Source organism: Anomaloglossus baeobatrachus, chromosome 9, assembly GCF_048569485.1.
Source record: "Anomaloglossus baeobatrachus isolate aAnoBae1 chromosome 9, aAnoBae1.hap1, whole genome shotgun sequence".
NCBI classification, from domain to species: domain Eukaryota; kingdom Metazoa; phylum Chordata; class Amphibia; order Anura; family Aromobatidae; genus Anomaloglossus; species Anomaloglossus baeobatrachus.
In genome coordinates this window covers 53,678,274-53,800,466 of record NC_134361.1, presented here as the reverse complement: position 1 = coordinate 53,800,466, position 122,193 = coordinate 53,678,274, and the positions used below count along the sequence as shown (strand labels likewise).

General features: G+C 44.7%; 1 protein-coding gene across 1 annotated transcript; it reads left to right on the top strand.

The window, feature by feature from the left end:
• Nucleotides 1–5,324: 5,324 nt before the first annotated feature.
• Nucleotides 5,325–70,581, top strand: LOC142251171 (sodium- and chloride-dependent neutral and basic amino acid transporter B(0+)-like). Its single transcript, XM_075323712.1, has 14 exons — nucleotides 5,325–5,458; nucleotides 19,996–20,140; nucleotides 25,551–25,682; nucleotides 30,006–30,167; nucleotides 34,217–34,352; nucleotides 38,655–38,787; nucleotides 38,948–39,088; nucleotides 44,319–44,547; nucleotides 52,012–52,137; nucleotides 52,933–53,051; nucleotides 55,542–55,641; nucleotides 62,935–63,044; nucleotides 64,936–65,103; nucleotides 69,038–70,581. The coding sequence occupies exons 1-14, from the start codon at nucleotides 5,402–5,404 to the stop codon at nucleotides 69,263–69,265; spliced, it is 1,986 nt and encodes a 661-aa protein (XP_075179827.1). The 5' UTR covers nucleotides 5,325–5,401; the 3' UTR covers nucleotides 69,266–70,581.
• The last annotated feature ends 51,612 nt before the right edge of the window (nucleotides 70,582–122,193 follow it).

The window sequence follows — 122,193 nt, the reverse complement described above, 5'->3', positions numbered from 1 at the left end:
CGGGCGGTAAGTACGTTTGACGGGGGGTTAACGACTTTGTGCGCCACGGGCAACTAATTGCCCGTGACGCACAAACGACGGGGGCGGGTATGATCGCTCGTGCGATCGCACGATAGATCATACCGTGTGACGCCGCCCTAACTGTCATTACACACAGTAAATCCAAGATGGCAGCCCCCAGTGCTTCAGTAAAATTCGAATTAAATAAAAACTAAATAAATAGTGAGTTTAAGTTTGTATTAAAAATACTTGATTTCATAATCACTATTGTTAATACAAAAATAAAAAATGCACCTTCCCTTTAAAGAAGACTTTGCTCCAGGTCAAAAGTTGCCATTTTTTTCTTTCCTTTTATTCCCACTGTTTTTTTTTTCTTTTGCAAATCCACCATACGGTTTCAGAGATATGGGCCTATTTATTTAGTGCTCTGCTCATTGTTATTGTCTTTAGCAAAGGGGTGTGGCTCACAGCATTCTCTGGGGCGTGTCTTTAGGCTGATTTGCATAACTATCCTGTAAGTCACGCCCCTTTGATAAAGACTATAAAAAGTAGTACTAAATGAAAAGGCCCTTATCTGAAGAGGCATATGGTGGCTTTTAAAACCAGAATACTCAATGGAGCAGTGCGAGTAAAAAGAGAACAAAATGGGGACCCTTTTGACCACTTTCCATTTAAGTATATCTGCCCTTTCAGGTAAATATTCTGATATTCTGTCTTATGTGCAGCCTGTATGAGATATAATGCAGATTTTAGTGACTAGAAGCTTCAGCAGTCTCTACATACATAGGACACTGGCGGATATTTTAGGGTCTTTATTTGAACTCACATCTAGTGTTAAAAAATAAATAGATTAGAAAAGAAAAATGTAACACTTTCTTTACTCCACGGCCTCCAGCTCTAAGACCATCAATCTGGAATTGTCTAACTTAGAGGCTCAATAATCAATACTCCACTGCTGTGTCTTACCGCTTTTTCCCCTCTTTCTCCATTTTTTTGGGTCTTAGGCTATGTGCGCACGTTGCGTACAGTCACTGCAGAAATTTCTGCAGCGATCTGAAGAGCACATGTGCGCTTTAAATCGCTGCAGAAATGTCCGTAGTGAAAGCCGATTCCATGCGCTCTGCCTGCAGCTCCTCCCATAGACTGAGCAGGAGCTGCCGGCAAAGCGCAGGAAAGAAGTGACATGTCACTTCTTAGAACGCAGCGCTTCGGCAGTAGCCGAAGCGCTGCGCTCTAAAACGCCACGTGCGCACGGCCCCTGCACAATCTCCATAGACTGTGCAGGGGATGCAGGACGCATGCAGTTACGCTGCGTTACAAAGCGCAGCGTAACTGCATGTATTTACGCAACGTGCACACATAGCCTTACACTTTCTTGTGCTCTCAGTCTCACAACACACATCAGATCTTCTTCTGCTCCACACATTTCCTTCTCTCTGCCAAACTCTTTTCTCCCAGGAATTTGTATCTTTCCGCTACTGCCCCCTAGTGCAGGTTATACATATACAGTTAGCTCCAGAAATTTTTGGACAGTGACACAAGTTTTGTTATTTTAGCTGTTTACAAAAACATGTTCAGAAATACAATTATATATATAATATGGGCTGAAAGTGCACACTCCCAGCTACAATATGAGAGTTTTCACATTCAAATCGGAGAAAGGGTTTAGGAATCATAGCTCTGTAATGCATAGCCTCCTCTTTTTCAAGGGACCAAAAGTAATTGGACAAGGGACTCTAAGGGCTGCAATTAACTCTGAAGGCGTCTCCCTCGTTAACCTGTAATCAATGAAGTAGTTAAAAGGTCTGGGGTTGATTACAGGTGTGTGGTTTTGCATTTGGAAGCTGTTGCTGTGACCAGACAACATGCGGTCTAAGGAACTCTCAATTGAGGTGAAGCAGAACATCCTGAGGCTGAAAAAAAGAAAAAATCCATCAGAGAGATAGCAGACATGCTTGGAGTAGCAAAATCAACAGTCGGGTACATTCTGAGAAAAAAGGAATTGACTGGTGAGCTTGGGAACTCAAAAAGGCCTGGGCGTCCACGGATGACAACAGTGGTGGATGATCGCTGTATACTTTCTTTGGTGAAGAAGAACCCGTTCACAACATCAACTGAAGTCCAGAACACTCTCAGTGAAGTAGGTGTATCTGTCTCTAAGTCAACAGTAAAGAGAAGACTCCATGAAAGTAAATACAAAGGGTTCACATCTAGATGCAAACCATTCATCAATTCCAAAAATAGACAGGCCAGAGTTAAATTTGCCGAAAAACACCTCATGAAGCCAGCTCAGTTCTGGAAAAGTATTCTATGGACAGATGAGACAAAGATCAACCTGTACCAGAATGATGGGAAGAAAAAAGTTTGGAGAAGAAAGGGAACGGCACATGATCCAAGGCACACCACATCCTCTGTAAAACATGGTGGAGGCAACGTGATGGCATGGGCATGCATGGCTTTCAATGGCACTGGGTCACTTGTGTTTATTGATGACATAACAGCAGACAAGAGTAGCCAGATGAATTCTGAAGTGTACCGGGATATATATTTTCAGCCCAGATTCAGCCAAATGCCGCAAAGTTGATCGGACGGCGCTTCATAGTACAGATGGACAATGACCCCAAGCATACAGCCAAAGCTACCCAGGAGTTCATGAGTGCAAAAAAGTGGAACATTCTGCAATGGCCAAGTCAATCACCAGATCTTAACCCAATTGAGCATGCATTTCACTTGCTCAAATCCAGACTTAAGACGGAAAGACCCACAAACAAGCAAGACCTGAAGGCTGCGGCTGTAAAGGCCTGGCAAAGCATTAAGAAGGAGGAAACCCAGCGTTTGGTGATGTCCATGGGTTCCAGACTTAAGGCAGTGATTGCCTCCAAAGGATTCGCAACAAAATATTGAAAATAAAAATATTTTGTTTGGGTTTGGTTTATTTGTCCAATTACTTTTGACCTCCTAAAATGTGGAGTGTTTGTAAAGAAATGTGTACAATTCCTACAATTTCTATCAGATATTTTTGTTCAAACCTTCAAATTAAACGTTACAATCTGCACTTGAATTCTGTTGTAGAGATTTCATTTCAAATCCAATGTGGTGGCATGCAGAGCCCAACTCGCGAAAATTGTGTCACTGTCCAAATATTTCTGGACCTAACTGTATAACATAGTCAGACAGTCCTGCTAAAATCTAAAGGTTCTGATAACTTTGCTTTTGTTCTAAAGGTGATAATTGGAGATGGGCGAATAGTAACTATTAGTGTTCGCATAATGCTTACCAAATACAGAGTACTATTCCAGTATTCGTTACGGCAAGAAAAATGCTTGGGTTTTCCATTAGCTTGCATTAGGTTTGTTATTCGTGATGAATACTGGAATAGAACTTTGGGATTCGTTACGAATAATCCGAACACAGATAGATAATATTCGCCAATCACTAGTGATAATATGTCTTCTCCAAATAACTAGTCAAAGAGTTGGTAGAAAAACATAGAAACCATGACTGTGATTTTCCAGTGCCATACCTGTTCATGGGTTGTGTCAGGTATTACATACAATCCGGTCAATAAGGCTGAATTCCAAAAAAAACTCATTTTCCTGAAGAAGTTGTTTTTTACTCCGAAACACATTGACAAATCACTATCCAGGATCTGTTCTCCTTGGTGTGATTGTTCTGAAGAAGAAGTTGCTTTTACGCCAAAACATGTTGACAAATGACTATCCAGGATCTGTTCTTCTTGATGTGATTGTCCTGAAGAAGTTGTTTTTACCCCTAAATGCTTTGAAAAATCACTATCCAGGATATGTTCTCCTTGTGTGATTTTCCTGAAGAAGGAGTTGCTTCTCTCCAAAACACGTTGAAAAATCACAATCCAGGATCTGTTCTTCTTGGTGTAGTTGTCCTGAAGAAGTTTTTTTTACTTTGAAACGCGTTGACAATAAATCACTGTCCAGGATCTGTTCTTCTTGATGTGATTTTCCTGAAAAAGGAGTTGCTTTTACTCCAAAACACGTTGAAAAATCACTATCCAGGATCTGTTCTTCTTGGTGTGGTTGTCCTGAAGAAGTTTTTTTTTACTCCGAAATGCATTGACAATAAATCACTATCCAGGATCTGTTCTTCTTGATGTGACTTTCCTGAAGAAGTTGTTTTTACCCCTAAATGCTTTGAAAAATCACTATCCAGGATATGTTCTCCTTGGTGTGATTTTCCTGAAAAAGGAGTTGCTTTTACTCCAAAACACGTTGAAAAATCACTATCCAGAATCTGTTCTTCTTGGTGTGGTTGTCCTGAAGATGTTTTTTTTAACTCCGAAACGCGTTGACAATAAATCACTATCCAGGATCTGTTCTTCTTGATGTGACTTTCCTGAAGAAGTTGTTTTTACCCCTAAATGCTTTGAAAAATCACTATCCAGGATATGTTCTCCTTGGTGTGATCTTCCTGAAGAAGAAGTTGCTTACACGTTGAAAAATCACTATCCAGGATCTGTTCTTCTTGGTGTGGTTGTCCTGAAGGCGTTTTTTTTTACTCCAAAACGCGTTGACAATAAATCACTATCCAGGATCTGTTCTTCTTGATGTGACTGTCCTGAAGAAGGAGTTGTTTTTTTAACTCTGAAATGGGTTAACAATAAATCACAATCGAGGATCTGATTTCCTTGGTCTACAATCCTACGGCAGCACAGATTAACCCCTTCTCTCCAGTTGTTCCAAATAATACTGGCTTGACGAGTCAAATGACCTTTTTAAACTGGTCACAATGGGTACTTTCATGTTTTCTTTCTTTAGTTCAGGGTACGTTAATAGCAGTTCCATAACATTTCACAGTACCACATTCATTACGACTTTGAAAGGCATTTGTTCTCATTGACCCCGAGTCTATCGTCTACAAAAATTGTCAAAAACATCATCATTGAGGCACCCTCCGATAATTGTGTGTACAAAAAAAGAGTAAATAGCAAGGAAGCCATATTAACAGTAGTCTAAAAATGTCTTAACCCACCAACATTATACATATGGTGGTCATCATAAGCTCTCCTAGAAAAAACCTATCAACATCATATGTGTTACGCTATCAATAGGAAAGTCATAATGTTTGAGATTGTGTAAAGTCTACTTTATAAATGAGTTAATGTTAATATATCTCCTTCGTTATATCTACAGATTAATGCGTCTTGCATCCGCTTAGTACTTGCTGCAATAAGTAATAACCAGGGGAGGTGCTGGTTACCGGTTACACACCTTAGGGAAGAAAAAAAAAACCTTGGCAGCTATTTAAGACGTAAAAGGTTTGCATAGCTGCACTTTGCTGAAGTGGAGAAACAAAAGAAGAAGAATCCTCCTAAACCTCAACAGGTGATCCTCTGTGCCGGACAAGAAAGCCTTGAATTCGGACCATCATGGGTATGAAAGATGTCCTAAAAGGAGTGAAAAGAAAATGTTGCAGTGAAAATAAGGTGAGTGGTCGGAAATCTACTTAAGCTCCTAAAGTGTTTGCAAATTGGATGAAATCGGTAAATGAATAACTCGGAGAAAGGAATGCTACACTAGTTAAATAATGGCCATATTAAGGAAACATCCACCGCATAAATGGGGCTGTTATTAGGGATAAATTGCATTGGTCCAGATACATTTTATGGTTGATATTGTAAGATTTGACTTAAGTGACCTTTGTCTTTTTAGATTATTATTAGGGATGATCAAATATCACAAATATTTGGCAATATTCGGCTTCGCGAATATCCGACGAATAGGTTGCCGCTATGCGAATATTCGATGCGCAATGTAAGTCTATGGGAAGCCCGAATAGTTGCTATTCAGCAACTATTCGGGTTTCCCATAGACTTACATTGCGCATCGAATATTCGCAAATAGTCGAATAGCGGCGACCTACTCGGCGATTATAGGCGTTGCCGAATATTTGAGGTATTCGATCATCCCTAATTATTATCATTATATATGGAGTAATACGGTACTTTTTGGATACAGAATATCTTTAAAAAGTTTTTTCTCAGTAGGAATGCATCCTACATTCTTACATTTTCGATACGTATTATATGTCAAATTGGCAAACTGGTTCTTGTGATCCAAATTACAACGCAAATGTGATCACAAACTTGGACTTTTACCTATATGGTCTAGGTCGGAGTAGTATACAGATGTATACACTAACAGGATAAACTAACAGAATCTTTAAAGGGAACCTGTCATCAGAAATTTTGCTTTAAACCTAAATGTTTCCCCCTCTGCAGCTCCTGGGCTGCATTCTAGCAAGGTTCCTGTTGGTTTTTTGCTCCCTTTTAGACCAAATATAATACTTTATAAAGGTGTACCTTTTGGGATGCAAATTTTCTAAATCGTCCATGGGGGCGAGCTCTTTGGTGTCTGTTATGTCCATCCTGCCGATTTACGACGTCCCCCAACGAGATTATGGGCGGCGCTGTGATTATCATTGCAAGTGCCCACCCATAATCTAGTGCACGCGCTTTCCTCTCTGCCTCCAGCGTTCTGCGCAAGCGCTGGTCGTAATCGGTGGTGTCCTGCTCCGATCCTCCCATCTATTTCCTGCTACAGGGAAAGATGGTAAAGAGGGGACGTGCGGTCATCTGGCCAGCGCTTGCGCAGAACGCTGGAGGCAGAGGGGAAAGCGCGGGCACTTGCGATGACAACACAGCGCCGCCCATAATCTTGTGCCTGCGCAAACATCACCAGCGGTCACACTGTGCACGCAGTGCACAGTCCCGCTACAGTGACACCGGACCACGAGCTCACTGGGCGGCATCCTGGAAGTATGAAATGCTGCGTTGGGGGACGGCGTAAATCGGCAGGAGGGACATAACGGACACCAGAGAGCCCGCCCCCGTGGATGATTTAGAAAATTTGCATCCCAAAAGGTACAACTTTATAAAGTATTATATTTCGTCTAAAAGGGAGCAAAAAAACAACAGGAACCTTGCTAGAATGCAGCCCAGGAGCTGCAGAAGGGGAAACATTTAGGTTTAAAGCAAAATTTCTGATGACAGGTTCCCTTTAACAAAAAACGAAGAATTTTGATTATTGCCTGTACAAACTAGGAGGTATTTTTTAGAATTAGCAAAAAGGAGACAGTTGCACTCTGTAGTGCTAAGATAAATGGAACACTGAATATAGGTATATAGACATGCATTACTGCTATAAAAAAACATGCAAAAATTGAGATAGTACACAAAATTGGACAGTTTTATGTGAGCCCAACATCCAGTGCCAAGGTGACCTCATTTTTGTTGGGTCCTATCAAACTAATGCCTCTCTTTGGGTTAAAAAACCTACAATTCATGGGCAAATAGGAATCTGCAAATGGAGAAATAAAATCACCTGAGGCTGGAGAGCAGGAGTGCTCAATCAGAAGACATAACCCTATAATTTAAGAAAAACATTGATGCCCTTTCTAAACTAACAGAATTTTTAACAAAATAAAGAAGAATAATGATTATTACCTGTACAAACTAGGAGGTATTTTTTAAAAGTAACCTCACACAGACACAAATATATCATTAGTGAGTCAGCTGGTGTACTCAGTATTGATTCTATTGTTATTTTGTCATTTGCCTAGATCCAAAAGAACCCGATTCATCATTTACATACATCCAAAAAGAACACAATTAGTTAAAAATCTGTACTAGGAAATTTCTTAATGTTCAACTAAAACTAGAACACCATAAGCATATAACCCTAACTTAAAAGACAGTCATGAGGGTCACATACTTTGTAGCACACCATTAAAATTTCTAGGTTATGCTAAGCCAATTCCGTAATCTTGGCTAGTCAATTACATGCCCCCACACAGACATATTTTTCCTATTAATGCTCCCAATTCATGGCCCTGCACAGTGCAGTGCCCCCAACACACAATATGATTCTCCCCCCATAGTTCCCCCACTCAGTATAATATCCCCAATGTCCCACCAGTCGCAGTAGGATTCCCCCTCAATATATTTCCCTACTTAATATTATATCCCAACAGTCCAAATATACAGTATAATGTAATCACAACCATCCAAAGTATTATGCGCGCAAATCTTCCTAATACACAGTATGATACCCCACAGCTTCCTCCCCCACAAAGTATGATGCCCTTTTGTCCCCCACATACAGTATGATGTGCCTCTATAGACTATATGATACCACCACAGCCCCCTTACACAAAGTTAAATGTCCCCACTGTCTCAACACACAGCATGATGTGCCCCACATTACATTTCCCCCACACAGTATGAAATCTCCCACACTTTCACCACACAGTGCAATGGCCCCTACAGTCCCTATCCACAGTATGATGTCTCATAGCCTCCCCGACAAAGTATGATGCCCTTTAGTCCCCCATACAGCATGTTGTGCTTCTATAGGCTGTATGATACTTCCATAGCCCCCCTTACACACAGTTTAACATCCCCAAAGTCTCCACACACAGCATGATGCGACATTACATTCCCCCACATACAGTATGAAATGTTCCACAATTTCACCAAACAGTACAATGGCCCTTACAGTGCCTATCCACAGTATGATGGCCCACATCCTCCCTCACAAAGTATGATGCCTTTTAGTACCCCCACACAGTATGATGTGCCCCTTTACACTATATGATACCCCTACAGCCCCCCTTACACACAGTTTAATGTCTCCACAGTCTCCTCACACACAATGATGCGCCCCACATTATATTCCCACCACACAGTATCGCCCACAGTTTCACCACACTGTAAAATGGCCCCTATAGTCCCTACCCCACAGTATAATAACCTCACAGAAGTATCACACTGGCCTTGTCACATCCCTACTCATGTTTTACTGATCTGATCTCTGCTGTTAGTTTAAATAGTGACTGAAAACTCACCAAGACTGTCAGGTCATAGAAGCTTGATTGTCTTGATTGTCAGACTCTATCGGGATCTATTGGTGAAGGAAGCCTCCTTGCTCCATCATTATATTCAATTGAGTTGGTATTCTGAGGACACAGATGTAGTAGATGTCTGAACGTAACCCTTAACTCATAGGAGAGTAGGAAATCTCCCCAATATAGGACTTTCCTGCTTTATTCAAGCTGGTTGAAAGGTATGTCATAAAGTTTGACGGTCAATTATGTTCATATGTTCCATATCTCACTATCCACTACAGCTTTGAGCATCAGACTACCTTCATTTTATAGACAATCATCATGGCTATTTCATTTATAAATTTAACTTGTAACTGCCCTACCACAAGAGGTAGTAATGGCAGATACTATAACAGCTTTTAAAAAAGGGCTGGATGATTTCATCAGTTCACAACATTGTTGGTTATAAATGACTTAGTGACCAAATGTAGAACTGGTGGAGGAAGGTTGAACTAGATGGACCTAGGTCTTTTTTCAACCTAAGTAACTATGCAACTATTTAGCAAAAAAACTAGTTATGCAGATTCTTGTCAGGTTGCTGCATTGTTACTGTTTTGCTCCTTAAAATCTATTTTTTAGTATTGTGTAAATCCACTTTTGGCTTTCAACACTGCCTGAATCCTTCTGGACTCTCAATCAGAGTCAAGCATGTCTAGACTGAAATCTGATCTCTGGTCTTTTCTACACATTCCCAGTGTTGATGCATACTGGTAAACTCACTTGGGTATCTATACAGCTATTTCTTCACCTCTACCTATAAGTGTTTGGTTGAGGTCTGGAAACTGTGGAGGCCAATCCAGCACCTCTATTTTATTGTCATTGAACCATTTCTTTGCCCTTCTCAACATATGCTTAACGTCGTTGGCAAACTAGAACACTATCATCCTTTTCATACCCATAGTACTCGAGTGTACGAAGTAACTCATCTTGTAGGATCCTCACATATAGCTCAGCATTGAGACCACCATCGATGCTGGTCAAGTATCCAACGCCTTGAGTTGTGAAACTACCCCATATCCTCAGGATTCCTCCACCGAATATGACAGTTCCTTCAATTTCTCAGTCCTTTAGCCCCTTTTTCCCTTGTTTCTTCCATCAGAGCCTAGTCTATTGACTTTCATCCCATCGCTCCAAATCACCCGCTTCCAATCTTTTAACGTCCACTTTTCATACTGCTTTGCAAACTCGAGTCGATGCTTCTTATGATAATATTGAAGTTGAGGCTTCTTCACCTTTTTTCGGGCCACCATTGCAGGCTTGTGTAATGTGCATCGCATGGTGCTTGCATGGACGTCTATAAAGCTGGGTTTACACACTGCAACATCGCAAAGGACATCGCTGTAACGTCACCGGTTTTGTGACGTAACAGCGACCTCCCTAAGTCTCTGCTAAGTCGCTAGTGAGCTGTCAAACAGGCAAACCTGGCCAACAACTCAACAGCGATCCGGACCTGCAGAGCGACCTAGCTGGTTGTTGGGGACGTTGATAAGCAGCCTTTTGAAAGGGAAGTTGCTAACAAAGTCTCTGCAAAGTCTTCACACACTGAAACTTCATGCTGCACAGCGGGAAACAAAGGACCTAGGAATGGTCCTGAACGATTTGTAACGATTACAACTTCACAGCAGGGGCCAGGTCGCTGATAGGTTTCGCACACTGCAACATCGCAAACAACATCGCTATTGCGTCACAAAACCGGTGACGTTACAGCGATGTCGTTTGAGATGTTGCAGTGTGTAAACCCAGCTTTATGAAGCATACAAGCCACCTCCACTGCCGTTTTTGTCATTCCAGAGCTGATAGATCTTCTGATGAGCCGATTTGTTGACTCCGATATTTTGCCTGGACGTCCACCTTTTGGTTTTTGAATCAATGGATGGACTTAATTTTGTGTTCTTACAACTGTCATGGCGTCACATGATATAGTTTGGCAATTTCCTTGGCTGAGAGACCACTATGGATGAGCAGGATGATGCTGTTTCTCTCTTCTTGGGAAACCTTCTTCATGGCTGCGTCTTAATTTGAACCAGTGACCTTTCACTTGGGAATCAACCTAATAACACACTGAACTATTAGGGAATGTCAGAACAGGTTGTAATTTGTAGTATACAGGAAGATTTTTTTTTCCCAAACACCAGGAACAAAACAATAACAATAAAGTGACATGAGAAGAATCTGCATCATATGCTAGATTGTTACATGTCAAATTTATGTATGAGATAGCCAAGATGATTGTCTATAAAACGAAAGTAGTCTTACATTCAAAAATGTAACATTTTACGCTTTTTCTCATCCGTGTATACAGTATAGTGTTTAAATAATGTTTGCCAGGATCACTGGAGAAGCCACCACAGGGAGAAAATTAATTACATTCTCCCTGCAGCCGCTTGCTTCCAATTATTTGGGCTATGTAGGAAGCGCTCATAGTGCTCACTAAACATGGAACTCACCTCTTGGTACATTAATTGACAGCCTGTTCTGTAGTATGTGCGGTTTCTGTATAGAGCAAGCTGTCAATCAATGTGCAGGGGAGTGATTACAGTGTTTTGTTAGTGTAGACGGAATGTACCTTGATTTTTTCCCTGTAGCCACTGCTCCAGTAAAGTAAGTAAGCATGATATAATTGCTATTTATCTACAGATTATCTATATATCTTAAGGTAAATAGTGCTTTGAATGTGACTGTTTACCTTTAGGTAAGCTGCGGACGGTTTCAGCAGCCATCATATCTATGCTAAAATAATGCAGCAGTATAATTGTGTGATACATAGGCACAGCACTCTAATAATTATATATATATATATATATATATATATATATATATATATATATATATATATGTGTGTGTGTGTATATATATATATATATATATATATATATATATATATATATATACTTATGTGTATATTATATGGATAGAAGTATCAGGACATCTCCTCAGGATTCTATAGCCATAGACATTGAAGCGAACGTATCACTAGGTTTTCCAAATATAAACTACAGCCACCACCTTTACTGCCTCTTTTATAGAACATAAAAAAACCCTTTTATATTCTACTCATATGGCGTGTTCTGGTCTTGCTTGGCGCCATCTCTATTCCCGCAATCGGTGCCCTCCTTCCATCCTTCATGTGGATGATGTGTGCTGTGTCATCCACACAGTGCCCCCAATCTTGCTCATGCGGTGGCAAACATCGCTTTGCCCTGTTGAGGGCAGAGCAAATTCCCATAATGGCTATACGCTAGGTGACGGAAAAGAGCGCAGATGACCCATAAGACCGGTGCCTGAGCATTAAAGTACTTTGCGCTGACCTCTGCAGGGTAGAGCAAAGTACACCAGCGCATGTGCAAGCTTGCGGGCACTGAGCAGATGATGTTGGACGGAGGAGGACCGCAATTGCGGGAATAGAGGAGGCGCTAAGCAAGACCAATAACACCCATCTGTCTGGACAGCGCTATAAGGGGAGAATAGCATAGGTATTTTTGGGATATGTAAAAGGGGTTGGGGACTTGTACTACTGTAAAAGAGATGTTAAAGATGGTGGCCGTAGTTTATTTTGGCAAAACCTTGTGATGGGATTCACTTTAACATGGTGTTCCCCCCTTTTAGCTATTTCCATTTTCCTAGGAAGACTTTCAATGTGATTTTGGAAAAAGTTAGAAAATTTTTGCTTATTCATCCAGAAGAGCGTTTGTGAGGTCAGACACTGATGTTGGAATCAACATTTCCATTCCAGTTTATCTCAAAGGTGTTGGATGAGATCCGGGGTCTGGCTGCTGGTCATGTTGTTTCACACCAAACTCTGCCAACCATGTCTTTATGGATTTTTCTTTGTGTAATGGGGCATAGTTGTAATGCCTGATAGGAGCCACAGACTCAGACTGGCTGTAAGGGGAATCTAGAGAAAAGCCACTCACAAAGCAGGACCCCAAGAACTCTGCAACCCTTTAACCCCTTTACAGGGATTTGGAATTACACAGAGCCTCAGAGATTGCTACCTGTGGTAGGCTGTAGTCCGTGGTCGTCAGGCAAGGTCAAAAGCCAGGAGATGCAAAACAGGAACAGAATCGGCAGGCAAGGGCATAGTGAGGAGACAAAGCAGGGGTCAAATCCGGAACTGGCAGCAAGGTACAAAAACAACAGGCAGGAGGGTAGTCAAACAACAAGCAAAGGTCAGCGCACAGGAATCAACATACAAACAGTACATGAGCCAGGAGAACAGAACTATCACTGGCAGTGGTCATGTGACAGGAGGGGGAATAAGAAGGGTGTGGTGTCTTCCCATAGGCTGCAGGTGAATGTTGGCCACTTTAGCCGGGAGACACACGCCACCTACAGTCAGCCAGTGGTACTGCAGGTTCCAGGGAAACCCAGCCTAGTGGATGAGCGGAGCCTGCGCTCCGCAGAGTCATGGGCACCGACTCCTCTCCCATCACCAGCACTCTCTATGGTGGGAACATGGCATCGTCTGGCGATCAGAGCAGAAGTCGCAGGAGCGGACTCCGGTGGGGGCGTGACACTGTGCTCCGCAGAACCACGGGCACCGACTCCTCTCCCATCACCAGCACTATCCATGGTGGGAACATGGCGTCGTCTGGCGATCGGAGCAGAAGTCGCAGGAGCGGACTCCGATGGGGACGTGACAATAGTCATGCTGCATGAAGCATCCAGTACCCATTTTTTTGTGCTTTTGTTAATGCCATAGGATAATAAGTCATGCAGTCATGGGATCAGTAGAGCAGTGGTGACTTTTCTGCCTTCTGCTCCTGAGCACTCAACCCCCCCGCTCTGTAACGTTACGTGGTCTCCACTCTTTGGCTGAGTTGCTACGGTGGTTCTTTCCACTCTTCAATAAAACCACTCACAGGTGATGGGGGAATATTGAGGAAGAGAGAAATGTCATGATCTGACGTTATATATCAGTGACTTCTATTACAGGTCCGCACTAGTATCAGTGAACTCTTTAAAATCACCCTTTTTTTCACAAATGTTAGGAAAGTCAGCCGACACGGCACTGGGCCGGAGTTCATACACTGGGAGTAATGGGATTGAATGAAAACTCAAATTCAGTGATTTATAGGTGTTGGATATAGCGCAACACCCAATAGGTATATTCGATAGTCATATAAAATACAGGACCTCAGCAAATTACTAAAATTTAACGTTTATTAGTTTCTCGTAAAATTCTAAAAGTCACAACGGACACATATATACCATAAAAGCCCTTAGGGAGGTAGTGGTTGATACACAAACTATCATAACCATTATCCGTTAACAAAGGCCACACAAAACTTGTACCGACGCGTTTCGTCCAGAGGGACTCTTCAGGGGACATACTGTCATCCAGGGAATAAGGTCCACTGTCCAAGCTAACCCACAGCCATACTACTAGTCCCCTGTAGAGTTCCTCTGGAACAAACGCGTCGGGACAGATGCAGGGTCATTGTAGGGGTTAGTTCACCCCATTATAACCATAATTCGTTAATAAAAGCCACATAAAACTTCGCCAAAATCTACCTAGGACGCCACTCACTAGTTAGAAAAACCCCCACAACAAACAGAACATAACCAACAGTAAACAAAATTGTTTTGTTTCCGTCTCAGGGAATAGACAGAAAAGATAAAAAGAGAAAAAAACACCCAGAAAAAAGGAAAAGAGAAAAAACACAATATACTCAAATGAAAATACTCTTTAGCAGTAACAGTGGTCAACTATAAAAGAATTTGAGTAAAAGTTGAACATTCTCACCAGGTCCATATAAGCCAGGGTGCATGGACAATCCCACCAGGGCAAGGTCCTCCGGTTACCACAGATGGAGCTGACCCTATTGCATCCTGAGGATTTTACACCCTTTACTAGCACCTGTAGCACCCCTGCGGTACCAGGAGCCACAAATGTAATGTGGAAACCCACCCCCGGAAAATCCGTGCCAGTCAATACATCAGCACCTTCAGGCCAGATATACATAACCCCAATTCCAGACTGGGAGACTGCCTAGCAACATTTAAAAGGGATGGGCACTGATTGGATAGTCGCCACCTAATCTGTAGGCAGAGGCCCAGCAAGGGGAAGGGCCATTGGTCAGTTGGGAATTTGACGGGAGGAAGTGTTGAGTCAAGTTTGAGTCAGTTAGGAGTGAGGAGAGTTGAGACGTGGAAGTAGAGAGTTGAGAGTGAAAGTACAGAAAGAAAGAAAGGTGTAGCAAGACCTGAAGTAACAACGGAAAGCTGTAACAAAAGTGAGAGACTGTGGAGTAAGGAACCAGGACTCCAGGAACCGCGGGGCACCTGTGGAAGTCTGGAACCTAGGCTCACAGGACTCAGCACGAGGCGAGATCCTAGGACAGCGGGACACTTTATGGTCAAGTGTTAAATCTGCCAGGCAAGAAGATCTCCAGGGTCCATCGCCAACGAAAGAGTCTGAAGCATCATCAGCAAAGAGGGGACCAGGGATTGACCCCCTTAAATAGTCCAGGCTGCCTGCAATAGGACCAAGACAGAAACGGAGGGGTTCCAAAGAAGTTCTAGGCTACGGGAGCTCAATACAAACAAGTGTGCATGGAGGACAGCTAACCCAGGTCACAACTGGCATGGAGAACAAGGGGAGCGGGAACACCTGGAACTGGCACTAGCGGGTCCAAGCACTGAAACCAAGTAAAGACAAGGCAAGTTAAAACTGCAAAACTGGTGTGGACTGTTTCCTTATCGCCTCCATACACTCACACAGACGGTTCCCCACTACAATCCCTATCATTCACTGCTGGTGCCTACCCTGCTTGCGAATGGCCCAAAACACCTAAGCTGCATTACTCCATCAGCCCCAGCAAGACCCTGCAGCAGCAGCTTCAATAACCTGGCCGCTCACCACAAGTGGCGTAGTCGAAAAAATCTTTTTTATTTCTCCCTTTCTTTTATTTTTACCCCTTTTTATTCGAACCGACCCCCAGGGTCAAAGGACCGGGCATCAGCCGTGACCACAACTGTCCCCCACACTGCACACCACACGCCCGGGACCGAGTACCCCACAGCCCTGGGGCGTCACACACCCATAGACTCCCGTCCTGAAAAGGATGGTCCACAGCTAAGTTCTCCTGAACTAACCCCTACAATGACCCTGCATCTGTCCCGATGCGTTTCGTCTGGAGGGACTCTTCAGGGGACAAGTAGTATGGCTGTGGGTTAGCTTGGACAGTGGACCTTATTCCCTGGATGACAGTATGTCCCCTGAAGAGTCCCTTCGGATGAAACACGCCGGGTTTTGTGTGGCCTTTATTAACAGATTATGGTTATGATAGTTTGTGTATCAACCATTACCTTCCTAGGGGCTTTATGGTATATGTATGTCCGTTGTGACGTCTAGAATTTTACAAGAAACTAATAAAAGTTAAATTTTAGTCCGATTTATAGGTGTTCCCCAATACTTTTCTCCTTATAGCCTAGATATATTGTGGCTATACTACCTACTAACAATTCAAATGATCTAAATGTCTTTCAAAATCCATGTCCCATTTACAAGGAATTTTTGTTTTCTGTTCCTTGTGTAAGACGTATGTTAATAGTTAACTTCTCGTATATTAAATGCTTCCATTAAAAAGGGCCAGGAATACCTGCATTTCCTAGGAAATAAGAATTCTGGAGCATTTCTTCCCATAGCTCTTTACTTGGCTCTTCCTCTGTTACGGTTTTGGTATTAATAATAATTCCTTAAATAAAATGATGAATTTAGCCAATTGAATGTAACCCTATGACCTCACATCTTTATTTGAAAAAGGAAATTTCCAAATTCTTTTATTTTTATTTAAAAGGGGTTTTCCCCCATAAATAAAGTTAATTTTAATCAATTGATCTTGGAATAATAATAAATTCCACATTTGGATGTGATTAAAAAAAATGTTCCTATGCTGAGATAATCTTATATATGTGCCTCTGCTGTGTACTGTGTAATGGCCGTGTCTGACCGTACAGGGACATGGTCTGATCATAACACAGCTCCTGGGCTGGAGAGGAAGTTACAAAGTATACATACATTACAGTACTGGATCACAGCTGATTCTTTTTTCTGTGAGGCAAAATATGTTTTTAAACAGGCAGAAAATTGTTTTACGTCACAGAAAGAATCAGCTGTTCTGCCTGTATACTCTCTTTTGTGCCACCCCCGGCCATGAAATGTAGTATGATCAGACCATGAACTTTAGTAGTAAAGATAAGTGGAGACAGCCGGGCACTGCAGCAGGTAGGTACTCACAGATCGCAGTTCTACTGAATAACGGACTTCCAGCAGTCCACAGTGGTGCTCAGCCAACGTTACAGGAGAAGTCCGATGAATCCAAAGGAGGGAGGAAGGCGGCACTTCACAGTGGGGTTCTGCAGTTTTTAATGTGCAAACATGTGAAAGTTACATGAGTGGGGAGGGAGGGGTGCAGGTGCTCCGGACAACGGCCGTTTCGCACTGAGGCTAAGTGCTTCGACGGGTCCAAGGCTTGGACCCATGGAAGCACTTAGCCTCAGTGCGAAATCCAAAAAAGAGGTAAGGAGTTCTTCTGCAAGGACATATATCCCAGAATTTGCACTAGTTGGAAGACGAACATAAAGGTGAAGACAGTACCAGATATGGCCACAGGACCGGGACTGGTCATAGAGCTGGTTCAGAACAAGAAAGTCAGGACCAAAAGGAGCTAAATCAGGATAAGCAGATCAGAACTTGCAGCATAGTCAAGAGGTGTCCATCAGAACCCACTGATCAATAACAAATCGGGGATTCAATGGAGCAAGACATAGGTAGGAAAAGAGGGGGAAAAACTAAATAACTAGGAACAAGGTTGAGTTGGAACATTAATTCGGATATGGAAGTGGACAAGCAAGCAAAGACCAGGAGGAACTTATCTATATAAATAGACCCCAGGATTGAATGGCATTTGTTGGCCATGATGACGATATTTTGTCATCAACATCATCAGAATATACGATTACCTGATGAAGACAGTAATGGACATGGCCACAAGTCCGGGACTGGTCATATAGAGCTGGATCAGAACAAAAAAGTTAGGACCAAAAGGAGCTAAATCAGAATAAGCAGATCAGAACTTCAGCGTAGTCAGGTGGTGTCCAACAGAACCAACCGGTCAACAGGAAATCAGGGATTCTAGGGAGCGAAACATAGATGGAAAAAGAGGAGAAAAAAAAACAAAGTAAGAACAAGATGGAATGAGAACATTAATTGGTCAATGCAAGTGGACAATCAAGCAAAGTCCTGAATTCCCTTATCTGTATAAATAAGCCACAGGATTGAAGGGCATTTGTTGGCCATGATGATATTTTGCTATCAACATCATCAGCATATGCGATTACCTAATGAAGACAGTACTGGACGTGACCACAAGACCGGGATTGGTCATTTAGAGCTGGATCAGAACAAGAAAGTCAGGACCAAAAGGAGCTAAATCAGAATAAGAGGTCAGAACTTCAGCGTAGTCATATGGTGAACCAACCGATCAACAACAAATCGGTGATTCTAGGGAGCGAAACATAGATGGCAAAAGAGGGGAAAAAACAAAGAACCACGAACAAGGAAGAATTTGAATATAAATTGGGCTATACAAGTGACAATCAAACAAAGTCCTGAAAGCCCATATCTGTATAACTAGGCCACAGGATTGAAAGGTCTTTGTTGGCCATCATGATGATATTTTGCCATCAACATCATTAGGATGTACAATTTACCTGGTAAAGATTAGTGGACCTGAAATATTTACTATAAATTATTCCAGAAATTGCCATAAATCATAGTGAAAATCTTATCTGCGCTGATTGTCTGGAGAACAGATTGCCAGAGAGTTGCTCCATTTATTTTTGTGATGATAGATCTGTAGTAACTCCTGCAGTACCACAGTAATTATCTATATCATTGAGTCTGCTTACCCCTGATGTAGAGCATCTGCTTGCAATGTCCTCAGGAAACATATTTACATTATGGCTATAACTTTTATGACTTTTGGTTAATGATTTTAGATATGGCTCCTGGACAAGGGGGGTTGACGATTCTGGTAAAAACAAGCCCTTTTTGCTAATTCGAGTAAACAACAAGATGATTGTCTGACTGGTGTGAGGTCTCACTAACAGACATGAGGTAGGCAATCGGGATTTTAAAGCAAGCGAAATGCACCTAGGTCAAGAAGTGTTTCATATACGGTATCGCTGCATAACACGCCAAGGGTCTGTGGTGCCCCCCGTAATGGATGAAGATTTTGCAATGTGTCTTAAAAGTTATATGTGTACTACAGTTAGATTATGAATAAGCATGGGGTCAACGCAGGCTCCCTGTAGCATCTCATAACCCATAAAATGATAGGATCTTTCCATCAATAAGGGTTAGATTCATAGATGTTGTACACCTACATAAAAGTTGGTTGTGCTAAGAGAACTCCAACGCCATAGTTAAGTGGGGCCCATTTGAATATGAGAGGCAGGGTGTCCAGGTCCTGTGCACCGCATATGTGCAGGCTTGGGACTTCCACAAGGGAGTGTTAAGGACCTTTGCTAAGTCACAATACTGTGATGTCACCAAAGGTCTTCCTGCAACTGCTGCTAACGCTGTCCCTGAGAAACATGTGGCCCCGCAGCCCTACACAGCTGCTGGTGGAGCCACCATAGTGCATATGTCCCCCAGCCCTTGGCTCAGCCCGTGGTAACAAGCCCGCGGTTACCTCACACTCTGTAAAGCACGGGGGACCAGCAGAGAATTCCCCAATGGCCCGGTGTGTCAGTCCAACCCTGAGTGGGAAAGTAATTATTAGGTGCATCACCATAGGGTTTAGAAAGGGCAACAAAGAAGCCATAAAACTCCATCTTGAGTTGCATTTGTAGAGAGTTTATCCAAGGTGGAGGAGACCAGCCAACCTGTGCTAGAGAATCAGCCCTTAGATTCAAGGCTTATTGCGCGTGTGAAGAGACGTCACGTGACAATGTCAGTAATGCATACATGGCCTGTTATCACTATCAACAGCGATTATCTACAATTTATGAAATAATAAGTTGAATTCATGATTCTCTATCACGTGTTTAATTTTGATGTCACTTCCACAGGACTCTCATGCAAACGCCAATGATGAAAACCCGGAGCGTGGAAACTGGACCCGGAAATCAGACTACTTATTGTCTATGATTGGCTATGCAGTAGGTTTGGGGAATGTCTGGAGATTTCCCTACCTTGCATACAAGAATGGAGGAGGTAAAGACAATTATCATAGAAAAGCTGAAGCAATACACTTAATTAACATAAAGGTAAAACTGGCCATACAAATTAGATGGCTGTCAGCGGAACAAATCTTAGGTTGTTCATTCACTGAGCCATCTTAGCCGACTCTTCCAGGAGCAGCCATTTGGCTGAGCATTCCTCTGTTCTTAATTAAAAAGTCGCTGGCTTATCATGGACTAGCAGCCTATCTCAAGGAGAACAATGTTACAGGTAGTACAAAATCTGACATGTGCAAGCAATATCTCTCCCAACCATCAGTTGGCCGGTGCCCCATTCACATTAGACATGAGCCGAATCCATAGATATCAGCAGGTTTGGCTGTCATTAGTGTAATGTTAATTGAAATTCTTAACTCTTTATCACTCACAAAATGTTTTTGCTAAGAATGTCATGGCCACCACTTATATAAATAATTCTAAAACATATCATTAGATCAATCTCAGAAGTTTTAGAAAAGTCAATCTGCGCTATGTCCAAGATAATTCTTTCCCAAAAATTGTTCCAGCAAGTCAATCTCAAATGTAGCATGGATAAGTCAACCTTTAAAATGTTGTAAATAAGCCAATATCCGATATGTCCTAGATAAATCAATCCTAGATATGTCCAAGATAATTCAATCACAGATATATTCTAGTAAGTAAATCCCAACTTTATCATCGATAAGTTAATCCCTAAAATGTTGTCAATATGCCAATATCAGATATGTCAATCCCAGATATTTTCAAGGTAAGTCAATCCCAGATATGTTCAAGGTAATTCAATCCCAGATATGTTCAAGATAAGTCAATTACAGATATGTTCTAGTAAGTAAATCCCAACTGTACCATGGATAAATCAATCCCTAAAATTTTGTCAATAAGCCAATATCAGGTATGTCCTAGTCAATCCCAGATATTTTCAAGGTAAATCAATCCCAAATATGTTCAAGATAAGTCAATCCCAGATTTGTCTAAGAGAAGTCAATCCCAGATATGTTCAAGATACGTCAATCCCATATATGTTCAAGATAAGTCAAAGCCAGATATGTTCAAGATAAGTCAATCCCAGATATCTTCAAGATAAGTCAATCCCATATATGTTCAAGATAAGTCAATACCAGATATGTTCAAGATAAGTCAAAGCCAGATATGTTCAAGATAAGTCAATCCCAGATATCTTCAAGATAAGTCAATCCCAGATATCTTCAAGATAAGTCAATCCCAGATATGTTCAAGATAAGTCAAAGCCAGATATGTTCAAGATAAGTCAATCCCAGATATCTTCAAGATAAGTCAATCCCAGATATCTTCAAGATAAGTCAATCCCAGATATGTTCAAGGTAAGTCAAAGCCTGATATGTTCAAGATAAGTCAATCTCAGCTTCAATGTAAGTCAATCCCAGATATGTTCAAGATAAGTCAAAGCCTGATATGTTCAAGATAAGTCAATCTCAGATATGTTCAAGGTAAGTTAATCCCAGATATGTTCAAGATAAGTCAAAGCCTGATATGTTCAAGATAAGTCAATCTCAGATATGTTCAAGGTAACTCAATCCCAGATATGTTCAAGATAGGTCAATCTCAGATATGTTCAAGGTAAATCAATCCCAGATATGTTCAAGGTAACATAATCCCAGATATGTTCAAGATAAGTCAATCCCAGATATGTTCAATATAAGTCAATCGCAGATATGTTCAATATAAGTCAATGCCAGATATGTTCTATAAGACAGTACAAAACATATGTATTAAACAAGTAAATCCCAGATAAGTCCCAGATCAGCTAGTCCCAGATATGTTCTAGATAAATCAATCCACTTTTTCTCTTACAGATATCAGAAATATAGCACAGAATCAGTCTTGTGCATCCTTTACAATTTCCCCACCATTTTGAGTACAAAGTAAAAGAAAGTGTTAAAATGTAACTTACAAAGAAAAACATACAGCTAACCAGGATATGTAGTGATAGAGCCATCATTAGCTTAACCATTTACATCTCACTTTTCCTTGACTTTTCAACACATTCAGCACATTTAAGTGAATTATTTCATTGTTACTTGAGGAACCATTCTATTCAGGTTGGGCTTGATTTTTACCATTTTGGAAACTGCTCTAATGTAGACACAGCATCTAGCTTTAGACTTCCGTAAACACCTGACTCGCCCCCCAATAATAGTTGTCAGGGAAGATAAGGATCCAAAATGTTTGATTTCGGGTTAACAATCCTTTTGTTCTCAATGAGATAAGCTGCCACCAGGGAAGCCTGGCAGTGTCTCTTTCATAGAGAACACAGGGGCTCTCGTCAAAGAGATTGCTCCTGAATATAGGGGATTCGGGAGCGATAGTTTGTGGTTGAATGATTGGTCAAACCATCGTATGGCCAATAGTTTCGTATGGGGCTCTTTAGGCAGACGTACTCAATGTAGTCTACCAGCTCATATTTACGGGTCATAGGTGCATGCTTAGAATCTTAAATAGATAAAAACAGCATTGCCTTCATATGGAACAAGTGGATCTTTGGTAAGAACAACACCCGAAAAAGGCTGAAGACCAGACTAGGTAGTAAGCTCTCCATCAATGGAACTCTTCAAGCCATAGTTGGATAAACATACAGCTGGGATAATTTAGGAAAACTTCCACTCGCAGGGGATTGGACCCGATGGCCCTTGAGGTCCCTTCCATCTCTACAATTCTATGATTCTATGTTGGTGTTCTTGATAATGTCACATCTTCCTACACACAACAGAATGTCTACAGAACAATCAATAGTGAAGGACGTATTATGTGTCATATGTTTTTCATGCATTGATTGATGATGTATTTAATGCTGACAGCTATAATGATGCTCTGGTCGATAAGTGATGCCTTCTCTGTTGGTTCAGTGCCCAGTTAATAAATGACGGTTGTTATGTGTTTACTTAAACTTACACAATACACATTGGACACTAGATATACTACAATGCACTGATAATAGGCAATGGAACAGGTAGCGTAGATTTATTGGTCTGGGAATAATTAGCGCAACAGTCCGGAAAGATGCAAAATGGTCATTAATCCACTTTTAATATCCTGTTCATACCTCAAAACCGGCAATGCACTTCCACGGTTATACCGTGCATTCTTATGGCAGACAAAAGATTTCACAAATAGTTACAATGGTTGCCATCCAGGAAAATTTATAGCACGTTCACATTGTGTGCATTGTGATAACATTCTTGGCTTGTGTATTATATTTACTTACCACTTTGAAGAATCTATCATATATTTTACACTTAAAGGGATTATCCCAACACATGAGTGATGGTGAATCGCTACGGTATGCTATCACTTTATGAGTGGAGATGAGAGGACCCGTGGAAGTGCGGTCTGGCTGGTTCACCTGGACCTTAGATAAAGTTCTGTTCCGGACCAGGAGTTGACCTGAACCCAATGGAAATCACTGATTGGGCAGTTCATCTCTCTGCCCATACAGAGCCAGCCATAAACAGAGCACTTTTGGGGAAGGGAGGGCATTTTTTTTTGTGGACACTACATCCGATAAGATTCTCTTTACCCACAGTTAGAGCCATTCAGACACTTCAAGCGACTCGCACTGTGCCGAGCACCGAGCATACCCGAGCACACAGATCGTCTATCGAATGGTTAGCATTAGAGCTGAGCGAACTCGCAAAAAGACGGGACCGGTGGGTCCCTGCTAAACTTTTTAAAAAACCCGGATCTGGTCCAGAATCTGGTACCCATATAAGTCTATGGGAAGCAGAATCTGGAGATTAAAAATGTTTGTAGAAGGAGATAGGGCGGTAGGAGCGCACGCAGTGTACTCACCAAAGATGCATCATAGTGGCAAGCTGCTTCCAGGAATGCTTTCCCTTCCGGAGCTGACAATTAACCCTCATTGAATATTCACTGCTTTCCGTGTGTAATTGGTTGCAGTTAGACGCGCCCCCACCCTGAGCGCACTGTGTCAGCTGACTGCAACCGATCACAGGCGCCAGGACGGCCGGTGGGTGGGGAAAGCAGTGCAAATGTCTCGTGGTATAAAAATAAATGAATAAATAAAACAATTGGCGTAGGGTCCCCATATTCCAATACCAGCACAGATAAAGCCCCTGGCTGCAGCACCCAGCACAGACAAAGCCCACGGCTGCAGCCCCCAGCTGTCAGGCTTTATCATGGCTGTATATCAAAAGAAGGTGTTGCACGCTCCTGTACAGAGAGTGTATGGCTGCTGGGTGATGCGATGCTACATATGGTTAGTGTGAGAACACCGTAAGGCCACAGTCACACTTGCACGAGTCTCGCATCGCATCTCTTGGTAGCTGCACACTCTCCTGACAGGAGCGTGCTACTTAACCCCAGGTTATGATGGCATAGGCGTCTATGAGACACCCGCATCACTAACCTGAAAAGGAAAGTAAATAAAAAGACACCGAAAAAATCCTTTATTTGAAATAAAATACAAAAAAACACCCTTTTTCACCACTTTATTAACCCCAACACACCCCTTCATGTCCGATATAATCCACATGAGCTCCCACGATGATTCCAGCTCTGCTACATCTGAATATCACAGCGAGCGGCCATACAGCAGCATGGCTGCCCGCTGTGAGTGCAGAATGAATGAGCCATGGTGAGTGGTGACTGGATGCAGGGAGACGCCTCACACAGGCTGGGGGCCTGTCTGACTGCAATCAATCACAGACTCCGGGCCAGCTGACGGGCAGGAAAAGCTGTGCATATGAAATGAGTGTGATAGGAAGGCAGCAGGAGCAGCATACAGGCAGCCAGAGCCCCAGTGAGTATGAAATGGTCGCGTCATTCTTATTTTCTTTATTTTTCCTTTATTTTTTTTATTTTTTGAGAACCAGATCAAACAGCCGGAATCCTGGCCCTGACACCCGGGCAACTTTGAAACTGCGCGGATCCGGACTTTTACAGTCCGGGTCCGCCCAGCCCTAGCAAGCATACATAACGCACCCGAACTCTGTAATTTTTTTGTAAACTCCTTGTTGGGTACAAATACCGAACTTTACTGTTCGGGTCCACTCATCTCTATTATGATCCATGGGGGTCAAGAATCTGCAGTGCTGGTTTAGTGCCCCCTCCACAGGCTTTAACCACAACAGCACTGATAAGATTTTTAGTAGGTGTAATATTGTATATTGTATATTGTTTTTATTAATTGACATTTAGAAGATTTGCATATGACTAGGGCAGTATAAGTAATATCACAGAGCAAAAAGTTTAGTCTGTGTCACTGATATTAGGGTTGTATATATGGAAGCTTTAGGGTCCTTTTTATTAACCAAACATATGAGAACCTTACCTGTATAATAAGCCAATATATGTTTTGTTTATTGTTTTTTTTGTAATGTATTGATCTTACAATATATTCTATTCTACAGGAGCCTTTCTCATACCCTACACAATCATGCTGGCATTCACTGGCCTTCCTCTCTTCTTCTTGGAATGCTCCTTGGGACAGTTCTCCAGCTTGGGGCCAATCTCAGTTTGGCGGATTGTACCCATCTTCCAAGGTATCTAAATACTTACATTATTACAGAACATGTGTTTTTGATCTATTTTTTGAGAAACAACATGATTTGGTGGCATCTCAGTTTAGTAATGAATCAGATCAGTTGAATGTGTATCAAACATGTGGAGTGTTGTTCAGAACGGACAATGACAGTTTACCGGCAAATGATGATAAATGGAAACCGTAAGTATCTTTTGGCTTAGCATTGACATCACTATTTGATCTCTTTTTGGAGATACAACATGATTTAATGGCATCTTAGTTTAGTACAATGTCAGAGCAGTTTGATATGTATCAAACATTTGGAGTGTTGTCCAGAACGGACAATGACAGTTTAGCGGCAAATGATGATAAATGGTAACCATAAGTAAGTATCTTATGGGTTAGCATTGATAACGCTACTTGATCTTTTTGCATGTGTTTTCTGTACATGATGCTGAATGAGTACGGTAAGTTTATATGGAATTGAGCTGCAGTATCAAACATAGCCACTGCTATATATGTGGCGCTATGTCATGTAAACAATAAAAATAATAACACGTAATTAAAAACGCAAAAAAAACAATCTATATGTCAATGGGATAATAATGCATTAGGCTTCTGAATGTGGAAAATATAATAAAATATTTTAATGTAGAAAAACTACAAAACATTAAATAAATTATGTAAATTCTGTATTATTGTAATCTTATAGAGGACCAACCACCAGGATTTTCCTATATAAACTAAAGTCAGTGCTATACTGGGGCTATCATGCTGATTCTATGCATACCTTTAGTTGTGAGATCGGATGTATCGTTTCTGAAATACAGGCAAGTAAAGTTTGTGAAATTCACTGTTACTTGATTGATAGGTGCTACAGAATATTTAATAGGTGGGTCGGGTTTTGCTAGTTATTCTCGCCTCTGTCTGCCTGTCTGTCATTACTCCCCTGTCTCTGTTATTACAGGGGGAGGAGGGAGGGAGGAAGAACAGGGGGAGGAAAAGCAGGAAGACAAGGGTAGGAATAACTAGCAAAACCCGACCCTCCTATTAGATATTCCGTTGCACCTATCAATCAAGTAACAGTGAATTTCACAAACTTTACTTGCCTATATTTCAGAAACCATACATCCGATCTCACAACTAAAGGTATGTATAGAATCAGACTGATAGCACCAGTATAGCACTGGATTTAGTTTACATAGGAAATCCTGGTGACTGGTCCTCTTTAATGACTCATAGAGTAAATTAAAAGGGGTTTTCCTCTTTGAGAAAAGTGGACACCAAAATAATAAACAGTGGGTGTACTTACCCTCCTCAGGTCCAGAGCTCGCACCTTCTACTGCTCAGGTCCCTGTGTTTTTATTCGTCACATTTACAGTGTGTATCACTGCTGCAGGCAATCACAGAGCTCAGCAGCCCAGGAGCTGGCATTGCACCCAGGTGGATGAGTACCGTACTTGCTCTTTTTATTAATTTTGGATCAATTTTCTTGAAATAGAAATCCACTTTAACATATTATTTAAATAGGACGTAAAAAATAGCGAAAAACCAAAAGAGGATTTACAGTTTCTATTTTATATTTATTTATTATTTTTTTCCAATCCCCCCTCCCAAAAAAAAAATAAAAAAGCCAATGAAAACTTTTCTGAAAATAAATATAAAAAAATATATAGTTTCTGAATGAAAAATATAGTTTATTGATGCATCAATAATACAAAATGTAAAAATATATATATATATATATATATATATATATATATATATATATATATATATATATATATATATATATATATATATATATTTTTTTTTTTTTTTCTATGTATTTTTTTTTTCTTTGTTTTAAGGGCCCAAAATAGTCTAGTCCTTAAGGGTTATAGCTAGAAAGATTGAATTCCACTTTGGGGACCCTCGTCAGTCTTGCATTACATAGTTTGATCACTTATGTTTTCGGAAAATTGCTAATTGTTACATTATGTAGAAAAGATATTCTCGTTACTCGTCACCTAACATTCTCTGTAGACATCAAACATGGCAGATCCAGTCCTTGTTATTATGACATCAATGGAATTTTTTATGAAAATTGTATCGGTGTCTTGATGAGAACAATGGAGGATATTGACATTTCCCTTTACGTATTTGCTCTGTGAGTTATGTCTCGCTTCCTTGGTTTTTATTTTGAATAGAAGCATGAGGAAGTTGGCACAAACATGGTGGCTCTGCCCATGGGCTTAATTTCTATAGTCACAATAATCCACACTGAGTGCACAAAGCCGTTTCACAACTTGGGAAATAGTCTCCAGATTAACCCTTCTGGTTAGCATTGTGGCTAAAAATAAGGAAACACTTAATTCGTTCATCAGGATTCAAGATCAGGCTGATGGAAACCCCCAAAGAAAAGACTTTCAAGTGAAGCTCCACCTGTACAGATAATCGGAATTGAGTGTTATACAATGTTGGACAGATTTTGCTTTCTTTTGTAATGAGGCATAATTATTTGGAGAATAAGACAGTTAAAGGGTCATTTTTAACATTACCTACCTCAAAGTTCTACCATATTTAATGTTGACTAGAGATGAGCGGACCTATGGAAGTTCGGTTTGCCGGTTTCAGCCAGACTTTAGATAGAGTTCTGTTCTGGACCTGGACTTGACCTGAACCCAATCCGAAGTCACTGATCGGGCATGCAACCAGCCATATAGAGAACACTTCCGGGGGATGGAGGCCTGGAATTTTTGTTTGGACACACTACATCCGAAAACATTGTTTTTATCCCCAGTGAGAGCCATTCATACACTGCAAGTGGCCCAAACTGAGCCAAGCACCAAGTGTACCCAAGCACAACAATGCTCAATCTACTGACTAGCACACATACAGCACTAAAACTAAAAGTCCATGCTTGATATGAACCCCAATCTTTACAATTTGGGTTTGCCCATTTCGAATGTTGACAGTTTCCAGTAATTATTTACAGATCATTGGAAGTCACATTTCTGGAATGCCCATTGATCATAAGAATGGGCCTTGAATTGTCCATGTCAGAATAGAGCTGTACTCAGCTTTTCCATCAGTCACATATTGTAGATGAATAGAGAAGAGTCACATGCACATCCACAACTACATTTTAATGAGTCATTTTAGAGCCCCATTCCCAGGATCATTGGGCATCTGACCACAGGAATCCAAACAATCCTGAGAGCAATTCTCTCAAGCTCTCTAACAACTTCAGTTTTTCTCTTATGGACTGCCAGAAAAGGGGTGCCCATGCGCTCCCACTGGTCCATTCCAAAGGGGATTTTCAGAGCCATATTTCTCAAAATCGAGGGGGGTCTGGCCACGTGGCCTTCAAAAGTTCTCAAGAGCAAGGCTAACAAGCTTTCTAGATAGCTGCATTAATTGTCCATTGGATTGCAGGAAAAGGGTCATCCATGAGCAGCCATTACATCATTCCAAAGAAGCATTTCAGAGCCCCATTCCCAAAATCATTGGGGGTCTCTCGAGTGGGACCCCAGCCATTACTGAGACCAAGGTTCACAAGCCTCTCTAAATAGCTGCATACATTCTCAGAAGGATTTCAAGAAAAGGGTTGTCCATGAGCACCAACCACTCCATTCCAAAGTGACATTTCAGAGTCCCATTCCCAAAATCATTGGAGGTCTCTCCATTGGGACCTCAACCATTCCTGAATACAAGGTTCTCAAGCCTGTCTAAACATTCCCTTCATTCTCTATGGGCCTGCCGGGACAGAGGAGTCCATGCGCATCCACCGCTCTATTCCAAAGGGGCTTTTCAGAGCCACATTTACAAAATCATTGGGGTCTGTCCACGTGGCCTTCAAAAGTTCTCAAGAGCAAGGCTCTCAAGCTTTCTAGATAGCTGCATTAATTCTCCATTGGATTGCAGGAAAAGGGTTGTTCATGAGCAGCCATTGCATCATTCCAAAGAGGCATTTCAGAGCCCCATTCCCCAAATCATTCGGAGTTTCTCGAGTGAGACCCCAACCATTATGGGCTTGTTGGAAAAGAGGAGAGCATGCTCATCCATCGCTCCATTCCAAAGGGGCATTTCAGAGCTTTGTTTTCAGGATCTGTGGTGGTCCTGATGGTCGGTAGACCACCAATCTGCAGGCTATCACCTATCTTTTGAATAAGTGAAAACTCTTCATGTTGCAAATATCTCTTTGAGTAAATCAGAGCAGCTAGAGCAGTCACAAGTGTAATAATAAAGTACGGCAGCAAAAAGGGATCTTTTATTAGCACTGACAAATGTACGCAATATCGTTTGCTTTTGTGCATTAGATTAGTTAAAAACAATTTAATCTTTTAATTTTTTTTCCCAGGCGTCGGCATTATGATGGTGTGCATTACTACACTGGTGTCCATCTACTACAATGTGATCATCGCCTACAGCTTGTATTACATGTTTGCTTCATTTCAAAGTGTCCTGCCCTGGTCCGATTGCTTCAGCTGGTCTGACGACAGGTGCAGTAAGACCATACGAGGTACCCAGATACAATACTGTTACTTTTTTTTGGCGGGGGGGAAGATATAAGATATCATGCATTTCTATATATTAACATTTTTCAAACTAGTTAATAATGTATATAGTAGCCAAATTGGGATTTTCACATATTCGCCAATCTTTCCTTTTTTGTAATATGGTGGAAAGTAATAATTAAAGGGTTATTCCCATCTTCTTTAATGCCTATAGTGCTTAGCAATTTACTGCTTATTTAAATTTTCAGCTGTTCTTGATATATTAATGGTTTTCTTTTGTTTATAGCTCGTTGCCATGGAAACTGACCACCGTGTATAGTGCTTACATGCTATTCTTTATTAAAGGAGTTGTTTCATTTCACATAATGTTGGGTCCTGGTTGTGGTTTGTTTTAAAATAACACAATGCTGTAGTCATCTTACCCAGGACCACCGGTAAGTCCCCACCTCTGCCTGGCAGCTGCGGTGCTGACATTGTTTCAACAGCATGGCAGCCAATCAGTGAGCTCATCGACTCCTGGGGTACATACTGCTGTGCTCATTGACTGTCTGCAGTGCTGTTGACCTTAAATCAGCGAAGCAGCCAATTCTAGTCATCTGGATCAGTGGCAGAGACTCAACAGTGGACCTGGGAAATGTGAGTAAAGCACGGTTTATAATTTTCCCATTAACTTCAGCCAAACATTATCTGAAAGGGATCAAACCCCTTTAAGCGTGTAATACCTGTTTTGAAGCTGGTCAGGATTTCTGAAGCACATTGTTGTCTCCTAATCCGGCCAACCTCAGTGCAGTGCTTACAAACTAGACAGCAGAGGTGGTCGGTCTCCTAGGCAACAAACTGTAAAGAACAGTGTTGATTTCTCAAAAACGGCTGCAAATTTTAATAAGCAGTAAGCTGGAAAACTGTTTTTACAAGTACTATCTGATGATATCCATCTATGATGATGGGAATAACCCTTAAGGGGTACTTTGCACGTTGCGACATCGCTACTGCGATATCGTCGGAGTCAAATGGAAAGTGACGCACATCCGGCGTCAGTAACGACGTCGCAACGTGTAAAGCCAAGAAGCACCGATAAACGATCGCAAAAGTGTCGTAAATCGGTGATCTGTGTAGTGTCGGTCATTTTCATAATGTCGGACCGATAGGAGTTTCGATGTTGTTCCTCGTTCCTGCGGCAGCACACATCGCTGTGTGTGAAGCCGCAGGAGCGAGGAACATCTCCGTACATGCGTCCTGCGGCTCACGCCGGCTATGCGGAAGGAAGGAGGTTGGCGGGATGTTTACGTCCCACTCATCTCCGCCCCTCCGCTTCTATTGGACGCCTGCCGTGTGACATCACTGTGACGCTGCATGACCCGCCCCCTTAGGAAGGAGGCGGGTCGCCGGCCAGAGCAATGTCGCAGGGCAGGTGAGTGCATGTGAAGCTGCCATAGCGATAATGTTCGCTACGGCAGCTATCACAAGATATCGCATGTGCGATGGGGGAGGGTACTATCGTGCTCGGCATCGCTATCATCAGCTAGCGATGTCGAAGTTTGCAAAGTACCCCTAAGACTTAAAGGGTTATTCCCATCTCCAAGATCCTATCCTAATATGTAGTCGGTGTAATAATAATAGTATTATCAAATACCTCCAATTAGAAATATAGTATAATTCTCCTGATATAATCATGTCTCTTACCTCATGTGCAGCTTAGGTATCCATGGCTATGACCACGAAGAACTTACTAACTGTCACTATATGTGTGACCGTAACCATGGATACCTAAGCTGAAATGCCCTGCACATAAGGTAAGTGACATAGCTTTTTAGAACTATACTACATTTCTAATTGGAGGTATTTACTAACATTATTAATGTTACACCTATTACATATTGCTATAGGATTTTGGAGATGGGAATATCCGTTTAACTGTTAAATACAAAAATTATATTGTGTTGTTTAAGAATGGCTTTCAAAGTCCGAGTGCCATAGGATCCTCTACTAGGCCCAGACTACGATGCAATAATCATCCCCAAAGGTCCAACAGGAAGGTCACTCAACGGAGTATCATTAAAACATCAAAAATATATAAAAGGATAAAATGGTTAGAGGAAATAGAGCTGTTATAGTATCTGCCATTACTACCTCTTGTGGTAGGGCATTCCACAGTCTGACTGCTCTAACTGTAAAGAACCCTTTCCTATTTAGCTGTCGGAATCGCTTTTCTTCCACTCGCACTGAGTGCCCCCTGGTCCTTAGTATTGTCTTTGGAAGAAATAAGTCATGTGCCAGTCCTTTATATTGACCACACATGTATTTATACATATAAATGAGATCTCCTCTGAGACGTCTTTTTTCTAAGCTAAACATATATAACTTTTTCAACCTGTCATCATATGGGAGGCCTTCCATTCCTTGTAATAGTCTAGTTCCCCGCTTTTGAACTGACACTAACTTCTGAATGTCCTTTTTAAAATGTGGAGCCCAAAACTGGATTCCATATTCCAGATGTGGCCTTACAAGTGATTTATAGAGGGGTAACAATACGTTGGGATCACGGGATCTAATCTCTCTTTTTGTACACCCTAAAATCTTGTCCTTGTGCTATGCTGTTTAAAGCCAAATAGTCACAATGATAAGGGCAATCCCACTCCAAAACCTGCACTACTGGACCCTAACACGGAGGGATACGGAGTACACAAAATACAAGGGTAATGGTCTAACTGGTTTACAATAGGACCATATATTTGGCGGGTTTGACGCAAACACATTTTTTTGTAAACTGCACTGTTAATTGATGCTAAAAATTACAGGGTTAAGGTTTAGGGATGATCGAATGCCACAAATATTCAGCTTCGCGAATATCCGACGAATAGGTCGCCGCTAAGAGAATATTCAATGCACAATGTAAGTCTATGGGAAGCCCGAATAGTTGTTATTTGGGTTTCCTATAAGAGGGCTTTACACGAAACGACATCGCTAACGAGATGTCGTTGGGGTCACGGAATTCGTGATGCACATCTGGCCTCGTTAGCAATGTTGTTGCGTGTGAAACGTACGAACGACCACTAACGATCAAAAATACTCATCTTATCGTTGATCGTTGACACGTCGTTCTAATCCCAAATATCGTTGCTGTTGCAGGACGTAGGTTGTTTGTCGTTCCTGAGAAGGCACACATCTCTCTCTATGTGTGACACCCCAGGAACGAGAAACAACACCGTACCTGCGTCCTCCGGCAACGAGGGGGGCGTATCTTTCCTTCGGTTGCTCTCCGCCCCTCCGCTTCTATTGGCTGCCTGCCGTGTGATGTCACTGTGACGGCGCACAAACCGCCCCCTTAGAAAAGAGGCAGTTTGCCGGCCACAACGACGTCACTAGGCAGGTAAGTATAGTGTGACGGGTCCTAGCAATATTGTGTGCCACGGGCAGCGATTTGCCCGTGATGCACAACCGACGGGGGAGAGTGCTTTCACGAGCGACATCATTAGCGATGTCGTAGCGTGTAAAGCGGCCTATAGACTTACATTGCGCATCAAATATTTGCGAATAGTCGAATAGCGTCGACCTATTCGGCGAATATTCGCGAAGCCGAATATTAGAGGTATTCCATCATCCCTATTAAGGTTCCTTTCTCAATAAGTCCGTGTTCACACTACATTTTGGTCCCTGCATTACACTGCATTGGGGGCTTACATCTGAAAACCAAAAAATAAACATTATTTGGATGATGGCCCCTTGACACATCCAACAATTTATATTACACCATTGTGATTGCTAAAAAAAATGAAGACCATTAGTGAAAGGGAAAAAGAAAATCCAGAATGTCATATTTGGGGCTCTGCTTACCTCAGTAATGTCTATGACTTTGGAGAAGGAACCTCTGCTTATTGTTTTTTGATTATTCACATGGAAACCTCCAGTGGAGGACTGAGGAGGAACCTGGACGTAGTGTGAGACCAGCCGCCGGTACAGTACATGGCCCACCCTATGGTCATACACATCTGATGGTAACACGCATCTTTTCAAATTATCACTGTCTAAAAATTATTGGTTTGTCTCATTTTAGGCACATGCAATGTAACCAGCCCAGAGGGTAACATATGGACAACAAACCTGACGTGGGCAAAAGAAAATAACCACACTTGTATAGCGCATACCACTATACTGGATGACGTGGAGCTGCCAAGCAAACAGTACTGGGAGTAAGGGACACTTTATTTTATTTTTTTCTTATGGCCCGTCATGATTTTCTCACTGTATTATGAGTATCTTACTCTATCGTTAGTTGTATGCCCCATAGGGATAGCTCGTTATAGAAAACTACTTGGCCAATCCCGGTTGTCAGTGGAGCTAAAATAGTAAGAAGTTCTTTGATTTAGAAGCAGCCAAGTTTGTATCCAACCGTTGGCATAAAAGAATAGAAGAAAACCAAACTTGCTTGAGTTTAGGGAAGCTTAGGCAGAATTCTGGTCAAAACGATGATACAACTAATTGAATAGCACTTATTTAAATACCCTTCATATGGGCCGAGAAATTGTACAAATGACACAACCTCCCGCAATGATCAACCAGAACTTCTGGGCCAGGGGCTTTTAGCTTGTCATGAGTGTTCCATACCAAGCCTACAACCCCCATACCTCCCATCCTGGGACCTCCATCAATCGGCAGAACCCAGTTAAAAACCCTGGTAGGGTTCTGTTACGCGAGCGTATAACTCGGATGAGTACAATCCGATAAAAAAGGGATTAAACTCGGACCAGTGTTATTCAATGAGGCAGTACAGATGGGTTTTTTTCTCAGCTGTGATCGGCATGAGAAAACAAAAATCCCAGCATGCTGCATTTTGACTCAGAAATAAGATGGGTGAAAAAAAGAAATTTGGATGCCATATGGACCAACAATATGGCATTTACGGATATATTATAATTCTGTAAGGTGGAAAACTATATGTATTCTGGATGAGAATGGGACCAATTTTTTTGTATGCTCGTGTAGCCTCAGCCTTATGGAGTAACTGTGTAGATGCTCAAACACTGTGCCAGTCATTCCTGCTTTAATTATCCCCAACAAGATGAGTTGGTTGTATATCCTGTCAGGGATAACTAAAGGGGTTGTCAATCACTTTTACATTCATGGCCTAGACTTAAGCCTGCTTTACACGGGACGACCAATTTCACAATCGATCATACCCGCCCCCGTCGTTTGTGCGTCACGGGCAAATCGCTGCCCGTGTCGCACAAAGTTGTGAAACCCCCGCCACACGTACTTACCTGCTGAGCGACCTCGCTGTGGGTGGCGAACGTCCACTTCCTGAATGGGGAGGGACGTTCGGCGTCACAGCGACGTCACACAGCCGCCAGCCAATAGAAGCAGAGGGGTGGAGATGAGCGAGATGTAAACATCCCGCCCACCTCCTTCCTTCCGAATAGCCGGCGGAAGCCGTGGGACGCAGGTAAGCAGAGTTCATCGCTCCCGTGGTGTCACACGGAGCGACGTGTGCTGCCACGGGAACGATGAACAACCGGCACAAGTAAAAATAAACGATATTATGAAACTGAGCGACGAGTACACGACTCACGATTTGTGAGCGATACTGCGTCGCTCAGAGGTTTCACACGAGACGACGTCGTGTATAATGCCGGATGTGCGTCACGAAAACCGTGACCCCGACGATGCATCGCACGATCCGTCGTCTCGTGTAAAGCACCCTTTAGTATAGGTCATCAATGTCTGATTGGTTGGGGTCTGACACCCGGTTTCCCCACCTGATCAACCGTTCTCTTTGCCGGCGTTGGCAGCAGGTGGTTGGAAATGCTCAGTTCCATCACTGTCCTGTCTTCTGACAGGGTACTGCACATCTGCCTCCTATTCATTTGAATAGGAGGCAGATGTGCAGTACCCAGATGTGGCCACTGTCAGAAGACAGAGCGTCTCCTGAGCGTTTCCAGCTGTCTGCTGCTGCAGCCAGCACCGTGAACAGCTGATTGGTGGGACTGCGGGGTGTCGGACACCGGCTGATCAGACATTGATGACCTAGCCAAAGGACAGGCCATCAATGTGAAAGTAGTGGCCAACTTCTTTAACGCGGCTTTCCAGTAAAAACACGTTATCATATATTTATGGAATAAGTGATACATTATTGAATGGTCATTGTCAAACTGCTGAGACCTGCTCTGATTACAGAACTTTACTTTTTAATGTTTATAGCAATATTGAACTTCATGTAATCATTAATCGCAGTGTGCTGATGCAGTGTGTATGTAGAGTTCATGAAAAAATCATAGAATGCACATCTAATATATTTTGTTAAGGACATATTGAAAAAAACCTAATGATAAGTAAGCAACATGTGATACATATCCCTAAAAATAGTAATATGCATATATCAATTAGCAGAATTCAGTGTGAACGGTAAAAAAACAATAATCTGTACAAAATCCCAAGGTTTAAAGAGAATGATATATAGGAATTATTTTATTTTCAGAAGAAAAACATACAGGCTGTTGGTACTTTATGTCCTGCTTGTTCAGTGTTTGCATATAGAAATATATGCAATATTAAAAAAAGTCCCAAAAAAATATATAAAAGAGATATTTACAATATTAAATATAGATATATATTATATAAAAGAAACATGTGCAACATTATATATATACATATATATATATATATATATATATATACTGCCCAAAATATATATATATATATATATATATATATCTATACAGTTAAGTCCAGAAATATTTGGACAGTGACACAATTTTCGCGAGTTGGGCTCTGCATGCCACCACATTGGATTTGAAATGAAACCTCTACAACAGAATTCAAGTGCAGATTGTAACGTTTAATTTGAAGGTTTGAACAAAAATATCTGATAGAAATTGTAGGAATTGTACACATTTCTTTACAAACACTCCACATTTTAGGAGGTCAAAAGTAATTGGACAAATAAACCAAACCCAAAAAAAAAATTTTTATTTTCAATATTTTGTTGCGAATCCTTTGAAGGCAATCACTGCCTTAAGTCTGGAACCCATGGACATCACCAAACGCTGGGTTTCCTCCTTCTTAATGCTTTGCCAGGCCTTTACAGCCACAGCCTTCAGGTCTTGCTTGTTTGTGGGTCTTTCCGTCTTAAGTCTGGATTTGAGCAAGTGAAATGCATGCTCAATTGGGTTAACATCTGGTGATTGACTTGGCCATTGCAGAATGTTCCACTTTTTTGCACTCATGAACTCCTAGGTAGCTTTGGCTGTGTGCTTGGGGTCATTGTCCATCTGTACTATGAAGTGCCGTCCGATCAACTTTGCGGCATTTGGCTGAATCTGGGCTGAAAGTATATCCCGGTACACTTCAGAATTCATCCGGCTACTCTTGTCTGCTGTTATGTCATCAATAAACACAAGTGACCCAGTGCCATTGAAAGCCATGCATGCCCATGCCATCACGTTGCCTCCACCATGTTTTACAGAGGATGTGGTGTGCCTTGGATCATGTGCCATTCCCTTTCTTCTCCAAACTTTTTTCTTCCCATCATTCTAGTACAGGTTGATCTTGGTCTCATCTGTCCATAGAATACTTTTCCAGAACTGAGCTGGCTTCATGAGGTGTTTTTCAGCAAATTTAACTCTGGCCTGTCTATTTTTGGAATTGATGAATGGTTTGCATCTAGATGTGAACCCTTTGTATTTACTTTCATGGAGTCTTCTCTTTACTGTTGACTTAGAGACAGATACACCTACTTCACTGAGAGTGTTCTGGACTTCAGTTGATGTTGTGAACGGGTTCTTCTTCACCAAAGAAAGTATGCGGCGATCATCCACCACTGTTGTCATCCGTGGACGCCCAGGCCTTTTTGAGTTCCCAAGCTCACCAGTCAATTCCTTTTTTCTCAGAATGTACCCGACTGTTGATTTTGCTACTCCAAGCATGTCTGCTATCTCTCTGATGGATTTTTTCTTTTTTTTCAGCCTCAGGATGTTCTGCTTCACCTCAATTGAGAGTTCCTTAGACCGCATGTTGTCTGGTCACAGCAACAGCTTCCAAATGCAAAACCACACACCTATAATCAACCCCAGACCTTTGAACTACTTCATTGATTACAGGTTAACGAGGGAGACGCCTTCAGAGTTAATTGCAGCCCTTAGAGTCCCTTGTCCAATTACTTTTGGTCCCTTGAAAAAGAGGAGGCTATGCATTACAGAGCTATGATTCCTAAACCCTTTCTCCGATTTGGATGTGAAAACTCTCATATTGCAGCTGGGAGTGTGCACTTTCAGCCCATATTATATATATAATTGTATTTCTGAACATGTTTTTGTAAACAGCTAAAATAACAAAACTTGTGTCACTGTCCAAATGTTTCTGGACCTAACTGTATATATATATATATATATATATATATATATATATATATATATATACCCATGTGCCTATAGTGTGAGGATCGGTTATGGGTTGGTGCATATTTTTAAGACCAATCTTATGCATTTTTTCGTTCATAGGAAAGTGACCCTCCGCCAGTCCAGTACTATGGATGAGACCGGGGAAGTGGTTTGGTACTTGGCTCTGTGTTTGCTTTTAGCTTGGATAATTGTTGGAGCGTCTTTATTTAAAGGCATCAAGTCATCTGGGAAGGTGAGAGCAGAAATCTTGCCGTGCTCCTTTTCTAAGTTTATACTTTTTGTGCTAAATTTTGATTTTCTTTCTCAGAAAGAATCCGCTTGATTGTTTTCCCTATAAATAGAATATTGTGTTTCCATAATCTCTGAATGGATCCTATTCTATGTAATTCCAGGTGGTGTACTTTACAGCGACGTTCCCTTATCTGGTCCTCATCATCTTGTTAGTTCGAGGAGCAACTCTAGACGGAGCATACAATGGAATTAATTATTATATTGGAACACAATCAAACATTACAAAGTTAATGGAAGCAGAGGCAAGTGTACAACGTCATCGCTTAATGCCTTCATTACCAACCAGTTAATATTTACTCATCTATAATCGCTACTGCTTTGTGTTAGTGAGCCGTAGCTGAGCATTGTGACACCTTCCATTCCGGTTCCTTGGATTTATACAGCAGATTCTGCTCTCTTATATAGCACTTTTTAGAGAATGACAATATTGATTTCATATTTGTGCTAGAATCTTAAATGCATTCAAAGAGACATACAGAATAATGATGAGCGCGTTTCGAAATACTCGGATTCGCTATACTCATAGCGAGTACTGTCTAATACTTGCAAATACATTCCGAATAGCGTATATAATGGAAGACAATGGTGAATACGCGCAATGTAACGAGTAATCTGAATGCCACACTATTCGCTGCTCGCACGAATAGTGCAGAATTCAGGTTACTCATTACATTGCGAATTTTTCCCCATTGACTTGCATTGCACACAATATTCACAATGCATATGCGAGTATTAGATAGTACTCGTTATGAGTATCGCGAATCCGAGTATTTCGAAACTCGCTCATCATTAATACATAGATGTAATAAGTTCCTATAGACTTCTATGGGTGCCATGTTCAAGCATGGTACATTTCATATCCACCAGTGATACAAGTGGCATTTCAGTTCTCATGTGACCTTCATCAAACAATGAATTGCAAATGGATTGGTGGTATATCGGTCTTAGTATATATGAGATAATAAGTATATAGCGTCATTACTCCATACGGGTTACCCGCCATCCAATATTTGATGAAGGTCATGTGAGATGACCGAAATGTCACAAGCTATATACTTTAATTGTATAACAATAAAGTTATATTAATTAGAAATGCTGAATTCTTTCTATTACATTGAAAGGTATTTGGACCCTCCTTGAGCACCTCAACCTTTATTCTTGAGTGCCATGTTGTACCCTCCATCAGCTGTACATCTCACTTCATACAGAAATGTTTAGTAACTGTGCTTGAGGCCGCCTACCTATCCTGGCATTTTGTGCATAAAGGGTAACAAAAAAAACATTGGTCCAAATTTACTAATCCCGTCGAACAGTCAACCTGGCCAAACTTCAGACCTCATACATGTTTGACTAATGTCGGCCAAGCTCGCCAATATCGATGGGTTCGTCCTATGGTCAAATGTATATGGGAGCTCTGGCCGACTGATGGTCGAGGAAGATGTTGATTGTCCATGTTCTCTTTCAGACTGCCAATGGCAATATCCTACCAGAGACATGTTGGCTGGCAACTTTCTCATAGAGCACACATAGGAGAGTCGACAAAATTGGCTTTTGGCTGACCAATTGGCCAAATCATTGTTTAGCCTACAGCCAACTAATGTGTATGGCAACCTGTAGTCCAAGTGGTCTAAAGATGTGCCAAATTTATCTGGAGGGGCTCCTTTTGTAATGAATTTTGGGCACATTGCTAGACGTTAGACACTTTGTCTTACTCTTAGTTGACTTATTTTGGATGATAAATTGGCCCCTTAGACCAGTGCATATTAATAATAGATCTGGCACATTTTTGGTCCTATCAAATCCACGTCCTGTTTTCTTGACTTGAAAGAATCTAGTGAGGAGCACACGTCTCTTCTGTTTGTTAAAAGTCTGTCAAAGTTGATTAATGACTAGTGATGAGTGGATTTCGGACTGTAAAAGTCCATATCCACGCGGTTTCAAAGTTACCTGGCTACTGGACCTGGGATTCCAGGTGTTTGATCCAGATCCGGCACTCGAGAAATTCAAATAATAAAGGAAAAATAAAGCAAATAAGATTGAAGTGAGCACTTCTACTTACTGAGGCTCCGTCGTGGCTGTACACTGCTCCCGTGTCCTCTCCATTTCCTGGGCCCCTCATCAGGCCCATCCATATGCACTGCTTTCCCCACCCACCGGCAGGCCTGGCGTCTGTGATTGGTTCCAGTCTGTGTGACAGCATCTGCCTGCAACCAATCACAGGCGCTGTCTTTGGGTCAGTATCGTGTTGTAACAATAAATAAATAAAATATTTGGTGTAGGGTCCCCTAAATTATGATACCCAACACAGATAAAGCCCAAGGCTACAAGCTGCAGCCCCCAGCCCTGCGCTTATCTTGGTTTTGTATCTGCTTCCTAATATTCCAAAGAAAACTTTTTTGACAGTTTTTTAAACCAATGAAGTGTTTACTATGAGAGATAAGACATCTTCAAGTACAGTTAAGTCACAACTACAAGAAACACAAATTAGCTAAAGGAACCTTTCCTGGACCTGTGACACAGACCTTTGTTGGCCACCTTTTTTTTAAGAAGCACTTAGATAATTTTTTCTAAATTCTTTTGTTAAAAATCACGTTAATATTGAGGTCATACCAAGACCTGACGCATGATTTTGTCTCATAGTATGCAAATTGCGCTACGGTAATTATTAATTTGGCAGCTACCTATGTAATATAAAAAATAGCCTGAGTGTGATAAAAATACTCTCTTATTGGACTCCAAATTCCAGACTCTTGAATAATGATAAAAAAAAAATTATTGCAAGTGTTATTATTGCAGAATGAGAAACTAATCCAATAAGTATTGGTCTGGTATTGAGGTCTGGTATGTCTAAATTATGCTAAGTCCTGGCATATTCTGCCATACACAGCCACACCTGAGAATGGACTGCGTTGCACAATAGATGCAACAATGTCTGTAGGTTAAACTCTGGCTCTATTTTAAGATGGTAGTTTATGTTATTTAAAAAACAGCAATGGTTTTGTAATATTACATAATTACATAGTTAATCCAGCTGAAGAAAAACAAATGTCCATCACGTTCAACCAAGGGATGGAAAAGGTCAAGGGGAAGAGGCGCGTACACAACCATAATGGATGAACGATGCGGGAAAAAAGCGCTAATCTTTCATTCCTGATCCCAATTGTTGACCCCCTTGAGAGACATTCAGCAAACAATTTTACACACGTACATAAATATTTATCTCTAAAAATGCATCTAAGCCTTTATTGAAACCATTGAGACTTCTCGTTCTGATCTGCTCTTGAGATAAACTATTCCACAGATCAATCTTTCATAGAAGCTTTGTCTCCTCTGGAGATTGAACCTCCTTTTCTCCTGACAGAGAGGAGCCTGTTATTTAGTCTGTGATGTACAAGAACACCCAGATCCTTCTCTATAAGTGGAGATTAGGAAAGAAAGGAATGAGCCCAGCACCAATTCAATAAAATATAAAAAAAAAATTTATTTTATTGGTATCCAGGATACCAATAAAAGAATTTTTTTTTTATATTTTATTGAATTGGTGCTGGGCCCATTCCTTTCTTTCCTAATCTCCTGTTACACGCACCGGTATGGACTGACCGGCAGGCCTCGTGCACCGCACCTTGGAGGGGAGTATGGACTCTAATAACAGGTGAGCTGGATACACTTTCTGCCTTTCACGTGGACCTTCTCTATAAGTGCCTCTCCTAGTTTTACTCTTCCTAGAACCTATGAAGTCCAAATCTTGTCAGTGCCCAGATACCCAAATTTACATTTCTCCACTTTAAACCTCAACTGCCACTTGGAAGCCCAAACACTTGGAAGGTCAAAGTCGGGCCTGTAAAAGTTATGAACGTTCTCCATAGATTGCACTATACCACAAGGCTTGGTGTCATCTTCAAAATTAGAAACAACACTATTAATCACACGTTCTATATAAGTAATAAATAAGTTAAATAATAGCTGATCCTTCATGAACCTTGGGGTACACCACCTATAACCAAAGTTGATTCAGAGTAGCAGTCATTCACTACATCTCTCTGGATGTGGTCTTTTGTACTTCTTTTAAAGCAGTACTTTAGGTTTTGGAGTGGTGGCAGTAATCCATTTTCCTGGCCTCTAACAATATATGCATCAGCCACCGACTTCTGCTCTTCCCCGATGCCACTCTGTTTCTGCGCCATCATCTTGTGACTGCAGCTTTTGACTAAATAATAGGATAAAGAGTTGCACACCAGTCACAATGTATAGGGGAATAATGAAAAGCAGAACTGCTATGGGAATACTAGACTGAAAAATACAATGGACTATCTGAAAAAGTGAAAAACATGAAAATGGAATGTGCATAACTGCTATGACTAATAGGAATGAGAGATGTTTAGCCATTGTATTGATCAATGCAAAGGAGCCCCAAACCAACGCCAAGGTAATCTATATTTTTGGGGTCCCTAACCTATGTGTGACCTCACCTGCAGTTAAAAAACTTGCTCTGTATGGGAAGCAAGGGACCAAGCTATATATGTGAAATAAGAGACATGGCTATGGGTGGGGCAGGGTTCTCAGACAGAAAATGCATACTAATTAAAGAATGGACGTCTGGAACACCAATGGTGTGAACAAGGTGCAAGACTCAAAAATATACAACTAAATAATAGGATAAAGAGTTGCACACCAGTCACAATGTATAGGGGAACAATGAAAAGCAGAACTGCTATGGGAATGCTAGACTGAAAAATACAATGGACTATCTGAAAAAGTGAAAAACATGAAAATGGAATGTGCATTACTGCTATGAATAATAGGAATGAGAGATATTTAGCCATTGTATTGATCAATACACTTTTTGCAATCGCACCCGAGTACTGTAGCCTAAAGGAGTCCTGAAAGTCCCTTTCGTGTATATGAAAAGACCAATACTATTAAAGACTTGCAACAATTGGGTGCCCCATTGGTGATTTTGCACTGGGGCCCATAAGTTTCAAGATACGCCACTGACTGTGCCACCCCAACACTGAGTAGTTCTGGACGGCACCGGAAACAGCTTATCAGCGGTGGTGCCAGTTGTCATGCCCCTACCAGTCAAACATCAATAGGTCATCAATGTTAAAGTCCTGGACAACACAACCCCTATAAGTCATTGTCTATAGGAGTGGTGATGATCGCACATGTACCTACTAGTCCATTCACACTGCGGACTTTGAGCCGTCTTTCTTGTGGATAGGGGATAAAATATTATGTTTGGGGCTATCCTTTTAAATAATTTTATCACTGCTCTTTGGATGATCCGTAGGTATTGATTATATAGGCCTTTTAACCAAGATCTGGTGTGATGCTTTCAAAAAATTATCTCTGGATCAATATGGTGGGTGATAGGATGAAGTCAAAGGGCTTGTGTCTTCTTTCATCCTTAAAACCATGAAACTACGTCTGAGCCTTTCTATTTCTAATGAATTTATTCTTTATCGATTTCAGGTTTGGAAAGACGCTGCTACACAGATCTTCTTTTCCCTCTCCACGGCCTGGGGTGGACTCATTGCTCTTTCTTCCTACAACAGATTTAATAATAATTGTTACTCAGACGCAATCATTGTCTGTGTAACCAACTGTGCTACCAGTGTGTTTGCGGGATTTGCCATATTTTCCATTTTGGGTCACATGGCTCATATTTCCGAGAAGTCCGTTTCAGAAGTAGTGGATTCAGGTATGTGATATTTAGGACAAATAAGTTTCCTTAGTATCATAAGTATACACAGAACAAGCGAACATCAGCTATAGTATCACTTTGTAGATCCTATTATTAAAGCACCACTACAGAGGGTTTTATATTGTACAGCTCAAGTGGGTACTTTAACTCTAAGGGGTACTTTGCACGTTGCAACATCACTACTGCGATATCGTCGGGGTCAAATCGAAAGTGACGCACATCCGGCGCCGGTAACGACGTCGCAACATGCAAACCCTAGATGCGCCGATAAACGATTGCAAAAGCGTCGAAAATTGGTGATCTGTGTAGCGTCGGACATTTTCATAATGTCGCACCAATAGGAGATACGATGTTGTTCCTCGTTCCTGCGGCAGCACACATCGCTGTGTATGAAGCCGCAGGAGCGAGGAACATCTCCTTACCTGCCTCCACCGGCTATGCGGAAGGAAGGAGGTGGGCGGGATGTTTTCGTCCCGCTCATTTCCGCCCCTCTGCTTCTATTGGCCGCTTGCCGTGTGACATCGCTGTGACGCTGCACGACCCGCCCCCTTAGGAAGGAGGCGGGTCGCCAGCCAGAGCAACGTCGCAGGGCAGGTAAGTGCGTGTGAAGCTGCTGTAGCGATAATGTTCGCTACAGCAGCTATCACAAGATATTGCATCTGCAACGGGGGCGGGGACTATCGTGCTCGGCATCGCGAGCCAACGCTAGCGATGTCGCAACATGCAAAGTACCCCTAAGTCACCTGCCCCCAACCTTTCGGTGGCTTCACCTTCTATCACTGCCGCTTCTGTCGGTCTCTGGCGATTTGTGACCTATCGGCAGCTCCAGTGTTTCATGATGCACACTGGAGGTATAAAATCAATACAAGTCTATGAGAGCCTCGTTCTTGAAGACTATGAGGGTGCATTACAATACATGGAGGACTATGGGGTGCTTTAAGATATATATAAGACTACAGGATGCATTATACTATATGTATGACTATGGGGGTGCTTTATACTATTTGGAGGACAGACTATAAGGGTACATTATAATATATGGAGGACTATAGGATGCATTATAATATATGGAGGACTATGGGGTGCTTTAAAATATACAGTATATAAGACTATAGGGTGTATTATATTATATGTAGGACTATGGGGGTGCATTATACTATTTGGAGGAATATATGAGTGCATTGTAACATAAAGAGGACTATGGGAGGTGCATTATAATATATGGAGGACTATGGAGTTGCCTTATAATACATGGAAGATTAGGGAGGGTGCATTATTCTATATGGAATATTATGGGTGATTTATAATATATGTAAGACTATAGGGTGCATTATATTATTTGGAGGACTATGGGGGTACATTATAACATATGGAGGACTATGGCGGGGTGACATTATAATATATGGAGGACTAACTATGTGGTGTGCATTATACTATATGGATGAATATGGAGGTGCATTATAATATATAGAGGACTATGTGGGGCCCATCATACTATATGGGGGACTATGGGGAGTGTATAATACTATAATGAGTGCGATGTGGAACCAAATATATTATATGGAAAGGCTATGTGGGAGCCATTATAATATTTGGAGGGCTATGTGGGGCCCATCATATTATATGGAGGAGTATGGGGAGTGCATAATACTATAATAAGTGCTATGTGGAGCCAAATATATTATATGGAAAGACTATGTGGGAGCCATCATAATTAGGGATGATCGAATACCTCAAATATTCGGCTTCGCGAATATTCGACAACTAACTCGCTGCTATGCAAATATTTGATGCGCATTGTAAGTCTATGGGAAGCCCGAATAGTTCTGAATAGTTGTTATTCGGGTTTCCCATAGACTTACATTGCGCATCGAATATTCGCGAATAGTCTAATAACGGCGACCTATTCGGCAGATATTCGCAAAGCCGAATATTTGAGGTATTCAATCATCCCTAATTATAATATTTAGAGGGCTGTAATAGACAGATATGTGCGAGGATTACAGCGGGCTCACGGTAACTGGGGGAGGCGACCTAAGACGTATCTATGTACAGTGGAACTTCGCTTAACGAGTAACCCAGTTAACGAGAATTTCACTTAACAAGCAAGGCTTTCTGTACATTTGTAACTCGGATTACAAGAAAGCTTTGCTGTACGAGCAAAATACTCACCGCACACACTTCCGGTTCCGTACATCCACCGCGCTCTAACCCACTCTTGCAGTCCACACAAACACACACGCACGCACGCACACACAAACACGCACGCACGCACACACATACAGTATTATGCTCACCTTACCTTCCGTTCCATCGCCGGTCTCATGGTTCTTGAAGTTCCCTGGTACATCGCAACAAGGGAGGAATCCTCGCGGCGAACTACAAAATCCAGGAGGCCGGCGATGGAACGGAAGGTAAGGGGAGCATAATATGTGTGCCTTCCGTTCCATCACCGGCCTCCTGGGTCCTGTAGTTCACCGGTATAGGCTGTGCATCGGCAACCATAGCGACGAAGCAGGAACTTCCTCTGTCAGCCGCTACTGAAAGGCAGCGCGCTGGCCAATCAGAGGCGAACGACTCCTGCCTTTGACGTCAGCTCTCTGGCAGCGGAAGTTCCTCCCTGGTCGTGATGGTTACCAGATACACAGCCCGTAATAGTGAACAGCAAGTCCCAGGAGACCGGCGATGGAATGGAAGGTAAGGTGAGCATAATATGTGTGTGTGTGTGTGCATGTGTGTGTTAGTGTGTGTTTGTGTGTGTTTGTACGTGTTTGTGTGTGTTTGTGTGTGTTTGTGCATGTGTGGAATGATACAATAGGGGATCAGGATGCGACATTGAACAAGTTGTGGAGCAAATTTTCTGCGCTTGCATTATTTCCTATGGGAAATCTTGCTTTGCTGAGCGAACGGATTGTTCTCGTTAACCAAGGTTCCACTGTATGTATATATATATATATATATCGCTAGTCGGTTTTATATGTGTTATTATTATTATTATTATTATCATTACTATCTATTATTTTTTTTAATTACTTTTTAATTTTGGGTCCATATCATGACAGTAATAACAGAACCCATTCTTCTATTAATTTCTACTTGTATCACAATAGTGCATGATGCAAGGTTCCCCAACTCTGAGGTCTGTTTTTTCCATCAGGGCAATGCGCCATGCTACACAGCTAGGTCAATCAATGTGTGGATGAAGTGTGTCGCCCAGGGAATGGGGTACTCGATCCTGGGTGGTGTATAACTGGGGAATGTCACTTTAGTGGCCATTGCCCGGTCCCTTGCCCTGGGGGCTTTTTAATGGGGAGTATTTAAAGGGGAGATTAAAGTCATTGGTGTGACGCCACCTGCGGGTTGCGGTTAATATGGGGGAACTGCCGCTGCTGAGTTGGTTACCCCTAGGGCTGGTGGTAATGGCAGCTATGTTTTTAGGCCCTCTGCAGGTAGGGCTGAGCCCAGGGAGATGTATGATGGAGACTTTCACTGTTAATGAGGGAGGCCACACTGTGGGTTGTAATTAACAGTCTCTACTCACTCTTGACCCTCAGATGGCTGGTTCAGGTCCCTGTAGTTCCAGTGCCAGTTGATGACTCGGTTGTTCTGTCCCTGGCACCCGGAGTATGGTTGGGTCCCCGTAGCGTGGAGCAGTTTGTGGCCCGACTGTCCCTTTTTGTGGCAGTCTTCTTGTCCGTATGGTGGGCAGTGTGGACCTTGTAGGGCTGGTCTGTGTCCCGAACCCTGATCCTTGCTTTACTGCTGGTGGCCCCGGATCTGTGGGTCAGTAAGGTCCATGAAGGTCCCCTCACTGTGCAGGTAATTGCCAGACTGTATGAAACTGTCGCCTGTCCTAGGGCCCTGTGCCCCGTGCGTGCTCTGGTCCCAGCGGTACTCGTGTGTACCTGCCCTGACGACCACTCTCCTGTGCCCCCGGGTCACCGTTACACGACCCAGCTCTAGGCACGTCTCTCCACTTTCACTCACTACTACTGACTAACTGCTGTCCCCTCCCACTAGGCTGTCTAGTCCTCTTGTCTGGCTCCGCCCTCTAGGTGGCCATCCCCTTGTGTTCAACTAGCCAAATGCCCCTGGTGTGGAGTGGAAACTGGGATTTTGGTCTGTTTAGGTGTTGCTGGCATTGGTGTTCCAGGTCCCAGGGGGTAGGCCCTGCATCCTGATGAGGATGCAGTACCTAGTAGTGCCCTGAGCGGCTCAGGGGTGCTACGGAAGGACCACCACATCAAAACCCTGTCTAAACTCTTCCTTAGTTAAAACATTATTAGTATTGTTGTTTCTAAATGATGATGAACTTGTTTTCTTTGCATTATATGAGGTGTCTGAAAGCAATGTGCATTTTTTTGTTATTTTGACCATTTCTCATTTTCGGAAAATAAATACAAAATGTATTGCTTGGAAATTCAGAGACGTTGTCAGTATTTTATAGAATAAAAGAACAATTTACATTTTACTCAAAAATATACCTAGAAAGAGAAAAATCAGAAAAACTGTCAATTTTGCAGTGGTCTCTTAATTTTAGCCAGAACTGTATGTGTATATATATATATATATATATATATATATATATATATATATACACACACACACACACACACACACACATGTATATATATACATTTATATATACACACACATATATATATATATATATTTACATATATTACCGTAAAATCCACGCAGTTAAGTAAAATAATATTGCACCTGAAGGTGTCGATATCTTTTAAGATTTTAAATGTCCAGAATTGGCCAATTTAGAACATTTCTGCAGAGACTATAAGAGCCCTTTAATAAAACAAGGGAAAGTTACAGAGAGTGATATTTTAGCACAGCACGAAAACAAATTCCTGAAAAATAGACTTTATTTCCTGCATTTTTGGAAGAGAATGTTCCCCCATTGAAGCATCCTTGAACTTTTGTATATTGTACAAGAGAATGTTTAACCAATCAGTGATCAGATCAGACTTCAGCTGAGTGCAGCATTCCGATCTATTAATGTCATTGCCCTGAGTGTAGTGAGAGGAGCACAGCAGGGTCTGTAATGTGACCGCTCCAAACCTGTGCTGTTTACTGAACACAAACAGGAGCACAACTCTCTCAATTAAGCATTGTATCTTTTCAATTAGAAACAATAATGTTTATATAATACACACTTTCTGTTTATTGTGCTGGGTCATAACACAGTAATTAAAGTTCCCACAGAGGAAGACATTGAGCGTCTCCAGAAGCTGGATATTAGTAGTAATGCCATAGCACATCCCTCACTCCTTTGTCATAAAGAGTTGTCATTAAGAGACATAATATTGGTGACAAGTCCATAGAAACTGTAATGTAAAACATAGCTCTCCTAAACATAATTAAACACCACTCCTGCATTGGGTTTTTTCCAGTACTGGAGTGGTGCTAAGTCCCTTGCCTCCAGTCTTATGCTCACCACCTACAATTTTGTATTTTTCTGGTGTCACTCCTGTCCCATTGCATCATCTTCTGCCCATTACTTCTGACTGGCCGGAAGTCACAAGTTACGTAATAACAAGCTCTCAATACAAGTCTATGAGGGCCAGAACGAGGATCTCATAGACTTGTACTGAGTCATGCCCTTTGGCCGCTCCATGAAAGACTGGAGCTGCTAGAAGGTTACAAACTACAGAAGACTGACTGGAGCAATGCTGAAAACAGATGCAATGCAAGTCTATGAGAGCCAGAAGGAGGTCAGAATGAGGCTCTCATAGACTTGTAATGAGTCAACTCTTAACCTCCAGCCACTCCATGAAACACTGGAGCTGCTGACAGGTGACAAACTGCTGAGGACAGACTCGATTGATGCTGAAACGGAAGAATACGCCAGAGCGGGTGTATAAGACAGGAGGCACATGACGTCAATTTAAACTGCCACTCCAGCTGTGAAATAAAAATAAACACGCTGAGTAGTGCTTTAAATACAGGATGATAGCTGATTGCTAAAGGGGGCATTAGGAGCAAGCGTGGGAACAGAAAGATCGCCCAAATGATATGTCTACCTAGGAGTAGGAAGAAAGCATATAACAAAAAAGAGTGCTTACAAAAAAAAACAACGGATAACCTATTTAAAGGGGTTATCCTATCAGTCACATTTTAGCTATCCACAAGGTAGGTGAAAACTGTGGGATCTTTGGCGTCCCGACTACCAACCAATCACAAGAACAAGTGTGAATGAAATAGAAAAGAATATATGCAGCTATATTGCTAATTACTGTTCATAAGACACTTGTATTGAATGAGTCTGGCCATGTCTAGTCGGATTGTGGTCGAAATTATGTATACCGCATACTTGTGGCCACACGGCTGTTTGAAGTTACTGCCAACACCAGACAACCATCACGGCATATACTTAAGCGGGCTTTACACGCTACAATATCGTTAATGAATTATTGTCGGGGTCACGGTGCTTGTGACGCACATCCGGCGTGATTAATGAGATCGCAGCGTGACACTTATGAGTGACCTTAAACGATCGCAAAAGCGGTCAAAATGGTTTGCCGCGGAGAGGTCGTCCTGAAACAAAAAATCGTTTTCTGCTTATTAGCGATGTTGTTCCTCGTTCCTGCAGCAGCACACATCGCTGTGTGTGACACCGCAGGAGCGACGAACATCTCCTTACCTGCGTCCACCGGCAATGCGGAAGGAAGGAGGTGGGCAGGATGTTTACGTACCGCTCATCTCCGCCCTTCCGCTTCTATTGGACACCTGCCGTGTGATGTCGCTGTGACGCCGCATGAACCACCCCCTTAGAAAGGAGGCGGATCGCCGGCCAGAGCGACGTCGCAGGGCAGGTATGTGCGTGTGACGCTGCTGTAGCAATAATGTTCGCTACAGCAGCTATCACACAATATCACACGTACGACGGGGACGGTTACTAACGCGCTCGACATCGCTAGTCGATGCTAGCAATGTCGCAGCGTGTAAACCCTGCTTTAGACCAACTGCAGACTTTGGGGAAAAGATTGGACAACCCCTTTAAGCAGGTATTTTCCAGTAGTTGGTAACCCCTTTAATAGCAACCCCTCTCTTTTTGCCTTATGGTAATATGATGTGTTAACAGGGATCTACAAGGCAGATGTTCTGGTGGACCTAGCAGGCCCATATTTTGCACATTTTCCCTCCATCACAACTGAACTTATTAATAGAGCAGGGAAAATTAATTGTACATTTTCACAAATATTTAAGATCAAAGCAGCAGTCAACTGATCAATGCATTATCAGGGATAGTAAAGTCTGGACCAAGGGACGCAAAAATCATTCCACTTAAAAACACAACATTGATACCATCCTATTTTTTTGAGATGTTATTCTGATTCCGGGTGCAGAAATTCCAAATTACATTAACTATTGCTAATTTTCTAACAAATGTGTGATTCTTTACTGATATGCATTCACTCTACTATTGTTTCTGTTTTGATTTAGGCTTTGGTTTGGCTTTTATTGCATATCCAGAAGCTTTAAGCAAACTTCCAATTTCCCCACTTTGGTCATTCCTGTTCTTTGTCATGCTTCTTACTTTGGGTCTGGACTCTCAATTTGCCATGATAGGTGAGAACGCTAAGTATTTTTCCATTGAATTTGTCAAATTCCTCGGCATTGAGATTACCGGGCAGGCGGTGTTTCTGTTCTATTAGTTGTCGCATGGGATTCATGTATCATGACTCAAAAGTTCTTCAATGGAAAATCCGGATAAGATTGTATAAAGAATGGACGTACGTAAAACTTAGAATACAGTATATCCCATGGAGAGCTCCTCAAAATTTGCTACACCTTTATGGAATGGAATGTCCATGATTCTGTTTTTGGCCCCAAATTCTGTTTTGCTTAAAAGGAGTTATCAAACCAATAACATTTCTCATCTATATACAGTATAGGTGATAAATGGGGGTCCATCTACTGTTCATCAAAACCAGGGCTCTGCCCATCTTGTGAATGAATGATACGGTAGTGGAATGCTTGGCCACCATTCCATTGACTGTCTACGGTAGCGGTGGTCATACATCTGGACTACTGATCTTATGGACCCATCGAAGTCAAGCAAGCAATACTACAATTCCATTCACCCTCATTCTTATATTCAATGGGGACGCCCACCATTTTGGTGAAATATCCCTTTTGCTTCCCTGATAAATCCATAGAGGAAAGCTGCTCCACTTGAACCATGACTGTCGTATCGGCTCCATGTCCGGCCTGGACACGTGGTCTTCTTATTCATGTCTGTAACTTATCACAGGATATTTTTGACCAATTTTAGTTTTTCAATTTATTTATATTGTGTTTTTAGTGGAAATAAATTACATTTTTTACTAGCCTGACCCGTAACATTATTACCTTCTCCTGTAGAAACCATTACAACATCCATACAAGATGCGTTTCCTAAAGTCATGAAGAAACATCGGATCCCCATTACTATTGCCTGTTGTTGTGTTCTGTTTCTTCTAGGGCTGGTTTGCGTTACACAGGTAGTTTCATGTTTTTGTTTTGGATTGTATATAAACATTATATATACTGTATATGTAAACTAGATGGATTAAATTATAATTAAAGGGAACCTGTCACCAGTTTTATGGCCTATAAGCTGCGGCCACCACCAGTGGGCTCTTATATACAGTATTCTAACATGCTGTATATAAGAGCGCAGGCCACTGTGAGAACATAAAAAACACTTTATAATACTCAGCTAAACCGGTCGCTGCGGTGCTGGTTGGCCCGATGGGCGGCGCTGTTCTCTGAGTCCGGCGCCTCCTCTCTCGGCCATCTTGCTCCTCCGTCTTCTGAAGCCTGTTTGCATGACTCGTCCACGTCATACACGCTGGCCAACACTGAGGTCTTGCGCCGCCTCACTTTGATCTGCCCTATAGTGTAGTATTGTAGCGCGTCATGCACACAGGTTTCAGAAGACGGAGGAGCAAGATGGCCAAGAGAGGAGACGCCGGTCCCGGAGAACAGCGCCGCCCATCGGGCCAACCAACACCGCAGTGACCTGTTTAGGTGAGTATTCTAAAGTGTTTTTTATGTTCTTACAGCGGCCTGCGCTCTTATATACAGCATGTTAGAATGCTGTATATAAGAGCCCACTGGTGGTTGCCGCAGCTTATAGGCCATAAAACTGGTGACAGGTTCCCTTTAAAGAGCTCGAATCTCTGGACAGTCTGACAATTGGGTCATAGTTACTTAGGTTGAAAAAATATCTCGGTCCATCTAGTTCAACCTTCCTCCACTAATTCTACATTTTGTCACTAAATCATTTATAACCAACAATGTTGTGTGTACTAAGGAAATCCTCATTCCACCTTTGGACTAGAGATGAGCGGACCGATTTGCGGAACTTGGGTCCATTATCGAGGTCAGTGGTACCTGGCGGCTATATGGAAGGCTTGGACATCTCCTACCTTCTGGCATATCCAAGGCAGCATTTGATATCAGGGTGGCATGATGCGCAGATGTCGTCACACCAGCCCTTGGTAATCTAATGCCAGGAATACAAGAAGGTGTGAAATTTGTGGGCCTTCCATCTAGGCAGCAGCTACCATTAATGTGAATGCTGGACTGGAGCGCCACGAATCTCTTTGCTTATCTTTAATTGGGAAATTTCCAAATAGTAAATTTACTCTAGGTTTATTTAACATGACTTAGAGGGAATCTGTCAGCAGGTTTTTGCTATCTCATCACAGAGCAGCATGATGTAAGCAAAGAGATCCTGAGTTCAATCATGTATCCCTTAGATTACTGGCTGCAGCCGTTCTGATACAGTGAAAAATTTTAGATTTTAAACATAGCAGAGTTCTAAGAGCTTCCCTGCCCACAGCAGGCTATACCATCATGACACCTTCTCCAGAGACCCCCTAACAGACACCAGACCAGATCCCTAAATAAATTCAGACCCTAAACCCCTTAAAAATACATACTCCAGATCCCCCTAGATCTGAGACCAGACCCTCTAAATACAGACCACTGCTTCACAAACTAATAGAGAACCAATGCCAAAGCCCCCTAGACTAATGTAGAACCCATACCCGAGCCCCTAAATCAATACAGGCCCCCAGATTAGACTTCCTTAAAGAACATGCTCTTAAGATCAGATTCCTAAACTAATAGAGACAAAATAGTTATTAGTAACTTTCAACATTTTGCCCATAGTGGATGAATCTCAACTCTATGTATATATTTAACCATTTATTAACCCCACAGTATAACCTCTTTAGAGTAGAAGCCACATTAGGTAGTGTAGAAAATGATATTATGACCTGTATCATGTGTTAAGGGGGCTTTACACGCATCGATATCACTAGCGAGCGTACCCGCCCCCGTCGTTTGTGTGTCACAGGAAAATCGCTGCCCGTGGCACACAATATCGTTAGGAGCCGTCACACAGACTTACCTGCCTAGCGACATCGCTGTGGCCGGCGAACCGCCTCCTTTCTAAGGGGGCGGTTTCTGTGGTGTCACAGCGGCGTCACTAAGCCCAATAGAGGCGGAGGCCCGGAGATGAGCGGCTGGAACATCCCGCCCACCTCCTTCCTTCCTGATTGCTGGCGGCCGCAGGTAAGCTGTAGTTTGTCGTTCCCGAGGTGTCACAAGTAGCGATGTGTGCTGCCTCGGCGGAAATGATGAACAACCTGCGTCCTCAACAATCAACAATTTTTTGAAAATGAACGACGTGTCAACGATGGACGATTTGGTGAGTATTCTCCATCGTTAACGGCCGCTCGTTGGTGTCACACGCAATTACGTCGCTAACGATGCCGGATGTGCGTCGCGGAATCCGTGACCCCGGCGATATATTGTTAGATACGTCGTTGCGTGTAACGGGGCCTTTACACCATTGGCCATGGAGGTCCTTCACCATTGTCTACAAAATCCCACAGACTTTGCACTATTCACAGAATAACTATGAGGGATATTCGAAGGTCTTGTACTGAATGTAGTATACATTTTGTTGTTTCCCTTAGGCTGGTATTTATTGGGTAAACCTGATCGATTACTTCTGTGGGGGATGGGCCATCCTGTGTGCCGCGGTGCTTGAGTTAATCGGTGTATGCTGGATTTATGGTAAGGATTTGGACTTTGTAATATTCGAACAATTCGTTCTACCTTAATATGTTTTTTGGGGATGCCCAAGCACGCAGCACATTGCATTTCCGATTCCCATAGAACGTACTTTTTTTTTTTACTTTAATCTGACATCATTGACTTTAATATAAAATTAAGTATAGTGTGTAAATGCTAGGTAAACAATATGTAAAATCAGGGAAAAGTTTTTTTAAAAAATTGCAAACTTGAAGTGCCACTCCATGTTTTTTTTTTGTTGTTTCACCACCGGATAGGTATCAGTAATGCATGGTCTATGTTGTGTGTAGTAAAATGTTGAGAGCCTCGCTCTGAGTCCCATAGTCTCAACAGTGCAAATATGTTCATGTACATATAGCGAAAACATGTTTACAATCAATAAACACTCTCACCAATCAAGTGTAAAAAAATTGCAAAATCCATGTGTCAGGCTACCACTAGATGGCGCTGACACTCAGGCAGGGAAAACTACGCCTGAATGTAATACTACGGAAGCCCATCAGAGGTCGGCAAACTAAGCGTAAGAGTAGTCAAACAGAAAAGGGTCAATGCTGGGTTGTCACATCTGAACCAGGAGGAATCAAGCCGCAGTCAAGAACTGAGCAGAAATCGGGTGCCTAGAATCAAACTTCACAGGAGAGACACCAGGGAGGACAGGAGACCGGGGAACTGGGGAACACAGAGGTAAGACTGGGCAGGACAGACGGAGGGTGGAACAAGCAGGAAAAGCGGAGGTCAGGCAGGGCTGGAGGGACAGAGGTCAGGCAGGGTAGGCCGGATGGAGGCAAGGCAGGTCAGTGGTCAGGACAACAGTACTGGGTAGCAGGGAAACGGAGCAGAGCACTTCTCACCCGAGTAGCACGAAGCCAAGTCGGAAATATCACTAGCGGCATCCTGGAGGCAGCAGAGCCCAGACGTAGCGGCGTGACCCCTAGAATGAGGTCCCGCCCTACAGGCTCCTCCCCAGAGACCCAATTCCCGGAACCGATACCTGCACAGTGGCAGAGCCATGTAGGATACATGGCATCATGTATATAAACATAATATGTGATACATGTGATCACTAACACAAAAAGGCCAATAAGCCAAACTGTTTTCCCAAAAAAACAGGCATAAAATATTGAGAATTTTTGTGGCAAACATTTAGGGACTTTTTGTGTCTTCGCCCCAGATTCAAGCAGCTTTGCCAAAATATGTGGAGCTGGGGAGCAGGTAGTGCCTTACAGTATGTGGCCACCCCTACCAGTGAAATTCATGGAAAGTGACAGCGGGTCTTATGCCAGAAATGATACTCCAGTTGTAGACTGGAGTAATACTTCTGGCGAGGCACACCAGGGCTCGGTCCATTGATAGGATGTGCCAAATGTAGTGGCACGCACCTCTCAATGAATTCAGCCCATCTTATTCTGGATGCCTCTTATTAACACTGCTGTGCTCAATTCCAGTCTTAAAGGCAATCTGTCATCAGGTTTTTTCCACATAATCTGAGAGCAGCATAATGTAGAGATTTAGCGTGGCACAGGGTGGCAGTCGTGGGAGAGGTGTAGTTTTCTTTCACCTCGAAATGCTACAGAAAAGTTGGGGCCCTGGTTGGGTTTGTGAACCTGTGTCGTGAGGGCGGTGCGCATCCTGCCGTTAGCCTTGTCTGGCCAGGCCCAGATGTTAACTGAGTCACTGAAGGAGAACACCATTTCTTAAACACAGTCTTTTACTCAACACCAGTGTAACACAACTATGTACACAGGATAGGGGGTGGATGGTTCGTTATCAACACAGAGCATTTTCAAACACAGTCTTTTCTATGGTCGAGGGTCTTTCACCACCACCCAGCTCAACATAACCGCTCAGTACATGAAAGCCTCGCATTTTCTCCCTCTCAAAAGGATAATGCCAATATAGCCAGACTAGGCTTCTCGCCTACTGACGCTTAAGGGATACGTGATCGGGACACTTATCTTGTCTCACATCATATTCCATTTTGACCCGTTTACCTTCAAGCAGCTGTAGGCTGCTCGAGGTCGTACTGCTGAGCATCCGATTTAGGGACCTGTTTTACTCGCTCTGGTTCTCTTGGCCAGTCTGGTGAAAAATCACAGCTGTCAGTAAGCTCAAAGTTTGTAATGGGGAGGAATCTATCTGACCCTCCATTACTGACCATGCAAATCAAGAGAAATAAAGACAAACACACAAAAATGCTTTATTTAAAAGAAAAAAGAAGAAACACCCTCTTTCACCAATTTATTAACCCCCAAAACACCCCTGTCAGTCTGCTGTAGTCCCATGATGATCATGGCTCTGCTACATCTGAGGTTGCAGTGTGTGGTCACATTACAAAAGTGACCGCACACTGCGGCTTCAGTGATTTACTGATGGAGCTGTAGCTTTCGATGTTTCTTCAAGAGGTCTTGTGGAGCTTCCTTCTCGCTGAACTTTTTCATCCAACCTATTCATCAAAATTTAAGGGTCCTGAACGATACATTTCACCCCGAGCAACTGGCAATATGGAAGCTATTCAACCATGTGGTGGATGGCAAAAGATTATTGGATGTAATTCTTTCCTCATGAGTCTTGGAAATTATTTTGACCAAAAAATCTTCTTTTGTGATTCTTTTCACATTGAAATTAGAGAGACCACCCTGGAGTCCAATGTGGCCACTACATAGGTAAACCTCTCTATAATGGCCCTTGAGGAAATTGTGTCACACTTCTTGCAGCATGTGCAGGGGTGATGGCAGGTACAGACAGTACAGTATTAGGGTTATTTGGGAGGTACACAGTCGCAATTGGATGAATTTTTCATTTGAATTTATCAAGTTGACAAGACATTAAATTTACTCTAGTTTCTTTGAAGGAATGTTACAATTTTTAGATACCTAAACCTTTTTATAGCAGCCCTTGAGGACATTGTGTCACACTACTTGCAGCATGTGCAGGAGTGATGGCAGGTACAGACAATATTAGGGTTATTTGGGCAAGTACTCAGGCACAATTGGATAAATGTATCAATTGAATTGATCAAGTTGACGAAGACATTAAATTTACTCTAGCTTCTTTGAAGGAATGTTACAAATTTTAGCTACTTAGGTATATAGGGAAGGTGTTGCATTAATTTCAGACACTTATAGAAAACCAAAGGATTGCAGTCATCCTTTGTGGTTCCATAGTGCCCACCCGGACCACATAATTGCAATGTAATTGATTAATGAGATTGCTTATTGTGAACATGTTTTAACTTCATATTTGCCACTTGAATGCACCGATGAGTATTTTGGAAAAGTTTTGGAATAAACCAGAAAGATGGACAGTAGAGGGGAACATAGTCCCATGACTTGGGAGAATCCAATATCTGAAAATATGCAAAAATTGCAGACAAGTTGCAACGAGGGTCACAGAAGTATTGGATTAATCTGATGTAAAATGTAAAAATTCTTTATTAAAGTAACAGAGGGATTAAAAAAAGATATATATATATATATATATATATATATATATATATATATATATATATATATATATATATATACAGTGCCTACAGGTAGTATTCAACCCCCTGCAGATTTAGCAGGTTTACACATTCGGAATTAACTTGGCATTGTGACATTTGGACTGTAGATCAGCCTGGAAGTGTGAAATGCACTGCAGCAAAAAAGAATGTTATTTTTATTTTTTTTTTTTTTAAATTGTGAAAAGTTTATTCAGAGGGTCATTTATTATTCAACCCCTCAAACCACCAGAATTCTGTTTGGTTCCCCTAAAGTATTAAGAAGTATTTCAGGCACAAAGAACAATGAGCTTCACATGTTTGGATTAATTATCTCTTTTTCCAGCCTTTTCTGACTAATTAAGACCCTCCCCAAACTTGTGAACAGCACTCATACTTGGTCAACATGGGAAAGACAAAGGAGCATTCCAAGGCCATCAGAGACAAGATTGTGGAGGGTCACAAGGCTGGCAAGGGGTACAAAACCCTTTCCAAGGAGTTGGGCCTACCTGTCTCCACTGTTGGGAGCATCATCCGGAAGTGGAAAGCTTATGGAACTACTGTTAGGGCGGCTTTGCACGTTGCGACAACGCACGTGCGATGTCGGTGGGGTCAAATCGAAAGTGACGCACATCCGGCATCACTTTCGACATCGTACTGTGCAAATGCTAGATGATACGATGAACGAGCGCAAAAACGTCGTTATCGTATCATCGTTGCATTCACCGACATTTCCATAATGCCGGTGCCGCGACAGGTACGATGTTGTTCCTCGTTACTGCGGCAGCACACATCGCTGTGTGTGAAGCCGCAGGAGCGAGGAATATCTCTTACCTGCCGCCGCCAGCTATGCGGATGGAAGGAGGTGGGCGGGATGTTTACATCCTGCTCATCTCCGTCCCTCCGCCGCTATTGGCCGCCTGCTGTGTGACGTCGCTATGACGCCGCACGACCCGCCCCCTTAGGAAGGAGGCGGGTCGCCGGCCAGAGCGACGGTCGCAGGGCAGGTGAGTGCATGTGAAGCTGGCGTAGCGATAATTTTCGCTACGCCAGCTATCACACGATATCGTACCTGCGACGGGGGCGGGGACTATCGCGTGCGACATCGCAGCATCGGCTTGCGATGTTGCAACGTGCAAAGCCCGCCTTAGCCTTCCACGGCCTGGACAGCCTTTGAAAGTTTCCACCCGTGCCGAGGCCAGGCTTGTCCGAAGAGTCAAGGCTAACCCAAGGACAACAAGGAAGGAGCTCCGGGAAGATCTCATGGCAGTGGGGACATTGGTTTCAGTCAATACCATAAGTAAGGTACTCCACCGCAATGGTCTCCGTTCCAGACGAGCCCGTAAGGTACCTTTTCTTTCAAAGCGTCATGTCAAGGCTCGTCTACAGTTTGCTCATGATCACTAGGAGGACTCTGAGACAGACTGGTTCAAGGTTCTCTGGTCTGATGAGACCAAGATCGAGATCTTTGGTGCCAACCACACACGTGACGTTTGGAGACTGGATGGCACTACATACGACCCCAAGAATACCATCCCTACAGTCAAGCATGGTGGTGGCAGCATCATGCTGTGGGGCTGTTTCTCAGCCAAGGGGCCTGGCCATCTGGTCCGCATCCATGGGAAGATGGATAGCACGGCCTACCTGGAAATTTTGGCCAAGAACCTCCGCTCCTCCATCAAGGATCTTAAGATGGGTCGTCATTTTATCTTCCAACAAGACAACGACCCAAAGCACACAGCCAAGAAAACCAAGGCCTGGTTCAAGAGGGAAAAAATCAAGGTGTTGCAGTGGCCTAGTCAGTCTCCTGACCTTAACCCAATTGAAAACTTGTGGAAGGAGCTCAAGATTAAAGTCCACATGAGACACCCAAAGAACCTAGATAACTTGGAGAAGATCTGCATGGAGGAGTGGGCCAAGATAACTCCAGAGACCTGTGCCAGCCTGATCAGGTCTTATGAAAGACGATTATTAGCTGTAATTGCAAACAAGGGTTATTCCACAAAATATTAAACCTAGGGGTTGAATAATAATTGACCCACACTTTTATGTTGAAAATTTATTAAAATTTAACTGAGCAACATAACTTTTGGTTTGTAAGATTTATGCATCTGTTAATAAATCCTGATCTTGTATGAAGTTTGCAGGCTCTAACTTATTTGCATCTTATCAAACCTGCTAAATCTGCAGGGGGTTGAATACTACTTGTAGGCACTGTATACACCGTATATACATTTTTGGTGAGTACATGGTAGGGAGACAAGAAAAGGGAGGGGGCTGAAACAGGCCCTGGAATAAAAATAGTATGTTGACAAGTGTCCGGGTATCCAAACAAACAATGGAGTAGGTACATGGACAATTATATATTTATATAGAAACTCCTGTATTGACATATTATAAGTTTAACCACTAGATGTCACTAGAAGGTACTGAATAAGGAACTACTAATGTCAATATATGTGCTGAAACAGCGTGTATGTAAAATACCATACTCATAAAACATGTATGACATAAAAGAAGGGGAATATACAAGATAAGTAGCAAAGTGCAAAAAAGACCAAGTAGTAAATAATATAAAATCTTACCCATAAAAGACTGTGTTCCTGTATAAGTCCATGTGCTCCAACGCGCGTTTCGCAAGTGCTTCTTCAGTGGGGGGGCACTTTGTGGCCATCTGTATAGACAGGGCCTATATATATATATGAGTCCAACAGATGTAAGTAATATTGTGCTAAACACCACATACTGATGGCCAATGGGAGAAGGGATCCCAGCAGCTGAAGCAACACCTCCGGCAATCCTCATGACAGTACAGGTCAGGAAAACACTTTGATGTCAAGGCCTGTGCTGTCCTGTGTGGATGTCTTAGAAGATGCCAACATGCAGAGCACTCACTGCATGCAAGCGATGGGGCAGCCATCTTGATGCTGGGAAGGGTCTGGGCAAAAGTAATGCGTGTAAATGAAAATGAAGAAACAATAAAAGAAAGATAAAAAATTATAAATAAATAGGAATGAAAAATGTGGATAGGGATAAGGAAATAGAAACATAAAGAATTATTGTATCTATGCAAATGGCCACAGGGCCCACTTGAATAAGCACTTGCGAAACGTGCGTTGGGGTGCACAGTCCTTTATGGGTAAGACTACATTATTTACGACTTGGTCTTTCTTCTTGCACTTTGCTACTTGTCTTTGATATTCCCCTCATACATGTTTTATGTGTATTTTCCATACATGCTGTATCAGCACAAATATAAATCAAAGAATGAGAAACAAAAGCGCAGATAGGGTCTTACCTTTGATTATTGTCTGAAGAAGGAGACTAATCTACAAAACGCATAGACGATTAAAATCACTTTTTTTTTACAGGATTTTGGACTGGATTCCACTATTGCGGCACCGCGGTGTTGTTTAACCCTTTCCTTGTTCTGCTTCTTATATCAGCACACATATTGACATTAATAGTTCTTTATTCAGTTCCTTCTAGTGCCATCTAGTGGTTATAATATGTTAATACAGGGCTTTTATTATGTATAATTGTTCATGTACCTACTTCATTATTTGTTTGGATACTTGGATACTTATCCACATATTATTTTGATTCTATTCCCTCTTTAAGTCCCCTCTTTTTCATATTACATTATCGCGTACTTACCATGAATTTATATATGTACAAATCTTTTTAACCCTTTTGTTACTTTAATCTATCTATCTCTCTATCCATCCATCCATCCATCATTATATATGTATACTTGTATACAGGTTATGTGACATGATGATCTCATATTATAGGTGGTAATAGATTCATTAAGGATATTGAAATGATGATCGGAAAAAAGCACTGGAGCTTTTGGTTGTGGTGGAGAGCTTGTTGGATGTTTATTTCTCCAGCTTTATTATTGGTAAGTAATATTCCTTCTGAAATTATACTTTCTGGTGCATTTGCTACTAAAGGGTACTTTACACGCTGCGATATCGCTATCGATATCACTAGCAAGCGTACCCGCCCCCCTCGGTTGTGCGTGCCACGAGCAAATCTCTGCCCGTGGTGCACAACATCGCTTGCACCCGTCACACGGACTTACCTTCCCTGCGACGTCGCTGTGGCCGGCGGTACGTCGGCGTCACAGCGACGTCACACGGCAGCCGTCCAATAGAAGCGGAGGGGCGGAGATGAGCGGGACGAACATCCCGCCCACCTTCTTCCTTCCTCATTGCGGCCGACCGCAGGTACGAGGTTGTTGCTCACTCCTGCGGTGTCACATATAGCGATGTGTGCTGCCGCAGGAACGACAAACAACCTCGCTACTGAATAGGCAATGATTTTTGGTAAGTGAACGAAGTCTCACATACCAACGAATTTTGCCTTTTTGCGATCGTTTAAGGTCGCTCATAGGTGTTACACGCTGCGATGTCGCTAACGACGCCGGATGTGCGTCACAAACACAGTAACCCCGACGATATATCGTTAGTGATGTTGCAGCGTGTAAATGGCCCTTAAGACCCTGAAAATAAATGTCAATATTCTGTATAATTTAGCATTGCGGCAGCAATGGCACAGTAACATAAAATGTATCTTTCCTGTCTTCTTCTCAAGCTGCCCTTTGTCAGGTTTGGGGTACATGATATATTCCACTATTCCATCTCCGACAGAATGGTTTTATAAACAAATAAACTCAACTTTTACACACCTGGCAAGGTGGCATTAGACACTAATATTATGCAGTAAATGTAGAGGAAGTCAGACAGGCCGAGATCATAAACCAGGAGGGCACAACAGTACACGGGGGGCAGACATAGACGAGGTTGAGATACAAGCCAAAGGTCACGGTTCCAGGAGAGTACATGCAAAATACAGGGAGCAGGAGAGGACGCGGTCAGGAGGAAGTCCGAGGTCAGAAGCCGGGAAGTCACAACAGAAACAGGGGGGGGACAGGCAGAGATGGGTAAAAGGCAGTTCAGAGTCGAGAGTCCAAGATCTGGACACTTCGCATCACGGGAGCCAACAGCACAACAGGAAGTATGGCTGGCAGCGTCCTGAGCTAACACGTTCCCTAATGAAGCAGAGCAATCAACGGGAATGAGAAGGACCTGCAAGGCACCACCCAGGACCAGCGTGAAACCCAGTGCTGTGAAATAACCAGCAGAGTATTCATCCTGCAAAAAGCTCTGCACCATAGGCAATATATACCGGCTCTGCAGTAGAGCATAACAGAACGATACAGAATGTTCTGCACAATGGAATCGTGACAACACCTAGCCTGATTTACATTTCCTCAGTGACCCTCCTCCCTGCTGCTACTGAGATCTCATTCTGCTCAGTATAAGCTGCAGCTGTCAGACAGGCCGGGTGGCCAGAGATTGAATACGCTTGGACTCGTGAGTTCTATCTTGCTTTAGTTGGACTGTTGACATACTCATGTTAATAGGATTATACAGCCATTCTGATATGGATTTTTAAAGAAAGCACACCAGCTTCATTGAGTCCACGAGATCTTCTTGCTTACCTTTTTAGTTTGTGTTATGACATCTGGTGACACATTCAATTTCAGTGCATATTTGAGTCCGTTAAGTGCAGCTGAGAGTCTTTAAAAAGGCTCAAGAAAAAATTCAGACCCTTACATCACTAGTAAAGAAAGCAATGACATCTTCGTTGGTCTATGATATTCCCAGTGAAGCTTAGCATACTGGAATAGACAATAGATAAAATGTATAGCATAATTCCGAAAATATATGATTATTGAATCATACATAATATATAATTATGGTTATATATATGTTTTATCTTTGCAGTCTATCCTCTTATGGTCACTGATTACCTTTGAAGCTCCATCATATGGTAACATCAAGTATCCCACCTGGGGGACAGCCGTGGGCTGGTGTATGATCGTCCTGTGCCTGATATGGATTCCAATTGTAGCCATTATAAACATTTTCCGTGCCAGAGGAAACTTTTTTGCAGTAAGTCAATCATGGGAATTAATTTTGGTGTTTTTTTAAAATTGTCCCTCTGTGACGCCCTGGCAAAGCCAGGTTGTCACAGAAAGAGTTAATCCTCCTTGGTAATCTGATCCCACACCGGTGCAGCAAGACAAACCACAGCCCCCAGTGTAAGAGAAAAGCAGAGCAGAGGGGAGTGGCTGGAGCAGAGTGTTTGGAGAAGCAGACAGAAGAGGAGCCTGGGGTTGTAGCTCCCAGGCTGATAGAGAAGCGAGCTCCGAGAGGGCCGGGACAGGCTGCGAGTGAGGAAGGGGCCAGAGGTAGCCGGGCAGGGTAGTGGCCCCCCGGTACCTGGGTAACCCGGATCACTGCAGGGGAGTGGATTCCCCGTTCCCGGCTGAGGAGAAAGAGGAAGAGAGTGGAGAGAGAGGCACCTGGCTGCAGGGAAAGAACAACAGGAGCTGCTGCACCGTGTGTGGGACACTAACAGCCTGTACCGAAGGCTGCGGACACCGGCAATTCCTAGTTTACCAGTGATTCTGTGTGAAATACTTGTGAGTACGCCCGTGCCCTTGGGCACCACACCGCAGCACTGCGCCCTGCTTACCCCATCACTGGGCCCCGGGACAACTACCCCTCACCCACGGAGGGGAGAACTAACATCTAGCTGCTCCATATCATCACTCCCGGGATCCCCATACAGAGCAGCGGTGGTGTCAACAAATCACCACAACCGTGGGTGGCGTCACGGACAATCTCCCTTACCAAATCCCCTTTTACTGTGGAGCCTGGGATCACAGACCGGGTCCCGCTACCGTGATACCCACAGAAGTGACCCTGTGGCCCGGATCTGAGTACCCCTGGTCCCCGGGCGGCACACCTCCAGTGAGGAAGGAAACAAACTCTAGCACCACCTATTGGAAGTAGCAATCCTAAAAGTCAAAAGTGGCCTTTTAACAAGCCTTTTCCTATGACCTAGGATATATGCCAGATCAGAATCCCAATTTGCAGACACGATGTTTCGGGGTGATTGCCCCTCGTCAGTGCAAAGTGTGGGTAACTGATCTGGCTTACGAGTATGTGGGGACCACGGGGAAGACTATTCTCCTTATGGAGACCTGATAAACCAGTCTGGCTGTAAGTAAGGGGACTTATAGCTGCAATGCTCCTCTGGGAATTATTCAAATTGTCCCTCCAGTGAGGAAGGAGACAAACTCTATCGCCACCTATTGGAAGTAGCAATCCTAAAAGTGAAATGGGGCTTTTTAAACGAGCCTATTCATAAGATTTAGGATTTATTTGCCAGATCAGAATCTCAGTTTGCAGACACGGTGTTTCAGGGTGATTGCCCCTCGTCAGTGCAAAGTGTGGGGTGTTTTTTTATAGACTTTTTTTCTGATAAAGCAAGGAATCTCATAATGGTCAATTGGGGTCGGTTGGGCTCCAGTAGTGTCTTTCATATGACAGATCTAACTATGACATAGCAAAAGAAAAACATAATGTTCTTTGCCATAGGGATGATATGGAAACTGTAGTAGACAACAGAAGACAAAGTCAGGGGTTCACAATTTTTTCCTGAAGTCATCAATTGAAAACTACTACAACTACTAATTATAGATGACCAAAGGCCTTGAAGTTAATTTTGGGTAGATTTGCTTGATTTCTGAATCAAAAGTGCTGTTAAAAGACATTAATTATGCCCTGATTCTCTCCAGTCCTCAAAGAATGAAAAATGGAGAGTCACCTGTACTAGGCCCTCACCAATCATTATGCTGCCGCAGCTCCTCAGTCTTCCACTCTGGTCTTTGGGACTTCCAGGTCTCTCTTTCTGCACTTATACCAGTCATTGGCCTCACATGATCATGCTGGGTGAGAACAACATATATCATAGACATCAATGACATATGTCTCCCACAAAGTGACTGCATGAGTCCATTCACTGACTTCAACGCTAGAAGGGAGCACCAGAAGAAGAACCAAAGGACTGGGGAGATGTGGTGGCAACAGCCGATTATTTCATCTCTACTGATATTTCATGAGATAACACATGATAAGATGATATATATATATATGTGTGTGTGTACCACCCCCGTGTCAGCGGCCGAGCCGCTCGGATCCGGAACCGCGGTGGCTCGAGGGGTCTCGAGACCCGGGGGTTCGTGTGGTCACTCGAGTTTGAAAAGGGGGTAGATACAGGGAAGTTAGAAGTTCGTGACGCCACCCACGGTGCATGGTAAGATGGAATACCACCGCTGCTGTTAGTGGGGGAGCCCGGTGGGGGTGGTATGGCAGCAAGGTGTTTAACCCCTCCGTGGGTAGCGGGTGAGGGATGAATCTTGAAGACTTCACCCCCGTCGGGTAAATTACCAGGACACTTGAAGCTACTTCCTGGCCTAGGGTCTGCGTACCCCGTCGTGCCCTAGCCCCTGCCCTGAGACGGCTCAAGGCCGCCGGCTGCCTTCCTCGGCAAGTCCGTGCCCCTTGACACGATCCCCTGTGACCGGGGTTCCAGCTCCTACCAGGTCTGGACCAACGTCTGCCACCTAGTAGACTCAAGGAGCCCTGCTCCTGACCTCCTCTCTCTTTCTCCTCCAACACACAACAACTCCTTTCACTTTTTCACTTTCCCCTACCAACCCCCCAATTCCCTTCAGGCCCCCCAATGGTGTGTCTGGAGGGTATGGTGTAAAGTGTTCCTAGGGTTTTGACTGGCTCTGATTTTAGCAACACCAAAGGACAGGGATCCTTAACCAAGGAGGATTGGATACTGTGCAGAAGGGCAGGTTGCACAATACCCTATGACGACCTGATAGGCCAGGGCATCATATATATATATATATATTTGTTATAATTTGATCACCAATGAAAAGCGGTCCAGTTTTTTTCGTATGCAAATGTAGTGATGGCCAGTGGACCACCGCAGTGCAGCATATGACTACAAAACACAAGATGAGGTTGCAGAAAACAATGGTTTGCTTTATTTACAGGCAGGACACACAACAACGGTACAAGCAGTAGGAGGTATATTTCCCAGAACAATAAGATATTACAAAGTTCGACTAGAAGTTGGGGTCGGCAAATCGCACGTATCCCCAACTATCACAGACACAAGTCTATGAGCATGGAAAAAACTAAGCAATTCAATGATTACACTACCTTACAACCTAACGGGCCTCCACTAACAGGGCTGCTCTGGCTGATGAGGCCTACATTACACCCTACAGAGTGGGGGCACAGTATCGACTAACGGTACAGCTGAGGGGGAATCAATCCAACTCTTAGGTTTTGGTCTCAGTGTTGGGGTTGGTGCACACTTCTCCAAGCAGGGCAAGTAATTCCTCCTTCATCGCGGACCTCATCTGCCTTCCGAATTCCAGTTTGAGCTTCACCACCCTTGGTGGTATCTTCCACTTGGTTCAGTATTCCCACCATTGAACTCAGGGTCACTTACGGTCCAGCTTTGGTAAGATTCTTACACCGGTCCCATAAATCTTCCAATACCGTAGCACTCCAAGCTTTTACAATCAGATTGTTCCTCTCCTGTACACGTCCTGCGACACTCTGACACCAGTCCCCACCTTTGACACTCCCTACTCCTCCTCTCCTTTTCCCGCTCTTGTCAGCCAGACTAAACCAAGAATACAGTTATGTGGGGGGGAGAACAAGAAACATCTGCTCAGTTGGCCAGTCCATGGGAACTGGAGCAGGGGTACTGTCTCTTAAAGGCGAAGCATACCCCACTTCTAGGGATAACCCCCCTACACAAAAATTACATCCGATTGAGGCATTAGCCAGCAAAAAAGGGGAGAAATTGGCTCAAGGGACATGAAGGGAAGTAATAAAAAAAAAAAACTCAGCATCATAATGGGGCCATTTTATTAGCATTAATGTATGTTTTACATTATCCTATGTAGACAACTGTCATACATTAATACAGAGTGTAATCTCTTTATAGACCTGCAGAGCGGCTGACAACTGGGGACCGGCACTGGCCAAGCATCGTGGAGAACGTTACCAACATATAAATGACAAGGATGGCATAAAAATTCCAACAGTTGCAGCCACAGTATATGAGAATGGCCAGCTTGGTGGAGAACATTACCAACATAGAGATGACAACAAGGATGAGGTAAAAATTTCAACAGTGGACGCCACAGTATTTGAGAATGCAACGGCCTTCTGATGTGGCTTACATGGACACCGAGTCTCAGAGACACGTAAACACTTATTTATATACAGAATTGTGTATATAATGGACACCTATATGTATGAAGAAAACTGTTCAACACTAATCAATTTAATTCAAAGAAAAAACCTGAAAGATTTGGTGAACCGGCATCTATTTGACAAGAACTGAAAGATTTGGTGAACCGGCATCTATTTGACAAGAACTGAAAGATATGGTGAACCGGCATCGCTTTGGTGAATCGGCATCTATTTGACGAGAACTGAAAGATTTGGTGAACCGGCATCTATTTGACAAGAACTGAAAGGTTTGGTGAACTGGCATCTATTTGACAAGAATTGAAAACAAAAATTGAAAATTTAAGAGATTTCCACACGACAAGAAATGGAATTCCATATAAGAAGTAACGCAAAATGAAATGTCCTATCTAAAAGGAAACCCGAGTTCTGTAGTCATGTTGCGATCCAGTTGTGTTTCAGTCACAATAGAAACTTATCGATTTTCCTAAATCTTTGCAAATACATCCAATTCTACTGCAATTGTGTCAAAAAACCCCAATGTGTGAACACAGCCTTAAAGGGTACCTGTCTAGTGAAAAAATGTTCAGGTTTCAGACGTGGGGTCTAATGCTGTGCATCTCTCAGTCAGTGAGGGGGATGCGGTTATAGTCGCCATTCTCCATACACAGACCTGTGAGTGAACCCACGCCATCGTTGCCACCATAACTGAAACACGAATGCTGCTGGGAGGAATAAAGTTAGTTTCCTCCGGGCAGCTGGGTTCCAAGTGGGTTGAATTGCTATTACCCTGCAGACTAATACAATATCTGCAGGTTAATAGTGTTTTTTTCACTTGACAGATTCCCTTTAAAGGGATTTTCTAATCATTAAAATTAAGCCTGGTGATCAGCTAGATCTCGCTCCGGAAACTCCAGCGATTGATACCGACCAGCCACACATTTCTTCTGCTGCCATTTATAATCCATGCTAGTTTTCTCTATTTTTAATGCATTGTTTTGATTATGTTTTATTTTTTATTTAGTTTTTGAAGCCAGTGTTAATATTTTCAAAATGTTCTAATCAAATCCATTAAAACAGCACAACTAAAAACTCCCCAAGAATTTCCAGGTCATGGATTTAAAGACATTTTAAAAAAAAAATTAGCCTAAGGTCATGTTCACACATAATGTAAATATTGCATTTTTTTCAGCTGCAGTTTGTTATTAGGGATGATCGAATACCTCAAATATTCGGCTTCGCGAATATCCGACGCATAGGTCGCCGCTGTGCGAATATTCGATGCGCAATGTAAGTCTATGGGAAGCCCGAATAGTTCCAAATAGTTGTTATTCGGGTTTCCCATAGACTTACATTACGCATCGAATATTCGCAAATAGTCGAATAGCGGCGACCTATTTAGAAAATTTTCGCAAAGCCGAATATTTGAGGTATTCGATCATCCCTATTTGTTAACAGATTCAGACAAGTGAATATGATTTCTTGAAAATTTATTGTTACTGTATATTTAAAGATGCTAAACAGTGTGTGTTTCTGCGGTTTCTTACCCTTAGGCTGTGTGCACATGGTGCGTTTTTTTAATGCAATTTTTGGTGTATTTTTGAGAAATGTGCACCAAAACATGTATGCCAATCTTTATGCCAACAAAACCTATGACAATTCTGAAGTGTTGCTTTTTTTTCCTTGCAGATTTGGTGCAGAAAAAATATGCAGCATGTCAATTGTTGGTGCATTTTTTCCTGCATTTTTTAGCCCTTTCACCCATTGACTTCACTAAAAAAATGCATTTAAAAAAAACAACGCTCCAAAACCGCATGCATTTTTTGGTGCATTTTTCTGCCAGAAGGTACAGATTTGATGCAGAAAATTTCTGCACCAAATCTGCAGTGTGTGCACATACCCTCTTACACTTCTATGGGAAGCCTGAAAAATACAAGCCAGACAAAAAGGTTTGACGGCACTCCCAAAATGCAGTTTGAACAGGTACAAAACTGAACATGACATATAATAGCACAAAAAGACAGTTGCACTATGAAATGCTAAAGGATGCAAACAATGAATACAAGAATTTAAATATGCATTACTGGTAAAGGAAATCTAGGAAGAATTTAGATATTTAGCATACAAAAATGGCCATTTCAATATCTGCCCAGTAGCCACGTCAAGGCATCTACACTGAACTGAAACCTCTCTCTGGGTTACAAATCTCCATGTGTATGGGCGACTAGGAACCTGCTACTGGAGAATAAAATCACCTGTGGCTAATGGGGGAGGGGTGCACAGTCAGAAGGCATGACTCCATAATCTAGACAAAAAGACTGACAGCACTGCCAAAATACAGTCTGACACAGGTACAAACCTGAACATGACATATAATGCAAAGAATATAGATACATTACTGTTTAAGAAAATGTAGGAAAAATTTAGATATTTAGCATACAAAAATGGCCATTTTTATATCTGCCCAGTAGCCATTTCAAGGCATATCTTGTTACTGGGACTCTACACTGAACTGAAACCTCTCTCTGGGTTACAAATGTCCTGTGTATGGGCAACTAGGAATCTGCTACTGGAGAATAAAATTACCTGTGTCTAATGGGAGATGGATGCACAGTCAGAGGGCATGACTCCATAATGTAGCTAAAAAGACTGATAGTACTCCCAAAATGTAGTTTGAATAGGTGCAAAACTGAACATGACATATAATAGCATAAAAAAGACAGTTGCACTATGAAATGCTAAAGCATGCAAACAATGAATGCAAGAATATAGATATGCATTACTGGTTAAGGGAATCTAGGAAAAATTTAGATATTTAGCATATAAAAATGGCCATTTCTATATCTGCCCAGTAGCCACGTCAAGGCATAGCTCGTTACTGGGAATCTACACTGAACTGAAACCTCTCGCTGCATTACAAATCTCCATGTTTATGGGAAAGTAGGAACCTGCTACTGAAGAAAAAGTCACCTGTGGCTAATGGGGGAGGGGTGCACAGTCAGAGGGCAAGACTCCATAATGTAGATAAAAAGACTGACGGCACTACCAAAATGCAGTCTTTGAAAAATACAAGTGACTAGATTTTTTAAGTGCAGAATTCAAGGGTTTTCACTAAAGAACACAAACAAATTGTTGCATACGAAATAAATGACAAAAGGGGAAAGCACTTCAAATAAATGCAGCAAAAAAGCATTCACCAGAGCTGATTGCTTTTGCGGATTTTGGTGCGGACACCTTCAGAAAAATCACAGCAGAAAAAAAGCTGCATTTTCCCCCTTGGGAACAATGCCTAAAAGCAGATAATGTGCATTAAGAAAGTAAGACCACATTCATACAATGAGTATTTGGTGTTTTTGATCTGGTAGATGTCGTGCAGCATTCCTGCACCAATTAGGTAAATTAAGTTACTTTTTTTCATTGTGTTTTAGTGCATTTTTATGCATTTTTACCACATTTTGACCCTGTGGTTTTTGTGTCTTTTTGATATGTCATGCTATACATAAAGCTGCTTTGTTTTTGATACTTACCGGCATTTGGTTTTGACAAAACTTTATTGATACAGTGATGTGCAGATGCATATGTGTGGATTTTCCCCATCCATTGCAAGTCTATGAGGAAAATTTGCACAGAAATTTCAGCTTATCTGCAAGAGAAATTGATAGTTTGCAAATTTCAAACATGCACCCTAGATCAGTTTGTACATCATAAAAAAGCACAGATTTGAAAAAAATAAAATGAAAAATAGGCAGAAAGTGGGAACATAATCCCATAAGTTGGAAAAATCCAAATATAAAAATATCCAAATAATAATAAAATCCAATAACAATATTAATGCAAAAAAAATAGCAGACAAGCGGCAGAAAAAATGGAACAAAAGTAATACAAATAATACTATATAAAAATGTAGAAATTATTTATTAGCGTAACAAAAGGATTAAAAAGATTTGTAGTTCATGGTAAGTACATGGTAAGGACATAAGAAAAAGGGGTGGACCAAGACAGGGAACAGAATCAGCATAGTATATGGACAAGTATCCGGATAGCGAAACAAATAGTATAACAACTACATGGTCAAAGGTACAAAAAAAACAACAAAAAAAAAATAAATCTCCTGTAATAACGTGCTATAGCCACTAGATGTCACTGAAGAGTATTGGATGACAAAACTAACAATTTTGATAAATGTGCCAAGATATTGTGCATGGAAAATACCGTAGATATAGAGGATATTTATGAGATTGAAGAGGGGATGGGGGGTAAGAAAGTAGATGAAAAAGTAGAAAAGAGAGCAAGCAGTAAAAAGTGAAAGAGTATTACCCAGAGGTAGCTATGTCCGTGCACCCCTTTTTCTTGTTTCCTTACCCTGTACTCACCATGAATTGATGTATGTATGAATCTTTTTAATCTTCTTGTTATACTAATAAATAATTTCTCCATTTATACATAGGATTCATTTATTACTTTTGTTGCATTTTTTTGTAGCTTTCCTGCTATTTTTGACATAAAAAGGCACATTGGGCATGAGAGTTCAATAAATCCCATCCAATTATCTGGAAGTGTAAGAAAATAAGAAAATACACAGTGTAAAAAACACTAGAAGATACAATGAAGTGATATTTCACAGTGACTGCCGGGGAACATCGCCATCTGTTGGCCAGAGGAGGCAATACGATGCAACAGGAACTAAATACTGAAGAGTGTGTTTCCTTTTAGGAAGAGTTTGGAGGTAATGCCAGGACAGCTGACACCTGTGGCACGGTAACTTAATATAAAAGGCCAGGATGGCAAAGAAGGCGAGGAGTTGGCGCCAGGTCCTGTTCCTGATCTTCTTCCACGCGGCAATGAAATTGGATTATAGCACCATTGCCCAAGAAGCATCTGAGAGCGGTCAGATCTCATGGAAGACCAAAGCTAAGAGTGAGATCCGTGACCTAAGATGAGAGGAAGATCAGTGACATGAGCGGAGTTGGCACCAGATCTTGTACCTGTTCCTGATCTTCTTCCATGCGGCAGTGAGGTGGGCTTATAGCACCGTTGCCCCAGAAGCATCCGAGCGTAGTCAGATCTCAGGGAAGACCTAAGCTAAGAGGGAGATCCGTGACCTAAGTTGAGAGGAAGATCAGTGACATGAGCGGAGTTGGCACCAGATCCTGTACCTGTTGCTCATCCTCTTCCATCTGGCAGTGAGGTGGGCTTATAGCACCGTTGCCCCAGAAGCATCTGAGAGTAGTCAGATCTCAGGGAAGACCAAAGCTAAGAGGGAGATCCGTGACCTAAGCTGAGAGGAAGATCAGTGACATGAGCGGAGTTGGCACCAGATCCTGTACCTGTTGCTCATCCTCTTCCATCTGGCAGTGAGGTGGGCTTATAGCACCGTTGCCCCAGAAGCATCTGACAGTAGTCAGATCTCAGGCAAGACCTAAGCAAAGAGGAGGGAGATCCATGACCTAAGCTGAGAGGAGGATCAGTGACATGAGCGGTGTTGGCACCAGATCTTGTACCTGTTGCTGATCCTCTTCCATCTGGCAGTGAGGTGGGCTTATAACACCATTGCCCCAGAAGCATCCAAGAGTAGTCAGATCTCAGGGAAGACCTAAGCTAAGAGGGAGATCCGTGACCTAAGCAGAGAGGAAGACCAATGACATGAGCTGGGTAGAAGAACCATTATCGATGCCAGTGGAAGCCCGTGACCCACATCAGTAGCAGTACCTTGATCCGAGCAAGGACCCAAGTTGTAGCGGTATGTGAGGAAGACCCAACTTCGTGGTGTAGCCCCGAAACCTGAACACCAAATATTGTCGCCAGAGGAACCTGAAGCCTGAGCACCAAACATGTCACAATAAGAAACCCAAAGTCAGAACACTGAATACCAGATGCCAACAGTCAAACAACAACGGCAGAATGCACACCCTGGTGCAGAATCCAAGTGAGCTGGGCCAACGCTTCCTCAGCAGACGTAAGGTATCAAGTGAGTACTTATGTCATGTTTCGGTGAGCGGAGACTGCCAACCAGTATTGTGAGTGCAAATACTCCCCAACTTGGACTTGTGGCTTAGCAAGTAGCGTCTCCGACCCCGCTAGGGCCTGTGCACTGTTAATATTGTCTAGATAAGTAAACTACAGTAACTAGAGTGCGATATTGCTGATGGTGACAGTGAGAAGAGTAATACTGTGCAAATAATACTGTGATTGTATTCCGTATACCTGTGTCGCTGATTCATCCTATGGTAAGTGCTCTGATTTTCCACCGGTATTTGTGCCATACCATTATCTCTCTGAACTGCTAATGCTCGATCCTCGAAACCACTGTGGGCTCAGCCATCACTGACTCCTCATTCTCGGCGCTGTTACATCCTCGTAACCTGTTCACTTCACACTCCCCAAAAACACATGGTCTGATCATCACCTAAAAACCGCCATTTATGTTGTAGATTCATTTTAGCCACTCAGAGTGCAGCCAATCTATAGCCACAGTGGTAACACATTGTCCACTGCGGTGGCCACGGATCGGTTGTAGTTGTCACATTATGTCCCCATTAGAAGGAAGATCTGGGGAATGGTGGGGTACAGAAGTGGTACAGAAGTAAATCAGAAGATGACTATTATATTTTTTAGTTATTTTTGAGCCATGTTCAGGCATGTAAAAAATAAAAGTATTCGCCATCATCATCACTAATGGTTTGGTACAGAGATATCTAGTATAAATAAATACATTATTATACAGAATTTTTTAGTTACTGAGTCAGGCTGTTTTAAAGGTGTGTATATGTTATATACCCTTTACAGGAAGAAAAATTAGATTTATAATAATATTTGCACTTAATAATTTCCACCACAAGAGGGCGCAATATAATATATTATGTGCCTGATGTGTGTGTTTTGTGCAGCCTACAAGTGCTGTCATGAAATTGTGTTATATGGGGATATACAGTGTGTCCACCCATATCCTGTCCACTGCCATTAACTTGAGAACGGCGGCAGCTATAGGCATAGAAGTGGTGTCTAGGTATAGTAAAGTAGCCATGCGCTACTCAATGAAACCACCTATAGCGCCACCTGGTGGAAAACAACGGAGTTAGCATTTTTATCTCGAAAACAGAATGAGATAGAGAAAAAAAGTGATTTACAAAGTTGTAGGGAATCATCAATTCTTCAATACGAATCGACACCTTGCATACAGAAATGCTATGATTAGAACGTGTAAAACTCACAAGGCTGCGGATGTGAAGTGATACCTCATGGAGACCTTCCTACAAGTCATTGAGTATGGTGGCTGTGTGGAGTGGCCTCCACGCTCACCTGACCTGACCCCATTGGACTTCTTTCTGTGAGGTCACATCAAACAGCAGGTGTATGCGACCCCTCCACCAACATTGCAGGACCTACGACGACGTATCACAGATGCTTGTGCAAACGTGTCACCTACCATATTGCACAACGTGCAGCAAGATACAGTATGCTGTCCAGAGTCCAGATGTGCATTGCAGCTGATGGCGGCCACTTTGAGCATCAAAGTTAAATTAGCGCCATATGCGTGACCAGCATTCAATGTTTTGGGTTGGTCATGGGTTTCATATCATAGCATTTCTGTATGCAAGGTGTCGATTCGTATTGAATTGATGATGCCCTACAATTTTTAATCCACTTTTTTTATAGTTCCGTTTTCGAGATAAAAATGCTAACTCCGTTGTTTTCCACCAGGTGGCGCTATAGGTGGTTTCATTGCATAGCGCATGGTACTTTACTATACCTAGACACCACTTCTATCAAAAAAAAAAAAAGTCAAATCTTTATTTTCATATAGTGCTAACATATTCCGCAGCACTTTACATACATCAGGAACACTGTCCCCATTGGGGCTCACAATCTAAATTCCCTATCTGTATGTCTTTGGAGTGTGGGAGGAAACCGAAGACCCCAGAGGAAACCCACGCAAACACAGGGACATACGAACTCCTTGCAGATAGTGTCCTTGGTGGGATTTGAACCCAGGACCCCAGCGCTGCAAGACTGCAGTGCTAACCACTGAGCCACCGTGCCGCCCCACTTCTATGCCTATAGCTGCCGCCATTCTCAAGTTAATGGCGGTAGCCAAGAGATGGGTGGACACAATGTATAATCTATATATATAATTGCCTTATTCTGTCTGTCTGACTGTCTGTCTGTCTGTCTGTCTTGCTCCAAATTGTGTCCTTATGGTGACACAAAGCTGATTGGCCGCTGGGCTCGCCATGGCCCCGCCCCCCCGCATGGATTGGCCGCTCGCCCAGGCTCCGCCCGCACACGGATTGGCCGGCCGCTCGCCCAGGCTCCGCCACCCACACGGATTGGCCTCTCGCCCCGGCCCGGCCACGCCCCGCCCCCCCTCACGCAATGCACGCTCGCTCTGGCCCCACCCCCCGCACGCATTCCCCGAACCGACACAGAGCCACGACTCCTAGGTGAGTACTGTACCCCCGGGAGCCAACATCAGCGTATGCCGCCAACCCAGCCGACACATACACTCGCATTGCTGGGGTTGCCGCCGTATGCTGGTTTGGGCTCCCGTGCGAGCGGGGGACGGGATACGCTGGTAACCATGGAAGCATAGTTACCAGCGCATCAAGGTCCTGCAGCGGCGGAACATACACACGCACACACATAACAACACACACACACACACACATCAGATCACACTCACTCTCACACACACATCACATCGCATCCACACACTCACAACATCCTGGGATATCGCTTGCTTCTCGGCGGCGATACTGTGCAGTGACCTTCCAGGACCTGCCGGAGGATCACATGGCCAGAAGCATGTGGTATCTCCGGATGTTGTGAGTGTGAGCGCGTATGTGCGATATCGTCAGTGTGTGTGTGAGTGTATGCGATCGGATGCGTGTGAGTGTGTTCTGATGTGTGAGTGTGTGTGTGTGAGTGTATGCAATCGGATCTGTGAGTGTCGGCAGAGGAGCACGGCGTGCTGGGGGAGGCTGGGAGGAGAGAGGCTGATCCTGGGGAAGGCTGGGAGGGGGAGGCTGATGCTGGGGGAGGCTGATGCTGGGGGAGGCTGGGAGGAGAGAGGCTGATGCTGGGGTAGGCTGATGCTGGGGTAGGCTGATGCTGGGGGAGGCTGATGCTGGGGTAGGCTGGGAGGGTGTAGGCTTGTAATGGGATCAACAATTCAGACTGCATCATCAATGTAGAAATGGATTTGAACATTGCTTCAGCACTTTCCCACAAGGGGGCAGTGTCAGACTGTGCAATCACAGACACAGAGGTGGGAAATTCCCTACAGTTCGTGTGTTTGAACCAGGAAGAAAAAGAGCAGCAAGGGAGTTCAGACCCGGAGTTCAGCCAGGACAGAGCTACGTGTGGTCTTCCTGAACAGAAGGCTCTTTTGCAACCGGATTCTTGGAAGAATCACCCTGTGGAAGTGGTTTCTGCCATCCCCGGTCTGCAGGACTTTGTTTTCACCGAGGATCTAACCGGACTGCAGAGCATCGCGCCCGGAGTGCATATCCAGGGGCTGTGACAACTTGGCTGCAGAGCATCGCACCCTGAGTGCAAGTGCAGGGGCCGTTACCGACACAAGGGAGCCATCCGTGCAACCGTGACCTCCCTTCTTCTGCTCGGTGTGCCCCGGGACTAAGAGACTGACTAGAATCCGTTACCAGCGTGAGAAGATCAAAGGAGAAGACCGAGGAGCTGCATCCCTTCAGCGCTGCACCGGGACCCATCATCGTGAGACTCCAGGCCTGTGACGTGGGAGCGGCATCTTCTTCTGGGATAGACTGGTACGTGATTGTAGGGAGAGTTAGGGAAAGTTGCCGCCATTTCTTTGTTGTTTTCTCTTTTCTTTTTTTTTCCTTGCTGCGTACCCGGAAGGAGTGAAGATCCGGGGACTCCACCATACACATGTGCACAGAGGGTTCGGTTGACTGTGTTATAAATATGTTTCATAGTAAAGAAATGTTACTACCGGTAAAATCTGAGTATGGGGATTTTGTTGGAACAGAGCATACACACACACCCGCGGCCCTACCACCGGTCGCTTCATGTGGCGTAGTCGGCAGGATGTGTGACCAACAAAATCATCCCCCGGTAGTAACTTATAACCGGACAGCTCCCCCGACGTCTATTGTCAATCAGGTGAGAAAGTTTAACGGACGGAACTATCCTGTAACTGAATGGACTGAACAACTTAAGATAGTGGGGGAAATGTATAACACTGATCCTAAGACCTTAGCAGAAATGGCCATGCTAACATTAGAGGGGGAAGCGTGGACGACAGTCAGGCTGGAGACGGTTAGGGGCCAGCGTACGTTGGATGACTTGGTGCGGGTGCTGGAGAACACCTATGGGCCGACCACATATGCGGGAACATTGCGCTATATGTTCTTCCGGCGTACTCAGCTCGAGTCGGAAGACATTCCTCAATATGCCAATGCCCTTCAAGTGCTGCTAGAACAAGCCTGTAGAAAAGAAGAACAGATAGCTAGTACGGGTGCCCGTGACCTGGTGTTGAGAGATCAGTTCGTGACCGGATTGAGAGACCCGTACCTTAACCGCTCATTGCAAGATTTACTCCGGATAAATCCGGCCTTCATGTTCGCTGAGGTCAAACAAGAAGCTATAGAACATTCAAGGGGACCTGTCGTGGAGACACAGATATATACCGCGGCTTGCAGGTCCATATCTGGTATCGGGACTCCGAACAGCGACACGGAAGAACTGAAGCAGATGGTGGCAGAGTTGCAGAAACAGGTGTTACAGCTCACCCTAGACCAACAGGCGGGCCGGCAAGCGAGACAACAACCCAGCCGGCCGATGGGAAGATGCTGGACATGCGGCGACCCCCGCCATAGAGCAAACCATTGCCCCCAGAACTTTCAAGTTCATCCACGGTCCGATCTACCAGAACCAGCAAGTCATGTCCCACAACAGCGGCCGCCTTTAAACTAGACGCCCCTGCCAAAGAGGCTCACTCGGCAGGGGAGGCCAAAGAGAGGGGTGTGGGAAAACAGAGGCAGCCACGGAGCAAACTTGCATCAAATAGCCCCACCCTGGAAGTATTACTGGAAGGGATCACCGTACAAGGGTTAATGGATACTGGGTCTCAGGTATCCACCATCTCCGAGCAGTTCTACGAAGAATGTCTAAAGCCTATGACCCTGATACCGCCATCAAGATCAAAGCAGCCAATAATCTACCCATTCCAGTGATGGGAGTTGCCTGGATGAACACCAAAATCTGTGGCCAAGATCTTGGGAAGAGAGGGATAATCGTGGTCAGGGAAGGCTTTGGATCAGAAACGCCCATGATTATTGGAATGAACATCTTGAAAGACCTGAATCTGGTGTTGTTTACCAAGACGGGGCCCAAGTACTGGCAAGAAGTGACCGCACATAGGGCCACCCACCGTGCCTTTCAGCAAGTGGTCCGGACCTGCAACCTCCAGCGAATGACAGAAGAACAACTGCCGCTGGCCACGGTCACCGTACCCCGCCATACTAGGATCACCTTACCGGCTGGGAAAGAGACAGTTATCTCACTACCCCTTAGCACCACGAGACAGCTTGAAGGCGTGGAGGTGCTGATTGAGCCGCGCACCCCGAAGGAAGGGAAGCTGAATCCACTAGTCGCTCGAACTCTAGCAGTAGTGAGAAAGGGAAGAATTCCTCTCTGGCTGGGCAACACGGCTAACGTGAGCGTTGACCTAGAAGCCGGGACACAGCTCGCCCGAGTCTACGCTCTAACCGAAGAGGTGAACCCTATGAGCCCCCTCCAGTTTGTACCGTCTACAGAGGGAGATTGGACAGTGACGGTCTCTGCCAAGGCCGCTGTCGCGGGTGACACCAACGCGGGGCGAGAACTACGAGAGAAGTGTCAGTTGGACGTATCCCAATACTCCAAACGGGAGGTGTCCCAGGTGGAAGAGCTACTTCAAGAGCATCAGGCGTCCTTTGCCCGACATGACACCGACTTTGGGTACACCACCAGTATCAAGCACGAAATTCCCACAGGTGACACTGCTCCTATCCGTGAAAGGTACCGCCAAATACCTCCCCAGCAATACCAAGAAGTGAAAAATCTCCTGAATTCCATGCTACACGCTGGAGTGTTACGAGAAAGCCAGAGCCTCTGGGCTGCACCGGTGGTGATAGTCAAGAAGAAGGACGGGTCCCTGAGGTTCTGTGTGGAGTACCGCCGTTTGAATGCTTGCACCACCCGGGACTCATACCCTTTGCCAAGGATCGAAGAATCCCTGACAGCCCTGAAGAAAGCCAAATACTTCTCTTCGTTGGATCTGGCCAGCGGATATTGGCAGGTACCCATGCACGAGAAAGATAGAGAGAAGACTGCTTTCATCCTACCCATGGGCCTGTACGAGTTCGACCGGATGCCCTTTGGTCTGAACAACGCGCCGGGGACTTTCCAGCGGCTGATGGAGCGCTGCTTGGGAGACTTCAACTTCGACTTCACCCTCATCTACCTGGACGACATTGTAGTCTATTCGGCCACATTTGAAGAACACCTGCAGCAGCTGGGCCGTGTGTTCAGTAGGTTGAGAGAACATGGCCTGAAGTTGAAACTCAGCAAGTGCCATCATCTGCAGCCCGAGATCAATTACCTGGGCCACCGGATCTCAGCCGAAGGTGTTCAGCCGTCTTCAGAGAAGATAGCCGCCGTACGGGATTGGCCGCAGCCCACAAACGTCAAGGAGGTCAGGGCTTTCCTGGGGTTGGCCGGCTACTACCGCCGGTTCGTCAAAAACTTCGCCCGGCTTGCTGCACCCTTGCATGACCTGCTTCGAGGGACCACCAACAGCCCCAGAGGACGACCCATCAGCTGGGGACCCAGCCAGGAAGAGTCCTTCCAAGCCCTAAAGGGTGCCTTAACGTCTCCCCCCATCCTGGCATATGCGGACTACAACCTGCCCTTCCAACTACACACCGATGCCAGTCTACAGGGTCTAGGGGCAGTACTTTCACAGGTACAAGAAGGCAAGGAACGGGTCATAGCCTATGCCAGTTGGTCCCTACATGAGGGCGAGAAGAACCCCACCAATTATAGCTCGTTCCGGCTGGAGCTGTTGGCCCTAACGTGGGCTATGGCGGAGAAATTTGCAGGGTACCTCACGGGGACCGAAGTACTAGTCCTGACCGATAACAACCCGTTGGCCCACTTAGAAAATGCGAAGCTCGGAGTCATGGAGCAGCGTTGGATGGCTCGGCTCTCCAAGTTCAATTACAAGATCAAATATAGGGCTGGAGCTGAGAATCAAAATGCGGACAGCCTGTCTAGAATGTCATACCCCTTACTCAACCGAGACCGGGATGAAGAATTAGAAGGGGACGAGACGCCTGACTTTGCAAAGCTCGCCCAACAGATAATGGATTACCGCCAGTTCGTTGTGGGCGAAGCTGGAACTCCAGTGGGGGTCGCCTTGCCACCCCAGGAGTGGTGCAGGCTCCAGGACCAGAACCCTGAATGGGCTCTACTCAAACAATGGGTGAAGCGGCAGCAGAAGCCTCACGCCGATATACGGGCACGACTGTCTACCGGGACCTTGCCCCTGCTCAGTCAGTGGGACCGGCTGATTCTGAGAGAAGGAGTGCTATACCGGAAGGTTCTCTTGTCGCACATGCTGGAGGAATGCACACAAGTTGTGGTGCCTGATCAATTGGCCCGTGAGATGGTGGCCAAAGCCCACAAAAGGAATGGACACTTCGGAATAGACAAGACCTTCCGGTGGATTCAACAGTCCATCTATTGTCCGGGGCTCCGCAAGCTGGTTGAAGACGTCTGCCAAACCTGTCGCACCTGTGAACTACACAAGTCCCCTGAGCAGCGTGCACCTGTCCAGACAATTAAAACATCCAGGCCCCTTGAGCTGTTGATGGTGGACTATCTGCTGATTGGGACGGCGAGCAGTGGCTATCAGTACTGCCTAGTCATGGTGGATCACTTCACAAAATTCGCTGTCGCTGTTGCTACCAAAGACCAGACGGCTGAAACGGCTGCACGGGCCATCTGTCGACAGTTCATCCACGTCTATGGGTGTCCGGAGAGGTTGCACTCCGACCAGGGGGCTTGTTTCGAAGGCCGAGTCATCGAAGAGCTGCATCGGATGTATGGGATCCAGAAGTCGAGGACCACTCCTTACCACCCACAAGGGAACGGTGCATGTGAACGCTTCAACCGGACTCTACTCCAGCTGATCCGCACCTTGGCCGATGATAAGAAAGACCAATGGCCCCAATTCCTTCTCGATCTAGTATGGGCCTACAACAACCAGGTCCACTCCGTGACTGGTTACACCCCACACACCCTTCTCTTTGGCCGCCCTGGAAAAGGGGTCCATGACCTGAACCTATTCCACCCTGGAGATGATGTCTGCCATAACTACCCCTCCTGGCTAAATGCTCACCGACAGAAGATGGAGACTGTACACCGGCTGGTGAGCCAACAAATCCGGGGCCAGATACATGCTGACCCACTCCCCGTGCAAGAGCAACCCTTGAAGTTGGGACAGCTAGTCCTGCTCCGTATCAAGAAGCCACAAGGGAAACTTCGAGCCAAGTGGGAGACTGAGGTCTACCGGGTAATCGAACGCCCCTACCCCAACGGGCATGTATACCGAGTGCGGGGTGAAGACAGTCGCAGCATCCGCACTGTGCACCGAAATATGTTGCGTCACTGCCGATCCCAGCCTGACTCCCCTACCACAATACCCAGAGGGGGTGACGCTGCCGACACGACTGACGTCACGGACGTTTCCCAGCATAGTGATCACGTCGACTCTGAGACCGGTGACCCACCTACACAACCCAGTTCTTCCCCCGGAGTGCTGACTGAAGTGGGGCGTAAAGACAGTGACGGGGAGGGGAACAACCTACCCTTGAGACTCACTGACCGCACCACTGCTGGGATCCCGCCCGGGCGGTCTTACAGGGACCAGTATGTATGGCCCACTTCTCAACCAACCCCTGTGACATCTGCAGTCATCACTGCCTGGGAACCGACAGTAGTTGACAGGGACTGCCAACCTTTAAGTGGGGGGGTATGTAATGGGATCAACAATTCAGACTGCATCATCAATGTAGAAATGGATTTGAACATTGCTTCAGCACTTGCCCACAAGGGGGCAGTGTCAGACTGTGCAATCACAGACACAGAGGTGGGAAATTTCCTACAGTTCGTGTGTTTGAACCAGGAAGAAAAAGAGCGGCAAGGGAGTTCAGACCCGGAGTTCAGCCAGGACAGAGCTACGTGTGGTCTTCCTGAACAGAGGGCTCTTTTGCAACCGGATTCTTGGAAGAATCACCCTGTGGAAGTGGTTTCTGCCATCCCCGGTCTGCAGGACTTTGTTTTCACCGAGGATCTAACCGGACTGCAGAGCATCGCGCCCGGAGTGCATATCCAGGGGTTGTGACAACTTGACTGCAGAGCATCGCACCCTGAGTGCAAGTGCAGGGGCCGTTACCGACACAAGGGAGCCATCCGTGCAACCGTGACCTCCCTTCTTCTGCTCGGTGTGCCCCGGGACTAAGAGACTGACTAGAATCCGTTACCAGCGTGAGAAGATCAAAGGAGAAGACCGAGGAGCTGCATCCCTTCAGCGCTGCACCGGGACCCATCATCGTGAGACTTCAGGCCTGCGACGTGGGAGCGGCATCTTCTTCTGGGATAGACTGGAACGTGATTGTAGGGAGAGTTAGGGAAAGTTGCCGCCATTTCTTTGTTGTTTTCTCTTTTCTTTTTTTTTCCTTGCTGCGTACCCGGAAGGAGTGAAGATCCGGGGACTCCACCATACACATGTGCGCAGATAGTTCGGTTGACTGTGTTATAAATATGTTTCATAGTAAAGAAATGTTACTACCGGTAAAATCTGAGTATGGGGATTTTGTTGGAATAGAGCATACACACACACCCGCGGCCCTACCACCGGTTGCTTCAGGCTGATGCTGGGGTAGGCTGATGCTGGGGGAGGCTGACGCTGGGGGAGGCTGATGCTGGGGGAGGCTGGGAGGGTGTAGGCTGATGGTGGAGGAGGCTGGGAGGAGAGAGGCTGATGCTGGGGGAGGCTGATGCTGGGGGAGGCTGGGAGTAGAGAGGCTGATCCTGTGGAAGGCTGGGAGGGGGAGGCTGGGAGGGGGGAGGCTGAGAGAAGAGAGGCTGATGCTGGGGGAGGCTGAGGCTGGGAGGAGAGAGGCTGATGCTGGGGACAGAGAGGCTGATGCTGGGGACAGAGAGGCTGATGCTGGGAGGAGAGAGGCTGATGCTGGGAGGAGAGAGGCTGATGCTGGGAGGAGAGAGGCTGATGCTGGTGCAGCATGGGGGATGGAGCACGATGGGGGGTGCGCAGCATGGGGGATGGAGCACGATGGGGAGTGCGCAGCATGGGGGATGGAGCACGTTTGGGAGTGCGCAGCATGGCAGATGGAGCACGTTTGGGAGTGCGCAGCATGGTGGATGGAGCACGTTTGGGAGTGCGCAGCATGGCGGATGGACCACGTTTGGGAGTGCGCAGCATGGCGGATGGAGCACGTTTGGGAGTGCGCAGCATGGTGGATGGAGCACGATGGGGGGTGCGCAGCATGGGGGATGGAGCACGATGGGAGGTGCAAACCTCCCCCAACACACACACACACACACACACAACACACACACACACACTGGGAACCACAAACACCGCCCTACACAGACACCCACACACACAGACAACGCTGCACACACACAACACCCAACACACAAACACCGCGGCATACATAAATATACGCACATACCACGCAACACACACACATTGCACAAAACATACCTCCCCCCAAAACACACCACACACACACAAACCGCGCAACACACACACACAACGCTACAGACACACAGCGCTCCACAAACAACGCAACACACGCAACACACATACAACACCGCTCTCACTCCCCGTCACACCCAGACAACACCCAGAACATGTACAGCGCCCCACACAAACACTTGGTAACTACACACAACAACATCTATATATATATATATATATATATATATATATATATATATATATAACAAAAATCATACATTAACTACACAATACGTAAATTCTAGAATACCCGATGCGTAGAATCGGGCCACCTTCTAGTAATAATAATAATAATGGAAGTCTGAAACCTTCAATGTAAGTTGTATAGCTAGGACAGATGTCATATTTTCCTGAATCAGTAGTGTCTAATCCTATGCAAAGTACAATAGGAGTCTGTACACCCTAAAGTTTCAGGGTGTAGACATACTCCTCAGTGTCCTTACGGTTATAAAAGGTGAGGGGCACTGTCCACAATGGCGGGGTACTCAGATAAAGCAAATCTGTCACTAGATCCTAAAATACAAACTGCATATGTTATCATATTGATCTTTCAGTCACAATGAGGCTGGTGTACTTACTATGAAAAATCCTAATATTAAAATAAAGATTTTAGGAGTCCAGCTTGTAAGTGAAATAACTCATGAGTTCAACTGTATTCACTATCCTCCCACCCTTCCAACTTTACTGACAACTGCAGCTTATACTGAGCAGCGTGAGATCTCAGCAGCAGGGAGGAGGGACACTGAGGAGCTGTCAATCAGGCTAATTGAGAAGAGATTGAGTTTAAACTTTTAAAAAGAATTATACAGCCATTTTGACATGGATTTTCAAACAAAGTACAGCAGACTTATTAGTGCATTGTGAAATTTGGTGGCTTTATGGCTGAGATAGTCACAGGAAGAATCAAGAGAAAGAGGACTGCTGCCTCTCCAAGAGTCTCCATTCATGTTATATATTCATGATTGACCGCCTCACAGGCAAATAAACTGCTAATTTGGATAATGCAGAGCTCTTATGACAGGAAATATAAAAAAAGGGAAACGTCATGACTATAAATTGTTGCATAAGTTATTTTCAGGGAAAAAAAGTATTCTTGCCTTTCCTCCGGAATCAATTCTACTCTTGTCACGCGTGTGTCACAGGTGACAGACAGTGATGTGGTTTCTGGCAATAGAAGGTCACAGCATTTGGCTGCGCACAATGCTTCCTGACTTCCCATTGTTCCTGCTTTTAGTATTCATTGTACTAAGTAGCTTTCCTGCTGGATTCTCCCCTCTCCCCCTTTTCGACCCAGCAGGAGCTCACCTTCCATCCAAAAGCTGATTATCAGTATTCTCTTGGTGCTTAAATACTCCATTCTCCCCTGGTTGATATTATTCATTTGATTCTAGCTCTGGTTGCAAGCAGGTGGCTTGCTCTCATCTGTAGTATCGTTGCTGAAACTTGCTGAACTCCTACCTGAGTCGTCTGTAGATAAGTGGTTCATGCTTTTCCCCCTGTGTGTCCTCCTTGTGTCTTCTCTAGTGTTTAGTGGGGTTGACGAAGAGCTCATCCCACCTGTTCCCTATTTAGGGTCCAGCACTAGAGATACCTAGGGTCAGGTATCCGGCTTGGAGCATAGGTGATAAACCTATCTAGGGTCGTGAGGGAAGCCAAGGACCAGCAGTAAGTTTGGTCAGGGGTCACCATCTCCCTCTTCCCTAAACGCAGGGTCCCCTTCTCTTACCTTTCGCCGCTTGCTTGGTACTTTCCCGTACCTAGCGTGACAACTCTTTTGCATTGGCTATTTCTAGTATTTTAGCTCGACCCTATTAAATTCAATGGAAAAGAACAAAAATGACCTTTTTGGTCTCAGAAAATCTCTTCCAATGCTGTGAACGAGTTATCAGATCAGAGGGGGGTCCTACTTTCAGGACCCTTGTCAGTCACCTGTTAGCAACCCCCATAATGACTGGATTTACAGTGTTTGGAGCCATGCTGTACCAAATCTATACACTGATCTGGGGAGTGCCTTGTGTTGGACCCCATCAATCTCATTATGACCTATACTAAGGATTTCCCATCAATATCAGATTTGTGGTCAAGTTCTTTAAGTATTAAAGGAACTAATAGTAATTAGAGCATGGTGATCCCATCAAGTATTGGGCAACACATTGATGCAAGGAGTGAAACTTATTGTGTCAGCTGCAGGAACCTCAGGAGTCAGAAGAAATGAGGATGAAAGAGTTTCTGCTATTGTCATAAACACAATACAAAAGAGGAAACCAATAGAACACAAACAGGAAACAAGGTAAACAACAAACACCAACAGCAAACAATACAATCAATGAATAGAATTGGTAAACAATACAAACAATAAACACAAACAAGGCACAATCCACAGCTCATTATATAGAAAGTTGCATAAGGAATAACAAAACAAGTCAGAGAAGTCATCTACAGAGGATCCGGAATCACTGGCAATGACCCCATGGGACACAGTCAGCACAATGGCTAATTCAATGGAAATAGGAACAGATCTGTTCAAGTCTTTGATTGATTTCTTAAACTTCACAATAAAATTTTTGAAGTAATAAAAGAGACTAAAAGAGGTTAAAACTCAAAATATAAATCTGTGGCCCACTTGTTCGTTTGCGTAAAAGCTGAGGACATAGGGCAGTCATGGCGAACCTTTTACAGGCCGAGTGCCCAAACTCTAGCCCTAAACCCAATTTTTTTTCCGAAGGGCCAACCAATCCTATTATATAAAGAATTGATTGTAATCTTACCTTTGCTGTCTTCTCTTCTCTTCAGCAGGGGGCATCACGCTCATGCTTACCACACATTGAAGCTGAGCCCCTGCCCTTTCCAGACACAGCAGTTGGATTGATCTTTCTGGAAAAAAATTGCAGCATATTAGACAGAGATTTTAGCCTGGAATGCAAGCAGAGTCACCCTGTAATCCACATCTACATTTCAAAGTCTGAACATCTCGAAATCCCATAAAGACGTACGAGTTTCTCCCCTCCCCTTTCATTGTGTAGTTCTGTCCCCCTTCCTGGCCACATCCTGGTAAACATGTCCCCCATCCTGATATATATTTCCTACATTCTGGTATATTTGTCCCCATCATGGCCCCATCCTGGTAAATGTCCTCCATCCTGGTAAATGTTACCCATTCTGGCATGTTCCCCCATGCTGGTAAATGTACCCCATCCTGACATATTGCCCATCCTTGTAAATGATTCCCCATCCCGGCATGTACCCCATTCCTGGTAAATGTTCCCAATCCTGGTTAATTTACCCCATCCAGGTAAATGTACCCCTTCCTGGTAAATGTACCCTATCGTGGCATGTTTCCTCCATCCTGGCATGCATGTTTCCTCCATCCTGGCATGCATGTTTCCTCCATCCTGGCATGCATGTTTCCTCCATCCTGCCATGCATTTTTCCTCCATCCTGCCATGCATGTTTCCTCCATCCTGCCATGCATGTTTCCCCATCCTGGCATGCATGTTACCTCCATCCTGGCATTCATGTTTCCTCCATCCTGGCATGCATGTTTCCTCCATCCTGGCATGTATGTTTCCTCCATCCTGGCATGCATGTTTCCTCCATCCTGGCATGTATGTTTCCCCATCCTGGCATGTATGTTTCCTCCATCCTGGCATGCATGTTTCCCCATCCTGGCATGTATGTTTCCTCCATCCTGGCATGCATGTTTCCTCCATCCTGGCATGCATGTTTCCCCATCCTGGCATGCATGTTTCCTCCATCCTGGCATGCATGTTTCCTCCATCCTGGCATGCATGTTTCCTCCATCCTGCCATGCATTTTTCCTCCATCCTGCCATGCATGTTTCCTCCATCCTGCCATGCATGTTTCCCCATCCTGGCATGCATGTTACCTCCATCCTGGCATTCATGTTTCCTCCATCCTGGCATGCATGTTTCCTCCATCCTGGCATGCATGTTTCCCCCATCCTGGCATGCATGTTTCCCCATCCTGGCATGCATGTTTCCTCCATCCTGCCATGCATGTTTCCTCCATCCTGCCATGCATGTTTCCCCATCCTGGCATGCATGTTACCTCCATCCTCTCATTCATGTTTCCTCCATCCTGGCATGCATGTTCCCTCCATCCTGGCATGTATGTTTCCTCCATCCTGGCATGCATGTTTCCTCCATCCTGGCATGCATGTTTCCCCATCCTGGCATGCATGTTTCCCCATCCTGGCATGCATGTTACCTCCATCCTGGCATGCATGTTTCCTCCATCCTGGCATGCATGTTTCCTCCATCCTGGCATGCATGTTTCCTCCATCCTGGCATGCATGTTTCCTCCATCCTGGCATGCATGTTTCCTCCATCCTGGCATGCATGTTTCCCCATCCTGGCATGCATGTTTCCCCATCCTGGCATGCATGTTTCCTCCATCCTGGCATGCATGTTTCCTCCATCCTGGCATGCATGTTTCCTCCATCCTGGCATGCATGTTTCCCCATCCTGGCATGCATGTTTCCCCATCCTGGCATGCATGGCATCCCCCCCCCATGCTGGCATGCATGTCATCCCCCCCCATGCTGGCATGCATGTACCCCCCCCATGCTGGCATGCGTGTTCTCCCACGCCATGCTGGCATGTGCGTTCCCCCACCCCCACCCCACGCTGGCATGTGCATTCCCCCACCCTGCAATGTGCATTCCCCCACCCCCACGCTGCCATGTGCGTCCCCCCCCCCTGGCATGTGCGTTCCCCCACCCCCACCCTGGCATGTGCGTTCCCCCACCCCCACGCTGCCATGTGCGTTCCCCCTCTCCCACCCCACACTGCCATGTGCGTTCCCCCTCTCCCACCCCACGCTGCCATGTGCGTTCCCCCTTTCCCACCCCACGCTGCCATGTGCGTTCCCCCTCCCCCACCCCACGCTGCCATGTGCGTTCCCCCTCTCCCACCCCACGCTGCCATGTGCGTTCCCCCTCTCCCACCCCACGCTGCCATGTGCGTTCCCCCTCTCCCACCCCATGCTGGCGCTGCTGCACACGAGTTACAAAAAAAAAGCAACACACTACTTACCTGCACACGCTCCCCCGCTGCACGCTGCTGGGTCCTCAATTCCCACGCGGCCAGCAGACGGCGCCGTCGCTGCTCTCTGACGCTCCTCCGTCTCCTAGGCAACCCACTGCAGCCTTGGGGGTGGGGAGTGTCAGAACGAGGAGAAATGTCTCATCCGCTCCAACACAGATTTGATCTGCCGGCGCGACTGCACTAGCAGATCAAACCTGCAGCATCGGGCGACAGCACGCGTGCCACCAGAATGGGCTCAGCGTGCCCCTGGTGGCACGTGTGACGCCCTGGGCAAGCCAGGGGTCACAGGTCATTACACCACCACACCCTACACCCCAGTAAGGCACACCAAAGCTAACCAAAAATCCTTGTTGCCTTCCTCCAGAGGCTGATGTTCACACCAGGGGGTGGGCCAGGCAGTTGGCTCCGCCCTCCGAGGAGGACACAGCTCTGGAGGCGGGAGGAAACCAGGCAGATAAGCTAGGGGAGTGAAGGAGTAAACAGATAAGATGAGCTAAGGAAGTGAAAGTGGAAGTAGAAGTGGAAGTGGTAAAGGAGGAGTAGGAGAAACTGAAGGAAGGTGAAAGGTGACAGAAAGAAGGCCTGAAGTAGTCCAGCTGTGTGCAGAACAGAGTCAGCAAGGTCAGCAACGGCGGTGACTGTCTGGAGGGGGACTGTTTGGAAGTTCCTGGAAGGACCGCGGATGGGTAGTGGCCCGGCGGTCTGGAGCAGTGTACCAAAGGACAGTCAGCACCAGGGCAGGGGCTCTCGGACCCCGGCAAGGCTAGGAGTCGCCATAATTTGCCGAATCCGTCAGTGAAGGGGACGTAGATCCCCCAACAACCAAGTCCCGATTGAAGGCAACCGTCCAACCATTGTAGGAGAAACACCGCCACCGGGCACCAGTTTCTCAGGGCCAGCGCCTGCGGGCAAAGAGTAGAGCTTCTCCGGTCCAGCTTGAAGCCGGGGAGCGGGTTACCAGTGGGGACCCATCGCTACCAACACAGAATCAAAGGTGCAAGGAAAAGGGACATCACCGTCACCTACTGGGAGAGCAAGTGCAGCCGTCCGTGGGAACCGTCTTTCCAGCCGTGTGGTTTACCGTAAAACTGTGTCAACGTCTCAGGCTGAGTGAGTACCACAGTGCCGCAAGGCACAGCGCTGCCCCCGCGTCCCTGCGGCCGCCAGGCCCTGCATCTCTCATCCCATCACCGGGCCCCGGGATCACCAACCCCTACCCACGGAGGGGCAACACAACACCTGGCTGCTCCGCATCACCATCCCCGGGAGCCCCATATTGAGCAGCGGTGGTGAAATCACCACAACCGTGGGTGGCGTCACGGACAATAAACTATCCCCACACCCAACAACCCCCTTTCACTCACGGGCGAGGAGTGCCGCTCGAGAACCACCGGGATCCGGCCTACAGCTCGAGCCACCACTGAGCAGCAACCGCCACACCCGAGCCGAAGGGGGTGAGCGTAGTGTGCTGACACCCTCCTCCCCGCCCACGACAACTTGGCGTCCCGAACAGGATCTTACCGCTCTGCCGTTTGGTAGAGGTGCGCCTTGTTACCGCCGGAGATATCCGGCAGAAAAATTTCAGAAGCCGCCATCTTTGGCGCGAAAAGTTCCCGCTCGAGCGTCTTCTCGAGTAGCAGAGGCGCGAAGGCCAGAACCCCGCCCCGAGAGAGGAGGGTCCGGAAAGAGCTAAGGGGGACGCGATGGCGGCTGGCTGCATGTAGCTGCAGCTATAAAAGCAGGGACGCCAGGACTCTGCGGACATACCGTTCCTGGAAGGAGAAGAAAAGTCACCATGTGGATGCCGTCCCGCGACACCGTAGCCCCCGCGCCTGGAACCGCGGCGTGGGTGGAAATCCGGACCGCGCAGCTCTACCAACGGCTGCAGGTGAAGATGCAGCTCCTCATGGAGGAGTGGGAGGCCGACATGGCGGATGTTATAGCCACCGTGCGGAGACGCGAGGAGGAAGCGGAGAAAGGGAGGGTGAGTGACCCACGCCCCTATGTCCCCGAGGGACCGGTCGCTGCGGCTCAGGGACCCGGTCCAAGCCCTCTCCCCCCGCTGCCTCCCTCGCCACCCGTCCCGGAGGCCGTGACCCCGCCATTAGGCCTGCTACCACCGCAACCGGTAGCAATACCCAGCGTCCCCACCCAGGCGGGCCAACCTGTAGCCGGAGCCCGTAGTAAACCGGAGGTGTTGCCGTGGAAGATTCCGAAGGTTGAACCGGAGGCATCCCCTGAGAAGTCCCCCGAGCCGGAGCCGATGACCCGCTCCGAGCCAAAGGCCCAGCAGCGGAAAGCCCCTATGCCCATCCCCCACACCTCGGCTGAGGTAGCGCCGGGTTGTTGCTGTAAGGCAGCGCCCAAGGCCAAGACACCGCGGGACACGCCGCCCAGATTCCTGACAGTGGGCAACGTCCAGAATGTCCCGCGGGGCCCGACCCGTGCGCTGGAGCTCGCAGCAGCGCCGTATTGGGATAGGGAGCCGGTACCGCTGGGCCTGGAGATCGCTGAGAGGGAACGGAAGAAGGCCGAGATGGTGGCCCGAGCTATCCGGGAGAAGGAGAATCTCCGCCAGGCCACGTTCCGTGTCCGGGGTCCGTTGTACGAGGGGCAGGTGAGGCGGTTTGATGTCCGCCGGGGCTATGGGTTTATCTACGAACCGGGCCTGGAAGCCGAAGTGTTTATAGCCCGGCGGGATGTGAATGCCCACCTGCCTGAAGAGCATCCCGGCCGTAACCTGATGCCGGGCGACATCGTGCAATATACCCGGCACTGTGGGGAGCGGGGGTGGTTCGCGCTGGACGCTAAGTTAAGGGGCAGCCAAGAGTCCCGAGTGAGCGCTGCGCCCCCTCCCTTGGAGCACCTGAGCCTGAATGTCCGGAGTAGGGCAGTGGATGCCCGTTGCACCGTCCCCGTTGGGACCGAAGTCTGTGTGAAGTGTTGTTTGTTTGAAAGCTACAGAAAATGATAAGGAAATGATTACCGAACAGTAACCTGATTGTCTGCTTGATTTGCAACCGGCTGGAGCCGCCACCGTTGTCCCCGTGGGGACCGTTTAAAAAGTTTTGCATGGGAACTATCCATGGACAAGCCCGTGAACTTGCAGGGCACCCACAAACGTTAAGTGGCTTGTAAATACGTTGTTTGCCGTTACCGTTTCCGCAACCCTCTGGAGGGGAAGGACAGATCCCGCTCGGGTACCGTGTGCTGGACTGTGGGTCAAGGGGTGCTGCCTGGGCTTTAGGGGCAGCATCAGGGCCAGGTTGCTTGGGTGGGAGAGAGCGGAAACCGTAACCGTGAACCGTTATGAAACGTTTAAGAAATGTGCCTCCCGGTATGGGAAGATTTATTAAAAATGTATATATGTTACCGTTTACAATGTTATATTTTGCAGAAAAATAAATCCGGTGTTGGACGGGCAGCCCGCGGACGGTCTGCATTTTGCTAAGGGGGAATGTGACGCCCTGGGCAAGCCAGGGGTCACAGGTCATTACACCACCACACCCTACACCCCAGTAAGGCACACCAAAGCTAACCAAAAATCCTTGTTGCCTTCCTCCAGAGGCTGATGTTCATACCAGGGGGTGGGCCAGGCGGTTGGCTCCACCCACCGAGGAGGACACAGCTCTGGAGACGGGAGGAAACCAGGCAGATAAGCTAGGGGAGTGAAGGAGTAAACAGCTAAGATGAGCTAAGGAAGTGAAAGTGGAAGTAGAAGTGGAAGTGGTAAAGGAGGAGTAGGAGAAACTGAAGGAAGGTGAAAGGTGACAGAAAGAAGGCCTGAAGTAGTCCAGCTGTGTGCAGGACAGAGTCAGCAAGGTCAGCAACGGCGGTGACTGTCTGGAGGGGGACTGTTTGGAAGTTCCTGGAAGGACCGCGGACGGGTAGTGGCCCGGCGGTCTGGAGCAGAGTACCAAAGGACAGTCAGCACCAGGGCAGGGGCCTCTCGGACCCCGGCAAGGCTAGGAGTCGCCATAATTTGCCGAATCCGTCAGTGAAGGGGACGTAGATCCCCCAACAACCAAGTCCCGATTGAAGGCAACCGTCCAACCATTGTAGGAGAAACACCGCCACCGCCAGGGCACCAGTTTCTCAGGGCCAGCGCCTGCGGGCAAAGAGTAGAGCTCCTCCGGTCCAGCTTGAAGCCGGGGAGCGGGTTACCGGTGGGGACCCATCGCTACCAACACAGAAACAAAGGTGCATGGAAAAGGGACATCACCGTCACCTACTGGGAGAGCAAGTGCAGCCGTCCGTGGGAACCGTCTTTCCAGCCGTGTGGTTTACCGTAAAACTGTGTCAACGTCTCAGGCTGAGTGAGTACCACAGTGCCGCAAGGCACAGCGCTGCCCCCGCGTCCCTGCGGCCACCAGGCCCTGCATCTCCCATCTCATCACCGGGCCCCGGGATCACCAACCCCTACCCACGGAGGGGCAACACAACACCTGGCTGCTCCGCATCACCATCCCCGGGAGCCCCATATTGAGCAGCGGTGGTGAAATCACCACAACCGTGGGTGGCGTCACGGACAATAAACTATCCCCACACCCAACAACCCCCTTTCACTCACGGGCGAGGAGTGCCGCTCGAGAACCCCCGGGATCCGGCCTACAGCTCGAGCCACCACTGAGCAGCAACCGCCGGACCCGAGCCGAAGGGGGTGAGCGTAGTGTGCTGACACCCTCCTCCCCGCCCGCGACACACACGTGCCATAGGTTCGCCATCACTGACATAGGGCTTTATTCACATAGAGCGACAAATCCTGAGCCGGTACAGACTGAGCTCCCACAGTCTACTCATAGAATCCAGGCGGCACTGACAGAACTACGAGTCCTGAGAGAGCAGATTGTGCCAGCACTGCCCTCAGGAGGCCGTGGAGGATGAGGCCCACTTCTTGGTGTGGTGCCCCAAATACTCAGCAGTGAGGGACCCTCACTTCAAGAGACTGTCTGATCTCTTCCCAGACGTTACCTCCATGGAGGAAGAAGAGAAACTGCCCATACTACTGAGGGAAGAGGAAAGTTAAGTGGCCATAGCAGCACAATATGTCAGTGCCTGCCACAGACTAAAAGGAGCCTGATATGTCATGGACTTCTATATACCACCCTTGATGAGGCTCTATCCCTCATCCTGGAAGACCTTCCATTCCTTATCCTTGATGAGCCTCCATCATCCACTCTGGATAAGCCTCCATCCCCCTACCCCGGATGAGCCTCTAAACTCCAACCAGGATGGGCCTCTAAACCCTAACTTGGATGAGCCTCTAAACCCGACCTTGGATGGGCCTCTATACCCCAACTTGGATGAGCCTCTATACCCCACCATGGATGGGCCTCTATACCCCCCCTAGATGAGCAGCTATACCACACCCTAGATGGGCCTCTATACCCCACCCTGGATGGGCCTCTATACCGCACTCTAGATGAGCCTCTATACCTCTGTGGCACCCCTGAGGCTTTTCAGTCACCACAGAGTATTGCACATTATTTTAGGTGCAATATTTGCCCCAGGTTAATCACCGGTGTTCAACATTCACACTTTCCATAAAGCTCAGGAGCCTTATCCCAGGGGAAAATGGCTCAGGGTAGGCGGGGAGTGGCCATCATGAGTCATGAAACTTCCCAAGTCACTGAAGCCAGCCACCTGGGGGACAGGTTCCACTGGGGGTAGAAGTAGGAGCACACTCAGGGCCATTTCACACATCCGGCTTTTCGCCGGATTGCCGGATCCAGCGCACTCCAATACAGTGTGTTACAGTACAATGGCAGGACGGCAACTTCCAGGTCAAATGCTCCGGTCACATGACAGCATGTGACTGGAGCTTGTCGCACTGCCATTGTACTGTATCACACTGTACTGGAGTGTGACAGATCCGGCAATCCAGCAAAAAGCCGGAAGTGTGAAACGGCCCTCACACAATCACCAGTCAGTCTACCCGGGACACCAGTTCTGGGACACGACATCACCATCTCCTTCTTTTCTCTTCACGGGGCCTGGGGCTGGGAGCGGAACGCTCGGACCAGGTGCCTCACAGCGAGAACGGCAACTCTGAAAAAGGACTTTCTTCTTCTTTCCAACACCGGTGATTTCTTCTAACTTATCCAGGGTTGACGGAGCCCATCACAGCGGGTGACCAGTTCCATCCAGGCAAGTGCACAAAGAGTGAGTAAAGACACCTGGAACCGCAGCTACTAACTCTGACTCTTGCTGCCCCGCGCCTCAGCGCTCAAACGCCATCACTACTTCCATCATCATCCTCCCTGCTCCACCTGTGGGGAGCGATACCATCTCTGGCTGCTACTACCCTCCGCCCCGGAGGAAAGCGACAGCAGCAGTGGCTGAATCCCTGGCTGCATACCACAGGTGGCGTCATGACATTTTTACTATTACTATCCCCATCATCTTCCGTCCTTATTGGTGTACACCTCGGGGCACGAAGCCAGGCAGGTGACCGTGACATCTCTGATCATCACACCAGCCCGGTGACGAGTAACTCAGGTACGAGAACCCCGTGCCTGGATCCCTCTGACCCCTGGGTGCTACACCTCACCCTGGATGAGCCTCTATACCCCACCCTGGATGGGCCTCTATACCCAACACTGGATGGGCCTCTATACCCCACACTGGATGGGCCTCTATACCCCACACTGGATGGGCCTCTATACCCCACACTGGATGGGCCTCTATACCTCACCCTGGATGAGCCTCTACACCTCACCCTGGATGAGCCTCTACACCTCACCCTGGATGGGCCTTTAGACCCCACCCTTGATGAGCCTTTAGACCCCACCCTGGATGAGCCTCTATACCCCTCCCTGAATGAGTCTCTATGCACCACCATAGATGAGCCTGTATATCCCCCATGGATGAGCCTCTATACCCCACAATAGATGAGCCTCTATAGCCCACCCTGGATGACCCTCTATATCCCACCCTGGATGAGCCTCTATACCCCACCCTGGATGAGCCTCTATATCCCACCTTAGATGAGCCTCTATACCCCACCCTGGATGAGCCTCTATATCCCACCTTAGATGAGCCTCTATACCCCACCTTAGATGAGCCTCTACCCTGGATGAGCCTCTATACCCCACCCTGGATGAGCCTCTACACCCCACCCTGGATAAGCCTCTATACCCCACCCTGGATGAGCCTCTATACCCCACCCTGGATGAGCCTCTATACTCCTCCCTGGATTGGCCTCTACACCCCACTCTGGTCGAGGCCCTATCCCCATTCCCATTTTTACCACTTGCTTTGGCAATGCTAACATGTACGTGGTCGTGTCATTAAAGTTATTTTGAACTTGAACTTGAACTAGTGCAGTCAAAATCTGCACCTTTAGCACATTGTGTCAAAAAGCCCCTAGAGATTCTCAATCAGAGCGGGAGGAAGATATTAATCATAGGAGCCAAGAGGTGGTAAGTGTGCACAAAACTAATGGTATGCCCAAGGACTTTAGTCTGTTTTTTGTCACCTAAAAACACTTAGGGGTACTTCTCACATAGCGAGATCGCTGCTGAGTCACAGTTTTTGTGACGCAGCAGTGACTTCATTAGCGATCTCGCTGTGTGTGACACTGAGCAGCGACCTGGCCCCTGCTGTGAGATCGCTGCTCGTAGTCGTTACACACAGTGCTGGTTCATTTTTTGGACGTTGCTCTCCCGCTGTGAAGCACACATCGCTGTGTTTGATTGCGAGAGAGCAACGAACTGAATGTGCAGGGAGCAGGGAGCCGGCTTCTGGCAGCCTGCGGTAAGCTGTAATCAAGGTAAATATCGGGTAACCAAGCAAAGCGCTTTGCTTGGTTACCCGATATTTACCTTAGTTACTAGCGTCCGCCACTCTCAGGCTGCCAGTGCCGGCTCCCTGCTCCCTGCACACGTAGCCGGAGTACACATCTGGTAAATAAGCAAAGCAGTTTGCTTATTAACCCGATGTGTACTCTGGCTATGAGTGCAAGGAGTCAGCGCTAAGCGGTGTGCGCTGGTAACCAAGGTAAATATCGGGTAACCAAGCGCTTGGTTACCCGATATTTACCTTAGTTACCAAGCGCAGCATCACTTCCACGCGTCGCTGGGGGCTGGTCACTGGTCGCTGGTGAGATCTGCCTGATTGACAGCTCACCAGCGACCATGTAGCGATGCACCAGCGATCCTGACCAGGTCAGAACGCTGGTGGGATCGCTGGAGCATCGCTAAAGTGTGACGGTACCCTTAGCTAGGACAGACCCTCATCTGCTATTGCTGCAGCTCCAATCAGTCTACTTCAGTTTGTGACCTGCCAGAAGATCCAGTGTTTTATGGAGAGCATTGGAGGTCACATTTCAATGAAAGTCTATGAGAGCCTCGTTCTGGCCTCATTTTTACTCTCATGATGACCTACAGAGATACAAAAAAAAACACCAGCACCAACAACACCTGATTGGCGGGAGTGTAGGGGTGTCAATGTAAAAGTAGTGGACAACCTCTTTAAATATAAAATTCCGTCTTTAGCCAAAGGGAGTAATTCTGCAGATGCTGAAACCTAAAAATACATTGTACAGTATAGGGAGGACGATCCAGTGCTGCTCAATATCTGTTATAACTGCTGCTCTGAGAGATTCATAGATGATTAATTACAATAAAAAATGCTATTAAAATTATATATTACCCTATTTTGTATATAATGTGCACATGGAAAGATACACAATGTTCTACCACATTGGATCAATGCAGCTTTGTGCACAATTAGATTTTACTAGCAGTCTATTACCACTAAGCTCCAGTTCCTATCTATTAAATCCCAAATCCATGTCTAACAATGAAAAATCTGAAAAATTACAAAGACTTAGCTGCATGATTGCTCCTGATTCCTCACTGCTCATTGTTACATGTTTTCATTGACAGTCACCTGTCATATATAAACTCGATCCATTCATTTACCTAAGCCCCATCCGACACCTGAAGACTGATCGTCAGGAGACTCCTCAGAATATACCTGATGAATAACACTACACTGTTTGCAGAAGTATTGCACAAGTTTGTTTTTTTTTACAATATCATCATTTTTATGCAGATTTTCCAATGCTTATTGGATGTGCAGATCAGGTGATGTGTATTTGTGTAAGGCCCCGTTCATACATCCACGTCCCAGCTACATGTGGTGTTCTGTCCGTTTTTAGGTGTACTAGAGCCAGGTTCATATGCATACTACTTAAAATCAATGGGGATATGGCCATTTTTTTCTGCCAGCATGGATGAAATACAGACAGCAATCCCCAGATTTCTGCTGTACCTTCGCTGATTACCAAAAACAGAGGGTATCCCACACTGTTTTTTTCAGATTCTCCAAAAAATGGAATGAGATTTGCCCCATATTTCATAACCAGCCAAGCTACAGCAAACAGCTGGGCGCTGGTATTATCAGGGTGTAAAGGCCCATTGATAGTTGTAGTTTGTCCTTCTCAGCCTAAAAATAGCAGCCCGCAGCCGCCCCAGAGTAGTGCTTCCATTAGATGCACCAATTCAGACACTTTACCCAGCTCTTCCAAATTGCCCCGGTATGGTGGCAATCAGGGTAATACTAGTGGGGTTGCTGCCAGCTGTATAATGTCAGCTGTAGTGATGGGTAAACCCAAACTATAAAGTTCTGGGTCCATGCTCAGACCCTGAACACGGACTTCTCATGGAAGCCAATGCTACTGTTCGGTTTCGGACACCCAGATAAAAATTAAAAACAAAAAGAAAAATTAAGTAAAATGGGGATTAAAGCAGGACAATTATACTTACCAGGTCCACTCATTCAATCTCATGAATAGTCACTAGTTCCCCTACCCACCCTCTGTGACAGCATCTGTGATTGGTTGCAGTCAGACTGCCGGCATCTGTGATTGGTTGCTCTCACCCTAGCTGTCTAGTCTCCAAAGTGGAGTGTAAAAATAAATACATTTTCAATAATGGGGTAGGGTTTCCCGTATTTTCATACCCAGAGCAGACACCTGAAGGCTGCATCTCCCAGCTGTGTGTGTATAAAAATACAAGAAACCTCACGCAGATTTTTTTAAAATTAATCAATTAAATATTTTAAAAAAGCAGTGTGCGGTCCTCAACAACTTTGAAATTCAGTGCAGATAAAGCAGAAGCTGAGGGCTGGTATTCTCAATTGGGGAGGCCCACGGATATTGGGCCATCCTCAGCCTCAAAATAACAGCCTGAAGACACCCCAGAACTGGTACATCCTTTATATGTGCCAATCCTGGCACTTACCCCGCTCATTCTAATTGCCCTGTATTGGTGGCAATTGGGGTAATATAAAGAATTAATGACAGCTGTGATTTGTCAAAAAATCACAGCTGTCATCAAGCCTGAGGTTAGTAATAGAAAGTGGTCTATGAGACCCCCATTACTAATTGAGTAAGTAAAAAGACATAAACACAAAACAGAGAAAAAAAATCTTCTTTTTAAAAAAGAGAACAAAAAAACACCCTCTTTATCCAATTTATTAACCCCCAAAACACCCCTTTTCAACGGCCGTGTGAAGGGGACCTTATTGGTATATCCTGGCCCTGGTTCAGAACCTATATATCTCTGCTTACTGATTCCAAATACTATATTCTGTTGTCAACCCTACATTGACTTTAACTTTGACTTTCTCTGCTCCACAATTTTGCTTCTTAGTCCAAACTCTTGGATTTGGCCTTTGGTTGGTACCTCTTGGTTTTGTCCATGATTCCTGCTTTGTTCTGTTGCAGTACTTTCTGGTCTTGACTCAGCTATTACAACCAGCAGCCATTCTGTACACATAATCCATGGAGTTGTGTTTAAGTCCATAATCCAGTGTAGGATTGGAAGGATTCAAAGGGTGAAAGCCATTGTTCTCCTGGCACCTACTAAGGTAAGAAGTTGTATAACGTCTGTCAATGGAATATTACTCAGGAGATGCAATTCTACCATGCACAATGCATGTTTATAATTTGGACTGAAGAAGTGCTCATCTGCTTCAATGTCACAGATCAGTAATATCTTTCTAAAATAAATATTACTGTGCATTTTTTACTAGAGTCTTAAAAGTTTAGAGGCATAAGTCTTAAGGCTCATGTCCCTCCACCTCTCCATGATAGGCTGGTTTAGCAGTAAGATGTCAGGATATTACTTTACAAAGAAAATTTGTTCCACAGGTCTCAAGCCTAAAGGCTGCTTTACACGCAGCGACATCGCTAACGAGATGTCACTGAGGGTCACGGAATTTGTGACGCACATCCGGCCTCGTTAGCGACGTCGTTGCGTGTGAAACGTACGAACGACCGCTAATGATCAAAAATACTCACCTTATCGTTGATCGTTGACACGTTGTTCTAATCTCAAATATCGTTGCTGCTGCAGGACGCAGGTTGTTCGTCGTTCCTGCGGCAGCACACATCTCTACGTGTGACAACGCAGGAACGAGGAACAACATCGTACCTGCGGCCACCGGCAATGAGGAAGAAGAAGGTGGGCGGGATGTTACGGCTGGTCATTCCGCCCCTCCGCTTCTATTGGTGAGCCGTTTAGTGACGCCTGCTGTGCCGCCGAACGAACCGCCCCCTTAGAAAGGAGGCGGTTCGCCGGCCACAGTAACGTCACTAGGCAGGTAAGAAGTGTGACAGGTGTAAGCGGTGTTGTGCGCCACGGGCAGCGATTTGCCCGTGACGCACAACCGATGGGGGCGGGTGCTTTCACCAGCGACATCGCTAGCGATGTCGCTGTGTGTAAAGTGGCCTTAAGTCTATAGGATATATGCAATTCCTAAATGATGTGTCCTGTCGTAAAACTGATACATAAACAGGCAGAAGATCCAAAATGTATTTCCAAGGCAGCAGATAGGAATCTGGAAGGCTCCAGGATGGGATATGGGGAGCACAGGCAGAAAGAAGAGAGTGAACTCAAGAATATAATGTCACATGGAGGTTTTTACAAACATTGCCAACTGTCATGGCGTTGGCGGGATCTGTTCAGACTACAGATTCTGACACTCCACCTGATAACTTCTCTCATGTTTGTGATCAACAGAGGTAGAGTAGGGCATCGACCAATAGACTGGTAGTTCATAGGCAGGCTAGCAAGAGTTAATCTCTGCTGGTCAGTCTCTTTTGATCAAATGTCGGGGGGATCCAATCACATTGGCTCCCCTCCTTTATATGCTGGCTAGATCCTTCCTTCCATGCCACTATAGTTTATCTAATATGGTCTGGTGAGGTGTTGTGACCCAGACTAACTGGTGGTTGTAGTACTTGTTGCTGTGTGCAGTTGTGGTGTTAACCCTTGTTGTCTTTTTTTGCCACCTTCCTGTTCTTGCTTTTCTCCTGAGGCTCTCATTGTTTGTTCGCATGAGTTTGCAGTGTGTTAGAGTTTTGATTTTCCCCTGTCTGTCTTTATCTGTGTTTCCATCTCATTCTGGCACCTTCCTTCCCAGGTGGGAAGGTGTCACGGGGTGAACGAATGGAACAGGGGCTCTTAGGCTATGTGCGCACTAGAGCTTTTTACCCGCGGATTTACCCGCGGATTTGCCGCGGAAATTTCTTGAGAAATGTCTGCAATCTTTGTGCAGACATTTCCCAGCAATTTCTATGAAAAAAAAAAAAGCTGTGCGCACTTGTGCGGATTTTTCTCAAGAAATTTCCGCGAGAAGAATTTCTCGAGAAACTTTCTTGAGAAAATGAACATGTCCATTATTTCCGCAGGTACCCTACGGATTTCTGCAGTACAGCCTGCAAAAATCCGTAGGGAACCACCTGCGGGAAAATCGCGGCAATTCCGCGGCTATTCCGCGGCTAATCCGCGGCAAATCCGCATGCGGATTTGGTGCGGATTTTTTCCGGAGGTCCGGAAATCTTTCACTCCCAGAAGTTTCTCAAGAAATTTTCTTGAGAAACTTCTCATTTCTAGTGCGCACATAGCCTTAGGCTGACTCCTAGACTGGAGCCCCTGTGCTGTCCCTTATCTTGAAGGTAGACTTGATGGTAACCTGGTTCGAGCCTCCAAAATGGCTCTGTCTTTTATCCAAGCCCTGATACTACTCCATCCCCACCAGGGAGCGGGCCAGAAACCCAGAAACCAAAACCCCACAAATAATCACAGACAAGGGTAAACAAAAACTTCTGCACACTCCACTCAAACACAAAAGTGGGACAGTATGTGCACTGGCGAGCAACGCAAAAAGGAGTAAGAAATAAATACACAACTGGAGGACTCACCACTATGCTAAACCACAACTTGAAGATTATCATACACAGGATAAACACAGGAACCAGGAAGCAAAACAATATATCTGGCAAACAGCCCCAGAATCCAAAACCTTATAAAGGCTGGAGATGGTGATCAGCAGTCTGAGCTCTTAGCAGCTGATCACAGGCCAGCAGAAATTAACTCCCGCTGTACTGGAGAGCAGTGAAGCCAGGATCAGCTGACGCCCATGACAGGCTGTGCAACTAAAAAATCCCAGGCAGCTTGTCGGACTCTGCAGTGTGAACAGAGTCCGATGCCGCTAGGATACCCAGCGAATGCCACGCACATCACCACATGACAGAAGGGGAATCAGATTAGTTCTAGTCAGAAGCATAGCCAGGCATGAGACTCAGGCATCTCCATCTTTAGGAGTAACTCTGAGGCTAGTGTGAGGGTCAACATAGTAGCCCCTGTCCTTCGCTATGCTACAGTCACATTGTGACACATAAATAGCAAACTAAGGGGTACTTTGCACACTACGATATCGCAGGTGCGATGTCGGTGGGGTCAAATCGAAAGTGACGCACATCCGGCGTCGCTGTCGATATCGGAGTGTGTAAATCGTTTTTGATACGATTAACGAGCGCAAAGGCGTTAAAATCGTATCATCGGTGTAGCGTCGGTCATTTCCATAATTTCGGAAGGACCGATGTTACGATGTTGTTTCTCGTTCCTGCGGCAGCAGACATCGCTGTGTGTGAAGCCGCAGGAGCGAGGAACATCTCCTACCTGCGTCCCGACGGCTATGCGGAAGGAAGGAGGTGGGCAGGATGTTTACGTCCCGCTCATCTCTGCCCCTCCGCTTCTATTGGCCACCTGCCGTGTGACGTCGCTGTGACGCCGCACGACCCGCCCCCTTAGGAAGGAGGCGGTTTGCCGGCCAGAGCGACGTCGCAGGGCAGGTAAGTGCGTGTGAAGCTGCCATAGTGATAATGTTCGCTACGGCAGCTATCACAAGATATTGCAGCTACGACGGGGACGGGGACTATCGCGCTCGGCATTGCTACCATCGGCTTGCGATGTCGTAGTGTGCAAAGTACCCCTAAGAGTCAAAATTGTTCAGCCCCAAAATGATGTGGTAGGGAGAGAGGTGAGCAAATTTATTCAAATGTAATTGAATTCCTAGCAAATTTTACAAAAATTCTTATTCCCACATCATGAATACATAATTCTACCATATAATATAGACCTATATATTTACTGAATAGAAGCCATTCTGGTATAGTAGATACCAGTCCTACCCAGACGCTATGCATCCATCCAAGGAGATGGTACAAGACAAATAAAACATGATTAGGATACTAAATCAATCCAAATATTAAGCTTTACCGTGCCAATAATGGGTGTATGACGCTTTCTTATACATATGTAATACAAGTGTGCTATGCCAACCAAAACAGTGCCGAGGGATTGAGCAATGGTTCCCTACTAGCTAGATTTATCTGACCCAAAGAATTATGACCCTGGCTTGGCTTGGCTTGCATGGTGGCCAGGCTTAAAAAAAGTATTTTGTGAAGATGGGGGGAATTTACAGTTATCAGGAATGGATCCCTTTGGAATTTAGGATTCTTTCTCGCCTATGCCAAAGTAGTTATCGCTCTGTCTTGTTCCTGATCTAAATAAGATCTAGCAGGAACGTCAGTATTTGCATAGTGAATTACAGATGATTGAGGGTTAGGCGTTTTATTTCATCTTTTATGAGACAATCACAGGGAGTCAGTATTTGTCCTTTTTAATTATAAAATACAATGTTGTCCGACATTCCGTCCATTAAGTGACAATCTCGGACAGAAGTCACAGATAGGTTCTGATATATAGGACATGGGGAACATATCATTATCCAGATGTAGCAAATGTCGTGAGAAACAATCTACACACTCAAATGGGAGTTACATTTCTAGAATAGAAACATTGTATCTTCTTCGTAGATGACTGTAAATTTAGGAGGAGTCCTTATGGCATCTGGAAATTGATCTGTATCTTTCAAAGTCATTTATTCCCCAAATATGTAACTTTTTTGTAAATTGGCAATTTTTTTTTAATGTCTGATATGTTGTGTAATTCACATTGTTTTTTTTCTATTTAGAGGAGATTACTGTAGAAAATATAAAACTAAAACAGATAAATAATATAAAAGTTATAAAATCCTGCATAAAAAATATATAGAATATATAGAACATATAGTAAGTCAGGCAGTTAAAAAATTATCTATCTTTTGACTTCTGCCAAAAGCAAACTCAGCCCTGCTACATGTATATGTCTTATTTACTATTGCTGAAGATATAATCAAATTATGCTAAAATACCGTACCAGGGTATAGGCAAAAAATATCAGGTGGCAATAATATGCCACTATATTCACACAAAATACATGGACCAGCTACTATATATTGAATATACAACCAATAGAGAAAAAGTTGCCAATGAAAAAAACCACACCCTCTGATGACGATAATAAACCGAAACGCGCGTCGGGATTTGGTGTCGGCACAGCAGAGAGAAGATTATGACTACAGGTAATGCCTCGTGATATTCGTATTCACATGAATTAAATAGAGTCAATGCTTGTTTTTTGTCAGCTCATCATATCACCATCATGACACTTTTTGCTATGGCCAAAATCATTTAGTTTATTCAGTTTTTTTCTACAATTTTGTGTTAATTATTTTGCTACCTAATCTACACATTCTTCTGCTCTGCTGCTCCATTTGTTTATTTATTCACCACCCTCCATATCTTGTGGTATAGATTTTTAATATTATTATTCAATAAAACATATTTTGATATTGCTAAAGATGCAATGGTTATTTGTAAGAACCCATTATAGAACAGAGAAGTGTATGGTAAGAACCCTGCTCCCATGATCCTAATTACCTGACATATTTCCAATTGTTTAAACCTGTGACACATTTATATCTATCATATATATATATATATATATATATATATTTATGAGCAATTTTTATAATTATGTTCACATGTACAGTCACTATAATGAGCTGTCATTATCTGTACATATAAAAGCCTGCACCAGAAATAGAACATATTATGCTACATTTTATTAGATGTTTTCCCTTGTACAGTATATTCCATCTTCTACACCACACCTATTAGTGCAACGCGGTCTCCTGACTCCCATTTGCTGATGAAAATGGCAGGGTCCCCACAGCCAAGATAAAGCAGACAGATGGGGGTTACAGCCCTCAGTTGTCTGCTTTACCTGAGCTGGTTATCAAAAATATGGGGGACCCCACTTCATTTTTTTATTCTTTATTTATTTTGTCCATAACAGTGTACAGGCATCTTCCCCATGCTGAAAAGCTTGTTGATTGGCTGCTCTGCAGCCTTTTGACAAACTTGATCATGACTTTTTGGGCTGCAAAAGACCCATATATTGTTCTTGCACAGGGGCCCTGTTCTGTCTGTGTCCGCCAGTGGTCTGATGCTCAGATTGTTATAGAGCTGAAGAAACTGAATAGATTCATACATAATTTTGGGGCAAAATATTCAGTATAAGGTGTGTTTTATTCATATGACTCCATGCTCTATGCTTAGGAGTCCAGTGGGCGGTCCTTCACAGTAATTGACAGCCTTCCCTGTATGACTGTGAATTCAGTAACAGTTGTCAATCACTGACTAGGACCGCCCACTGGACTCCTAAGAATAGAAAGAGCATGAAGTCAAATGAATAAAACACAGGTTATACTGAATGGGTTTTTTAAACAAAATTAGAGATCAATCTGCTCTCTTCCTTTATGTAGACTTAGGCCAAAATCAGCAATATTTTTCCTCAGTATACTTTAATACGACGTCTCCATGTAATAGGGAATAGTGTTTTATTACTTGTTTTCTTTTGTATTGTTTATTCCCCCATTGATGTGTGAAAAGAGCTTGTCAAGACCGCGATCATTGTGTCTTCCTGTCCCATCACTACTACCAAGTGTGAAGTGGACCTTTCTGTCAGTTTTCAGTGTGTTCTCAGCCATGTCTTATTGTATTTCCAGAATGATGCTGTAAGTGTGACAAACACTGAAGAAAGAGCGCGAGGTCTGGGCCAGTAAAATAGAATATCTACTCTCTCTGGTGGGATATGCAGTGGGGCTTGGAAACGTCTGGAGATTTCCATACCTTGCTTTTAAGCATGGCGGAGGTAACGTACAATGACACATACAAGTTATTTTACTGGTACTAGTCTTAGCTTGGTTTATATTGTTTATGTGCTTCGATAGAAATTATGTCACGCTGTACAAAGGGCTGGTAAGATGTAGTACAGCGTATTCCCCACTAGATGGCAGCAGAGTAGTGAAGGAGAGACAAAGTCACACTGTAACAGAAAGGAGGCTGAAGTACAGCAGAGTAACTTCAGCAGGCAGTTCACAGGCGAACCACCAGGGGGCAATAGAGTAGTCAAACAGTCAGGGTCTAGTCAGGAAAGTCAAGTCACTGCAAAGGGAGGATCAAAATCAGGTCAGAAAACAGAATCGAAGTCGGATGCCGGGAGATCAGGTATGCAGAGGGCAACATAAAGGGTACTGGGAACAGAAGACAAGACTGGAGGGTGAGGAGACACAAACACAGGAAGGAGGATGAACCAGGATGGGTAAACAACTGACAGGAGCGGAAAGTCAGGGACTGGGACAGACGAACGAATGGGGGAGGGTACAGGTCAGGGCATTAGGGTTAGTTAGTTAGTCAGACCAAACAGGAAATTTCACCAGAGCCAGTCACAGGCTGCAGAGCAAAACTATAACCAGCACAGGATGCAATTGCAGCGACCAGATATAGTGTCTCCTGAAACCAGAACGAGGATGATGGGAGTTAACCCCTGTCATGATCAGGCCGGGTCTGGGAAACTCTGAAGCGGAGAATCCCGGTCCTGGATCATGACAATTTAGACATGAAGCACAACATTTAGTCATATACTTTCGGTTGAGGGGGCCACTCAGGTGCAATAGCAGCAGGAGGTCTCCTGAAAGCCTTCGTCACCACCACCTTGGTACACCATGAACTCTAGCCACAGGCTAGTCTTCACAGGAGATCAGTATTTCCTATTTCCCACCTTTTTCCAATATAAAAATAAACAAAGAAATAAATAAAATATTTTATATTTCTGCATCCATACAAGTCTGATCTATCAAAATACACTATGTATTTAAAAGGAACCTGTCAGCAGGTTTTTTCTACCTCATCCAACGTTGTTTGAAACTATAGAAGGATCATCAAACATGGCTAACATAAATTCCCTTCTTAAAACTTTACTTTTATTGAATCACATTTAAATCCATTCTGTGTATAACACATAAATTAAATCATACACATTACATCAATATATAAAAACATTTCTAGTGCACTTTATTTAGGCACAAGCACTTTTTTCACGCTGTATCTTGTCGGCTGAGTCAGGGAAGGCTAGGGAGATTTTACATTGAGTAAGGGTGCCATATCAAAAATGTAGGGTGCCGACCTCCGCTGCCAGGTAGTGCACAGATGGGAGGATGTATCATAGGGTGTAAGCATTGTTTTTCCTCCTATTACCTGTGCCCTAGAAATTTTTCTATATAGTGATTTTATTTTATATATTGATTTAATTTATGTGTTATATACAGAATGAATTTTAAAAGTGATTTAATAAAAGTAAAGTTTTAAGAAGAGAATTTTTGTTAGCCAAGTTCAATGATGTATCACATAGATTAGTGTCTGCAGCCGTTCTGACACAGTGAAAGATTTTAGATTTTGTATGTAGCAGAGCTCTGAGAGCTGTCCCCACCCACACCAGTCTTTCAGTGTACATTTCCATAGAAAGAAGCTGCTGATCACAGAAGGGGGTGGAGTCGGACTACAATTCATGCACTGCTGAGACCCACTAATGATAAAGATAAGAGGCTTAACCTCATAATGACGGCCGTACGACTTAAAGCGGCGGCAAAACAGGGTACTTATTCTGTTCCGCCGCTTTAAAGCGGCGGCCCGAAAAACCCTGTAGCGCCCCCCAGCGACCGAAAATCTCGGGGGTTTCAGCTACCGGGGGTAGCTGAGACCCCCCAGATTATGAATCGGGGTGTTTTTTTTGGACCCCGATAATGTGATCGCCGGTATACACCGTATACCGACGGTCACATAAAAAAAAAGAAATGGCCGGTAAAACTGATTTCTTTTTCATCTGACATGATCAAACATGTCAGATGAGAAAGAAATCTAAACCCCTAGTGCCCCCAAAGCCCCCGGTACCGGAGAGTCCCCCCCCACCCCTACCCCCCCTCCGGAGCAGTCAAAATGGCGCCGAAGCGCACAGAAAACTGCCGCCGGCGCCGGCTCTGCATTCATTTCCCTCCGATCTGAAATGATCAAACATTTCAGATCGAAGGGAAATGTCCTCCCCCTGACCCCTCCTCCGGTCCACCGGAGCCCTCTGGTCACTGGAGCCCCCTCCGGTTCTCCAGAGCCACCCCCCCTCCCCCCTCCGGAGCGTGGAAGATGGCGGCGCGCAGCGCAAAGCGCGCGGCCGCATTCATTCTGCTCTTTCTGCCGCATGTGACACGTCACATGCGACAGAAAGGTGTCCCCAGGTCCCGCTAGGTCACCCCCCGTCACCCCCCCCAGCCCCCGGTCTTACGTTACCTGTCTGATGATCCGTCCCGCGATCACGCCGCCTCCTTCTTGAATGCTGGCGGCGCATGCGCAGACAGCGGCTGTCAGCTAGATCCCTGCAAGCAGGGACGCTGACGTCGCTGCTGCACAGGCTGCTCCACTGTGGACCGGGGGATAGTGAGTGCAGTAATCTGCAGCCACACTCCTCACATGGAGAGACTGCTGTTCCAGAAAATGGGGGGTACGTTCTGTGAGCGTGCCCCTCATATTCTGGAATGAGGTTACTGCAGGTCACTCTGCCCTAAGTTGGACCGGGGCAGTGTGAGTGCAGTATTCTCAGATTACTGCACCCACACTGCTCATGGAGAGCTTGCTCTTCCAGAAAATGGGGGATACGTTCCCTGAACGTGCCCCCCGTATTCTAGAAGGTCCAGAGTCGCTGAGGGACCTCCAAAATGGATTACAGTGACCGAAATTTATTTATTTTCAATAAATTGGTGAAAAAGGAATGTTTCGGGGAGTTTTTTTTTCAAATATTTCAAATAAATTTTTTTTTTGTGTTTATTTTTTTCTATTACTGACTGGGTTAGTGATGTCGGGTATCTGTTTAGATGCCGTGACATCACTAACCCCAGGGCTTGATGCCAGGTGACATTACAGCTGGTATCAACCCCGTATATTACCCAGTTTGCCACCGCACCAGGGCGCGGGATGAGCTGGAGCGAAGCGCCAGGATTGGCGCATCTAATGGATGCGCCACTTCTGGGGCGGCTGCGGCCTGCTATTTTTAGGCTGGGAAGAGTCCTATAACCATGGCTCTTCCCACCCTGAGAATACCAGACCCCAGCTGTCCGCTTCACCTTGGCTGGTGATAAAAAAAACGCCTGGGGAGCCCTCCAAATTGATCACCAGCCAAGGTGAAGCTGTCAGCTGTGGTTTGCAGGCTACAGCTGTCTGCTTTTCCCTAGCTGGCTATCAAAAATAGGGGGGACCCCACGTCGTTTATTTTAATTAATTTTTTGGGGGGCTAAATACAAGGCTAGGCGCCCTTTAGTGCCACATGAAAGGCACTAAAGGGCGCCAGCTTAGAATATGCAGGTGGGTGGGACGTTATATATGTTTGACATCTATCCATTCATCCATTGTAGCATTTTAGGCTGTGTGCCCACAAACAGGGTTTGCAGAGTTTTGGGAGCAGAGTGTTTTCCCTGCATCCATAGCGCTGCATTGTGCAGTAGAAGCACAGTGGAAGGATTTTTAGAAATCCTATGCCCAATGTGCTTCTTTTCTCCGCAGCATAAACCGACCTGTGGTGCAGCTTCCCGAGCCTCAGCATGTCAATTTATGCTGCGGAGACAAGAGTGTTCTCTGCAGGTAGCATAGAGCTCCACAGCAGCCTGAACCCAAATCGTGGGCATGGCCAGCTGCGTTCTCCCGTGGACAACACTCACATCTCTGCAGGAAGGCTGACACTAGACTACTAGACGCCGTGTCGCTGGATCATGGCCACATAGCCTAAAAGTGAGAAATTTGTTGCTACAGCAACATTTTTGTGAAGTACCTGTGGATTCAAAATGCTTACTATACTCCTGAATAAAATCCAGTTTCCAAAATGGGGTCACTTGTGGGGGGTTTCTGCTTTATAGGTACCCAAGGGGCCCTGCTAATGTGACATGGTGCCCGCAATTTATTTCAACTTTTCCAGAATTCAAATGCTGCTCCTTCCATTCCAAGCCCTCCCATTTATCCAAACAGAGGTTTTTGGCCACATGTGGGGTATCCCTGTGCTCATAAGAGATTGGATAACAACCTGTGGGGTCCACGGTTTGTTGTTGCCTCTTGACAAAGTAAGAAATATGATGCTAAAGCAACATTTTTGTGAAAAAAATGAAAATTTTCAATATGGCAACCTAAGCTTATCAAATTCTGTGAAGTACTCTTGGATTCAAACTGCTCAATATACACCTAGATAAAAGCCTTGAGGTGTCTTGTTTCCAGAATGGGGTCACGTGTGGGGGACCTCCACTGTTTAGGCACCTTAGGGGCTTTCCAAATGCAACATAGCGTCCGCTAATGATTCCAGCCAATTGTGCAGTCAAATGGCGCTCCTTCCCTTCCGAGCCCTGCTGTGCACCCAAACAGTTGATTTTCATCACACATAAGGTATCAGCATACTCAGGAGAAATTGCACAATAAATTTTATGTTGAATTTTTTCCTTTTACACTTGTAAAAAAAAAAGCTACCTGGTTGAAGTAACAATTTTGTGGTAAAAATGTATTTTTTTATTTTCACAGCTCAACATTATAAACTTCTGTGAAGCACCTGAGGGTTCAGGGTACTCACCAAATATCTAAATAAATTCCTTCAGGGGTCTATTTTCCAAAATGGGGCCACATGCTGGGGAGCTTCACTGTATAGACACCTCAGGGGCTCTCCTAATGCAACATAGCGTCCGCTATTGATTCCAGCCAATTTTGCAGTCAAATGGCGCTCCTTCCCTTCCGAGCCCTGTCATGCGCCCAAACAGTTGATTTCCATCACATATAAGGTATCGCCAAACTCAGGAGAAATTGCACAATAAATTTCATGGTGATTTTTTTCCTGTTACCCTTGTGAAAAAAAAGCTACCTGAGTTGAAATAACAATTTTGTGGTAAAATTTAATTTTTTTATTTTCATGGCTCAACGTTATAAAATTCTGTGAAGCACCTGGGGGTTCAGGGTACTCACCAAACATCTAGATAAATTCCTTGAGGGGCCTAGTTTCCAAAATGGGGTCACTTGTGTGGGGTTTCTGCTGTTTAGGTACCTTAGGGGACCTCCAAATGCGACATGGTGCCCGCAATCTTTTTCAGCCAAATTTCCTTTCCAAAATTCAAATATTGCTCTTTTCGTTCCAAGCCCTCCCATTTCTCCAAACAAAGGTTTCAGACCACATGTGAGGTATCACCGTGCTTATAAAAAAGTGGTTAACAAACCTTGAGGTCAAATTTTTGGAATTACCTCTTGAAAAAGTGAGAAATTGATGCTAAAGCAACATTTTTGAGAAAATTATTAAAATTTTTAATATGACAACGTAACGTTAACAAAATCTGTGAAGTACCTGTGGATCCAAAATGCTCACTATACCCCTAGATAGAAGCCTTGAGGGGTCTAGTTTCCAAAATGGCATCACTTGTGAGGGGTTTCTTCTGTTTAGGTACCGTAGCGGACCTGTAAATGCAACATGGTGCCCGCAATCTATTTCAGCCAAATTTGCTTTCCAAAATTCAAATATTGCTCCTTCTGTTCCGAGCCCTCCCATTTGTCCAAACAGAGGTTTCTGACCACATGTGGGGTATCGGCGCGCTCATAAGAAAGTGAGGAACAAGTTTTGGGGTCCATTTTGTTGTGTTATTTCTTCTAAAAGTGAATAAATTTGGGTTAGAGCAACATTTTTAGGTAAAATTAAATTTTTGCTTTTTTTCATTCCACATTGGTTTTGTTCATGTGAAGCACCGGAAGGGTTAATAAACTTCTTGAATGTGGTTTTGAGTACTTTGGGGGGTGCAGTTTTTAGAATGGTGTCACTTTTGGGTATTTTCTGTCATCTAGGCCTATTGAAGTCACTTCAAATGTGATGTGGTCCCTAAAAAATGGTTTTGTAAATTTTGATGTAAAAATGAGAAATCGCTGATAAACTTTGAACCCCTCTAACTTCCTAAGAAAAAAAATTTTGTTTCCAAAATTGTGCTGATGTAAAGTAGACATGTGGGAAATGTTATTTATTAACTATTTTGTGTCACAGAAATCTCTGGTTTAACGGTATAAAAATTCAAAAGTTGAAAATTGCTAAATTTTCAAAATTTTTGCCAAAATTCAATTTTTTTCATAAATAAACGCAAAAAATATTGTCCTAAATTTGGTACTAACATGAAGTCCAATATGTGACGAAAAAACATTCTCAAAATCACCAGGATCCGTTGAAGCGTTCCAGAGTTATAACCTCATGAAGTGACACTGGTCAGAAGTGCAAAATTTGGTCTGGTCATTAAGGTGAAAATTAGCTCCGTCACTAAGGGGTTAAGCTAACATTCCTGGTAAACAAAAACAGAGCATGAAATAACAGATGCAGGGCTGAATGTTCTGTTTTAATTCTTGCAGCTTTCTGTCTTCAGGTTAAATTGCAAAAATCTACTGATAGAGATCCTTTAAGTGTCATAAAGATAAATAATTGAAACACTAAAATGACTATTTTTGATAACTGCATTTTTCCCCAAAAACAATGCGATAAAAAGAGAGTAAATATCTCAAGGCCGCTTTACACTCTGCGATCTCGCTAGCAAGATCGCTAGCGTGCGTACCCGCCCCCATCGTTTGTGCGTCATGGGCAAATCGCTGCCCGTGGCGCACAAAATCGCGCAGACCCGTCACACTACTTACCTGCCTAGCGACGTCGCTGTGACCGGCGAACCGCCTCCTTTCTAAGGGGGGCGGTTCATTCGGCGTCACAGCGATGTCACTAAGTGGCCACACAATAGAAGCGGAGGGGCGGAGATGAGCGGAACGTAACATCCCGCCCACCTCCTTCCTTCCTCATTGCCGGCGGCCGCAGGTAAGGTGAGGTTCCTCGTTCCTGCGGTGTCACACATAGTGATGTGTGCTGCCGCAGGAACGACGAACAACATCGTACCTGCAACGATTGGGAATAGGGGGGCATGTCACTGATTAGCGATTTTGAACATTTTTGCGACGATTCAAAATCGCTCATAGGTGTCACACACAACGACATCGCTAACGTGGCCGGATGTGCGTCACAAATTTCATGACCCCAACGAGATCGCTTTAGCGATCTCGTAGCGTGTAAAGCAGCCTTTAGGCTTTGTGTCAACAAGTTTTTGACGCTGCATATTTTTCCTTTGTCCAAAATACAGCATCTTACAGTTACAGCAAAGTGGATGGGATCTATAAAAATCTCATAGCCACTGCGCTTCTTTTTTACTGAGCATAAACTGACCTGCGGTGCGTGTTTCAAATCCATAACAAGTCAATTTCTATTGTCATTACAAGAAGTTGTTGCAAGAAATGCATTACATTTTTTAAACATTTTTTAAAAATTTAAACTAGTGCTTTACAGCAGCTACATAGTGATGAGCGAATAGTAGCTATTCGTGTTCGGATTAGTTGTAACGAATCCCAAAGTTCTATTCTGGAATTCGTCACGAATAACAAACCTAAGGCAAATCAATGGGGAGTCCGAGCATTTTTCTTGCCGTGATGAGTACTGGAATAGTACTCCATATTCAGTAAGCATTATCCGAACATGAATAGTTAGTATTCACCCATCTATACTCACTGACATTAATATGAGAACTTTTTAGAAATGCTCGGATTAGGGAAAAGGTCTTTGGGCTATGAAGATGAGTAGGTGAGATGTCACATCTACTGGTGTAAATCTTGTGATATCTATCTATTCTACATAAAGTGGTTAATAAAAAAAAAGAAGGAAATTGAATTTTATGGTCAAAAATAGATTGGATTGTATACAATATAGTCGATTAAACTGTAATCTTTATTAAAGGGGTGGTTCACTACTCACCATCAGTGACCACATCGCTGTAAAACTCAAAGGGAAGGCTCATTTCAGAAGCACACTGACGTCCTTTATCAAAACTACAAAACTAATCTACTTTTGGCAGCTCATTTTTATGTATCATCATCCATCTCCTTAAAGAGGTGGTCCATTAGTCTGCATTAGCGGCCACAACGCTGTAAAACTCATAGTGAAGGCTTTTCCCAAATCCCTCGTGTAGCCAATTCTGCCTCTGAGCATCGCTATTGCGATCCACTCATCTCCATCATGTGACACCCCCCGGGCTCTGCAACCTCTGAGATGCAGTGATGTCACGTCAACTTCTTGCAGACCCGACATCACCAAGGCTGGACCCAGTCTCCCTGAGTGACTGGGTTGTGGGCGAAGTTTCACCGCTCGATGCAGCCCAGCATCACAGCCCAGAACCCTAAAATCACCTAAGGCTGAAGAGCAGGAGTCCTCAATCAGAAGGCATGTCCCTATAATCTAAGAAAAAGACTGACGGCATATCCTACCTTTCTAATGTGAACAGGTGCAAACTGAACATGAGACATAGTAACAAAAAAAAGACAGTTGCACTCTGTATGTGGAACAAATAATAAGAGAGGCATTAGTTTGGTAGGGACCCAACAAAAAGAGGTCACCATGCCATTGGCTGTTGGGCTCCCATAAAACTGGCCATTTTTGTGTGCTAAGTATCTCAATATATTTGTATGTTTTTCATAGCAGTAATGCATGTCTATATTCCCATATTTTTGTTACTTTGTTTCATGTTCAGTTTGCACCTGTGCACATTAGGATGCGCCATCAGTCTTTTTCTCAAATTATTTGTTGAACTTCTATTAGCACACTTCATACAACAACCTGGTAGACTTTGGTCTTTCAGTTATTTTTCTAATTTCTATATGATTTTTTTTATTTATTGTAGGAGCATTTCTTATCCCCAATATAATCATGCTGGCGCTGGCTGGTTTACCTCTATTATTTCTCGAGTGCTCTCTTGGACAATTTGCCAGTTTGGGCCCCATTGAAATATGGAGAATTGTGCCACTCTTCCAAGTTAAGGCTGAACACTACACTACAAAATACTGGAATTATATTATTTAAGGTACAATAAATAAAAAAATACTTTGTAATTTAAGTCCTCCACATCCCATACATCCCATAGACACCTCTTCTCCCCCCAAAAATCTAATATTTCATTTTCTTTTTCTCCTATTATGCAGTAAATAAGGTTTTTTTTCTCATTTTTCACACTTTTAGGTGTTGGTGTTACGATGGTGCTGATATCTACACTTGTATCGATTTACTACAATGTAATTATTGCCTACAGCCTCTTTTATTTATTTTCCTCATTTAGAAGCTATCTGCCTTGGGCTGACTGTTTTGAGTGGGCCGACAGTAACTGTCAAAGCAGCTTAAGCGGTAAGAAGAACTGCCCGGAGAACGGAGACGCCCATCTGGCCAACCACGCGACTGTTGGGTAAGTATTATAAAGTGTTTTTTATGTTATACTCCCAGCCTGGGCTCTTATATACAGCATGTTAGAATGCTGTATATAAGAGCCCGGTGGTGGTGGTCGCAGCTTATAAACCAAAAAAGTGGTGACAGGTTCCCTTTAATCCCAATGAGAGTCATTCAGAGACTGTGCGAGACTCTCCCTGGGGGGCCTGCACACATCATGCAGTGAAGCAAACCTGCTAAAGATAAGAGGCTTAACCTCATAATGACGGCCGTACGACTTAAAGCGGCGGCAAAACAGGGTACTTATTCTGTTCCGCCGCTTTAAAGCGGCGGCCCGAAAAACCCTGTAGCGCCCCCCAGCGACCGAAAATCTCGGGGGTTTCAGCTACCGGGGGTAGCTGAGACCCCCCAGATTATGAATCGGGGTGTTTTTTTTGGACCCCGATAATGTGATCGCCGGTATACACCGTATACCGACGGTCACATAAAAAAAAAGAAATGGCCGGTAAAACTGATTTCTTTTTCATCTGACATGATCAAACATGTCAGATGAGAAAGAAATCTAAACCCCTAGTGCCCCCAAAGCCCCCGGTACCGGAGAGTCCCCCCCCCACCCCTACCCCCCCTCCGGAGCAGTCAAAATGGCGCCGAAGCGCACAGAAAACTGCCGCCGGCGCCGGCTCTGCATTCATTTCCCTCCGATCTGAAATGATCAAACATTTCAGATCGAAGGGAAATGTCCTCCCCCTGACCCCTCCTCCGGTCCACCGGAGCCCTCTGGTCACTGGAGCCCCCTCCGGTTCTCCAGAGCCACCCCCCCTCCCCCCTCCGGAGCGTGGAAGATGGCGGCGCGCAGCGCAAAGCGCGCGGCCGCATTCATTCTGCTCTTTCTGCCGCATGTGACACGTCACATGCGACAGAAAGGTGTCCCCAGGTCCCGCTAGGTCACCCCCCGTCACCCCCCCCAGCCCCCGGTCTTACGTTACCTGTCTGATGATCCGTCCCGCGATCACGCCGCCTCCTTCTTGAATGCTGGCGGCGCATGCGCAGACAGCGGCTGTCAGCTAGATCCCTGCAAGCAGGGACGCTGACGTCGCTGCTGCACAGGCTGCTCCACTGTGGACCGGGGGATAGTGAGTGCAGTAATCTGCAGCCACACTCCTCACATGGAGAGACTGCTGTTCCAGAAAATGGGGGGTACGTTCTGTGAGCGTGCCCCTCATATTCTGGAATGAGGTTACTGCAGGTCACTCTGCCCTAAGTTGGACCGGGGCAGTGTGAGTGCAGTATTCTCAGATTACTGCACCCACACTGCTCATGGAGAGCTTGCTCTTCCAGAAAATGGGGGATACGTTCCCTGAACGTGCCCCCCGTATTCTAGAAGGTCCAGAGTCGCTGAGGGACCTCCAAAATGGATTACAGTGACCGAAATTTATTTATTTTCAATAAATTGGTGAAAAAGGAATGTTTCGGGGAGTTTTTTTTTCAAATATTTCAAATAAATTTTTTTTTTGTGTTTATTTTTTTCTATTACTGACTGGGTTAGTGATGTCGGGTATCTGTTTAGATGCCGTGACATCACTAACCCCAGGGCTTGATGCCAGGTGACATTACAGCTGGTATCAACCCCGTATATTACCCAGTTTGCCACCGCACCAGGGCGCGGGATGAGCTGGAGCGAAGCGCCAGGATTGGCGCATCTAATGGATGCGCCACTTCTGGGGCGGCTGCGGCCTGCTATTTTTAGGCTGGGAAGAGTCCTATAACCATGGCTCTTCCCACCCTGAGAATACCAGACCCCAGCTGTCCGCTTCACCTTGGCTGGTGATAAAAAAAACGCCTGGGGAGCCCTCCAAATTGATCACCAGCCAAGGTGAAGCTGTCAGCTGTGGTTTGCAGGCTACAGCTGTCTGCTTTTCCCTAGCTGGCTATCAAAAATAGGGGGGACCCCACGTCGTTTATTTTAATTAATTTTTTGGGGGGCTAAATACAAGGCTAGGCGCCCTTTAGTGCCACATGAAAGGCACTAAAGGGCGCCAGCTTAGAATATGCAGGTGGGTGGGACGTTATATATGTTTGACATCTATCCATTCATCCATTGTAGCATTTTAGGCTGTGTGCCCACAAACAGGGTTTGCAGAGTTTTGGGAGCAGAGTGTTTTCCCTGCATCCATAGCGCTGCATTGTGCAGTAGAAGCACAGTGGAAGGATTTTTAGAAATCCTATGCCCAATGTGCTTCTTTTCTCCGCAGCATAAACCGACCTGTGGTGCAGCTTCCCGAGCCTCAGCATGTCAATTTATGCTGCGGAGACAAGAGTGTTCTCTGCAGGTAGCATAGAGCTCCACAGCAGCCTGAACCCAAATCGTGGGCATGGCCAGCTGCGTTCTCCCGTGGACAACACTCACATCTCTGCAGGAAGGCTGACACTAGACTACTAGACGCCGTGTCGCTGGATCATGGCCACATAGCCTAAAAGTGAGAAATTTGTTGCTACAGCAACATTTTTGTGAAGTACCTGTGGATTCAAAATGCTTACTATACTCCTGAATAAAATCCAGTTTCCAAAATGGGGTCACTTGTGGGGGGTTTCTGCTTTATAGGTACCCAAGGGGCCCTGCTAATGTGACATGGTGCCCGCAATTTATTTCAACTTTTCCAGAATTCAAATGCTGCTCCTTCCATTCCAAGCCCTCCCATTTATCCAAACAGAGGTTTTTGGCCACATGTGGGGTATCCCTGTGCTCATAAGAGATTGGATAACAACCTGTGGGGTCCACGGTTTGTTGTTGCCTCTTGACAAAGTAAGAAATATGATGCTAAAGCAACATTTTTGTGAAAAAAATGAAAATTTTCAATATGGCAACCTAAGCTTATCAAATTCTGTGAAGTACTCTTGGATTCAAACTGCTCAATATACACCTAGATAAAAGCCTTGAGGTGTCTTGTTTCCAGAATGGGGTCACGTGTGGGGGACCTCCACTGTTTAGGCACCTTAGGGGCTTTCCAAATGCAACATAGCGTCCGCTAATGATTCCAGCCAATTGTGCAGTCAAATGGCGCTCCTTCCCTTCCGAGCCCTGCTGTGCACCCAAACAGTTGATTTTCATCACACATAAGGTATCAGCATACTCAGGAGAAATTGCACAATAAATTTTATGTTGAATTTTTTCCTTTTACACTTGTAAAAAAAAAGCTACCTGGTTGAAGTAACAATTTTGTGGTAAAAATGTATTTTTTTATTTTCACAGCTCAACATTATAAACTTCTGTGAAGCACCTGAGGGTTCAGGGTACTCACCAAATATCTAAATAAATTCCTTCAGGGGTCTATTTTCCAAAATGGGGCCACATGCTGGGGAGCTTCACTGTATAGACACCTCAGGGGCTCTCCTAATGCAACATAGCGTCCGCTATTGATTCCAGCCAATTTTGCAGTCAAATGGCGCTCCTTCCCTTCCGAGCCCTGTCATGCGCCCAAACAGTTGATTTCCATCACATATAAGGTATCGCCAAACTCAGGAGAAATTGCACAATAAATTTCATGGTGATTTTTTTCCTGTTACCCTTGTGAAAAAAAAGCTACCTGAGTTGAAATAACAATTTTGTGGTAAAATTTAATTTTTTTATTTTCATGGCTCAACGTTATAAAATTCTGTGAAGCACCTGGGGGTTCAGGGTACTCACCAAACATCTAGATAAATTCCTTGAGGGGCCTAGTTTCCAAAATGGGGTCACTTGTGTGGGGTTTCTGCTGTTTAGGTACCTTAGGGGACCTCCAAATGCGACATGGTGCCCGCAATCTTTTTCAGCCAAATTTCCTTTCCAAAATTCAAATATTGCTCTTTTCGTTCCAAGCCCTCCCATAAGTCCAAACAAAGGTTTCAGACCACATGTGAGGTATCACCGTGCTTATAAAAAAGTGGTTAACAAACCTTGAGGTCAAATTTTTGGAATTACCTCTTGAAAAAGTGAGAAATTGATGCTAAAGCAACATTTTTGAGAAAATTATTAAAATTTTTAATATGACAACGTAACGTTAACAAAATCTGTGAAGTACCTGTGGATCCAAAATGCTCACTATACCCCTAGATAGAAGCCTTGAGGGGTCTAGTTTCCAAAATGGCATCA

Excerpts from the sequence above, each read along its gene's own strand:
- LOC142251171 (XM_075323712.1), top strand. The coding sequence starts at position 5,402 with ATGGGTATGAAAGATGTCCTAAAAGGAGTGAAAAGAAAATGTTGCAGT. Across the intron at positions 44,548-52,011 it reads TTCAGAAGTAGTGGATTCAG|GCTTTGGTTTGGCTTTTATT; the intron begins GTATGTGATATT and ends GTTTTGATTTAG. Across the intron at positions 63,045-64,935 it reads TTTCTCCAGCTTTATTATTG|TCTATCCTCTTATGGTCACT; the intron begins GTAAGTAATATT and ends TTATCTTTGCAG.